General features: G+C 39.5%; 5 protein-coding genes across 12 annotated transcripts; 3 read left to right on the top strand and 2 right to left on the bottom strand.

Moving 5' to 3' along the window:
- Window positions 1-9,560: 9,560 nt before the first annotated feature.
- Window positions 9,561-54,373, bottom strand: LOC133641094 (phospholipase B1, membrane-associated-like). Of its 3 annotated transcripts, XM_062034952.1 has the most exons (18): window positions 54,273-54,373; window positions 54,041-54,172; window positions 48,751-48,837; window positions 32,331-32,383; window positions 32,179-32,257; window positions 32,050-32,108; window positions 20,462-20,529; window positions 20,153-20,196; window positions 17,254-17,374; window positions 17,130-17,181; window positions 16,968-17,048; window positions 16,549-16,614; window positions 16,396-16,487; window positions 16,242-16,323; window positions 14,434-14,535; window positions 14,240-14,335; window positions 12,544-12,615; window positions 9,561-12,462 (listed from the first exon to the last, which is right to left on the bottom strand). In XM_062034952.1, the coding sequence occupies exons 2-18, from the start codon at window positions 54,141-54,143 to the stop codon at window positions 12,349-12,351; spliced, it is 1,371 nt and encodes a 456-aa protein (XP_061890936.1). In that variant the 5' UTR covers window positions 54,144-54,172; window positions 54,273-54,373; the 3' UTR covers window positions 9,561-12,348. The 3 variants fall into 3 exon arrangements, with proteins under 3 accessions (XP_061890936.1, XP_061890938.1, XP_061890937.1); XM_062034954.1 differs by lacking the exons at window positions 48,751-48,837; window positions 54,041-54,172; window positions 54,273-54,373 and adding an exon at window positions 35,161-35,540; XM_062034953.1 differs by lacking the exons at window positions 48,751-48,837; window positions 54,041-54,172; window positions 54,273-54,373 and adding an exon at window positions 34,286-35,540.
- LOC133641098 (dr1-associated corepressor-like) lies at window positions 35,237-54,403 on the top strand. Of its 2 annotated transcripts, XM_062034961.1 has the most exons (6): window positions 35,237-35,368; window positions 45,870-45,942; window positions 46,039-46,132; window positions 46,236-46,352; window positions 47,658-47,742; window positions 54,127-54,403. In XM_062034961.1, the coding sequence occupies exons 1-6, from the start codon at window positions 35,327-35,329 to the stop codon at window positions 54,151-54,153; spliced, it is 438 nt and encodes a 145-aa protein (XP_061890945.1). In that variant the 5' UTR covers window positions 35,237-35,326; the 3' UTR covers window positions 54,154-54,403. The 2 variants fall into 2 exon arrangements, with proteins under 2 accessions (XP_061890945.1, XP_061890944.1); XM_062034960.1 differs by having other exon boundaries at window positions 45,870-46,132.
- An 8-nt stretch (window positions 54,404-54,411) lies between these two features.
- On the bottom strand, window positions 54,412-79,891 carry LOC133641095 (activator of 90 kDa heat shock protein ATPase homolog 1-like). 3 transcript variants are annotated; one of them, XR_009824254.1, is made up of 10 exons: window positions 75,260-75,485; window positions 69,958-70,148; window positions 69,803-69,885; window positions 69,616-69,733; window positions 69,442-69,533; window positions 69,231-69,359; window positions 62,396-62,497; window positions 55,148-55,199; window positions 54,660-55,061; window positions 54,412-54,597 (listed from the first exon to the last, which is right to left on the bottom strand). XR_009824254.1 is itself a non-coding variant. In XM_062034956.1 (9 exons), exons 1-9 carry the CDS (start codon window positions 79,811-79,813, stop codon window positions 54,889-54,891), a joined length of 1,011 nt encoding a protein of 336 aa, XP_061890940.1. In that variant the 5' UTR covers window positions 79,814-79,891; the 3' UTR covers window positions 54,412-54,888. The 3 variants fall into 3 exon arrangements, 2 of the variants coding, with proteins under 2 accessions (XP_061890940.1, XP_061890939.1); XM_062034956.1 differs by lacking the exon at window positions 75,260-75,485 and adding an exon at window positions 79,743-79,891 and having other exon boundaries at window positions 54,412-55,061; XM_062034955.1 differs by having other exon boundaries at window positions 54,412-55,061.
- A 9,831-nt stretch (window positions 79,892-89,722) lies between these two features.
- Window positions 89,723-104,124, top strand: LOC133641096 (cell division cycle-associated protein 4-like). 3 transcript variants are annotated; one of them, XM_062034959.1, is made up of 3 exons: window positions 89,723-89,998; window positions 94,660-94,800; window positions 102,023-104,124. In XM_062034959.1, the coding sequence occupies exon 3, from the start codon at window positions 102,032-102,034 to the stop codon at window positions 102,938-102,940; it is 909 nt and encodes a 302-aa protein (XP_061890943.1). In that variant the 5' UTR covers window positions 89,723-89,998; window positions 94,660-94,800; window positions 102,023-102,031; the 3' UTR covers window positions 102,941-104,124. The 3 variants fall into 3 exon arrangements, with proteins under 3 accessions (XP_061890943.1, XP_061890942.1, XP_061890941.1); XM_062034958.1 differs by having other exon boundaries at window positions 94,663-94,800; XM_062034957.1 differs by lacking the exon at window positions 94,660-94,800 and having other exon boundaries at window positions 89,725-89,998.
- Window positions 104,125-112,145: 8,021 nt separating this feature from the next.
- Window positions 112,146-121,325, top strand: LOC133640853 (SERTA domain-containing protein 3-like). The gene is made up of 3 exons (XM_062034535.1): window positions 112,146-112,217; window positions 112,331-112,713; window positions 115,979-121,325. The coding sequence occupies exons 1-3, from the start codon at window positions 112,146-112,148 to the stop codon at window positions 116,652-116,654; spliced, it is 1,131 nt and encodes a 376-aa protein (XP_061890519.1). The 3' UTR covers window positions 116,655-121,325.
- The last annotated feature ends 22,854 nt before the right edge of the window (window positions 121,326-144,179 follow it).

Here is a 144,179-nt window from a genome sequence, read left to right on the forward strand (position 1 = left end):
ACTTGACACCTGTATGATGTTCTGGCTGCAGCTTGTCTTGTTTAGAGAAGTTGGCACAGTCACATGACCAGTCACCCGGCTGCAAAACAGTTTCCACCCTGGCTTGGCCTAGGATAACCGCGACCACCACCCGAGTCTGACTGTCTGGTTTCACGTTTGTTGAGGTTTCTTTCCTCCATCTGCTGGAGCTCAAAATACGTACACCCACTGTTGAATATACTTTAGCTGATTTTTGACCTCTCGGTTCTTTTGACATTTAGTTTCAGTGATCTGTAATTTAAGGAGTTGTTTCCTTGCTGCTCTGTCACAGCCTTGTCGTTATCCTCTTGCTTAGTCCAATTCTGCACATCACGTTTAAAATCACATCATTAATTGTCCCAGTAAATGTTAATCAATACTCCTAATTCAAAGATTATACGTACTACTTCATGTATATTTAAGTAACTTTTTAATTCAACCAAAGATTATCTATAAGTTAATTAAACTATCATTTGTGTCTATCAGTTACATTCGAGCACGCTGTCATGCTACACTTCACTTGTGCACTCTGACTTCCTGTCGTGCGTGATATTCTACAAAATAAAAGCATGCATTTATTCTCATTCCTCCACTTGCCCATTCAACCCAGTCACAACACGCACAAACACACACACATCGACTCTTATTATAGTTATTAATCTAGGCTTTTATTTGTAATTAATATTCAACAATATTCAAAGCAAACGGTTGTAAAGGTTATAGTTACTCGCATTATACTATCAATAGTTTATAGCTAACTGAAAGCTGTTGAGATTTGGTGTGCCTCCTTATTTATTCTATGTTATGCCATTATCCTATCTTATCTCACCACCCAGATGTATGGTGTAATGCAATGTCTAAATAAGATACTCCAACCTGAAAATGTTAGACTACACTTTAAAGTTAAACGACTTAAAACTTACTTTTATTATTTTCATTTTCAAACTTCCACTCCCAAATGCACCACACACACACACAAGGTCGTGTGTGTGCGTGAGTGCACATTCCAAATTATATGGCGAACCACAGCAGACATTTTCCTCACATCCTATTTTAATATCCCCATAAATTGGAAAACTATGGCATAAGAGGTGTTTCACAACAGTGGTTAAGTAGTTATTTAAGTAATAGATTTCAATATGTGGAAATTAATACGACTAAATTACAGCCAGAAAGAGTAACTTGTGGGATTCCACAAGCCTCGTTATTGGGACCTAAGTTATTTATACTTTATTTAAATGATATTTGTTCAGTGTCTAATAAATGTAAATGTATTATGTTTGCAGATGATACAAATGTATATTGTTCAGGAGAAGACTTGAAGGAAGTGTTAGGAAAATCGAGGTTGAGTTGATTCAGCTAAAAAAAATGGTTTGATATTAATTAGTTATCATTAAATTATAAGAATAATAATTGATCATAAATTATGTTGAAAACCGCATATTAAATATATAAAGGGAAAAATATCCAAATCCATTGCTATTCTGTATAGAGTAAGATACATGCTGAATAAGAAATGTCTGCATATGTTATTTTATTCTTTTATTTTTCCATATTCAACATATTGTGTTGAAGTTTGGGGAAATGTTTATGGAACAAACATAGACCCAATAATTAAACTTCAATAAAGGGTCATTAGAATAATACACAAAGCATGCTACTATGAACATACCAATCCATTATTTATAAGTTCTAATGTGTTAAAATTTTCAGATATTGTGTTTTTTACTTATTATCAAAACCAACCTGCCAGCACTCTCATCAGACTGAGAACAGCTGTCCACTCACACTTTGTAATGCCAAGCTAAATGCTAACCTAGCCTTACTAGGCCTCAGTAAGCTAATTGTTGCTAACCTAGCTCAATGCTAAACTAATCCTATGCTAATCTAATTTATGCTAAGCTATGCTATGCTATGCTAACCTATGCTATGCTAACAGCGACACACCTCTCCGGCCCACGTCTAACGTGCAGCACGTCACACACCCTCGTCACAACGACACACCTCTTATCTCAAAATGTCTCCTAACATATCCTCCTATTCTTCTTACTGCGTCACACACGCACACAAAAAATCAACAAAGAGCGAGCCTTTTTTTGTCATCAAAATCTCAGACACTTTTTTTTACAAAACTATAATATCACACAGTCACAATCAGATTCACACGAACAAAAACAATCTCAACAGTCAACTATTTTTTCACCCAGAAGCACAGCTGTATTATATCAGAACCTAATAATAATAAACAACATTTATCATTCACTCTGAGCTGGATGAAATGGCTGGGGAGAGGGAAGTCTGGGCTTCCCTGCTTAGGCTGCTGCCCCCGCGACCCGACCTCCGATAAGCGGAAGAAGATAAATGGATGGATGGATCATTCACTCATATGATTTCCGAACATAAACTTTGTCTATCTTCTCATAAACACACACATTTTGGACAATTTCCAAACATTTACAGATTAGCAGGGATGTGAGAGAAAGCGTGAAGGGGGGGATACGGGAGTGTGGGAGTAATGATTACCTTTCAAGGGAGGGAAATGAAACAGATCAGACCCGCAGGTGCATACACAAGTGTTATTAAAATATGCATATATATAAATGTACCAACAAAAACTGAATCACTCCACATCCAACACACTTTTCAACATTCACCAATACACACACACACATTAACAAAATACAACCCACCCCAATATCCGGACAGTACAAACAATTATACACGCGTGCTTTTTGTGGAACGGCCGTCTCATAACACGAACACAGGTCCCTTTTTACTCATAAAACGGCGATTAACCCGTCCAGCGGAGCAGACCCTGCGTTTCCACCCTGACCAACACGGAAACAGCCTAAAAGCACCGTAGAGTCACTGGTAATCAGCCAACAATTCTACAGCCATCATGTTTGGTCAGTTCCACACAGTTTCACCAAGTTTCACCAAAGCTCTACCGTATGGAGCCCGATCTCCATCTGTCTAACTGCAGCACACTAATCAGAACGTCGTGACAGCTCAGTCCATCTCCTTTACCGGAGTCACTGAAAAGGTCACTTAAAATGATGCCTTTCTACCGCTGCAGTTCCACAAAGACAGATGCGTCGCACATTCACAAACGTAACCATTTTTTCTTTATAGTCGAATGTACCACCAGTTAGTTAAACATGCCTTTACTTTAGCTGTATCCAAACTGTGCTAATCTGGGGTACTTGCAGAAGAAGACCCCCCTCTGTCGTTGGTTAAAAAATGTATTTGCCTCAAATCTTTTGTGCTTGACACTCCTGAACCACCACAATTCTATTAAAGGCCTACTGAAATTAAATTGTTTTATTTAAACGGGGATAGCAGATCCATTCTATGTGTCATACTTGATCATTTCGCGATATTGCCATATTTTTGCTGAAAGGATTTAGTAGAGAACAACGACGATAAAGTTAGCAACTTTTGGTCGCTGATAAAAAAAAAGCCTTGCCTGTACCGGAAGTAGCGTGACGTCACCGGAGGAAGGACTCCTCACATTTTCCCATTGTTTACAATGCAGCGAGAGAGATTCGGACCGAGAAAGCGACGATTACCCCATTAATTTGAGCGAGGATGAAAGATTCGTGGATGAGGAAAGTGAGAGTGAAGGACTAGAGTGCAGTGCAGGACGTATCTTTTTTCGATCTGACCGTAACTTAGGTACAAGGGTTCATTGGATTCCACACTTCCTCCTTTTTCTATTGTGGTTCACGGATTTGTATTTTAAACCACCTGGGATACTATATCCTCTTGAAAATGAGAGTCGAGAACGCGAAATGGACATTCACAGTGACTTTTATCTCCACGACAATACATCGGCGAAGCTCTTTAGCTATTGAGCTAACGTGATAGCATCGTGCTTAAATGCAGATAGAAACAAAATAAATAAATCCCTGACTGGAAGGATAGACAGAAGATCAACAACGCTATTAAACCATGGACATGTAACTACACGGTTAATAATTTCCAGCTTGGCGAAGCTTAACAATGTTGTTGCTAACGACGCCATTGAAGCTAACTTAGCAACGGGACCTCACAGAGCTATGATAAAAACATTAGCGCTCCACCTACGCCAGCCAGCCCTCATCTGCTCATCAACACCCGTGCTCACCTGCGTTCCAGCGATCGACGGAAGGACGAAGGACTTCACCCGATCGTCCGTGCGGTCGGCGGCTAGCGTCGGCTAGCGCGTCTGCTATCCAAGTCAAAGTCCTCCTGGTTGTGTTGCTGCAGCCAGCCGCTATTACGCCGATCCCACCTACAACTTTCTTCTTTGCAGTCTTCATTGTTCATTAAACAAATTGCAAAAGATTCACCAACACAGATGTCCAGAATACTGTGGAGTTTTGAGATGAAAACAGAGCTTTTTTGTATTGGATTCAATGTGGTACCAATACTTCCGGTTCAACGATTGACGTCACGCGCATATTAGAACCTTTATTTAACCAGATAAGAAAACCCATTGAGATCAAGATCTCTTTCACAAGGGTGACCTGGCCAAGAGGTCAACAGCACATGTCACAGAGCAGTTTCAAAATAAATACATTAAGACATACATTTTAAAATACATAAGAGAAGTGTAAAACAACAGAGATTTACATCTTTAAAAACACAGGCACTGTGCAAACGTCTCTCGCTGTTTGTCCCTCAGGACAGAACGGAAGGCTCCAAATGGAAGTAGTTCTGTAAGTTTCAGTTTCGTCTGCAATTCATTCCATGCCATAGGGGCAGCAATGCCAAAAGCTCTTTTGCCAAATTCAGTCCGTACATGAGGAACAGTTAAAACATACAAATTGTTAGAACGTAATGCGTAAGAGCTGCTTTTTCTTTGTAACAGAGTACACAAGTATGGAGGTATTAAACCTAAAAGAGCCTTATAAATTAAAGTCAGCCAATGTGTGTATCTGCGTGCACTCAATGAAGATAAGTCTGACTTCATATACAGTTGACAATGGTGGGTGAGACTACGACAGCCAGTAACAAATCTTAGTGCTGAATGAAAAACAGTGTCCAAGGACTGGAGGCATTTAGATGAAGCACTAAAATAAAGCACGTCTCCATGATCAATTACAGGCAAGATAGTTGCTGTCACCAATTTCTTTCTGACTTTAAGAGAGAAGCAGTTTTTATTTCTAAAAAAGAAACCGAGCTTCAGGTTTCCGTCCTATATGTGCCTAGGGGTGGGCCAGATGCTCACCACCCTTGCTGTTCTCCAAGTGGCAAAAATGAGCAAAAAAGTGCACTTTCAAGTTTTTGATCCGTACATTCTGTATATATATAGACGTTTTCAACCGGAAGTTTAGCGGGAAATTTTAAATTGCACTTTATAAGTTAACTCGGCCGTATTGGCATGTGTTGCAATGTTAAGATTTCATCATTGATATATAAACTATCAGACTGCGTGGTCGGTAGTAAGGGGTTTCAGTAGGCCTTTAACAGTTCCCCTTATTGTTATAACAAGAAATAACAAGTTTTCAAACAAACACACAGACAATACAATCACATATAAACCAACCCAATCCAACCATAACATACCCCATTCCGGGTTGTTTTTGGAGAACCTGGCTAGACCTATTTTTTATCCAAAACAGGTTCCGCAATTAGTCTTACCAGTACCTCCAGACAGACAGACAGATTTTACACATTAAGCAAAATTGCTTACCTTTAGATGCGCGCGTGCAAATCTTGAGATACCGGGAGTCCTGATATCGACCTGCAGCGTTCTAGACCATCCTGTTCGTGACGCCAATTTTATGTGGTGGATGGTCCGAATCTTAAACAGCAATAAAAGTGAATTTAGTACAAAAGTTTTATTTACCCATAATCAAATGGTACAAGGTTGGATTGAATTGTCACACAAACAGACAACGTCCTCCGGAGACGTTGGATGAATCGAGAATCATGCGAATCATACACAGACTTGGTCTCCTTGGCCATTTATGTGTTTTCCTCGTGCGTCAAGGTCCCGTTGTTTTGGACCGCTTTATTCTGCAACCTCCTTGAATCCTTTAGCCATAACAAACAATCAAAAACATTTTGTAGAATGGTCAGACCGACCATATATTCAACTCTCACCCACATATGCTCCTTCAATGGCACAGAATAGAAAAGAAAAGAAACGAGCAAACATTCTTAATGCTTTTCGACCTCGTTCTCTTTTCGGACTTCGACTGACACATAATATGGTTCAAAAGGTCCGAAATTTCACTACAATACCGCGATAATAATGATAACTGTGATGATTTTGGTCACAATAACCGTGACAAGAAATGTTCATACAGTGACATCGCTAAGATATATATATATATATATATATATATATATATATATATATATATATATATATATATATATATATATATATATATATATATATATATATATATATATATATATATATATACACATATATATATATATATACTCCTACAACATAAGTAATTATCAAAAAAATTCCATTTATTAATGGATTTTAGGCAACACTGCTTACTTCCTGGAAAATAAGTCGTCGCATGCGCACTAGCGCTGTTTGGCTATACAAAACATGGCGCAAAGCAACTACACGGGCCTTGCTCCAGGAGATTTTCCCTCGGAGTAAACGGATCCGATGGCTTTGTTTTACTTCATTTCCCTCACTTCACCTCCGTGGCGTAGAGTCTCGCCATGCGTGTAAGAGCGCACGGTAGTTTTTAGATGGCGACAGGTGTGACTGAGAGCGAAGAGCAGGGGCATAGCAAGTCAGTGATGTGCTGAGGGCCCCACCATGCAGCGCACGGAAAGTCAGGACTAAAATCCCAAACTCTATGCGGAATTTGACTGGAAGCCAATGGAGACTGGATCAAATGGGGGTGATACGGGCTGGTGTGGGTGCACCGGTCTGAAGTCTGGCAGCCGCATTTTGTGCCGTCTGAAGTCTCTTTAGCCTCGACTTGTTGAAAAGGGTGAAAAGAGAATTGCAATAGTTAATACGAGACGAAATTAACACGTGAATGATCATTTCCAGATCAAATTTTGACAACACTTTATTATTGACATTATTGACACTTTATTATTGACATTGGTGACACTTTGTTATTGACATTGTTGACACTTTATTATAGACACTGTTGAAACTTTATTATTGGCATTATATTATTGACATTGGTGACACTTTATTATTGACATTGTTGACACTTTATTATTGGCATTATATTATTGACATTGGTGACACTTTATTATTGACATTGTTGACACTTTATTATTGGTGCTGGGTTAGGATTTAAGTTTGCTGGGTTAGGATTTAAGTTTGAATGGAAATAAATGCAAGCTGAAAACATAAACATGTTTTGCTTTGCAGCAAGTTCAAAACAAGAACGACCCTTCCCGTGTGTGTATTGTGTGTTAGTGTGGTGTGTCACACGCAATGATGCAAACACACGCACGATGTCATGTCAACAGGATGTTGTGTCCATGTGTGACATGATCAACAAGCTTCCATTAAAGGTGTGACTTGTGTGTGTCCCTCGGCAGGCTGCTATGTGACACACACAAACACACACACACACACACACACACACACACTTCCGCCTCCAAGCTTCTCACCTCTTCAACCTGGGGCCTTTTTGTCTGAGCAAGACCACAAGCGAGGATGCAAAGAAAGAATTGATGAGCAGTTTGGGGAATATTTACAGTCTCTGCTCGCAAGTAACGAGGTGTCCATGGCGTCATCCTCATGAAAACAACTCAATCATGTGTCAAATCCTCAGCAGCAGCGATCTTAATGGCTGCGCCTCAAACATCACATGTTGTACCTTTATTTTTTAAATCCAAACAATTGAAATTCAATGATTTAGAGCGTTTGCAAACAGCTAAAAAGCAAACTACAAACCTGCTCGCCAAGAATGTACAACCACTCTTCTCAACTAAAGGGAAATATACCCTTGGATTTAAAGCATCCGTATGCACGTGCAACACTTAAAACATCTAGAACAGTGGTTCTTAACCTTGTTGGAGGTACCGAACCCCACCGGTTTCATATGCGCATTCACCGAACCCTTCTTAAGTGAAAAATAAAAAATAAAAATAAATTTCAAATTCAAGACAAAGTTATATGTTTTTGGTAACACTTTAGTATGGGGAACATATTCTAAGTAACAAAGACTTAATTTAAAGTTTTTTGGACACTAAGGGAACATATTCTAGGTAACAAAGACTTAATTTAGAGTTTTTTGGACACTAGGGGAACATATTCTAAGCAACAAACACTTAATTTAGAGTTTTTTGGACACTAGGGGAACATATTCTAAGTAACAAAGACTTAATTTAGAGTTATTTGGTTAGGGTTATGGTTAGGTTATAAGTTATTTTATTGATCTTATTCTTTCATAAAACCTGTCAAACATCATGGCAGGAAGTCATTTTCTCATATTCCTGTTAGCATTTATTTGATACGCATCTCTTCATACATCATCTTTCTCATATGTCATCATATATCATCTTTCTCACCAGCCCGGAGGCCTTACTTACACACACTAAATATATATTTATTCACATGATTATAAATACATCTTTATACACATTAGTATAAACATATCGTTATTCATATTTATATAAATGTATCTTTATTCACATTATAATTGCTATTTGCAGTGGTGCTGACAAGTAGTCCGCAATGAGACTACTATAACAATAATAATAATATAGTTATAATAATAATGTCCATCAGATGGGGACATCTCTACGCTGCTGACCCGTCTCCACTCGGGATGGTTCCCGCTGGCCCCACCATGGACTGGACTTTCGCTGATGTGTTGGACTTTCACAATATTATGTCAGACCCACTCGACACCGAGGATGTCGTTGTGGCTTGTACAGCCCTTTGAGACACTAGTGATTTAGGGCTATATAAATAAACATTGATTGATTGATTGATAATGATGATAATAATAATAATAAGAAGAACAATAATAATAAAAACAATAACGATGATAATAAGAAGAAGAAGAACAATAATAATAAAAACAATAATAATAATAGTAATACTAAAAACAATAAAGATGATAATAATAATAATAAAATAACTGTATTAATAATAATAATTAAAATAATAATAAATCATAATAACTAAGATAATAATAACAATAACTATAATAATAAAAACAACAATAATAAGAACAACTAAGATTAAGATAATAATAATAATACAAATATAATATTGATAAGAATAATGATAAGAATAATAATAAAAATAATAATAATAAACAAACAATAATGATAATAATAATAACAATAACAGTAATAGTAAGAAATAATAATAATAATAATAATAATAACTACGATAATAATAACAATAAAAATAATAATAAAAACAACAATAATAAAAACAACTAAGATAATAATAATAATAATACTAATAATATAAATATAATAATGATAAGAATAATGATAAGAATAATAATGATAAAAACAATAATAAGAATAATAAAAACAATAACGATAATAATAATAATAATAATAACAAAAATGGTAATGATAATAATGATCATAATAATGATAATAATAATAAATAATAATAACTATGATAATAATTAAAAATAAATATAAATATAAAAACTACAATAATAATAACAACTAAGATAATAATAATAATAATAAAAATATAATGGAAATAATCATAATAATAATAATAACTAAGATAATATGACTACCTGCTACAAGAGCAGACTGAAGTGAAACAACATTGTAGTGTAATTCCCAGTGTTTGTATTATGAAAAGACATAAAACCAGCGATGAAAACTCATTTTCAGGAGGATGTCAGGACTTTCTCGGTTGTTTTGTCTGCTGTGAGCCATGCTGATGCTGCTTTAACGAGTCTGCTGAAAAGGAGGGCGGTGATGCTAGTGTCGATACTTTGAAGTGATCTACTTGACTTGCACACTTTTCAAGAGGATATTGAAAGATTTTAGGATGTGTGACTTTTCTTTGTTAATCATGGTCATTAACATCAGAATAAAAGTAAATAAAAACACACTAAATTTTTAAGCACTACATTTTTCTACACTAAACTTCTAAACTCTGAATTTTTTTTTACTGAATTTTTAAACCCTGAATTTTTTTTTACACAGAATTGTTCTACAATGAATTTTTGAACAATGAATTTTCATACACTGAATTTTTAAACACAAATTTTTTTAAACACAACATTTTTCTACACTGAATTGTTAAACCCAGAATTGTTCTACACTGAATTTTTAAACGCTGAATTTTTAAACAATTAATTTTTCTCCCCTGAATTTTTAAACACAGAATTGTTCTACACTGAATTTTTAAACAATTAATTTTTCGACATTGAATTTTTAAACACTACATTTTTCGACACTGAAGTTTTCTATACGGAATTTTTCTACACTGAATTTTTAAACCCCAAATTGCTCTACACAGAATTGTTCTACACTGAATTTTTAAGCGCTGAATTTTTAAACAATTAATTTTTTTTCTCTGAATTTTTAGACACAGAATTTTTCTACACTGAATTTTTAAACAATACATTTTTTGACACTGAATTTTTAAACAATGAATTTTTCGACACTGAATTTTTAAACACAAAATTTTTCTACACTGAATTTTTAAACAATGAATTTCTCGACACTGAATTTTTCTACCTTGAATTTTTCGACACTGAATTTTTAAACGCTAGATTTTTTGACACTGAATTTTTGTACACAGAATTTTTCTACACTGAATTTTTAAACCCAAAATTGCTCTTCACAGAATTGTTCTACACTGAATTTTTAAACAATTAGTTTTTTGACACAGAATTTTTCTACCTTGAATTTTTAAACACTACATTTTTCGACACTGAATTTTTAAACAATGATTTTTTTGACACTGAATTGTCCTACACTGAATTTTTAAACAATTAATTTTTCGACACTCAATTTTTCTAACTTGAATTTTTCGACACTGAATTTTTCTACACTAGATTTTTCCACACTGAATTTTTCGACATTGAATTTTTCTATACGGAATTGTTCTATACTGAATTTTTTAACTCTGAAATTTTCTAAACTGAATTTTTAAACCTAGAATTGTTCTACACAGAATTGTTCTACACTGAATTTTTAAACGCTGAATTTTTCAACAATAAATTTTTCTACCCTGAATTTTTAAACACTACATTCTTCTACACTAAATTTTTAAACACAACATTTTTTAAACACAACATTTTTCTACACTGAATTGTTAAACCCAGAAATTTTCTACATTGAATTTTCAAACAATAATTTTTTTGACACTGAATTTTTCTACACTGAATTTTTAAACAATTAATTTTTTGACACTGAATTTTTCTACCTTGAATTTTTCGACACTGAATTTTTAAACACTACATTTTTCGACACTGAATTTTTCTACACCGAATTTTTAAACAATGAGTTTTTTGACACTGAATTTTTCTACCTTGAATTTTTCGACACTGAATTTTTAAACACTACATTTTTCGTCACTTAATTTTTAAACACTAAATTTTTCGACACTGAATTTTTAAACTATGAATTTTTTGACACTGAATTTTTCTACACTGAATTTTTAAACAACACATTTTTTGACACTGAATTTTTCTACCTTGAATTTTTCGACACTGAATTTTTAAACACTAAATTTTTCGACACTGAATTTTTAAACAATGAATTTTTTGACACTGAATTTTTTCTACACTTAATTTTTAAACAATGAATTTTTTTACACTAAATTTTTCTACTTTTAATTTTTCTACACTGAATTTTTAAACCCAAAATTGCTCTACACAGAATTGTTCGACACTGAATTTTTCCAGAAAGAATTTTTCTACACTGAATTTTTAAACCCAGAATTGTTCTACACTGAATTTTTAAACCCAGAATTGTTCTACACTGAATTTTGAAACTGTGAAATTTTAAACAATTAATTTTTGTACCGTGAATTTTTAAACTCAGAATTTTTCTACACTGAATTTTTAAACACATAATTGTTCTACACTGAATTATCAAACAATTAATTTTTCGACACTGAATTTTTAAACACTGAATTTTCATACAATTAATTTTGAAACACGCATTTTGCCAACACATTTTTTTTCAATAAAATTGTCAGTATAATTCAATGCAAAAAAATTCAGTTCACAAACTCAGTGTCAAAAAACAGCTTTCGTAATAAAGCAATGCACCTCCACACCGTCCCTATGGTTAAGACACAAACAGGTGAAGATGTGTCATGGTGAGAATGAGATAGATTGCATAATAAAATGATGAGTAGTGTGTGCAAACATGCATGGATGCTATGAAAGGTGCAGGCTACAACTAGTAGAGAGGAAGAAAGAGGACACCAACAAACAAGAGTGTCGTCAGAGAAGATAGTTTGATTGTTGGAGAAGACGACTTGCTCTCTGGTCTGGTGTAAATGTAAGGATGCTCCTGAAAAACGTGATTGATTTATGTTACAAAAAAACGACTTTTCTGTCCATAAGCACACGCTAAATAAGTGTGTTGTTGTACCTTTGGTGGACAAATGAGTTTTGTTGGCTCAGAAAAGGTGTCGATCATCTCCTTTTCTCCTTCAGGCTGGAACTAGACAGACAAAAACATATTTTATTTTGAAGGCTCTTTCCGATGAACAGATCATTTCTACTTGCATGATTTCTGGTGGGAAAAGTGTTTTTAGCGTAGAGATTATTGTGTAATATACAAACCCCAAAACCAGTGAAGTTGGCACGTTGTGTAAATGGTAAATAAAAACAGAATACAATGATTTGCAAATCTTTTTCAACTTATATTCAATTGAATAGACTGCAAAGACAAGATACTTAACGTTCCAACTGGAAAACGTTGTTATTTTTTGCAAATATTAGCTCATTTGGAATGTGATGCCTGCGACATGTTTCAAAAAAGCTGGCACAAGTGGCAAAAAAGACTGAGAAAGTTGAGGAATGCTCATCAAACACTTATTTGGAACATCCCACAGGTGAACAGGCTAATTGGGAACAGGTGGGTGCCATGATTGGGTATAAAAGCAGCTTCCATGAAATGCTCAGTCATTCACAAACAAGGATGGGGCGAGGGTCACCACTTTGTCAACAAATGCGTGAGCAAATTGTCCAACAGTTTAAAAACAACATTTCTCAACCAGCTATTGCAAGGAATTTAGGGATTTCACCATCTACGGTCCGTAATATCCTCAAAAGGCTCAGCGAATCTAGAGAAATCACTGCACGTAACATTGAATGCCCGTGACCTTCGATCGCTCAGGCGGTACTGCATCAAAAAGTGACATCACGGTGTAAAAGATATCACCACATGATCTCAGGAACACTTCAGAAAACCACTGTCAGTAACTACAGTCCATTGCTACATCTGTAAGTGCAAGTTAAAACTCTACTGTGCAAAGCGAAAGCCATTTATCAACAACACCCAGAAACGCTGCCGGCTTCGCTGGGCCCGAGCTCATTCAAGATGGACTGATGCAATGTGGAAAAGTGTTCTGTGGTCGGACGAGTCCACATTTCATATTGTTTTTGGAAACTGTGGACGTCGTGTCCTCCGGAACAAAGAGGAAAATAACAATTCAGACTCTTATAGGCGCAAAGTTCAAAAGCCAGCATCTGTGATGGTAGTAATACAGTGGTAAAAATGCCCCTGTGCCAACTTTTTTGGAATGTGTTGCTGCCATTAAATTTTAAGTTAATGATTGTAGAGGTTGCCCTCTAGTGGGTTCTTCGGACCACCACACACTGCCAGGAGAGCCCGGAATTCAAGGTATAACACGGTTTTATTTTCATAAATAGCAATCGGCTTCGGCTTTCCAGCCCAATGTCTTTTCTTCCTGCGGCCGCTCATCAGCACCTCCAACTCCAACAACGTGTCTCGTTCCGGCTGCTGCTAATAAAGGCGACAGGTGATTAGATAACAAGGCCCACATAGGCCATCCACTCACCTGTCGCTGTCTTCGAGGCCGGTCCTTGCACAACCCGTTCCGCGGCAGGCCCGCAGGCCACGGCCCCCTCCACAATGATTATTTGCAAAAAAACATTACTTTCTCAGTTGGAACATTAAATATATTGTCTTTGCAGTCTATTCAATTGAATATAAGTTGAAAAGTATTTGCAAATCATTGTATTCTGTTTTTATTTACCATTTACACAACGTGCCAACTTTACTGGTTTTGGGTTTAGTAAAAGAAATCTTGAAAAGTCACCATGTTGTTCCACAGTCCCTTGGCCAGTTCCTCGTGTCCTTTGACGGTGAAGTGGAAACAGTCGGCCGTGAAGAAGCTGGAGTCCACAGTACCGTCCTCATGTTTTTACAACAAAAAAAACAAAAAAAAAAATCAAAATTCGTAATATGCTACAAAAAGTGTGTCGTGCTTGCCCATTTGTGTGTGCGTGTTACAGGAAGTCTGGGCGGTGCCGCCTTCGCCAAAAAAGGCTGCAGAACGACTGCGAAGTCCTTTTTGAAGAAACGGTTGCCGTCGAGAAGTTGTCGCAGTTTTCTCTGCAAACAAAACAACATCATGAGCTCACGTGACAAGTCCTTGTTCAGTCCAGACGCCACCGTGATGAATGAGTATGGATCGTTCATTATAAATCCAATATTTTCCTAGTTAAAGCGTAACAAAAAAACATGTTTACTACATGCTAAATACATTTTTCAATGTTACGAGAGCCTTCTCATCAATCTTTATGTAACCAGGATAAAAACTTGAACTTTAACCAATCTCTTTTGTGTCCTGGACAAGAGGAAGCGGCCCCAGCAATGAGTCAGCAGCAATAACAATTCTCTTTCACACACTCACTAATAAAGTGCAGCGATATAAATAAGAAACATCATTAACTAAAAACAATTGCAGATAAAGACTGAATTTCAAGTGTTTTGTTTTAAAAGAGCCTTGAATTGATCAAGTGTTACTACTAGTTCTTTAAACTCTATGAAGGTGCTGCAAGATATATATATATACAGTATATATATATATATATATATATATATATATACACACTACCGTTCAAAAGTTTGGGGTCACATTGAAATGTCCTTATTTTTGAAGGAAAAGCACTGTACTTTTCAATGAAGATAACTTTAAACTAGTCTTAACTTGAAAGAAATACACTCTATACATTGCTAATGTGGTAAATGACTATTCTAGCTGCAAATGTCTGGTTTTTGGTGCAATATCTACATAGGTGTATAGAGGCCCATTTCCAGCAACTATCACTCCAGTGTTCTAATGGTACAATGTGTTTGCTCATTGGCTCAGAAGGCTAATTGATGATTAGAAAACCCTTGTGCAATCATGCTCACACATCTGAAAACAGTTTAGCTCGTTACAGAAGCTACAAAACTGACCTTCCTTTGAGCAGATTGAGTTTCTGGAGCATCACATTTGTGGGGTCAATTAAATGGCCAGAAAAAGAGAACTTTCATCTGAAACTCGACAGTCTATTCTTGTTCTTAGAAATGAAGGCTATTCCACAAAATTGTTTGGGTGACCCCAAACTTTTGAACGGTAGTGTATATATATATATTTTTATATATAGAGATAAATATATACATACATATCCATAAATATATACGTATACAGTACATACACATACATATATACACATACTGTATACATATGTATATATATAAAAACATATATACATATACATACATACATATATACATGTATATATATATGCATATATATGCATATATACATATATGTATACATATTTATAAATATATATATATATGTATACATATATACACACACGTACACACACATATATACGTACACACACATATATATATACACATATATGGATATATATATATATATATACATATATCTATATACAGTATATGTATACACATTTTTATGTATATATACACACATATATACATACAAACATATATACACATTTATTTAATTCTGTCTCTGTTTGATTCTTTGCTTCTTGTCTTGTTTAATAGATGTCATCAGTGTTTGAACCTGACACTACAATTAAGTTGCACATTACAATCACACAGCTGGTGTGTAGTAAGTGAACCACGTACATTATAAACACTTTTTAGGCCGCGCTCCCCAAAATTCTTGTCAATCCCTTGCAAGCCCCCTTAATGAATGTTACTTATTAGTACTGTTTCATTAACATACCGTAAAAAGTGTGTTTTAGTGCCAATAAAAGTTAGCTCACGTGAGGACATCAAACACCACAAACCTGGAACTGCACGTTCACCTGGACCAGCTCCTCCAGCTCGGGCGAGTCTTCCTCGGGCTGAACGAGGCACGAGCAGAAGCGCCTGGGGTCACGTGATCGTACAAGCTTATAAAAAGAAGAAAAGTAGAGGAAAGAGGAGAAGAGAAGGAGTCACTTTTGAAGCTGGCAGCCCAGCGTCGGCTTGTGGACGTCTCTGAGAGGCTTCATGGGGAGGATCTGCACCACGTTCACGATGGTCCTCGGGATCTGAGGGGCAGGAAGGGGAGTGAATATGTTTTTTATTTACATTTGTTGCTGAAACGCTCACCTTGTCCATCATCATGTCGAGGGCTTCAGTCATGTAGTGGATGAAACTGTCAGCAGAGAACAGGGTCTGCGACACAAGAAGACCATGAGGGCTACTGAGAAGGTCCCAGAGAAGGTTCCAGAGAAGGTCCAAGAGAAGGTTCAAGAGAAGGTTCAAGAGAGGGTTCAAGAGAGGGTTCCAGAGAAGGTTCAAGAGAAGGTTCCAGAGAAGGTCCAAGAGAAGGTTCAAGAGAAGGTTCAAGAGAGGGTTCAAGAGAGGGTTCCAGAGAAGGTCCCAGAGAAGGTTCAAGAGAAGGTCCCAGAGAAGGTCCCAGAGAAGGTCCCAGAGAAGGTTCAAGAGAAGGTCCCAGAGAAGGTCCCAGAGAAGGTTCAAGAGAAGGTTCCAGAGAAGGTCCCAGAGAAGGTCCCAGAGAGGCCCACCTTGTTCTTGCAGTAATCACAGACGTCGTTCATGCCGATCAGCACGGTCACCACCTTCCAGTCTTGGTGGAAGCTCAGACCCTAAAAGAAAGCGGCTGTAATTTAAAGTAAACGACGACAATTCTGTATTTATTGTGCACTGGGTCGACCGATGAGACGTACTGGGTATGATTGGAAGGTTTTTATCATGTGACGGATCTGATCTGACACGTTCCTGCCAGACAACAGACAAAGGTGTCAATGGAAGGCACAAAGGGTTTTTGGAACAAAGGTGAGGGTGACTTGCAGCGTGTTGTGTCCCGTCACGGCAAAATTGAAGCCGGTCTGGTTGACGGTGACGGGCCGTCCGTGAAAGGTGGCACCCGGGGACGGACCCAGCAGCCCGGGGTTGAAGAGTTTGAAAATATCTGTGCACGACAAATTCGATGACAGATCGACACAATGCATGGCTTTTAAAGGCCTACTGAAATGACATTTTGTTATTCAAACGGGGATAGCAGATCCATTCTATGTGTCATACTTGATCATTTCGCGATATTGCCATATTTTTGCTGAAAGGATTTAGAAGAGAACATCGACGATAAAGTTCGCAACTTTTGGTCGCTGATTAAAAAAGCCTTGCCTGTACCGGAAGTAGCGTGACGTCACAGGTTGAAAGGCTCCTCACATTTCCCCATTGTTTACACCAGCAGCTAGAGCGATTCGGACCGAGAAAGCGACGATTACCCCATTAATTTGAGCCAGGATGAAAGATTCGTGGATGAGGATCGTGAGAGTGAAGGACTAGAGTGCAGTGCAGGACGCATCTTTTTTCGCTCTGACCGTAACTTAGGTACAAGCTGGCTCATTGGATTCCACACTCTCTCCTTTTTCTATTGTGGATCATGGATTTGTATTTTAAAGCACCTCGGTTTTTTTCCTAAAAAAAAACACAAAAAATAAATTGTTTAATATAATATTTGACTTTAATCTTGTAAAATTACATATTTTTCCAAAATCTTTTTTCTTAAAATATTTGTACACAAGTCTTGTAAATTAACTTTTAATATAATTTTTTTCACTAAATATTTCACTTTAATCCTGTAAAATGGTGTATTTTTTTCTTGGAGATTAAATTTTTTTTATTTGAAATATTCCGACATATTTTTAGCAAAATGACCATATTTTCTCACAACATTACTAACTTTTTTTTGTCAAAAAAAAAAGAAAAGGGGAATGTTTTTCATAAGATATTTGACTTTAATCTTGTAATATTACATAATTTTGTCTTGTTATTGTTCTCACAATATTGCAACTTTCCTTTTTTTTTTAAACTGTCTTTATTTTCAAAATATATTTGACTTTAATCAGGTAAAATGGCATATTTTTTTCTTAAAATATTTTTTTGTCACAATATTGCGTTTTCCTAAAAAAAAAAACACCAAATTGTTTAATATAATATTAAACTTTTGTCTCGTACATTTTTAAAAAAAATACTCCTTAAAAAATCTTGTACGACAACTTGTTCTCACAATATTGCAACGTTCTTTTAAAAAAAAAAGTATATTTTTTCAAAATATATTTGACTTTAATCAGGTAAAATGGCATATATATATATATATTTTTTAACTTTTTTCTTAAAATATTTTTTTGTCACAATATTGCGTTTTCCTAAAAAAACAAAACAAAACAAAACAAATTGTTTTCTATAATATTTGACTTTAATCTTGTAAAATTACATATTTTTCAAAAATCTTTTTTCTTAAAATATTTGTACACAAATCTTGTAAATTAACTTTTAAAATATTTTTTTTCACCAAATATTTCACTTTAATCTTGTAAAATGCCGTATTTTTTTCTTGGAAATTAAAAAATTATATTTTAAATATTCCGACATATTTCTTGCAAAATGACCATTTCTTTCTCACAATATTACTAACTTTTTTTTGTAAAAAAAAGAAAAGGGGGATGTTTTTCATAAGATATTTGACTTTAATCTTGTAATATTACATACTTTTGTCTTGTACATTTTTTTTAAAATACTCATAAAAAAATCTTGTACGACAACTTGTTCTCACAATATTGCAACTTTATTTAAAAAAAATAAATATATATATTTTTTTCAAAATATATTTGACTTTAATCAGGTAAAATGCCTTTAAAAAAAGTTTTTCTTAAAATATTGTTTTGTCACAATATTGCGTTTTCCAAAAAACCCCCAAAAAAAACAAAAAAAAAAAACAACAACAACAAATTGTTTAATATAATATTTGATTTCAATCTTGTAAAATTACATATTTTTCAAAAATATTTTTCTATAAATGTTTGTACACAAATCTTGTAAATTAACTTTTAAAATAATTTTTTTCACAATATATTTCACTTTAACCTATTAAAATGGCGTATTGTTTTCTTGTAAATTAAAAAATAATATTTTAAATATTCCGACATATTTCTTGTAAAATTACCATTTTTCCCCTCAGATTATTACTAACGTTTTTGTAAAAAAAAGAAGAAAAAAAAAGTTTGATGTTTTTTTAATAAGATATTTGACTTCAATCTTGTAATATTACATAATTTTGCTTTCTCAGAATACCCCTAAAGAATCTTGTTTAAACTTTGTAACTTTGTCTCACAATATTGCAACTTTCTTTCTAAAAAAATATATGACTTTATTGATTTGACTTTAATCGGGTAAAATGGCATGATTTTTTCTTTTAGAAAAACCTTATTTCTTAAAATATTTCTACACAATTCTTGTAAAACAGTTTTTTTCTCACAATATTGCGTTTTCCTAAAAAAAAAAAAAAAGAAAGAAAAAAAAGACCTTTTAAAATGTAATTTACTTTGATCCTGGAAAATGACAATTTGATCTTGTAAAATGTTAACTTTTACAAGAACATATGAATGTTTGTTTTATTCAGTTAGAAATGCTGCACTAGTCGCTCAGACTGCTAACATCTATGCTAGCTGCATGAGGATTTTTCATTTATTTAACAATAACAATTCCAAGCCAAATAAATACCTATGTTTTTTGACAATATATAAATCACTTAAAAAAACTTAAAGATAATTAATTTTGACATAAGTAAATGTGAATTACTTTGTTCATTGGTTAGGTAGTTAAAGTCCTTAAAGCTAACGAGAACATTTTAAGGGTAAAAGTATTAGTTTGGAAAAAAAAAAAAAAAAAAGAATAAACTTACTTGCCAATGTAATTACATTCTGGTAGGTTCCGTATCCCCCAATGCTGCAATGATAGAAAGAAAGAGAGGACAGCAACAACATATTTTATGAATGCTAGTTACTGCTAATAGAAGTAACGTAAGGGAAATGAAGCTTTAAGGACAATCAGGCAGGCAAAAAAACTAAATGTTTAGCTAAACTTAAAGTTGCCATGAAGGCCTTATCAAGTTGTCACTGCTATTATTATTGTAAAGGCAAAATTCCTGACATTAGATTTTAGCCGATTGTGTACCTAATGAAGTGTCCAGCGAGTGTGAGCAGTCGTTTACCTCCAAGACAATTGGCGAAATTCAAAAGGGATGGAGAGAATGGTGGAGCCGTTGGCACCAATAGCTGTCTGTCATTAAAAGAAAAAGGTGGTTACACAATGGCGCCACGCCAGTTTTCAATATGGTAAGGTATGTTTATGGTATGCTCTTTACCGTCATTGCACAAGTACAACGCAATTTCATTTTCCCCACAAAACCCGTTCAAGATCAGACAAACGTTGTGCAGTTAGACAGAACAGGGGCGGTGATGAATCGCCACTACAACGCTCCGTAAAAGGCGGGTAAAGAGTCCCAAGAGTCTGTCGTGTGTCCAGCAACAATTGACCGTTCCGACAGGACAGACGGGTTCCCCTCAACCCGAGATCTTGTCAGTCTTGTTGAGAGGACAGTTGATCACTTCCATTGTTTAGATTTTGGCGAGCGGTGCAAAAAGAGGCAATAAGAAAGTTAAACAAAACATGAGAGACAAGAAGCAAGAAAGGCAGACACGGATAGGGGAGGGAGTGTGACCGCTTTTGCCAAGAGCCAAGAGAGAGAGAGAAAAATATACATACATATATATATATATATATATATATATATATATATATATATATATATATATATATATATATATATATATATATATATATATATATATATATATATACATATATATACATATATATACATACATACATACATATATATATATATACATATATATATATACATATATATACATACATACATATATATATATATATACAGGTAAAAGCCAGTAAATTAGAATATTTTGAAAAACTTGATTTATTTAAGTAATTGCATTCAAAAGGTGTAACTTGTACATTATATTTATTCATTGCACACAGACTGATGCATTCAAATGTTTATTTCATTTAATTTTGATGATTTGAAGTGGCAACAAATGAAAATCCAAAATTCCGTGTGTCACAAAATTAGAATATTACTTAAGGCTAATACAAAAAAGGGATTTTTAGAAATGTTGGCCAACTGAAAAGTATGAAAATGAAAAATATGAGCATGTACAATACTCAATACTTGGTTGGAGCTCCTTTTGCCTCAATTACTGCGTTAATGCGGCGTGGCATGGAGTCGATGAGTTTCTGGCACTGCTCAGGTGTTATGAGAGCCCGGGTTGCTCTGATAGTGGCCTTCAACTCTTCTGCGTTTTTGGGTCTGGCATTCTGCATCTTCCTTTTCACAATACCCCACAGATTTTCTATGGGGCTAAGGTCAGGGGAGTTGGCGGGCCAATTTAGAACAGAAATACCATGGTCCGTAAACCAGGCACGGGTGGATTTTGCGCTGTGTGCAGGCGCCAAGTCCTGTTGGAACTTGAAATCTCCATCTCCATAGAGCAGGTCAGCAGCAGGAAGCATGAAGTGCTCTAAAACTTGCTGGTAGACGGCTGCGTTGACCCTGGAAAAAAAGAGCTGGACTGCTGCTGAGTGGTCCAAAGTCATGTTTTCTGACGAAAGCAAATTTTGCATTTCCTTTGGAAATCGAGGTCCCAGAGTCTGGAGGAAGACAGGAGAGGCACAGGATCCACGTTGCCTGAAGTCTAGTGTAAAGTTTCCACCATCAGTGATGGTTTGGGGTGCCATGTCATCTGCTGGTGTCGGTCCACTCTGTTTCCTGAGATCCAGGGTCAACGCAGCCGTCTACCAGCAAGTTTTAGAGCACTTCATGCTTCCTGCTGCTGACCTGTTCTATGGAGATGGAGATTTCAAGTTCCAACAGGACTTGGCGCCTGCACACAGCGCAAAATCCACCCGTGCCTGGTTTACGGACCATGGTATTTCTGTTCTAAATTGGCCCGCCAACTCCCCTGACCTTAGCCCCATAGAAAATCTGTGGGGTATTGTGAAAAGGAAGATGCAGAATGCCAGACCCAAAAACGCAGAAGAGTTGAAGGCCACTATCAGAGCAACCTGGGCTCTCATAACACCTGAGCAGTGCCAGAAACTCATCGACTCCATGCCACGCCGCATTAACGCAGTAATTGAGGCAAAAGGAGCTCCAACCAAGTATTGAGTATTGTACATGCTCATATTTTTCATTTTCATACTTTTCAGTTGGCCAACATTTCTAAAAATCCCTTTTTTGTATTAGCCTTAAGTAATATTCTAATTTTGTGACACACGGAATTTTGGATTTTCATTTGTTGCCACTTCAAATCATCAAAATTAAATGAAATAAACATTTGAATGCATCAGTCTGTGTGCAATGAATAAATATAATGTACAAGTTACACCTTTTGAATGCAATTACTGAAATAAATCAAGTTTTTCAAAATATTCGTATATATATACATATATATATACATATATATATATATATATATATATATATATATATATATATATATGTATATATATATATATATATATATATATATATATATATATATATATATATATACATATATATATATATATTCATATACAGTCGTGGTCAAAAGTTTACATACACTTGTAAAGAACATAATGTCATGGTTGTCTTGAGTTTCCAATCATTTCTACAACTCTTATTTATTTGTGATAGAGTGATTGGAGCACATACTTGTTGGTCACAAAAAACATTCATCAAGTTTGGTTCTTTTATGAATTTATTATGGGTCTACTGAAAATGTGAGCAAATGTGCTGGGTCAAAAGTATACATACAGCAATGTTAATATTTGGTTGCATGTCCCTTGACAAGTTTCACTGCAATAAGGCGCTTTTGGTAGCCATCCACAAGCTTCTGCTTGTATTTTTGATCACTCCTCTTGACAAAATTGGTGCAGTTCAGCTAAATGTGTTGGTTTTCTGACATGGACTTGTTTCTTCAGCATTGTCCACACGTTTAAGTCAGGACTTTGGGAAGGCCTGTTAGGCTTGACCAGAGCTGTTGAACCAAATGTACCAGGGACCCTCAAGGACAAAGTCAACGGAGGCAGTAATAAAGTATAACAGAGTTTAATGAAACTTTACGGAGGAGCGGAGGGATCCCGGGGAGGCGGCGAGGCGTGGGAGACACTGGGTTTGTGGAGGAGGGAGCCTGGAATGAAGCAGAAAGCAGAATCAGCATGGAACAAACGAGCACCAAGTTCTCCTATAACTAACTCACAGAATACTACTAGATAACTGTAATTCTAAATGCTGTCTATACTGACCACAGGAGTCAACGTTCAAGCGTCGGACGCCGGCTCTCAGCGGTTTATGTAGGCTGCTCTCTGATGGCTGGGATGTGGAGCAGCTGGGCTGATTGGAACCAGCCACACCTGTGCTGGCTGCAGCAGGCTGAGAGAGACGCCCGGCCCTTGCCCTTAGATGGCGTGCAGGGGAGGGACCAGGAACGTGTGACACAACAAGGCCATTCTAAAACCTTCATTCTAGCCTGATTTAGCCATTCCTTTACCACTTTTGACGTGTGTTTGGGGTCATTGTCCTGTTGGAACACCCAACTGCGCCCAGGACCCAACCTCCGGGTGTCACGACGTGGTTCGCGCAGCTTACTGCGGGGTCGTTCTCCCAGGAAGACAGACGGACTACTCCGGACAAGGCGTTCAGGTAAAAACATGATTTAATTATCAAAATTCAAAAGGGTACAAAAACAGAAAACAAGGCGAAGGCACAACGTGCTGATCGCACTTGGAGCTAAAGCAAATACTTAGCATAGACTATGGCAAGGAAAACTTACTAGCTGTGGCATGAACAAACAAATCTTACGTGGACCAGGCATGAAGCGAACAATGACGCCAGGTCGACTGACCGGCAAAGGCAGGCTTAAATAATGCGTCTGATTAGTGCTCGGGCAGCAGGTGAGCGGGCGAACACTAATCAGAGGCAGGTGGAAATATAAAGTAACCATGGTAACTAAAACAAACAAGGGTGCACAAAAAACAGGAACTATGGAGTCCAAAACTAACAGAACATAACAAAACATGATCCGGAATACGGATCATGACACCGGGCTGATGATTTTAGGTTGTCCTGAAGAATTTGGAGGTAATCCTCCCTTTTTCATTGTCCCATTTACTCTCTGTAAAGCACCACTTCCATTGGCAGCAAAGCAGGCCCAGAGCATAATACTACCACCACCATGCTTGACTGTAGTTATGGTGTTCATGGGATTAAAGGCCTCACCTTTTCTCCTCCAAACATATTGCTGGGTATTGTGGCCAAACAGCTCAATTTTGGTTTCATCTTTGTTTACAGAGAGTAAATGGGACATCGAAAAAGGAGGATTCCCTCCAAATTCTTCAGGACAACCTAAAATCATCAGCCCGGAGGTTGGGTCTTGGGCGCAGTTGGGTGTTTAAACAGGACAATGACCCCAAACACGCGTCAAAAGTGGTAAAGGAATGGCTAAATGCCCAGGGTGAGTGGAGTGTGTGGATGTTGGAACGGTTCAAATCGGTGTGAAATGTGGGAATTGTTGAACTTCGAAAACCCCCATTAATTTCAAGAGGAATTTCCTGCAAACTTCGGGAAAATGGGTATCTTTTGTGAAATATGTGACATAACACAATTGCCATAAGTGAACTACCGTACTTTTTGGAGTATAAGTCGCACCGGAGTATAAGTCGCACCTGCCGAAAATGCATAATAAAGAAGGAAAAAAACATATATAAGTCGCACTGGAGCCCGGCAAAACTATAAAAAAAACTGCGACTTATAGTCCGAAAAATACGGTAAGTGGATCGGCGTTGGAATTTTGGGAATCGGTCTAAAAATGTAAGCGTAGTGACAATTTTTTAAAAAAAAAGAATAGGTGTTACGGAAAATGGGAATTACCAGGAAAAACGAGGAATTTCCTGCCTTCAAAAAATATATAGCTTCAATTTCCAGACTAAGACAAATGTTCTGATGGTAGAACAGTTGAAATCCGATGACAAATGTGAGAGAAGTAGTCAAAAGAAAAACACAACCGTGGGAATTCCTGGTAATCGGGGAACATTTTGACGTGGGAAACATGATGGCTTGAATTTCCAGGGTGAGTGGAGTGTGTGGATGGTAGAATGGTTGGAATCAGTGTGAAATGTGGGAATTGTTTAACTTAGAAAACCCCCATTAATTTCAAGAGGAATTTCCTGCAAAATTCGGGAAAATGGGTATTTTTTGCAAAAATGGGTTAACAAATAGTAAATCGGACATCGAAAAAGGAGGATTCCCTCCAAATTCTTCAGGACAACCTAAAGTCCTCAGCCCGGAGGTTGGGTCTTGGGCGTAGTTGGGTGTTCCAACAGGACAATGACCCCAAACACACGTCAAAAGTGGTAAAGGAATGGCTAAATGCCCAGGGTGAGTGGAGTGTGTGGATGTTGGAACGGTTCAAATCGGGGTGAAATGTGGGAATTGTTGAACTTAGAAAACCCCCATTAATTTCAAGAGGAATTTCCTGAAAATTTCGGGAAAATTTGTATTTTTTTGTGAAATATGTGACAAAACAAAATTGCCAGGAGTGAACTAAGTGGATCGGCGTTGGAATTTTGGGAATCGGTCTAAAAATGTGAGAGTAGTGACAATTTTTTAAAAAAAGAATAGGTGTTACGGAAAATGGGAATTACCAGGAAAACCGAGGAATTTCCTGCCTTCAAAAAATAGATAGCTTGAATTTTCAGACTAAGACGAATGTTCTGATGGTAAAATGTGAGAGAAGTAGTCAAAAGAAAAACACAACCGTGGGAATTCCTGGTAATCGGGGAACACCTTGACGTGGGAAGCATGATGGCTTGAATTTCCAGGGTGAGTGGAGTGTGTGGATGGTAGAATGGTTCGAATCGGTGTGAAATGTGGGAATTGTCTAACTTAGAAAACCCCCATTAATTTCAAGAGGAATTTCCTGCAAATTTCGGGAAAATGGGTATTTTTTGTAAAAATTTGTTTACAGATAGTAAATGGGACATCGAAAAAGGAGGATTCCCTCCAAATTCTTCAGGACAACCTAAAATCATCAGCCCGGAGGTTGGGTCTTGGGCGTAGTTGGGTGTTCCAACAGGACAATGACCCCAAACACATGTCAAAAGTGGTAAAGGAATGGCTAAATGCCCAGGGTGAGTGGAGTGTGTGGATGTTGGAACGGTTCAAATCGGGGTGAAATGTGGGAATTGTTGAACTTAGAAAACCCCCATTAATTTCAAGAGGAATTTCCTGCAAATTTCGGGAAAATTTGTATTTTTTTGTGAAATATGTGACAAAACAAAATTGCCAGGAGTGAACTAAGTGGATCGGCGTTGGAATTTTGGGAATCGGTCTAAAAATGTGAGCGTAGTGACAATTTTTTAAAAAAAGAATAGGTGTTACGGAAAATGGGAATTACCAGGAAAACCGAGGAATTTCCTGCCTTCAAAAAATAGATAGCTTGAATTTCCAGACTAAGACGAATGTTCTGATGGTAGAACAGTTGAAATCCGATGACAAATGTGAGAGAAGTAGTCAAAAGAAAAACACAACCGTGGGAATTCCTGGTAATCGGGGAACATTTTGACGTGGGAAACATGATGGCTTGAATTTCCAGGGTGAGTGGAGTGTGTGGATGGTAGATTGGTTGGAATCGGTGTGAAATGTGGGAATTGTTTAACTTAGAAAACCCCCATTAATTTCAAGAGGAATTTCCTGCAAAATTCGGGAAAATGGGTATTTTTTGCAAAAATGTGTTAACAAATAGTAAATCGGACATCGAAAAAGGAGGATTCCCTCCAAATTCTTCAGGACAACCTAAAGTCCTCTGCCCGGAGGTTGGGTGTTGGGCGTATTGGGTGTTCCAACAGGACAATGACCCCAAACACACGTCAAAAGTGGCAAAGGAATGGCTAAATGCCCAGGGTGAGTGGAGTGTGTGGATGTTGGAACGGTTCAAATCGGGGTGAAATGTGGGAATTGTTGAGCTTAGAAAACCCCCATTAATTTCAAGAGGAATTTCCTGCAAATTTCGGGAAAATGGGTATTTTTTGTGAAATATGTGACATAACACAATTGCCATAAGTGAACTACCGTACTTTTTGGAGTATAAGTCGCACCGGAGTATAAGTCGCACCTGCCGAAAATGCATAATAAAGAAGGAAAAAAACATATATAAGTCGCACTGGAGCCCGGCAAAACTATGAAAAAAACTGCGACTTATAGTCCGAAAAATACGGTAAGTGGATCGGCGTTGGAATTTTGGGAATCGGTCTAAAAATGTGAGCGTAGTGACAATTTAAAAAAAAAAAGAATAGGTGTTACGGAAAATGGGAATTACCAGGAAAACCGAGGAATTTCCTGCCTTCAAAAAATATATAGCTTGAATTTCCAGACTAAGACGAATGTTCTGATGGTAGAACAGTTGAAATCCGATGACAAATGTGAGAGAAGTAGTCAAGAGAAAAACACAACCGTGGGAATTCCTGGTAATCGGGAACATTTTGACGTGGGAAACATGATGGCTTGAATTTCCAGGGTGAGTGGAGTGTGTGGATGGTAGAATGGTTGGAATCAGTGTGAAATGTGGGAATTGTTTAACTTAGAAAACCCCCATTAATTTCAAGAGGAATTTCCTGCAAATTTCGGGAAAATGGGTATTTTTTGTAAAGATTTGTTTACAGATAGTAAATCGGACATCAAAAAAGGAGGATTCCCTCCAAATTCTTCAGGACAACCTAAAGTCATCAGCCCGGAGGTTGGGTCTTGGGCGCAGTTGGGTGTTCCAACAGGACAATGACCCCAAACACACGTCAAAAGTGGTAAAGGAATGGCTAAATGCCCAGGGTGAGTGGAGTGTGTGGATGTTGGAACGGTTCAAATCGGGGTGAAATGTGGGAATTGTTGAACTTAGAAAACCCCCATTAATTTCAAGAGGAATTTCCTGCAAATTTCGGGAAAATTTGTATTTTTTTGTGAAATATGTGACAAAACAAAATTGCCAGGAGTGAACTAAGTGGATCGGCGTTGGAATTTTGGGAATCGGTCTAAAAATGTGAGCGTAGTGACAATTTTTTAAAAAAAAGAATAGGTGTTACGGAAAATGGGAATTACCAGGAAAACCGAGGAATTTCCTGCCTTCAAAAAATAGATAGCTTGAATTTCCAGACTAAGACGAATGTTCTGATGGTAGAACAGTTGAAATCCGATGACAAATGTGAGAGAAGTAGTCAAAAGAAAAACACAACCGCGGGAATTCCTGGTAATCGGGGAACATTTTGACGTGGGAAGCATGATGGCTTGAATTTCCAGGGTGAGTGGAGTGTGTGGATGGTAGAATGGTTCGAATCGGTGTGAAATGTGGGAATTGTTTAACTTATTAAACCCCCATTAATTTCAAGAGGAATTTCCTGCAAATTTCGGGAAAATGGGTATTTTTTTGTGAAATATGTGACAAAACAAAATTGCCATGAGTGAACTAAGTGGATCGGCGTTGGAATTTTGGGAATCGGTCTAAAAATGTAAGTGTAGTGACAAGTTTTTTAAAAAGAATAGGTGTTACGGAAAATGGGAATTACCAGGAAAACCGAGGAATTTCCTGCCTTCAAAAAATAGATAGCTTGAATTTTCCGACCAAGACGAATGTTCTGATGGTAAAATGTGAGAGAAGTAGTCAAAAGAAAAACACAACCGTGGGAATTCCTGGTAATCGGGGAACACCTTGACGTGGGAAGCATGATGGCTTGAATTTCCAGGGTGAGTGGAGTGTGTGGATGGTAGAATGGTTCGAATCGGTGTGAAATGTGGGAATTGTTGAACTTAGAAAACCCCCATTAATTTCAAGAGGAATTTCCTGCAAATTTCGGGAAAATTTGTATTTTTTTGTGAAATATGTGACATAACACAATTGCCAGGAGTGAACTGAGTGGATCGGCGTTGGAATTTTGGGAATCGGTCTAAAAATGTGAGCGTAGTGACAATTTTTAAAAAAAAGAATAGGTGTTACGGAAAATGGGAATTACCAGGAAAACCGATGAATTTCCTGCCTTCAAAAAATAGATAGCTTGAATTTCCAGACTAAGACGAATGTTCTGATGGTAAAATGTGAGAGAAGTAGTCAAAAGAAAAACACAACCGTGGGAATTCCTGGTAATCGGGGAACATTTTGACGTGGGAAGCATGATGGCTTGAATTTCCAGGGTGAGTGGAGTGTGTGGATGGTAGAATGGTTCGAATCGGTGTGAAATGTGGGAATTGTTGAACTTAGAAAACCCCCATTAATTTCAAGAGGAATTTCCTGCAAATTTCGGGAAAATGGGTTTTTTTTGTAAAGATTTGTTTACAGATAGTAAATCGGACATCGAAAAAGGAGGATTTCCTCCAAATTCTTCAGGACAACCTAAAGTCATCAGCCCGGAGGTTGGGTCTTGGGCGTAGTTGGGTGTTCCAACAGGACAATGACCACAAACACACGTCAAAAGTGGTAAAGGAATGGCTAAATGCCCAGGGTGAGTGGAGTGTGTGGATGTTGGAACGGTTCAAATCGGGGTGAAATGTGGGAATTGTTGAACTTAGAAAACCCCCATTAATTTCAAGAGGAATTTCCTGCAAATTTCGGGAAAATTTGTATTTTTTTGTGAAATATGTGACAAAACAAAATTGCCATGAGTGAACTAAGTGGATCGGCGTTGGAATTTTGGGAATCGGTCTAAAAATGTGAGAGTAGTGACAATTTAAAAAAAAAAGAATAGGTGTTACGGAAAATGGGAATTACCAGGAAAACCGAGGAATTTCCTGCCTTCAAAAAATAGATAGTTTGAATTTCCAGACTAAGACGAATGTTCTGATGGTAAAATGTGAGAGAAGTAGTCAAAAGAAAAACACAACCGTGGGAATTCCTGGTAATCGGGGAACACCTTGATGTGGGAAGCATGATGGCTTGAATTTCCAGGGTGAGTGGAGTGTGTGGATGGTAGAATGGTTCGAATCGGTGTGAAATGTGGGAATTGTTGAACTTAGAAAACCCCCATTAATTTCAAGAGGAATTTCCTGCAAATTTCGGGAAAATGGGTATTTTTTGTAAAAATTTGTTTACAGATAGTAAATGGGACATCGAAAAAGGAGGATTCCCTCCAAATTCTTCAGGACAACCTAAAGTCATCAGCCCGGAGGTTGGGTCTTGGGCGCAGTTGGGTGTTCCAACAGGACAATGACCACAAACACACGTCAAAAGTGGTAAAGGAATGGCTAAATGCCCAGGGTGAGTGGAGTGTTTGGATGTTGGAACGGTTCAAATCGGGGTGAAATGTGGGAATTGTTGAACTTAGAAAACCCCCATTAATTTCAAGAGGAATTTCCTGCAAATTTCGGGAAAATGGGTATCTTTTGTGAAATATGTGACATAACACAATTGCCATAAGTGAACTACCGTACTTTTTGGAGTATAAGTCGCACCGGAGTATAAGTCGCACCTGCCGAAAATGCATAATAAAGAAGGAAAAAAACATATATAAGTCGCACTGGAGCCCGGCAAAACTATGAAAAAAACTGCGACTTATAGTCTGAAAAATACGGTAAGTGGATCGGCGTTGGAATTTTGGGAATCGGTCTAAAAATGTGAGCGTAGTGACAATTTAAAAAAAAAAAAGAATAGGTGTTACAGAAAATGGGAATTACCAGGAAAACCGAGGAATTTCCTGCCTTCAAAAAATAGATAGCTTGAATTTCCAGACTAAGACGAATGTTCTGATGGTAGAACAGTTGAAATCCGATGACAAATGTGAGAGAAGTAGTCAAAAGAAAAACACAACCGTTGGAATTCCTGGTAATCGGGGAACATTTTGACGTGGGAAGCATGATGGCTTGAATTTCCAGGGTGAGTGGAGTGTGTGTATGGTAGAATGGTTGGAATCGGTGTGAAATGTGGGAATTGTTTAACTTAGAAAACCCCCATTAATTTCAAGAGGAATTTCCTGCAAATTTCGGGAAAATGGGTATTTTTTGTAAAAATTTGTTTACAGATAGTAAATCGGACATCGAAAAAGGAGGATTCCCTCCAAATTCTTCAGGACAACCTAAAGTCCTCAGCCCGGAGGTTGGGTCTTGGGCGCAGTTGGGTGTTCCAACAGGACAATGACCCCAAACACACGTCAAAAGTGGTAAAGGAATGGCTAAATCAGGCTAGAATGAAGGTTTTAGAATGGCCTTCCAAAAGTCCTGACTTAAACGTGTGGACAATGCTGAAGAAACAAGTCCATGTCAGAAAACCAACAAATTTAGCTGAACTGCACCAATTTTGTCAAGAGGAGTGGTCAAAAATTCAAGCAGAAGCTTGTGGATGGCTACCAAAAGTGCCTTATTGCAGTGAAACATGCAACCAAATATTAACATTGCTGTATGTATACTTTTGACCCAGCACATTTGCTCACATTTTCAGTAGATCCATAATAAATTCATAAAAGAACCAAACTTCATGAATGTTTTTTGTGACCAACAAGTATGTGCTCCAATCACTCTATCACAAAAAAATAAAGAGTTGTAGAAATGATTGGAAACGCAAGACAGCCATGACATTATGTTCTTTACAAGTGTATGTAAACTTTTGACCACGACTGTATAGAATATAATAGAATAGAATAGAATAGAAAGTACTATTGGGGGAAATTCAGCATACATAGTATATACAGTATAGTGTTATTCACCGTCAAGGAGTCTCCCAGCGCGGCGATGACTTTGACGTCTGCAGCTTTCACACGCTCGACTACAACAGAGCAGAAAAAACGCGTTGCAATGATTTCATGAGGTCATGACATGAGAGTAGTGGCGGTGACCTGAGGTTGGGATGCTTGGAGAGGGACTCATGTCGGGACACTGGAGCAGAGGATGAAGACGAGCGTGGAGGAAATCCTCCTGCAAGGTGAACCTCATGATTGACTGTCCGACACTCTCTTCAGATGCATTTTGGGTGTAGAGCAACACTTGCCTGTAGGGGGCGCTGCTTGACCTGCTGCAGGGCCTCTCCTGCTACTGCGCAGCCTGCCAACAACAACACAATACGTGCGGTAAATCCACACATGAACTCCAAGTGAAGAGAAAGTCACCTACATTCCACGCGGCGTGTGCTGAAAGTGAGGACCGCAGCGCAGAGTGCAAACAGCGCACACGACGACATAGTGCTCTGCTAAAGTGACAAATGACCGTGTGGTAAAGAATTATTATCACTGCGCCAAAGACTACTGATTAGCGTGACCTTTGCCCTCTGCAGTAAGCGGCGCCATTCAGTTATTAATACTCCATTCAAGATACACTTATTAACAATATACATATATATTAATGCCCTTCATCTTACAAAATGACTTTTTCAATCAAATCACTGTTAAGTTGGAATATAATTATCTATATTTCTAAAAAGATATTTCAAAGTTTCCACCATGAAAAAAAAAAAACCTTCTGAACTATTGATTTGATTTGTTATTAAAATAATCTGATAACAATTGATCATAAAATTTACATGTAAAAACTAGTTGTTTTTTTAAAATTATATATATATATTTTTTAATTTTGGCTGGCCAATACGGAAATACAAAAATAGCTGTTTGAGCAGCTCACGTTCTTCTGCATAACGTCCCTTTCTACAAATAAACGCATAAATAAAGAAACATGCTTTTATTACACTATTTTTATGCATTTTAACTGTGTTTTGTGTATAGAGTTTTTAGTATTTGTGATTTTAATCATTTATAATATTTTTTAATCTTCCACGGTTTTTTTGCACTATTTTATTTATTTTAACTGTGTTTTATGTATATAATGTTTAGTATTTATTGTGATTTTTATTCTTTTTAATATTTTTTAATCTTACACACTTTTTTTGCACTATTTTTATGCATTTTAACTGTGTTTTATGTATAGAGTTTTTAGTATTTGTGATTTTAATCATTTATAATATTTTTTAATCTTCTACGTTTTTTTTGCACTATTTTATTTATTTTAACTGTGTTTTATGTATATGTTTAGCATTTATTGTGATTTTTATTCTTTTTAATATTTTTTAATCTTACACTTTTTTTGCACTATTTTTATGCATTTTAACTGTGTTTTATGTATAGTTTTTAGTATTTGTGATTTTAATCATTTATAATATTTTTTTAATCTTTTACTTTTTTTGCACTATTTTATGCATATTAACTGTGTCTTATGTATATAATGTTTAGTATTTATTGTGATTTTTATTCTTTTTAATATTTCTTAATCTTACATGCTTTTATTACACTATTTTTATGCATTTTAACTGTGTTTTGTGTATAGAGTTTTTAGTATTTGTGATTTTAATCATTTATAATATTTTTTAATCTTCTACGCTTTTTTTGCACTATTTTATTTATTTTAACTGTGTTTTATGTATATAATGTTTAGTATTTATTGTGATTTTTATTCTTTTTAATATTTTTTAATCTTACATGCTTTTTTTACACTATTTTTATGCATTTTAACTGTGTTTTGTGTATAGAGTTTTTAGTATTTGTGATTTTAATCATGTATAATATTTTTTAATCTTCTACGGTTTTTTTGCACTATTTTATTTATTTTAACTGTGTTTTATGTATATAATGTTTAGTATTTATTGTGATTTCTATTCTTTTTAATATTTTTTAATCTTACATGCTTTTTTTGCAATATTTTTATGCATTTTTACTGTGTTTTATGTATAGAGTTTTTAGTATTTGTGATTTTAATCATTTATAATATTTTTTTAATCTTTAAATTTTGTTTGCACTATTTTATGCATTTTAACTGTGTTTTATGTATATGTTTAGTATTTATTGTGATTTTTATTATTTTTTATATATTTTAATCTTTTACGCTTTTTTTTGCACTATTTTTATGCATTTTAACTGTGTTTTGTGTAATGTTGAGGTCAGCTGTGATTGTACTTACCAAAAACTGCTTCCATTTTTCGAAGGAGAGACAACGAGAATGCGGGCTCCCGTGGATGTGATAAAAAAAGGTAGTGTGTGCCTTGTATTACCTGGCCGTCGGGGGAAGACTAACTACGGAAAAACGGCGAATGCTTTTGGACTGGCAAAGCAGACTGTATCAGAACGCGCGATTGCAGCTATTTGGGACACAACACATCTCAGACGGCATCACGGTAGGAGGCCACGGGGGAAGACCCAGGACACGTTGGGAAGACTATGTCTCCCGGCTGGCCTGGGAACGCCTCGGGATCCCCCGGGAAGAGCTGGACGAAGTGGCTGGGGAGAGGGAAGTCTGGGCTTCCCTGCTTAGGCTGCTGCCCCCGCGACCCGACCTCGGATAAGCGGAAGGAGATGGATGGATGGATTGGTTTTCACATTGTTATTGTGGGTTATTGTGTGTATAATTTTGAGGAGTACGACTGTAACACAACAAAATGTGGGAAAAGTGAAGCGCTGTGAATATTTTTCCAATGTCCTATATAATTATTAAATTGCAAATGCCGATTAGTTTTATTATTTTTCTATGTCAATATGAGGTGGCGACTTGTGCAGGGTGTACCCCGCCTTCCACCCGAATGCAGCTGAGATAGGCTCCAGCACCCCCCGCCACCACCAAAAAGGGACAAGCGGTAGAAAATGGATGGACAGAATATTAGTTTCTTGTATTGTCTTTCTATATTTGTCCCTTATCTTGTCCTGTATAGGTGGGTTGTACTTTAATGTTCATATGTTATATGCTCATCCTACAAATTGCCAGTATTTTAAAGTAAAAATGTCTTATTGTGTTAGTATATTCAATTGTTCAATAATCATTTAGAAAAAAAATGCGCCTACTGGTGACGTCATCGTCGGGGGGTCAGGTGCACCTGTCACTCAACTAGCCGGCTAGCTAGTTAGCTTCCTTCCTTCCCGCCGAAGAAGGTAAACAAATGGACGCGGCGACGCTTCGGGGACAAAACATGAAACATGTGAAGGAGCCGCGCGGCGTGGACACGTTTAGATGCCAGGAAACAAGAGAGGATACAGTGTTCGCTTCCCGCCGGTGAGTGTTGACTCTGATAAGTTTGATTTACGACTTTTTTTTAAAGCTCATGTTAGCTGACTGCTAGCATGGCGCTGTGATGCTTTCAAGGGCTGTCGGAAATCTCCAAACTCTCTCCTTACCTGACCTAAATGCATAACTTTAGTGATGCACTTAAATACTGAGAAACTACTTTTTCAACGAGAGGGTGGAAATTTGAGGAAAAGGCTCTTAATATGAGCATAATAATGAATATATTGTTGTATACCAATTATAAATGACCATTATTGTCTTTGTAGAAGCAGACTTTTCAGCCCAATTTCTTCACTCACGAACGCGTCTTCCGCTTCATTTATCGCTGGGCTCAAGCTTCTTTGCCCTCACCGCGATGAAGCACAGCGGACGTGACGTCATTTGCAACCGCGCAGTTGTACCTAATGTTGTGTCCTGGGACTTTTTGACACATCAGTCAGCGTATGATGGGAGTGCACCAAAAAAATCGGTTAAATCCAAATCGCAATTCCTATTCATCCCAATTCTAAATAAATTGATATATTTTTTTAAATCGATTTTTTTAAATATTTCTTTAAATAGGAATACTTTTTTTTAAATACCTTTTTAGGCCATTTTAATGCAACTAGAAGGCGCCTTTCTAAATTTATAAACTGTTTTGAAAAAGTTTTATTCTAATTACTATACCAAAAAATAAATGGCAAACATCGATTTGTAGGGGTGCACAAAAAAATAATTCACATCTAAATTGCGATCTCTATTCTATTCTAGATTCATAATTTTACAAATGTATTCAAAATTGTTTTTATTTTATTTTAATATATTTAACTTCTTTTTTTCTTTCTTTTTTTTAATAAGAATTAATATAAAAAATATGTTTTTAGTAGGCCTTCTCCATGCAACCAGAAGGAGTTTTTCTAATCTGTAGCCTGTTTTGGAAAACTTTCTTTATGATTAATATACCAAATAATACATTGCGAGAATCGATTTGTCGGGGTGCACAAAAAAAACGATTCACATCCGAATCATGAGTATTATTCAATTTCAAAATTCAATTTTTTTAATAAGAATACATTTTTTTATATATGTTTTTAGGCCATTTCTATGCAACCAGAATTAGTTTTTCTAACCTGAAACTTGTTTTGGAAAACTTACATTATAATTATTATACCAAATGATACGCTGCGAGAATCGATTTGTAGGGCTGCACAAAAAACGATTCACATCCGAGTCGCGATTCTTAGTTATTTTCAGAAATCAGTTAAGAAAAAAAACACTTAATTTTTTTTTCATATAAAAAAAAAAAAAAAATTGGGCCATTTCCATGCAATTCTAAAACAATTCATAATTTTCAAAAATCTATTTAAAAAATTCAAATAAATTGTATAAATGTTTTGTATAAGAATATTTTTTTAAAATATGTTTTTAGGCCATTTTCATGCAACTAGAATTAGTTTTTCTAACCTGTAACCTGTTTTGAAGAAGTTTCATCATAAATATTATACCAAATGATACATTGAGCGCATTGATTTGTTAGGGTGCACGAAAAAAACCATACACATCCGAATCGTGATTGTTATTCATCCCAATTCACAATCAATTACTAATTTTAAAAAGTAATAATAAAAAACGTTTTTTTTTAAATAAGAATACATTTTTTAAAATACATTCTTAGGCCATTTCCATATGTAGGGGTGCACAAAAAATATATATTCATCCTGATTCTCAATAGATTCATAATTTTTTTAAATCAATTTAAAATAAATGTTTTGATTAAAATGTATTTATCTTTCTTAATTTTTTTTTTAGAAGAATTAATTTTGAAAAACATATTTTTAGGCCATCGCCATGCTAATTTTCTAATCTGTAACTTGTTTTGGAAAACTTCCATTAAGATTATTCTACCAAAACATTGCGGGAATCGATTTGTAGGGGTGCACATTAAAAATCGATTCACATCCGAATTGTGATTCTTATTTAATTAAAAAAAGTTGAAATAATTTTTTTATAAAAATACATTTGAAAAAAGACAGTTTTAGGCCATTTCCATGCAACCAGAAGGAGTTTTTCGAACTGTTTTGAAAAAGTTTAATTATAATTATTGTACCAAATGATACATTTGTAGGGGTGCACACAAAAAAATGATTCACATCTGAATTGCGATTTCTATTCACCCTCATTCTAAATCGATTCATAAGTTTCAAAAATCTACAAAAAAAAATTCAATAATTAAAAAACATACTTTTTAAGAATCACCTCAACTGGCACAGGACATTGATACAACATTGATACATGTCCTTTAAAACTGATTTTGAAACAACTTTGCAAAATAGTTGTTTTTGTAAATTGAGACAACGTTGACGGTTGGGAAATGAAACCTGACATTGATTAAACGTCGTCAAAAAGCATGTTGTTTCAACGTGGTATTTGTGTTGTAGAATATTGGTTGGGAAATGACCAAATTTCAATGGTCAAATCAACGTCACAAGCGGACGTTGATAAAACGTTTTGAAAAAGCATGTTGCAACGTTGTATATTTGTTGGGGAATGGCCAAAATTCAATGGTCAAATCTACGTCAGAACCCAACATTGATTAAACGTTGTCAAAAAGCATGTTGTTTCAACGTTGTACTTATGTTGTAGAATATTGGTTGGGAAATGACCAAATTTCAATGGTCAAATCAACGGCACAAGCTGACGTTGATAAAACGTTGTCAAAAATCATGTTGTTTCAACGTTGTATATTGGTTGGGAAATGATCAAAATTCAATGGTCAAATCTACGTCAGAGCCTAACATTGATTTAACGTTGTCATCAACCATGTTGTTTCAACGTTGTATTTGTGTTGTAGAATATTGGTTGGGAAATGACCAAAATTCAATGGTCAAATCAACGTCACAACCTGATATTGATTAAACGTTGTCAAAAAGCATGTTGTTTCAACGTGGTATTTGTGTTGTAGAATATTGGTTGGGAAATGACCAAATTGCAATTGTCAAATCAACGTCACAAGCTGACGTTGATAAAACGTTTTGAAAAAGCATGTTGCAACGTTGTATATTTGTTGGGAAATGGCCAAAATTCAATGGTCAAATCTACGTCAGAACCCAACATTGATTAAACATTGTCAAAAAGCATGTTGTTTCAACGTTGTATTTATGTTGTAGAATATTGGTTGGTAAATGACCAAATTTCAATGGTCAAATCAACGTCACAACCTGATATTGATTAAACGTTGTCAAAAAGCATGTTGTTTCAACGTGGTATTTGTGTTGTAGAATATTGGTTGGGAAATGACCAAATTGCAATTGTCAAATCAACGTCACAAGTTGACGTTGATAAAACGTTTTGAAAAAGCATGTTGCAACGTTGTATATTTGTTGGGAAATGGCCAAAATTCAATGGTCAAATCTACGTCAGAACCCAACATTGATTAAACGTTGTCAAAAAGCATGTTGTTTCAACGTTGTACTTATGTTGTAGAATATTGGTTGGGAAATGACCAAATTTCAATGGTCAAATCAACGGCACAAGCTGACGTTGATAAAACGTTGTCAAAAAGCATGTTGTTTCAACGTTGTATATTGGTTGGGAAATGATCAAAATTCAATGGTCAAATCTACGTCAGAACCCAACATTGATTAAACGTTGTCATCAACCATGTTGTTTCAACGTTGTATTTGTGTTGTAGAATATTGGTTGGGAAATGACCAAAATTCAATGGTCAAATCAACGTCACAACCTGATATTGATTAAGCGTTGTCAAAAAGCATGTTGTTTCAACGTGGTATTTGTGTTGTAGAATATTGGTTGGGAAATGACCAAATTTCAATGGTCAAATCAACGTCACAAGCAGACGTTGATAAAACGTTTTGAATAAGCATGTTGCAACGTTGTATATTTGTTGGGAAATGGCCAAAATTCAATGGTCAAATCTACGTCAGAACCCAACATTGATTAAACGTTGTCAAAAAGCATGTTGTTTCAACGTTGTACTTATGTTGTAGAATATTGGTTGGGAAATTACCAAAATTCAATGGTCAAATCAACATCACAACCTGATATTGATTAAACGTTGTCAAAAAGCATGTTGTTTCAACGTTGTATATTGGTTGGGAAATGATCAAAATTCAATGGTCAAATCTACGTCAGAGCCTAACATTGATTTAACGTTGTCATCAACCATGTTGTTTCAACGTTGTATTTGTGTTGTAGAATATTCAATCAATCAATCAATCAATGTTTATTTATATAGCCCTAAATCACAAGTGTCTCAAAGGGCTGTACAAGCCACAACGACATCCTCGGTACAGAGCCCACATACGGGCAAGGAAAAACTCACCCCAGTGGGACGTCGGTGAATGACTATGAGAAACCTTGGAGAGGATCGCATATGTGGGTAACCCCCCCCCTCTAGGGGAGACCGAAAGCAACGGATGTCGAGTGGGTCTGACATAACATTGTGAAAGTCCAGTCCACAGTGGATCCAACACATCAGCGGGAGTCCAGTCCACAGCGGGGCCAACAGGAAACCATCCCGAGCGGAGACGGGTCAGCAGCGCAGAGATGTCCCCAACCGATGCACAGGCTGGTGGTCCACCCGGGGTCCCGGCTCTGGACAGCCAGCACTTCATCCATGGCCACCGGACCTATGCAACTCCCCCTCGCAAGGGACAGGGGAGAAGAGGAGAGAAGAAAAGAAACGGCAGATCAACTGGTCTAAAAAAGGGGGGGTCTATTTAAAGGCTAGATTATACAAATGAGTTTTAAGATGGGACTTAAATGCTTCTACTGAGGTAGCATCTCTAACTGTTACCGGGAGGGCATTCCAGAGTACTGGAGCCCGAATAGAAAACGCTCTATAGCCCGCAGACTTTTTTTTGGCTCTGGGAATCACTAATAAGCCGGAGTTCTTTGAACGCAGATTTCTTGTCGGGACATATGGTACAATACAATCGGCGAGATAGGCTGGAGCTAAACCGTGTAATATTTTATACGTAAGTAGTAAAACCTTAAAGTCGCATCTTAAGTGCACAGGAAGCCAGTGCAAGTGAGCCAGTATAGGCGTAATATGATCAAACTTTCTTGTTTTTGTCAAAAGCCTTGCAGCCGCATTTTGTACCAACTGTAATCTTTTAATGCTAGACATAGGGAGGCCCGAAAATAATACGTTACAGTAATCGAGACGAGACGTAACGAACGCATGAATAATGATCTCAGCGTCGCTAGTGGACAAGATGGAACGAATTTTAGCGATATTACGGAGATGAAAGAAGGCCGTTTTAGTAACACTCTTAATGTGTGACTCAAACGAGAGAGTTGGGTCGAAGATAATACCCAGATTCTTTACCGAGTCTCCTTGTTTAATTGTTTGGTTGTCAAATGTTAAGGTGGTATTATTAAATAGATGTTGGTGTCTAGCAGGACCGATAATCAGCATTTCCGTTTTCTTAGCGTTGAGTTGCAAAAAGTTAGCGGACATCCATTGTTTAATTTCATTAAGACACGCCTCCAGCTGACTACAGTCCGGCGTGTTGGTCAGCTTTAGGGGCATGTAGAGTTGAGTGTCATCAGCATAACAGTGAAAGCTAACACCGTACTTGCGTATGATGTCACCCAGCGGCAGCATGTAAATACTAAAGAGTGCAGGGCCAAGAACCGAACCCTGGGGAACTCCGCACGTTACCTTGACATAGTCCGAGGTCACATTGTTATGGGAGACGCACTGCATCCTGTCAGTAAGATAAGAGTTAAACCAAGACAAGGCTAAGTCTGACATACCAATACGTGTTTTGATACGCTCTAATAAAATATTATGATCGACGGTATCGAAAGCGGCGCTAAGATCAAGAAGCAGCAACATAGATGATGCATCAGAATCCATCGTTAGCAATAGATCATTAGTCATTTTTGCGAGGGCTGTCTCCGTAGAGTGATTTGCCCTGAAACCGGATTGAAAAGGTTCACAGAGATTGTTAGTCACTAAGTGTTCATTTAGCTGCTGTGCAACAGTTTTTTCGAGAATTTTGGAAATAAACGGAAGGTGGGAGACCGGTCGGTAGTTTACCATGAGGTCAGGATCGAGGTTAGGTCTTTTGAGCAGAGGATGAATAACCGCTTTTTTGAATGCTAGGGGAACAGTGCCGGAGGAAAGTGATAAGTTTATAATATTTAACACTGATGGACCTAATAATACAAACAGTTCCTTGATAAGTTTCCCAGGAAGTGGGTCAAGTAAACATGTTGTTTGTTTTATCCCACTTACACGCTGTAATAATTCCTCTAATGTTATTTCATCAAAAATAGAGAGACTATTTTGGAGGGCAGTGTCCGTCGTATATACAGTCGTATTTGTGTTAATAGAGCCCAGTTGTAGCTGGGATGCGTTGTCTTTAATCTCCTTTCTAATGAGTTCAATTTTCTTATTAAAGAAATTCATAAAATCATCTGCCGAGTGGGTGGAGCTACTGGGAGGAGTCCCTTGTTGGGTTAGCGATGCTACTGTACTAAACAGAAATTTAGGATCGTTTTTGTTGAGGCGGATGAGATTTGAGTAGTATTTAGTTTTAGCTAAGGTAAGCATGCGTTTATAAGTTATTAAACTATCACTCCATGCTTGATGGAAAACCTCAAGTTTAGTCGCGCGCCATTTGCGTTCCAGTTTTCTACATGATAATTTATGAGCTCTAATTTCTTCTGTAAACCATGGGGTGCGCCTTTTAGGGGCCCTTTTTTGCTTTAGCGGTGCTATACTATCAATAATTTCGCGCAAGGCATCGTCAAAGTTGTTAGTGAGTTTATCAATAGAGCCGACATAATTTGGGAATGGTGCTATTACCGAAGGCAGTAGGTCAGCAAGAGTCATCGTTGTGGCAGCATTAATGTTGCGGCCGCTATAGCAGTTATTATTATTATTAGCTTGTTGACAAAGAGTCAAAACTTCAAATTTTATAAGGTAATGATCGGACATTACTTTAGTATATGGAAGTATCATAACTTTGGAGGTGGTGACACCCCTGACAAGCACTAGATCTATTGTATTACCGTTGCGATGCGTGGGTTCATGTATTATTTGTGTAAGACCACAGCTATCAATTATGGTTTGGAGCGCCACGCACTGAGGGTCCGATGGGGTATTCATATGGATATTAAAGTCCCCCATTATGATTATATTGTCGGCGTGCGTCACTAGATCAGCAACGAACTCTGAGAATTCACTGATAAAGTCCGAATAGGGCCCAGGGGGGCGGTAGATAACAGCCAGGTCGAGAGGTAGCGGTGTGACAGACCTCATAGTAAGCACCTCAAACGATTTATATTTATTATTTAGGTTAGGGGTAAGGTTGAAATTTTCATTGTATATTAGTGCGACACCCCCTCCCCTTTTAAGAGGGCGGGCAACATGCGCATTCGTATAGTTAGGAGGAGATGCCTCATTGAGCGCAAAAAATTCGTCCGGTTTGAGCCAGGTTTCGCTAAGACCAATGACGTTAAGATTGTTGTCTCTAATGACCTCATTAACCAATAACGCCTTGGGAGACAATGATCTTATGTTTAAAAAGCCCATATTATAGGTATTGGGCTGTTTTGACGAGTTTTTGTTAAGATTATCCGTAGTGGCAATATTAACAATGTTGCGTTTATTATGCGTAGTGCACTTTAAATAGTTTCGACCATATCTAGGAATTGATATGACGGGAATTTTCCGATTGTTTGCTTGGTGCTGCAATAGACTGGACATATCATAAATTGCCACCTCAGTAGAATGCATGTCCACCCCTGACACAGACACAACAGAAAAAACATTATGTGAATTGTGTATTATTCTAAGAGAATTGCTATGCGTACATGGATTATCCAGCCTGGCGCTGGCTAGTTCTAGCTTAACTGACTCCTCACCCGGACTAACAGACATTGTAATTGCCTGTGACCGGGCTTGCTCTAGTGTAGTCAGTCAAGTGAGACTTAAATAGTAGTCTATGTTTCTAGACAGGATGATGGCGCCTTCCTGGTTAGGGTGAAGGCCGTCTCTCATCAGCAAGCCTGGTTTGCCCCAGAAAGAGGGCCAGTTATCAATAAACGTTAGTCCCTGCGTCCTACAGTAGCTAGCCAACCACTTGTTAAGCGAGACTAATCTGCTATATCTCTCATCATTGCCTCTCGCAGGCAGGGGGCCAGAGACAATTACTCGATGCCTGGACATCTTTCTGGCGAGATCACAAGTCCTGGCTATGTTTCTCTTTGTAATCTCAGACTGTCTCATTCTAGTGTCATTGGAGCCAACGTGTACAACTATATTCGCATAATTAGTGGTGCGATTAGCCTGTCGTACGTGTTTACTAGGCCTGTTGCGAGTTAGCTCCCTAAGATTAGCTTCAATGTCAGGTGCTCTGGCCCCGGGGATACACTTTATTGTGGCTGGTTTGCTAAGCTTTATGTTTCGGGTGATGGAGTCCCCTATAACTAAGGTGTGGTGCCCGGTAGACTGGGGTGTAGGACTAGCTAAAGAGCTAAATCTATTATGCGTCTCAACCGGTACACCGTAGCTTGTAGGCCGCTTAGGACTGCTACAAGCTGGGCTAGTTAGCTCGCTACAGCTAACGCTAGCAGATGTGTCCGCAACATCTAAAGTTACGACATTACTCTGCTCTAACTGGCGGACACGGCCCTCTAGCAGAGCCAACCTCTCCGTGAGTATGGTGCAAGACGCGCAGGAAGCCATTACTCACAGTGTTTTCTGTCACCGAGTGAAGTTCCTGCTGTCCTCAGGGAAGTGGTCGCGATCTGTAGGAGTAGCTTCTTACTGACCGGCGCTGCCTTTCTCCGCGCTAGCTTAGCAGCTAGCTAGCTGAGGAAAGGGTGGTGGGACAGAGATCGGGTGATTTGCAAGTTAAATAGTACCACTAAAAATGTTTGAGAAGTGATAAAGAAAGCTGTAGAACAATTAAAAGCACACAGATAGAGCGCTACTTAGCTTTTTCGCAACAGCGAACAGACGGCGAGCAGTCACGCACGGTGAACCGGAACCGGAAGTCAGTGTGCGTGTCATTACCAAAATTCAATGGTCAAATCAACGTCACAACCTGATATTCATTAAACGTTGTCAAAAAGCATGTTGTTTCAACGTCGTATTTGTGTTGTAGAATATTGGTTGGGAAATGACCAAATTTCAATGGTCAAATCAACGTCACAAGCTGACGTTGATAAAACGTTTTGAAAAAGCATGTTGCAACGTTGTATATTGGTTGGGAAATGGCCAAAATTCAAAGGTCAAATCTACGTCAGAACCCAACATTGATTAAACGTTGTCATCAACCATGTTGTTTCAACGTTGTACTTATGTTGTAGAATATTGGTTGGGAAATGACCAAAATTCAATGGTCAAATCAACGTCACAACCTGATATTGATTAAACGTTGTCAAAAAGCATGTTGTTTCAACGTTGTATATTGGTTGGGAAATGATCAAAATTCAATGGTCAAATCTACGTCAGAGCCTAACATTGATTTAACGTTGTCATCAACCATGGTGTTTCAACGTGGTATTTGTGTTGTAGAATATTGGTTGGGAAATGACCAAATTTCAATGGTCAAATCAACGTCACAACCTGATATTGATTAAACGTTGTCAAAAAGCATGTTGTTTCAACGTTGTATATTGGTTGGGAAATGATCAAAATTCAATGGTCAAATCTACGTCAGAGCCTAACATTGATTTAACGTTGTCATCAACCATGTTGTTTCAACGTTGTATTTGTGTTGTAGAATATTGGTTGGGAAATTACCAAAATTCAATGGTCAAATCAACGTCACAACCTGATATTGATTAAACGTTGTCAAAAAGCATGTTGTTTCAACATGGTATTTGTGTTGTAGAATATTGGTTGGGAAATGACCAAATTTCAATGGTCAAATCAACGTCACAAGCGGACGTTAATAAAACGTTGTCAAAAAGCATGTTGTTTCAACGTTGTATATTGGTTGGGAAATGACCAAAATTAAATGCTCAAATCAACATCACAACCTGACATTGATTAATCATCGTCAAAAGGCATGTTGTTTCAACGTTAGGTTTGAGTTGTAGAATATTGGTTGGAAAATGACCAAATGTCAAAGGTCAAATCAACATCAGAATCCAACATTGATTAAACGTTGTCAAAAAGCATGTTGTTTCAACGTTGTATTTGTGTTGTAGAATAATGGTTGGGAAATGACCAAATTTCAATGGTCAAATCAACGTCACAACCCAACATTGATTAAACGTTGTCAAAAAGCATGTTGTTTCAACGTTAGGTTTGAGTTGCTCAATGTCAGGACCTACTTCAGCAAGTTCTCAACGTTGTTTCAACGTCTTGTGCCTAAAAATACTTTTCTTAGGCCTTCTCCATGCAGCCAGAAGGAGATGTTCTAACCTGTAACCTGTTTTGGGAAAGTTTCATTGTAATTATAATACCATATTGCGAGAATCGTGTTGAATGGAATGGTCACCCCAGGAATGGTTTGTTGTCAAGGGTCGCATCAAAAAGATCATGCAGAAGAACGCTGAGGTGGGGAGGATGGCCATGGCGGTGCCTGTCATCATCTGTATCCTTTTCACCACGTATCAGTACTTGTTTCCACGGACTAGAAATAAGTGTGAGACATGCCGAGGTGTGCCTGGTCCTGAATCTCCGAGGTCAGCACGGGTCTTGGAGATGTTCCTGAAGTCTCTGCTCACTCAAGCGTGTTCGATCACAGAGTCCAAGTGCAGCGGCGTGGTGTCCGTGGCGCACATGTGAGTTCTCTTCCATGGCCCGACGTCCTACATGGACTGTCGGGTAACCACGGCGACTGGCTTTAGCCTCAAAGGGTGCGTATTCGTGTTTGTGCGGCGCCAGGAAGCAGTGCATCGAGTCGGAGAAGCTCTTCCACTTCCTCAAAGACCTGGCGGAGCGAGCCTCGTTTCCGACGACACAGGAGGACAACAGGGGACTACACGTGTGGCCAATGTACAGGTGGGCTTGTTTGTCACGTCATCCGCTGTTGTCGTACTTATGATTGTGCTAGATCACTCCGCTACCAGAAGTGTGTTTCTGCACAACAATCCTGACTGTTTGATCCATTGTTCTTCTCATGATGACCAACTGACTTCTCACAATAGGCTTGATTTCATGGTTGTAAAAACCTTAGCATCTTTTGCTAGCTTTTTAGCTAATTTTCAATGTTTAAACCTAAAATTCATGAATGTTGATACTTGCCACCATCTTGGATGTATGCTAATCTTTCATGCTAGCTTTCAGAGCTAATTTTGTATGTTTAAACCTAATAATCATGGTTTGTGATATTCGGTACTGTCGAGTGTGCTAACGTTAACTGTTAGCATACTTGTGAGAACGTTAGCATGCCAACGTTTTTTGCTAGCCTTTCAGCTAATTTTGTATGTTTGAACCTAACAATCTTTAATTTTGATACTTGGCGCCATCTTGGAAGTATGCAAACGTCTCTTGTATTAGCATGGTTAATGTTGTTTTTTCTAACTTTTTAGTTAATTTTGTATGTTTAAAACTAAAAATCATTGATTTTGATACTTGGCGCCATCTTGGGAGTATGCTAACATCTCTTGTATTAGCATGTTAACGTTTAGTGCTAATTTGGTATGTTTAAACCTAACAATCATTGATTTTGATACATAGTGCCATTTTGGAAGTATGCTTACGGCTCTTATATTAGCATGCTGAGGTCAGAATGCTAACGTTTTTATGCTGGTTTTTCCCAAAATGTTTATGTTTACCCCTGCAAATAGTGCATTTAATACATGGCGCCATCTTAGAAGTATGCTACCTCGTCGTATGTCATCATTAACTTAAACCCATTAATGTTCAATTAATGCCCACTGAATCTCTTTGGCCACCAGATGGCGACAAAGTTGAAGCTCTCAGACTGTTTGTGTTTTATATGAAAACACCGCCCTGGCCACGTTGCTAATGGGACTTTGTCTCGTCTAAGGGGCCAATTTGGAGTTGTTAGGATGTTCATAGTTTGATTTTTGACTTGTATCGGCTTGTCGTTTTATCAAGAATGTGTTACGGTCGTGTGAACCCGTCCCTGATGCCTGTTTATTGGCCCTTCAGAATATCACACAAATAAAATAAACTGATTATTGAGGTCACCCGTGACTCAAAGCTAATATGTTTTGTTCAAATAGCCTATGTTTATCTACTAAATGTATCAAAGAAGCATCCTTTTTACTTTTTCTCCATGCTGCAAAGAATGCGCACACCCCCGATTCCAAATCATGTTTGTCACTTTGCTGTGTGCAGGGCCCAGCGACCCAGCGTCTTGCTCCAAAAAACAGCTGAATCGAAAGAGAGTGCACCACGGCAAAGCCTGGACTCCAGCTCCAGTGTAAACTCTCTCACTATTCTTACAACACTCACGATTATTACCTGTTGGTGTAAGTTGTAACATACACGTCAATTATGGCTACACTAACAAAGGTATAAAAACGCAGCAAGAGAAAGGTTAAATGATAAAGTACTATTTCATTTTCTGTGGTTGTCCTGCACACTAGAAGCCAGGGAGGAACAGGAAGTGTCAATAATGAGAAAACTCCTTTAGATCATTTCACGTGTTCATAGACGCTTTATCCTTCATGACGTTTGCGCTGTTTGGTCCGTGCATGCAACCGATGTTGATCATATCATTATCATTATTATTATTTCACATCACGAAGGGAAAGAAATTGAACTAAAACGAACAAAAGTGGCTTCCTCAGTGTTGCAATGTGCGATTATTTATTTTTTACACGCTGCATGTGCGTAACTACCGTATTTTTCGGAGTATAAGTCGCACCGGAGTATAAGTCGCACCTGCCGAAAATGCATAATAAAGAAGGAAAAAAACCTATATAAGTCGCACTGGAGTATAAGTCGCATTTTTTGGGGGACATTTATTTGATAAAAGCCAACACCAAGAATAGACATTTGAAAGGCAATTTAAAATAAATAAAGAATAGTGAACAACAGGCTGAATAAGTGTACGTTATATGAGGCTTAAATAACCAACTGAGAACGTGCCTGGTATGTTAACGTAACATATTATGGTAAGAGTCATTCAAATAACTATAACATATAGAACATGCTATACGTTTACCAAACAATCTGTCACTCCTAATCGCTAAATCCCATGAAATCTTATACGTCTAGTCTCTTACGTGAATGAGCTAAATAATATTATTTGATATTTTACGGTAATGTGTTAATAATTTCACACATAAGTCGCTCCTGAGTATAAGTCGCACCCCCGGCCAAACTATGAAAAAAAACTGCGACTTATAGTCCGAAAAATACGGTAGTTGTCGTTTGGTGCAGTATTAACTCACAGCAGTGTATAAAGAGAGGATGGCCAACTCACGGGACTGCAGGGCGCCATGTTTGCTACCAACTTTGAGCTGATGCCGTGGGTTTGCGGCGCTTCCTCGCTTGCGTTCCAAGAAAGCTACTGCAAAAAATAATAACGGAAGAATTTAATAAATTAAAGAGATGGTTTGACAAAAACAGACTATCTTTGAATTTCAGTCCAACTAAAGTAATGCTATTCAGTCACAGCAGGAGAGAAAGTCAAACACAAGTACAAATAGATGGACTAAAACTAAAAGACACCAAATTTAGGGTGTAATAATAGATAACAAAATGAACTGGATATCTCAATAAAAAATATATAACAAAGTTGCAAGAAATACGTCAAAGAATAAAGGAAAATGTTTCCTGCTTGCCAGTGTTACCATATCTGAGTTATTGTGCAGAAATATGGGGAAATAAGTACAAGAGTACACTTAGCATGTTAAAAAATGAAAGGTCAGTTAGAATAATACAGGGCTTCTTAACCTTTTTGACCACGGGGCCCAACTTTTCCACATCAGAGGGGCCCGGAGCCTACACAATCATTGACACTGAATTCGTAATCTTACTCTTGATTGTAATCGTGTTCAATAATTATATCTAACTTCTTTACAGTTGAACAGGATAAACCTTGTCAAATGATAATGAAAGCATGCAATAATCACTAGGATTACTATCAAGGCTTAGGTCAGGCTGATTGCAAAAATCAATACTCAGCTAATTTACTGCATAAAACGGTACTTGTGATAGAGGAGGTTACTCTGGATGTGGAATGCTAATTTGATAGCTTCTTAGGACAAGGACTTCGGTCGGAGTGTAGAGAGTGCTTTTAGGCACTCTTTAATCCTTGAATCCGGGTGTGTGTGGTATATGTGTGTGTGTGGTGTCTAAAGGGAACACATACAAATAATGATTAGGATACATTTAGGCAATATAATATGCAATAATATAACATGATATGTATAACGTTATGTGTAATATACTCTATAATATGTTATAGAACAAATATACAAATTAATTTACATGGACTATCAAAACAGTCCATTAGAAATGAATGGAGAATAAGCACTGTTGATTTAGACAGTGCTTTAAACATGTTCTGTGTCGCCCTCTTGCGGTAAAATAGGATAACTACTAAGAGGAAGTATGTCGCCATTAAAAGGGCGAAAGTTAAGCTGGCGAATTATATCTTCATGCAGAAACATTGTTGCAAACAAACACTAAGTTAAGGCTACATTTAACGCATTATAGGCATTTTAGCTTTAATAACAGTGCTATATTCGCCGTATACTTGCATGGACGCGGGCAAATACTGCGGCATGGTCATGCTGGACCTTCAGAAGGCCTTTGACACCGTTAACCACGCTATACTGTTGGATAAGCTCAGAGCAATCGGATTTAACAAAACCTCTTGGAGCTGGATGCAGTCTTACTTGGAGGGGAGGGAGCAGGTGGTAGAGGTGAAAGGCACCGTGTCCCCCCCCCTCTCGGTGAGCTGTGGAGTCCCCCAAGGCAGTATATTGGGACCTTTACTGTTCCTAATATACATAAACGACATGTCATCGGCATGTGACTGTGAATTGTTTTTGTTTGCGGATGACTCTGCCCTGCTGGTATCCGGCAAGGACAAGTCACAGGTGGAGAAAATCCTCAGTGCTGAGCTCTGTAGAACCTGCACCTGGCTCGCTGACAACAAGCTATCCATCCACTTGGGTAAAACAGAATCCATCCTGTTTGGGTCCCACATCAAACTTAAGAGAGTCAATCACTTCACCATAAAAGTAGGTGACAGTGTCATCACCAGGAAAGATGAGGTCACCTACCTAGGTTCCATTCTAGAGGCTAACCTTTCCTGTGATAAAATGGCAACCAAGGTAATCAAAAAGGTTAACCAACGAACGAGATTTCTCTACAGAATTTCCTCTCTGGTCAACAAAAGCACCTTGAGGATTCTGGCGGGAACTCTCGTTCAACCCTTTTTCGATTACGCATGCACCTCCTGGTACCCTAGCACCTCCAAAACCCTCAAATCTAAACTCCAAACATCTCAGAACAAGCTAGTCAGGTTACTTCTAGACCTCCACCCCAGATCCCACCTCACTCCTACCCACTTCTCTAAAGTGGGCTGGCTCAAGGTGGAGGACAGAGTTAAACAACTTGCACTGAGCCTAGTCTATAAAATCCGCTACACCTCCCTGATACCGAAGTACATGTCAAACTACTTCCTTAACGTAAATGACCGCCATAACCACAACACCAGGGGGAGCTCCACTAACCACGTTAAACCCAGATTCCGAACTAACAAAGGTCTTAACTCATTCTCTTTCTATGCCACATCAATGTGGAATGCGCTCCCAACAGGTATAAAAGAAAGGGCATCTCTATCCTCCTTCAAAACCGCTATAAAAGTTCACCTCCAGGCAGCTACAACCCTAAACTAACACCCTCCCCGGATTGCTAATAATCAAATGTAAACAATCAAATGCAGATTCTTTTTCTTATGCCTTCTGATCTCTCTCTCTCTCTCTCTCTCTCTCTCTCTATGTCCACTACTTGATGTCCATATCCCCACCCCCCCACCCCACCCCCCCTCCACACTCCTGATTGTAAATAATGTAAATAATTCAATGTGATTATCTTGTGTGATGACTGTATTATGATGATAGTATATATGATAGTATATATCTGTATCATGAATCAATTTAAGTGGACCCCGACTTAAACAAGTTGAAAAACTTATTCGGGTGTTACCATTTAGTGGTCAATTGTACGGAATATGTACTTCACTGTGCAACCTACTAATAAAAGTCTCAATCAATCAATCAATCAATCAAAAAAAGTCAGGCACGCACACGATGCCGTAAACATTACGCAGAGAACGCGACAAGCAGGAAATGACGTCCCAGACTAGATCGCCAAAATAAGAGTTGAGTTTATGTTTATTTGCAAGCATACAACATGATACATCACAATTTCCAGTTCCTCTATTCAACATGTTCGGGAAAAAAAGGAGGAAGAAGCAGAGCTTATTTAATCCTACCTTTTCCTTTACATAGCAGTTGCTAAAACTTTTGTTCACTTCCTGTACTCAATGTATTCACAATATACTCCATAAGTAATAACAATAAAAATAAATACATAATTAGTGAAGTAAGTTATATTTCATATGGTGAGATAAGTAAGATTATCTAGAAAATGGATGGATGGATGTAATAAATTCAGAATGTTCATCATGGTTCTTCTTCTTTGTACTTTGTAAACACCAAGTTTGAAGAGTTTCTTGAAGTAAATTGTTTGATTTCTTTGCTTAATCCATTCCATAATTGAATTCCACATACTGATGTACTGAAGGTCTTAAGTGTTGTACATGCGTACAAATGTTTTAAATTACATTTTTCTCTAAAGATTATATTTCACCTCTTTTGTTGAGAAGAATTGTTGTATATTCTTGGGTAGCAGATTGTAGTTAGCTTTGTGCATAATTTTAGCTGTTTGCAAATTCACTATGTCGTGGAAACCTAACATCTCCAAAAAAACTGCGTCAGAATAAGATCAAACTAAAACAATTTCTGACAGTACTCATAAGTGGTCAAATAAGTACATTCCAACTAGTTGATTAATAATAAGTATGTTTTTTTAACTAAACTGTCCATAAAATTAAATTGCAAATGAAAATACAGCTTCACCACAGTAGTCATCATTTTTGCGCTTAAGAAACTTCTTTATGACCTCAGCGCCAGACTTCTTCGGTTTGTTTGATATTGTCATTACTGCCACAAGTGGTGGAAAATTGTATTACAACAGAGTACAGCTGCGGTCGAGAGACATTATTTTGGGCGGCCCAACAATGGCGAAGAAACACATGACTAATACATGTTGGCTATCGATAACATTCAAACACTTTAATATTGAATGGCAGAAATGCAATGATTCGCTGCATTTGCAAACAGTTAAAACGAGGGCAATAAGTCCTTCTGTGAAAAATGTTTTTACGTTTATAGCGCCGTCGGGAGCATGTTAGCCTGCTGGTCACGAAACACAGCAGCAATGTGTCAAGTACGGCCGCAAAATTATACTTTTGACAAAATAAAAATTAGGGATGTCCGATAATGGCTTTTTTGCCGATATTCTGATATTGTCCAACTCTTAATTACCGATATCGATATATACAGTCATGGAATTAACACATTATTATGCCTAATTTGGACAACCAGGTATGGTGAAGATAAGGTCCTTTTAAAAAAAAATTATTAAATAAAATAAGATAAATAAATTAAAAACATTTTCTTGAATAAAAAAGAAAGTAAAACAATATAAAAACAGTTACATAGAAACTATTAATTAATGAAAATGAGTAAAATTAACTGTTAAAGGTTAGTACTATTAGTGGACCAGCAGCACGCACAATCATGTGTGCTTACGGACTGTATCCCTTGCAGACTGTATTGATATTAGGGCTGCAACAATTAATCGATTAAATCGATTATAAAAATAGTTGGCGATTAATTTAGTCATCGATTCGTTGGATCTATGCTATGCACATGCGCAGAGGCAATTTTTAATCTTTTTATAAACCTTTATAAACTGCAACATGTACAAACAGCTGAGAAACAATAATCAAAATAAGTATGGTGCCAGTATGCTGTTTTTTTTCAATAAAATACTGGAAAGGATAGAAATGTAGTTTGTCTCTTTTATCCGATTATTAATCGATTAATCGAAGTAATAACCGACAAGATTAATCGATTATCAAATTTATCGTTAGTTGCAGACTGTATTGATATATATTGATATATAATGTAGGAACCAGAATATTAATAACAGAAAGAAACAACCCTTTTGTGTGAATGAGTGTGAATGGGGGAGGGAAGTTTTTGGGGTTGGTGCACTAATTGTAAGTGTATCTTGTGTTTTTTATGTTGATTTAATAAAACAACAAAAACAAACAAACAAAAAATGATACCGATACCAATAATTAAAAAAACGATACCGATAATTTCCGATATTACATTTTAATTTAAAGCATTTATCGTCCGATATTATCGGACATCTCTAATAAAAATGTTTTATTGTAAGTTTATGAGCTGGAGCATGTTTAAAACTATATATAGACATATTTGGGTGTGTTTCGTCAAAAAAAACATAAAGGAAGGCAATTGGATGCATCCGGGGACAGCCGCACACGTCCTTGGTAGCAAACATGGCGCCTGTTGTAAAATTGGCCATACTCTCTTTCATACTGGACTGTCAGCTGCTATACAACAGTGACCTCTTGAGGCTGCAATGTGAATTACACCACACACCTTTCAGTGGCAACCTGTGTGAAGACGTCCACGTTGTTTCGTTTAGCTCTTCCTCTTCAAACATATTTTTTTTTTCCCCCTCGCAGGAGTCGGAGCTCTTCATCTGCTTGTGAGTCCACACGATGCTTCCTCCTTTTTCAGACAACATGAAGGGAAGTGTTAATTAAGTTGGGAAACGTACAGCAGCCTTTTTAGTTTTGTTGATTTTGTTTAAGTGCCGAGTAACACTTACTTTTTTTTTAAAAGTACATTTTCTTTCGTGGTCTCTTTGTGCGTGTTTCAAACCCGTGGAGCTTTGTTTCATGCCGCCGCACGTTGGATGAAAAGAGAGGTCCTGCGGTCGAGAGAAGAATAAAAAGAAGAGCAGCGCACGCGGTGATGTCTTTTATTCCAATAAAGGTGACTTTTTACACGGGGATATAAATAGGATCGCTAAAACCTAGAGAAGAGACATTTGTGCAGGACGCTGACCAGCTGGGAGGAGCTTGGTGAGATGCTTGCATGAAAGGGCGGATGCGCAGGTGCTGTCGTGCATGCATCGGCGCTACAGTTGCATCCTGGAGTAAAAAAAATCAACATTCAGTTTCGCAGCAGTTTGTGAAATTAACGGCAAACCAACATTTTTATTTAGTTTTTCAGTTCTGCAATAACATCGCTGTCGAGGCCAATTAGTGGTTCTTCTCACATAGGCTCCGCCCACTTGCTCCTTTTAAATTGGACCGAATACTGAAGAGAGGCAACTAAAAACAGACTTGGGAATTAAATATGAAAACATTTGCACACAGATGAGCCTCGTGGAGGATGATGATGATGATGAGGATGAGGATGATCTAAAAGCCAAAGAGTTTTCAGTAGAGCCGCGCCCCGTAGCCAAAAGTCTGTTTGATGGCTTCAAAGTAGTATCTCTTCCAGCCCTCTTTCGTACGCTCCTCGTCGTTGTCGGGGACGCCTCGACAGTCCACCTTCAGCTCCGTCTCGCTGCTGCGGTCCCCGAAGCGCAGCGTGACGGTGGCGTAATGCTCTAAAAAAAATAAAGCGACATCTTAGTTATTATTCTTTTCTCTAGCCAATATGAGGTTTGGGTCATGTGACGTGTAACGCACGTACCGCAGGGCCAATTGTTGTACCTCCACTTCATCACTATCTTCTCGTCAGGTACCTGCACGATACAAAGTCCCATTTTATGGCACAAGTTGGGAAAAGGAACAACTGGAATTGACAACATGACACTTGGCTGTGGGGCTGGGCGGTAAACCGATATTGCTTGTTCCACCGCTAGATTTTACAAACCCCGTTTCCATATGAGTTGGGAAATTGTGTTAGATGTAAATATAAACGGAATACAATGATTTGCAAATCCTTTTCAACCCATATTCAATTGAATGCACTACAAAGACAAGATATTTGATGTTCAAACTCATAAACTTTATTTTTTTTTTGCAAATAATAAGTAACTTAGAATTTCATGGCTGCAACACGTGCCAAAGTAGTTGGGAAAGGGCATGTTCACCACTGTGTTACATGGCCTTTCCTTTTAACAACACTCAGTAAAGGTTTGGGAACTGAGGAGACACATTTTTTAAGCTTCTCAGGTGGAATTCTTTCCCATTCTTGCTTGATGTACAGCTTAAGTTGTTCAACAGTCCGGGGGTCTCTGTTGTGGTATTTTAGGCTTCATAATGCGCCACACATTTTCAATGGGAGACAGGTTTGGACTACAGGCAGGCCAGTCTAGTACCCGCACTCTTTTACTATGAAGCCATGTTGATGTAACACGTGGCTTGGCATTGTCTTGCTGAAATAAACAGGGGCGTCCATGATAACGTTGCTTGGATGGCAACATATGTTGCTCCAAAACCTGTATGTACCTTTCAGCATTAATGGCGCCTTCACAGATGTGTAAGTTACCCATGTCTTGGGCACTTATACACCCCCATACCATCACACATGCTGGCTTTTCAACTTTGGGCCTATAACAATCCGGATGGTTCTTTTCCTATTTGGTCCGGAGGACACGACGTCCACAGTTTCCAAAAACAATTTGAAATGTGGACTCGTCAGACCACAGAATACTTTTCCACTTTGTATCAGTCCATCTTAGATGAGCTCAGGCCCAGTGAAGCCGACGGCGTTTCTGGGTGTTGTTGATAAACGGTTTTCGCCTTGCATAGGAGAGTTTTAACTTGCACTTACAGATGTAGCGACCAACTGTAGTTACTGACAGTGGGTTTCTGAAGTGTTCCTGAGCCCATGTGGTGATATCCTTTACACACTGATGTCGCTTGTTGATGCAGTACAGCCTGAGGGATCGAAGGTCACAGGCTTAGCTGCTTACGTGCAGTGATTTCTCCAGATTCTCTGAACCCTTTGATGATATTACGGACCGTGGATGGAGAAATCCCCAAATTCCTTGCAATAGCTGGTTGAGAAAGGTTTTTCTTAAACTGTTCAACAATTTGCTCCCGCATTTGTTGACAAAGTGGTGACCCTCGCCCCATCCTTGTTTGTGAATGACTGAGCATTTCATGGAATCTACTTTTATACCCAATCATGGCACCCACCTGTTCCCAATTTGCCTGTTCACCTGTGGGATGTTCCAAATAAGTGTTTGATGAGCATTCCTCAACTTTATCAGTATTTATTGCCACCTTTCCCAACTTCTTTGTCACGTGTTGCTGGCATCAAATTCTAAAGTTAATGATTTGCAAAAAAAAAAAAAAAAAGTTTATTAGTTTGAACATCAAATATGTTGTCTTTGTAGCATATTCAACTGAATATGGGTTGAAAATGATTTGCAAATCATTGTATTCTGTTTATATTTACATCTAACACAATTTCCCAACTCATATGGAAACGGGGTTTGTAGAAAGACGTATGTATTTGAGACAATATCACCATACTGATGTACACTATATTGCCAAAAGTATTTCACCACCCATCCAAATGATGAGAATCAGGTGACCTAATCACTTGGTTCGGCCACAGGTGTATAAAATCAAGCACTTAGGCATGGAGACTGTTTCTACAAACATTTGTGAAAGAATGGGCCGCTCTCAGTGATTTCCAGAGTGGAACTGTCATAGGATGCCACCTGTGCAACAAATCCAGTCGCTTCTAAATATTCCAAAGTCAACTTTATTATAAGAAAATGGAAGAGTTTGGGAACAACAGCAACTCAGCCACCAAGTGGTAGGCCACGTAAACTGACAGAGAGGGGTCAGCGGATGCTGAAGCGCATAGTGCAAAGACTTTCTGCACAGTCAGTTGCTACAGAGCTCCAAACTTCATGTGACCTTCCAATTAGCCCACGTACAGTACGCAGAGAGCTTCATGGGATGGGTTTCCATGGCCGAGCAGATGCATCTAAGCCATACATCACCAAGTCCAATGCAAAGCGTGGGATGCAGTAGTGTAAAGCAGTGGTCCCCAACCACCGGGCCACGCCCCGGTACCGGTCCGTGGATTGATCGCACAAGAAATACAATTTTTTTAGTAAATCAACATAAAAAACCCAAGATACACTTACAATTAGTGCACCAACCCAAACAACCTCCCTCCCCCATTTACACTTATTCACACAAAAGGGTTGTTTCTTTCTGTTATTAATATTTCTGGTTCCTACATTATATATCAATATATATCAATACAGTCTGCAGGGATACAGTCCGTAAGCACACATGATTGATTAAAATAAATAAAAACTCTCCCCCCGGTCCGTGGGCCAAATTTTCAAGCGTTGTCCGCAGTTACAAAAAGGTTGGGGACCACTGGTGTAAAGCACGTCGCCACTGGACTCTAGCGCAGTGGAGACGCTTTCTCTGGAGTGATGAATCACGCTTTTCCATCAGGCAATCTGATGGACGAGTCTGGGTTTGGAGGTTGCCAGGAGAACGCTACATTTCGGACTGCATTGTGCCGAGTGTGAAATTTGGTGGAGGAGGAATTATGGTGTGGGGTTGTTTTTCATGAGTTGGGCTTGGCCCCTTAGTTCCAGTGAAAGGAACTTTGAATGCTCCAGGAAACCAAAATATTTTGGACAATTCCATGCTCCCAACCTCGTGGGAACAGTTTGGAGCGGGCCCCTTCCTCTTCCAACATGACTGTATGCAAGGTCCATAAATACATGGATGACAGAGTCTAGTGTGGATGAACTTCACTGGCCTGCACAGAGTCCTGACCTGAGCCCGGTAGAACACCTTTGGAATGAATTAGAACGGAGACTGAGAGCCAGGCCTTCTAGACCAGGCCTGGGCAATTATTTTGACTCGGGGGCCACATTTAGAGAAAAAAATGTGTCTGGGGGCCGGTATACCTATTTTTAAGAACACTTTTACAAAACCTCACAATAATGTCTGATTGAATGCTAAAAGCGTTATGACAGACCGTCTTAAAAAACGTAATGGAATTTAAAATGTTTCTATTAACGATAAAACACTGAATATTGACAATATGAACGTCACACCTAGGAATGCGAAGGGTACAAAATAAACCCACCTACAATCTGATATATCTGATATATCACTAAGCTTTAGAACTTTGTTGTGAAAATCTCCTTCCGCATCTATGGAAACGCTTCCCACCCACACTGCTTGGTACCTCGTCTGAGCTGCTGTGACTTAGATGACCATAGTCACTAATTAGATTACCATAGTAACTAGTATATCATCCATAAGCGCAGATTCCAACGATTGAAATACTTTGTATAGTTCAAGACTTACGATTGTTAGAAAACATCACTGCACATCATAATGGCAGCTACACATTCCATCTTAAAGATCTAAAAAAATATTTGGGAATGTCCGGCGGGTCAGATTGAAAAGCTTAACGGGCCGCATGTGGCCCCCGGGCCTTAATTTGCCCAGGTCTGTTCTAGACCAACATCAGTGTGTGACCTCACCAATGCGCTTTTGGAAGAATGGTGGAAAATTCCTATAAACACACTCCGCAACCTTTTGGACAGCCTTCCCAGAAGAGTTGAAGCTGTAATAGCTGCAAAAGGTGGACCCACATCATATTGAACCCTATGGGTTAGGAATGGGATGGCACTTCAAGTTCATATGTGAGTCAAGGCAGGTGGCCAAATACTTCTGGAAATATAATTTATATCATCTTTTGATCATGCCTTTGATAGTTACTCCCACCTTTAGCCCGCGCGTCATTGAATTTCTTCACTTTGACATTTGGAGCACAGGCCAGAGGTCACATCCCGACAACGCAACGATGCTTTGTTTCAATAGTCATTAAAAGGGAAGAGTCTGGAGTTTGTACCGCGCATTGCAGACACCGACCCCCCCGCCACATTCGCCTTCGCACCTGCACCGGAGCTCCAGCGGCCCCTCCTCTTTATTAATATATAAATGTATATTTTATGGAGTGAAATTACTGCCAAAACTCAGAAATGTTACCAAAAAAAAAAAAAAAAAATTCACAAACACACTAAAGCATTGGTCTCCAACTACTGGTCCGGCATGACGCATTTTCTACCAGGCCGCACAGAGACATGAAATAATTTATAACCGACCGCATTTTCTCCTACTTAACTTTCGCCTGTCACACCAATAAGCTTGTTCATAGATGTATTATAAACTCCTGAAGTCGCCATTTGCTATATTTGTTACATCTTTGTTACACTGCACATTAATAAACATATCAAATGTAAAGAGAGACAGCACGGCCTGGTTGGTAGAGCGGCCGTGCCAGCAACCTGAGGGTTCCTGGTTCGATCCCCGGGTTCCGCCATCCAATCACGTCTGTTGCTCACTTGTGTGTGAATGTGGAAATAGTGTTGAAGCGCTTTTAAGTACCTTAAAGGTACTAAATTAAAAAGGTCCCAGATTGATGACCTAACATCAGGGCATAGTAGGCAATCTCAGTGCTAAATTGTTGCATATAATAATTGTGATGAAGGAAGAAAACACACATGTCCTTTGGCCAAGTAAGTTAAAGTGCTGCTATTATTGCACACAGTCTTAGTACACAAGTAGATGTATAAGCATGGAACATTGGACCAAAAAAGCTAACAGTGTATGAAATATTGCACAAAATATGAATACATAACTTTTAGTATGGAAATAGAAATCTATTGGAATTAATGGTATTTCTAACTATTATATATCCGTGCTCTTATTCTTGAATGTGATGTATCACATATAACCCATCAGATACTAAAGCCAAAAAAGCCTACTATGAACAAAATTTAGTAAAAAACAGAAGTCCATGGAGAGCTTTTTTGCAAAAGGAAAAGGTCGGGGGCTCCCACTAATTCAACGTTATGGTGAGTTTGTTCATGTATTCATTTTTCATGCACTTATTTGCTATATTTATCTGCCACACGTGGAAGGCCGGTCCATGAAAATAATGCCTACATTAAACTGGTACTCCTGGTTGGGGACCCCTGCACTAAAAGGATTAGTAAGTAGAAAAACTATTTTCTTTCTTTTGGGATAAACTTTGGCACGGTTTCTTCACTTGTTTTGTTTCTCATGCGCAGGAACCGTAGTCCGCACTCTTCAACGACAGGTGGTGCTGATGAGTGGTTCTTCTTGCATTGGCTCCGCCCACTTGCTCCTTTTAATTGGACCAAATACTGAAGAGAGGCAACTAAAAACAGACTTGGGAATTAAATATGAAAACATTTGCACGCATTTGCCGACGGAGCGAGTGATTTGTGAAACATTTTTAGGAGTTTGTCAAACAATTTTGAGTTTGTGGAGTTTTGGCAGTAATTTCCCTCCATAGGAGGTATACACAGTCCAGTTAAAAGATTCAACAGAACAGCCGTCAGAGCAGACAATCTGCCGCTGTCAACTGCTAAAGGTAACAAATACAGCGCAGCTGAAACCCTCGCTGACGTCACAGGTCGCTTGGCAACAGACACCGCCTTTTAAAAGGCGCACACTCATATGAAATTTTTCTCAACTGTATATGTTCAAATGTTTTTTTAAGTAAAGCACTAATTACTTTAAGTAATTAATTACATTTGTTAAAGAGTAATTCCATTAGTAATTAAATAACTTTGTTGGTTATTTAACAAGTACCGTATTTTTCGGACTATAAGTCGCTCCGGAGTATAAGTTGCACCGGCCGAAAATGCATAATAAAGAAGGAAAAAAACATATACAGGGTAAGTCGCACTGGAGTATAAGTCGCATTTTTTGGGGAAATTTATTTGATAAAACCCAACACCAAGAATAGACATTTGAAAGGCAATTCAAAATAAAGAAAGAATAGCGAACAACAGGCTGAATAAGTGTATGTTATATGAGGCATAAATAACCAACTGAGAACGTGCCTGGTATGTTAACGTAACATATTATGGTAAGAGTCCTTCAAATAACTATAACATATAGAACATGCTATACGTTTACCAAACAATCTGTCACTCCTAATCGCTAAATGCCATGAAATCTTATACATCTAGTCCATACTTGCCAACCCACCCATTTTTAGCGGGAGACTCCCGGTATTCAGCGCATCTCCCGATAACCTCCCGGCAGAAATTTTCTCCCGACAAACTCCCGGTATTCAGCCGGAGCTGGAGGCCACGCCTCCTCCAGCTCAATGCGGACCTGAGTGGGGACAGCCTGTTCTCACGTCCGCTTTCCCACATATATTGAATATAAACAGCTTGCCTGCCCAATGACATAACTGTAGAATGATCGAGGGCGAGTTCTTGGTTTCTTATGTGGGTTTATTGTTAGGCAGTTTCATTAACGTCCTCCCAGCGCGGTAATAACACACAACAACAGCAGTCACGTTTTAGTCTACCGTAAAGCAGTTCGTCTGCCGTAAACAGCAATGTTGTGACACTCTTAAACAGGACAATACTGCCATATACTGGATAGCCTCCAGAACACTGAAATTCAAGTATTTATTTTATTTATATGTATAATAAAATATATATACATACATATACATATATATATATATACATATACATATATATATATACATATATATATACATATACATATATGAAATACTTGAATTGGTGAATTCTAGCTTAAATATATTCCCCTCTTAACCACGCCCACGCCCCCCCACCCCCGACCGCCCGGTATCGGAGGTCTCAAGGTTGGCAAGTATGGTCTAGTCTCTTACGTGAATGAGCTAAATAATATTATTTGATATTTTACGGTAATGTGTTAATAATTTCACACATAAGTCGCTCCTGAGTATAAGTCGCACCCCCAGCCAAACTATGAAAAAAACTGTGACTTATAGTCCGAAAAATACAGTAACTGGAGGAGCAGTCACATTACAGTCTGCAAAGCGTGCTTGCACGTTTGTATCCCCGACGCCTGCCAAATCTGTAGAAAAAGTCATCTTTGAGGCTGAGGTGAAGACCACTCTTACCAGTTCAGTGAATTCCCCCAAAACATTTCCATCGAGAAGACGGAATTTGCCACCCTTCTCTGCGTCCACCATCGCTGGAGCGTGTGTGAACGCTTGAGTCATCTGCAAACACAGCAATCATTTAATGTGTCAACTACTATACAAATCAATCCAGTCTGATCTGATACATCCTAGAATACTCCTGATTCAGCATTTGGGCGTATTACTCACAGATTTTCACTTTTTGCGTATGGCCAGAAAACAACGTGGGCTATGGCAGGAATCTACTGTACACGCAAAATGTTCCGAGTTCAGATCAGTCAGCATTTCAAGGAGTAACTACTGTAATCAAAAAAATAAAATAAAATAAAATTCAAGCCCAAAATGATTCATACCTTTGGCAAATTTGTAAACATTTTGTTTAAATGTAAATAAAAGTTGAAACATATTTTTCCTGTATTTCTGTTTTGAAAAACCCCAGTGACCAGTCGAGAAAAAAACTTGCTTGTTGAATAACAAAAAACTTAATTTGTGGTTCAACTCTGACAAACATTGTCAGTTTCACTGTACTAGTTAATTATTTGTTCTTTTTATGAGTTAAACCAGGTCTGTCCAAACTACAGTCCACGAGATGTCACAAGTTTATTAAAGAGTCCTGCAGAGTGCCTCAAGCTTAATTTGAATGATCCGTCAATTTAATTGCTACAGCTTTGCTGCCATCTTGTGGACAACATGAACAAAGCATTTCCTTTACATTTACTTATATGACACAATCCAAATAACCTATTCCACTCATGGCGCAAAAAAACTTCAACCAACATAAAAAGTAAACACACACAGTCACACATAACACAACCTGCGCACTGAACTTTGTGGATATTATAAAAGAATGTCCATTCACGATACATATTTCAAAATTACACCCATTTAAATCTACTACCATGCATGATGCGAAAAATGCAAAACTCTCTTCACACTTATCAATGTTTGGCACATTTAAAGGCCTACTGAAACCCACTACTGCCGACCACGCAGTCTGATAGTTTATATATCAATGATGAAATCTTAACATTGCAACACATGCCAATACGGCCGGGTTAACTTATAAAGTGCAATTTTAAATTTCCCGCTAAACTTCCGGTTCAAAACGCCTTTGGAGGATGACGTATGCACGTGACGTCGAGAGATCCACGGAAGTGTTTGGACCATATTGGACACAATACACAGAGCTCTGTTTTCTTCGACAAAATTCCACAGTATTCTGGACATCTGTGTTGGTGAATCTTTTGCAATGGAGGCTGCAAAGAAGAGCGTTGTAGGTGGGATCGGTGTATGCGGCTGGCTGTAGCAACACAACAAGGAGGACTTTGACTTGGATAGCAGACGCGCTAGCAGCGAACTCACCTTGACTTCCTACGTCTCCGGGCCGCCGAACGCATCGTCAAACGCTGGAACGCAGGTGAGCACGGGTGTTGATGAGCTGAGGAGGGCTGGCTGGCGTAGGTGGAGCGCTAATGTTTTTATCATAGCTCTGACGAGGTCCCGTTGTTAAGTTAGCGTCATTAGCAACAGCATTGCTAGGCTTCGACAGGCGTCGAATACACATTAACCGTGTATTTACATGTCCAGTGTTTGGTTCGGTGTCTCCTGATAGTAGTATTGTTGATCTTCTGTCTATCCTTCCAGTCAGGGATTTATTTATTTTCTTTCTATCTGCATTTGAGACAGATGCTATCACTTTAGCTCAGTAGCTAAGTGTGTCACCGATGTATTGTCGTGGAGATAAAAGTCACTCTGAATGTCCATTTTGCGTGCTCGACTCTCATTTTCAAGAGGATATAGTATCCGAGGTGGTTTAAAATACAAATCCGTGATCCACAATAGAAAAAGGAGAGAGTGTGGAATCCAATGAGCCAGCTTGTACCTAAGTTACGGTCAGAGCGAAAAAAGATACGTCCGGCACTGCCTCTAGTTCTTCACTCTAACGTGACTCATCCACGAATCGTTCATCCTTGCTCAAATTAATGGGGTAATCGTCACTTTCTCGCTCCTAATATCTCTCGCTCCATGTAAACAACGGGGAATTGTGAGCAGCACTACCGCTTGTGACGTCACGCTACTTCCGGTAGGGGCAAGGTTTTTTTTTATCAGCGGGCAAAAGTTGCGAACTTTATCGGCGATGTTCTCTACTAAATCCTTTCAGCAAAAATATGGCAATATCGCGAAATGATCAAGTATGACACATAGAATGGATCTGCTATTCCCGTTTAAATAAAAAAAATTCATTTCAGTAGGCCTTTAAACTGTTTGATATTTCTGATTGATTGATTACAAAACTTTAGGGCGGTCATGAAAGTAAACAAAGTAAGAGTCAAACTTTCACATACTTAATATCCAATTATTTATACACACATATATACAGTATGTACACATACATAAATACACATTCATATACATATATACACACATACATATATACATACACACACACATACACATATATATATATAAATAAATACATACACATACATTCATATATATGAGTTATATATATGAATACATACACTACCGTTCAAAAGTTTGGGGTCACATTGAAATGTCCTTATTTTTTAAGGAAAAGCACTGTACATTTCAATGAAGATAACTTCAAACTAGTCTTAACTTTAAAGAAATACACTCTATACTATGCTAATGTAGTAAATGACTATTCTAGCTGCAAATGTCTGGTTTTTGGTGCAATATCTACATAGGTGTATAGAGGCCCATTTCCAGCAACTATCACTCCAGTGTTCTAATGGTACAATGTGTTTGCTCATTGGCTCAGAAGGCTAATTGATGATTAGAAAACCCTTGTGCAATCATGTTCACACATCTGAAAACAGTTTAGCTCGTTACAGAAGCTACAAAACTGACCTTCCTTTGAGCAGATTGAGTTTCTGGAGCATCACATTTGTGGGGTTAAAGTTAAACGCTCAAAATGGCCAGAAAAAGAGAACTTTCATCTGAAACTCGACAGTCTATTCTTGTTCTTAGAAATGAAGGCTATTTCACAAAATTGTTTGGGTGACCCCAAACTTTTGAACGGTAGTGTACATATGTATGTAGGTGTATACACACATTTACATATATACACAAATACACATATATATATACACTCACACACGTATCTAAAGGCTGAAATATACTCTCGCGTCACGTAACTTTCGTACGCAACGTGCCTTGCTCCTCTACCAACGTACCCTCCCGCCGATCTTTACATGTACATCCAAGAAAATCTAGCTTTACGTGAGTGTTCACTAATAACAAAGGAAACTTCCCACAGCCTAAAATACATTAAAGACAATTTACATCAAAGACAAAAGTTTTAAATAAAAGTAAAATATTTCTATTTTCTTTTGTTATCCCCTGTTATCCTTTGTTTCTTTTTCTTGATTACTGTTTGAAAATTATAGAGACAAATAATTTATATTTAGATCTTTGAAATAAATGTATAGAAACATGTTTACTTGCCTGTTCTGGTTGTTTGAATTGTATATAATTAAGTTAAAACAAAGAAGAGCTGTAATTGGTCAGTTTGATTTGCCATCATTTATGGGTTCGCACAGCCCACCACCGCAAACATCTTCCACCGTTTTGTTTCAAAACGATTAGTTCCAACTCCAACATTAAAATTGTTGGTTGAAGTTTATTTTGAACATGTATCATGTTAGAATTGCATACATCACACATTTTTTAATTTCTTCTTACAAAAAGAGTAAGAAGAACCAAGGCTTATTTAATCCTACCCCTTTTCCACTTCATAGCAACTACTGACACATATGTTCACTTCATGTTCTCAATTTGTAACCCAATTTACATCAATGAATTCTAAATACAACATTTCTCTTACAGAAATAAATAGTTGAGTCAGTTAGAATTTACATAATGACACAAATATATTTTTTCCAATAAGTTCAAGATGATTATCTGAATTATTTTTCATTTTACTTTCTGTTAAACAACCTCTTAAACTGCATCATAATCATGATTGTGGCGACCACTACTACATGCAGGAAAACGTGTAGAGAATTGCAAGAAGGTACCGACTGCGCGTACCGAAACAAAGATTGCGAATGACTGACAAGAGGTTTACTCTGTTCTAAGGCTGGACAATTAACCAAATTTTTATTTAGATTACGATTATGGCTTCTCACGATCATGAAAATACAATAATCGAAAAAAAAATATGATTAGAAGAGGCGCGAATGAGTGAGAGAAGAGCTCGTCTAGTAGAATTTTGGGATGTCACCATGGTAGCTACTTTTATTTGACACATATGCAAAAAAATAATCATTAAACTCAACAAAAAAGTAAGTCATATGATTTCAGGTGTTCATGTAACCGCGAACAAAATCACATAGTTGGCCAATAAAACAGAATCCGCTGATAAACGCAAAATAATATCAGGGAAATTGACATGTGAGTGAAATGTTGTCATTGTGAGGAGAAGAAACATTTGTTTGGGATAACTGTTAGTGCTTATTCATCCCCGACACACTCAGTCCATGTCCTGAATTAAACAATGTGAACGTTGAGAACTTCAAACAGCGACTAAACTACGAAGCTGTAGCTAGCAAGAACAATCCATACACCTACAATACATCTCATCTGTTGTGTTGTTGTGAACGACATCCTTGATGTAAGATCAATGATCTAACAGTGGTCGCAACTTGGAAGGCACTCTTTTTTTCTTTCTATTTTTTTTTTTTTTTTAACAGCCTCAATCAAGTGAGTCGAGCACAATAATAGCATGGAGCAGTCTGACTGCGCTAATAAAATAAAGGCTTCAAAAAAGTATCTTACACAAGCATTATGCACTTAAAGCACCTATTGATACATTTACACAATTATTATGCTTTGACCTAAAAAAAATACTGGTCAAAATTATCTAAAGATGTATTGCAACAATAAATTTGTGCCGTTAATTAACAAATATTTTATTACATTTTATTTTACACAAAAAGCACACACTATTGGGATAAAATCATGGAAATGTATAAGAAACTAAAAAACAATGAAAGTGTCAACTGTACATGGCTTGTATATATGCATTTTTATGAAAGGAATAAAAAGAAATGATGATGATGATGATGATAAAATAAGTCTAAAAGGGAAAAAAACATTAATTAAAAACAAAACGGAATAATTAATTTATTGTTTTTCATATTGCTATTGTTATTTAAATTTGTTATTCCTATTATTTTTTTTAACTTGTTGGTTTATTTGTTACTAATCAATATCGTTTTTTGAAACTATATTTCAAATTAAATTTTGTGGTACAATACTCTTGTTTTCAAATGATGAAACAGTGTAATTAATCATGATTACAATATCAATCAAAAATAATTGTGATTATTATTTGACATAATTGTCCTATTCATGTAATTTTACTGTCCAATCAACGTGCTCAGGTGCTGAGGGCAATGCACAGAGAGAGACGTCTTGTATCCATTTTGAAAGCCAGAGAGGAAGACGTAGCAATTTATCGATAACTGCAAAGTTAATGACCTCATTTCCATTTATTGTTTGATTTATTTACTCATTTCTTTTTTAATGCCTCTGGACATTGTATTTAATGTTTTTTAATTCTATTGAAGGCCTTAATTTTTGCAAAAATCTATTTAAAGATTTAATGCTTTTTAATGACTCGTGGAAACCCAGTTTGGTATGCTGTTTCATTCCATTGATGCGGCTATGCTACAGCGAACGTGGCAACATTGCTTCGTGCAAGGAGTGGTGCCCGTATAGAGGTGTATTAAGTGAGGTGAAAGAAACTTTGACAACCACTGATTACATTAAATAGACTTTAGTTAACAAATCTTGTCAACTGCCTGTGTAATATATTTGTAAAATTTTAAAGAGACCTTACGGACACACTGTATAACTGAAGTGTACTGCTGCTCCTGTGCACGGGTGTTAAACATTATCTCAGAGAATATTGTACAAATAATTTGATTCCTTATACAGTGAATGTAAAAAAATAAAATAAAATAAAACATTTTAAAAAAGGGATTTGACGAGGACACCTTGGACACGACAGTGATGTGTGATACCACTGATTGTTTTTCCAGATCCCAAATAAAATTCAATAAAATATACCTAACGTGTCTGGTAACATTTTAAAAGTTGTGCGTTTTCAAATTACACACTGATCGATGAAAACAGTAAAATGTAAAAAAGAAAAATCTGCATGTAATGAGAAAAAGCTGAATTTTTTAAACTACATACACACATACATACATATATATAGACACACACATACATATTTATATATTTGATCTAAAATATTACAAGTTCCCAAAAGAAAAATGTAATGTACATAAAATATAAACAAAGTTTCGTTAGTTAATAAAAAAAGTACGAACTCGTGAATTAATTTAAAAAATTACAACAACCATAATAAACACTATTAAATATGTACCTGCACGTTAATATTTTCATACAGGCAGAATTTTTTGACAGACTATGCTATGCAGTTAAAAAATCATATTTTTAATATATTCATACATAGGGAAAAACAGGAAAAATGTAAGAAAAAAAATTGGGTATGAAATAAGATAAAGTTTAAATGTTCTAATTAATTAATAATAATATACTTAATCTCCCATATACAAAGCTGACAATATCTGGTTTTAGCTTTTTTTTTTCAAATAAACAATATCAATATGGCTCCCACATACTTTTACTTTTCAGTAAAGTTTGGACACCTCTGAACTAAAGTATCAAAAGTACCAATATTTTAATTTGAGAATCAATATTAGAGCATAAAGATCTGATATCGGTAGTATGAATCCGCACATAACTACACAACACTCACCTCCTGGTTGACAAAGACTCTGTAGAGGTCTGCGGGCGACGTGAGGAACGTCTCCCTAATGCTGAACTTGCACGTGGGGATCTTCACGCCCGTGTGGACCGGCGCCACAGTGCTGCTTGAAGATGAAATCTAGTCCATGAATAGAAGAAGTTAGCGCCTGCTATGATACCTCACGGAAGACAGTGTGACGGCGGGCGCCAGAGCAGTGAACCTGGGTTTTGTCCGCCTTGGCTTTGGACTGCGAGGTGGACTGCAGCTGCACCATGCCGTTCGCAGTGGGCAGGATCATCCCCTGGGTGAACTCTGCACGTTATCAAGAACAAGCCGGGATTAACAAGCAGCCACACAGTCCTGTAGACACACCTCCACAGACCACGCCCTTCACCTGTTTTTAGATAGTCCACATAGCTTCCTAGAGCCATGCGGATCTTCTCGGATCCTTTGGACTTCATCAGCTGGACCAGCGGCGTCTCCGGTTCATCTTTGTTGAGTGAGATGCCGATCTACAAAGGAGAGGACACGTGTCACCTATAAAGTCTCTTCTTGTGCTCCGAAGCACCGGGAATGCTTACATCCAGATCCTCCATGTCGTTCTCGTCGGACAGGTTGGGAATCTCGACGGTCCCTTTGTATTTGATTCCTGATTTTGACTTTCCTGAAGAAAAAGAAGTGCGTGGGGGGGTTATGTCACGTCATAGAACAACAATGTCTCCGGCAGTGGACTCACCGGTCCAAGTTGCCTTCATGTTCCACTCGTAGAAGAAAATAAGTTTCCCTTTGCGGTTGTTGATCGACGCCTCGCCTTCCAACTTGCTGACCTCGGAGACCTCGCAGCAGCCCTCCTCGTTCTCCACGCACAACCCCAGAAGGAGGCTTTTCAATTTGTCCGACGACCAGCTTGTGGCATCCCGTTCCGTCCTGTGAGGGAGGAATCCATGGTTAAACAGCCACACTAACGCACAGCAGGGCTCAAATGTATGATTTTTTTATACATATAAAATTATTCCGTGTGGTCCAATAGTTCTTTGGTCAAAATTTTGCAGAAATTACGATTTATCAACCATCTTCAAACTGCTTTCTGGCCGTCTCCTCAGGATGCACCGTTTTGTGGGCGTATTCTCCCCGTCAGCCATGTTGGTAGTTTTTACCGCATCCAGTGACAGTTTTAAGAATTATACGCTATTTTCCTCATCTACAATTGAGAGCATTGCAGCAAAAGACGCTCTGAAATCCCTCCCCCATTCTTCAAAGACAATGGGATGTTGACGCTGTTCCGGGCCGCCGAGGGTAGCAACTTTGAGGCTTATGGACAAAACACGCACCCAGGGACTACTACTACACTGATAGGCACACATATTAGGGTTGTGAATCTTTGGGCACCACATGATTGGATTCGATTCCTCAGGGGAACGATTTGATTTAGAATCGATTCTCGATTCAAAATGATTCTCGATTCAAAAGCAATACTTTTTAATAACATTGGGTGCCAGTTCTAGGATTAACTACATTCCTACATGAAATATATAAACAGCTCTAATGAATTACTTAACACTGGTTTTGTTTAATAAAATTCTACCCAAACATTTAATACAGTCAAATACAAATAAGGCAACAAGAGAAGTATCCAACACTTCTCTTTTGTAAAATAAATCTGTACAGCAGATATAGATCATCTACATCAACAATATGATTTGCCTGAGTGGCTGGATAGGACAGATTAAAAAATAAATAAATGTAGATTTATTTATTTTTTTAAAAATTTTTCAAGGGTTTTTAATTTTCTGGAATCGAGTAAAAATTGTTACAAATTAAAAATCACCATTAATTCAAAAATCTTTTTTTTTTTTGGTGACACCCCACCCTGATCCCACGCCTACGCCGCTTCACCCCCGCGATGGCTGCAGTTTCGGGCCGGGCTCTGTCTTCTCCCCGTCAGCCATGTTGTAGTTTCTAGCGCTTATTGTAAATAATTCAATGTATATACTCTGATGATTAACTTGTGTGACGACTGTATTATGCTGATAGTATATATTTGTACCATGAATTGATTAACGTGGACCCCGACTTAAACAAGTTGAAAAACTTATTCGGGTGTTACCATTTAGCGGTCAATTGTACGGAATATGTACTGAACTGTGCAATCTACTAATAAAAGTTTCAAACAATCAAATCCATATCGAGTCTAATGACAGAAATAAGTTCAAACTATACGCACCGTATTTTTTGGACTATAAGTCAGTTTTTTTTCATAGTTTGGCCGGGAGTGCGACTTATACTCAGGAGCGACTTGTGTGAAATGAACACATTACCGTAAAATATCAAATAATATTATTTAGCTCATTCACGTAAGAGACTAGACGTATAAGATTTCATGGGATTTAGCAATTAGGAGTGACAGATTGTTTGGTAAACGTATAGCATGTTCTATATGTTATAGTTATTTGAATGACTCTTACCATAATATGTTACGTTAACATACCAGGCACGTACTCAGTTGATTATTTATGCGTCATATAACGTACACTTATTCAGCATGTTGTTCACTATTCTTTATTTATTTTAAATTGCCTTTCAAATGTCTATTCTTGGTGTTGGGTTTTATCGAATACATTTCCCCAAAAGATGTGACTTATACTCCAGTGTGACATATATGTTTTTTTCCTTCTTTATTATGCATTTTCGGCTGGTGCGACTTATACTCCGAAAAATACAGCAATTTGTATTAGTTTACATGTGCATGCACGAGCCAGTCTGCCCCACAACAAGAGGATGGGGGGGGTAATTGACTACAACGTAAGATTGTGCAAAAAGTTGGTTTTGCAAAATAGGTCCCCTTCAAAGAACGTTGGGGAGTAGGAAATAGCCCTTCCACAAAAACATGACTGACATCAGCTCAGTTTGCAATGATTATTTAATCTGTGTTGTATGATGAATTTTAGATTACTAGGGGTGTAACGGTACGTGTATTTGTATTGAACGTTTCGGTACAGGGGTTTCGGTTTGGTTTGGAGGTGTACCGAACGAGTTTCTAAGCTAAAGTCTTAACAAGCTGCTTTGCTTCTTCTGCCTCTGTCTCAGCACCCCGCATTGTCCCACCCACACAACCATCCAGGGACGTGCACATGATTATAGAGGGGCAGAGGCTCAAAGTCAGAAAAGGGCAGGAAATTTTTTTTTTGTCCTTTACACAATATGGAAATTAATGTAAAATTAAATTTGCTAATAGGAAGCTAACTACTTAGCGGTGTGTCCTTTGTAGGTAAAAGTGATTGCCATTTCTTTTGTGTCAACAAATTATTGTCATAATGAGTTAATTCACATTATCATAGGCTTGGAAGACATGAAAAGCAACAAAACACTGGTTTATTATTAGGCTATTCATTGTTAAAGATAAGCACTTTAATATTGAACATTGACCAGTGCAACATGAACTTTGAAAAAAAATACAAAAATAAATACCCAAATGGAAAAAACTTCAATGTGAAAATCTGTCCTTCTTCCCTTAACTTGATGAAAACACCATCAAGTTGTATCTTGTGGTCTTTCTCACTTATTGCTCAGACTAAACAACTGAATTATTATTATTATTATTATCATTATAATTATCATTATTATTCTTATCATTATTATTATTATTATTTTGTTAACTCACACAGTAATAGCAAAGTCACAATAAACGTTATATCTAAACCTCTACTGTGAGAGAAATGTGATCTGCCGTAAACACAGTGCATTTTATTTTGAAAATTAACTCAGTGTTTTATTTTGTATTTTGTACACTACTTCCTGTCCCGCACGATCCGCTCTGCTCTGTGCGGAATTGACGTGCCGTGCTCAATTGATGTGCCGTGCTCCGACGTCCGGCAAAAACAGAAGCTGACACATTGAAAAATAGAATAATACAGCGTTTTTCTGAAATATTACCCATATTAGATGCTGAATAAGTGGACGGCGACTAGACCATAATCCTTAACTCACAGGTTCAAGTAGCTCCACTGTCACGTCTCCTCAGGGGCGCAGTTGGCTCTCTCTTCTCTGGCCTCTCACTTACTCACTCACTCGCCCTCTCTCTCTCTCTCTCTCTCTCTCTCTGGCGGAAGCGGGAGGCTCAAAAAACCCGGTTTTACAAGAAAATGTGGAGTTTTTGTACCGCTGTTTTTTTTGTTTGTTTTTTTTACATCCCTGACAGGAATTTCTTAATGTTGTTTAAAGAAAAAAAAGAAAAAGAAAACACACACACAGGCAGAGGACACTTTTTAAGACGAGGCAAAAAAGGGCAGGGGCTCAAGCACCCATAGGGCCCTATGTGTGCACGTTTCTGCAACCATCTGATTGGTTACACACAAAGCGGTAACAGCCAATCAGCAGTGCGTATTCAGAGCGGTAACAGCCAATCAGCAGTGCGTATTCAGAGCGCATGTAGTCAGCGCTTCAGTGTCGAGCAGATAGGTGTTTAGGTTAAACACCTATCTGCTCACCTGCTAAACTTTAGCAGGTAAGCATCAGGAAGCGGACTCTCCCCAAATGATAATAAACACCTCCCAGTCAACTACTAGTAACATCACTATGAGCCCGTTGACCTTCTAGAAACTTAAACTGCAGCTCAGCTCGCTCGCAGTCCTGGCTTGAGGTGAAGGCTAATTAGCTTTTAGCGTAACGTTAGCTCATTTTGCGGTGTGTGTGTGCGTGTGTGTAGTCTCTCCTATTGCTATTGTACTATTTTTCAGCTATAGTTACATTAATCATTAGAAATGTAGCAGCCTAGTTTTGAATGACAGGGTCTCTGCTATCGCATGTTGATAAAAATATAACATTTACATAATAAAAATCAACTACAGGCTTCCCAAATGCTGTAATAAATTAAGCATGATGAGTTGACTTGAAACTGTTTAATGTTGCACTTTTTATATGTAGAAGTATATGTCATTTTATTTAATCTGAGCAACAACTTGAGCCAGTTTAAAGTTAATTAACGTGGGAAGAATTATTATAGTGTTTCCGATGCTAAAAGGATAAAGCCATTGTTTACAAATTTGGTAAATAAATAACCAAAAAATTTATATTTTGTTGTTTTCTTACTGTATCGAAAATGAACCGAACCGCGACCTCTACACCGAGGTACGTACCGAACCAAAATTTTTGTGTACCGATACACCCCTAAAGATTGCCCATTCAAATTAAATGGTAAATGGGTTGTACTTGTACAGCGCTTTTCTACCTTTTTTTAAGGAACTCAAAGCACTTTGACACTATTTCCACATTCACCCATTCACACACTGATGGCGGGAACTGCCATGCAAGGCGCTAACCAGGACCCATCAGGAGCAAGGGTGAAGTGTCTTGCTCAAGGACACAACGGACGTGACTAAGATGGTAGAAGGTGGGGATTGAACCAGTAACCCTCAGATTGCTGGCACGGCCACTCTCCCAACTTCGCCATGCCGTCCCCATTCAATAAATGTTGTACGTTATGTACAGTTTGGGAATTCTAACACACGGGTGTGTTCCAATGCGCGTTCCCTACTCTAAGATCTGGAAGTTTCCCAGTGCCGGAACGCTCCGGAACTTTCCATGGGGTGAGTGAAAAAAAAAAAAAGTGGTGCTGAGAAACGGTTACCATGGTGAGCCAACGGGGACGTTTGATACGAGCGGAACAGGCGGCTTTCTGCTGATGGCTTCTCGTGGGCGCAAGCTCGCTATGACGTCATGAGATGATTTCCCCCACCGGCACCGACGTGCACGTTTTTAGACGCGTGCACGTGGGCCGGAATAGAAGCGTGTTATGACACTTAGTTGTGTCCATTAGTTCTTTACTACTCACTATTGTTGACTGCAATGCACTTTCTTTCAACAAGCTAGCTTCATTTTACGATGATTAAAGCACCTTTAACATATCTCGCCGTGTTAACACACCATATTAAGAAGAATACATTACATCGAATTGGTGTTTTTAGTGAGCATGACATGTAGCTCGGTATGCTATTAGCATTAGCCACGCTGGCTAGCTATGTCCTTTCTTTCCGCCTCACCAGTGCCAGTTGTTGACATTAGTAGCATCGGCTCGCTCTTCCACGATCCAGCGAGGGTCGCCTTCTCCCCATTTGGCCATCTTGGCTGGTATTAAAAAAAAGGTGCTCGACTCTGCCGGTGAATGAACACACGTTGCTTCTAGAAGTGTCTACCTCCCGCAGCCCCACCGGCCGTGCTCGAGCATTTATTCGCGGAGCACGGAACTTGCTGGAAAACGGAAGTTGGCGCGGTGGACACGCCCCCTCACATCCGGTACAGCGGCTTAGCGTTCAAGATGGCTGACACAATAACTTCGGATCAAAAATCATCCTTTAAGTCTGTCCGTCATGTCGGCTATGTCTGTCATATTTCCTCACAGTCACGGTTCGACGCAAACACCAACTGTGAACGTACAGTAGGTGTTTTTGTCCCCTTGTCGATGTCAAATGCTAACGCTTACAGAGGCTAGCAAGGTACACTGCAAAAAGTCAGTATTCTAAAACAAGAAAAAATACAAAAATTAGGGGTATTTTACTTGAACTAAGCAAAATGATCTACCAATAGAACAAGAAAATGGGGCTTGTCAAGACTTTCCAAAACAAGTAAAATTAGTAGAGATGTCCGATCGGCCAAAAAAGTCTTTAAAATGTATTATCGGAAATTATCGGTATCGTTTTTTTAATTATCGGTATCGTTTTTTTATTTTTATTAAATCAACATAAAAAACACAAGATACACTTACAATTAGTGCACCAACCCCAAAAAACCTCCCTCCCCCATTTACACTCATTCACACAAAAGGGTTGTTTCTTTCTGTTATTAATATTCTGGTTCCTACATTATATATCAAAATATATCAATACAGTCTGCAAGGGATACAGTCCGTAAGCACACATGATTGTGCGTGCTGCTGGTCCACTAATAGTACTAACCTTTAACAGATAATTTTACTAATTTTCAATCATTACTAGTTTCTATGTAACTGTTTTTATATTGTTTTACTTTCTTTTTTATTCAAGAAAATGTTTTTAATGTATTTATCTTATTTGATTTTATACATTTTTTTTTAAAAAGGACCTTATCTTCACCATACCTGGTTGTCCAAATTAGGCATAATAATGTGTTAATTCCACGACTGTATATATCGGTATCGGTTGATATCGGTAATTAAGAGTTGGACAATATCGGATATCGGCAAAAAAGCCATTATTGGACATCCCTAAAAATTAGCTAACCTCAATGAACCCAAAAATACCTTAAAATAAGTATATTCTCACTAATAACAAGTGCACTTTTCTTGGTAGAAAAAAAATAGACTTTTTTGCTCAATATGTTGAAAAATATTCTTAAATGAAGTAAATGCTAGTGCCATTATCTTGACATAAGGACATGCGCTCGGCATTATATTTCTTGAAACCAGCAAACTTATGCTAAAACTAATTTTATTGTTCTTAATGGAAAGGCAACAAGGCAACCGCTTGTTACTCTCGGGGTCTCCTAGCCGCTCAGGCAAATCATATTGTCTAAAAATGCATTTTTCCATGGATAACATGACATCATCGCGCCAAGTGCGTGCTCTTTCAGTCAATTAGTGCGCATGTATATACAGCCCGGCCCCCAGCCAAAAAAAATGTTATTGTAATTTTGAAGAATTGATCTGAATGTGCATGAACTATTTCTGTTCAAAATAGTTTGAAATATCACATGTTAAATGTTTAAATAGTCCGTTTACTGTACTGTGCCAACTGTACTACTATATGAGTATGTGTTTTCTATTGTTTCATTGAAAATAAAACAGCAAAGTCCATTTGGCTGCCATCTGTTTAAGACACATTTGTGTCAAAATCATGATTTTTTTTTTAAGAAATGATTACTTTAAAAAAGTAGTTTTATACTTGTGAGTGTTAATGACACAACATTGCATCAGTTGATATTCTAGTTTCAAGCATGTTTTACTCAATATAGGTCATCAAATCTCAGCAACAAGCTGTAATATCTTACTGAGATCAGTTAGAAACAAAACACTTAAAACAAGTAAAACACTCTAACATAAAATCTGCTTAGTGAGAAGAATTATCTTATCAGACAGAAAATAAGCAAATATCACCCTTATTTGAGATATTTAATCTTACTTAGATTGCAGTTTTTGCAGTGTAGCTACTTAACTACTTGCTATGCGGAAAGAAAATCACACAGTTTGCAATGTTTTGGACACAACTCAGCTATAGTTTGTTGATAAATGGTGCATACATGATGGCTGATAGAAACAAAAACACAGCATTTAAAACAGCCCAACATTTTTAAAAAATGCAGCAAATGCCCAAGCCACAGCGACATAAAATGAACTGCACTGTACTGTATTAGAGAAAACAGAAACTTTTCAAAATAGTAAATGGGTTATACTTGTATAGCGCTTTTCTACCTTCAAGGGTACTCAAAGCGCTTTGATACTATTTCCACATTCACCCATTCACACACTGATGGCGGGAGCTGCCATGCAAGGCCCTAACCGCGCGACCCATCAGGAGCAAAGGTGAAGTGTCTTGCTCAAGGACACAACGGACGTGACGAGGTTGGTAGAAGCTGGGTATCGAACCAGGAACCCCTCAGATTGCTAGCATGTCTACTCTTCCAAACCGCGCAACGCAGTCCTCAAAATAAAGCCAACTTTCCTACGGGAATCATGTTTTTGTCGTGAACACGTAACCAGACCGGGCAGCACGGTGGAAGAGGGGTTAGTGCGTCTGCCTCACAATACGAAGGTCCTGGGTTCGATCCTGCGCTCGGGATCCTTCTGTGTGGAGTTTGCATGTTATCCCCGTGACTGCGTGGTTCCCTCCGGGTACTCCGGCTTTCTCCCACCTCCACAGACATGCACCTGGGGATAGGTTGATTGGCAACACTAAATTGGCCCTAGTGTCTGTCTATCTGTGTTGGCCTTGTGATGAGGTGGCGACTTGTCCAGGGTGTACCCTGCCTTCCGCCCGATTGTTGCTGAGATAGGCTCCAGCGCCCCCCGCTACTCCGAAAGGGATAAGCGGTACAAAGTGGATGGATGGACGTAACCAGACCTTATTTACAGACCATCCCTATTCCCACTTCTCTGTGAGCGCTTTGAGTATCTAATAATAGAAAAGCGCGATATAAAATCTAATCCATTATTATTATTATTCAGCATAAAAGTTGCCTGACTTCTGGTGTTCCATATTTTCTTTTACAACCATTTTTGGGGGGGCAAAACCAAAGCATAATCATTTAAATGAGTTCCCGAGCCTGTTAACATTAACAAAAGCGGCAAAAAAAATGGAATCGTAATAATATCAATCTAATTAGTCCAGACAAGTTGAAAAACGTATTCGGGTGTTACCATTTAGTGGTCAATTGTACGGAATATGTACTTCACTGTGCAATCTACTAATAAAAGTTTCAATCAATCAATCAATTGATCATACACTGATACTACCCTTGGTATCAACTCTGCCCATTTCTGGGTTCCGTCTTCACCTTATTATTATTATTATTATTAGCCTTTATTTAACCAGGTAAAATCCCATTGAGATCAAAGATCTCTTTTCCAAGGGAGACCTGGCCAAGAGGGCAGCAGCAAGGTTACATTAAAAACAGTAAACAAATACATAAAACATCACATTTACGACATTAAAACTTGCTCACATAACACATGTGCATACAGACAAGGTAGACTGCAGTCCTTTCACAGAAGCTTTAAACTCATTCAACGTAACAATGTAATACCTTACATGTATGCCTGGCAGTGGTTGCTTAACAGCAACAGAGCAGCCCAACAGACTTATTACAATTTACTAAGCACTTATTTCTTGTGTTGTTTCAAGCTAGTTTAGCGGCTGGCTTAGCGATTAGCTTGCTTGCTCCTGTTTACTCTTACTGTGTGTAACATGTTTAGCATCACCCTCTAGTGTTGCATGATTATGGTACTTGTTAAGAAATGTAGTTTATTTTCCGCAATAGTAGATTATTGGTTTAAGCAAGCAATTCCACATGGTGAGTCCTTTTTAGTTTATTGTTTTACTCAATCTTCTCGTGCTCTAATTAATGTTAAAAAGTTAAAGTTAAAGTACCAATGATTGTCACACACACACTGGGTGTGGCGAAATTATTCTCTGCATTTGACCCATCACCCTTGATCACCCCCTGGGAGGTGAGGGAAGCAGTGAGCAGCAGCTGTGGCCGCGCCCGGGAATCATTTTTGGTGATTTAATCCCCAATTCCAACCCTTGATGCTGAGTGCCAAGCAGAGAGGTGATGGGTCCCATTTGTATAGTCTTTTTGTGTGTTAATGAATGTTGCTTTTTAAAGGGGACCTACTATGTAAAAACAACTTTTCTTACCTATTGGTACCTGTGTTTGTGTATTTAGGATCTGCATAAGTACTGTAGATTTTTTGGGGGGTGCTCAGTTTGACCCTCAAGCAACAATAAGCGCATATCAGCACATATTTAGGACACACAAAAACTTGAGACTTACTTCCTTGTTTGCATATCTGTGTTGTAGTCCATGGGTGTGTGTTTTGTCCATAAGCCTGGAAACCGCTCCATTCGGCGTCACGGAACAGAGTCATCCCTCCAGTGTCTTTGAAGACACGTGGAGGGATTTCAGGGCGTCTTTCGCCGCAATGCTTCCATAGGGGTGTTCTCAGCATGGCCTTACCAAGGCCAATGCAGAGGGAGATGAACTGTAGATAAGGAAAATAGCGTATAATTCTTACTTATATCTATTAGTAGACTCGATATTGACGTGCTAAAAACTACAACATGGCTGATTGAGAGAAGACGCTGTCAAAGTGGAGGCACGTAAATAAGACCCCCCCACAAAACTGAACTCTGAAGAGACTGTCAGAAAGCGGCTTGAAGATGGTCTGTAAATCATAATTTATACAAAAAATGTGCCCGTTTTAAAGGGAAACTTTTGGAATTTTGCCTATCATTCCCAATCCCTATGTGCATTCTAAATCATAAATAAACATCAGCAAAAGTCAATGGCGCCAATTGGAGTTAATAAAGCGCTCTAAAAACGTTCAACACCTCCATCAGGGTTTAATATACATGCTGTAAGTATTTATGTAATGTAGTAACATTCATAATAAAAGGTAATTTTTACATATTTAGCCCATTTCAAGCATATGGCAGCACATTCATTTCACAGACGCCTCCCAACGTTTGCTATTTCCTTCAACAACAACAGACCTACTACTTACGGCAGACTTCATGAGAGACAACAAAGACTACTTTGCGACAAATTATGATCGAGAACCTTATATTTTTGGGCCTGAATATGAGGATGAGCAACACGCATTGGCGTTGTTAGGCCTATTTTAGGGGGGCTCAAGCCCCCCTTAAATGTTTTTAAGCCCCCCTAAATAATTCGGTGTTAACAAAAATATATATATATATTTTTATTTTTTTTTACAAATACATGCCGACATATTCATTATAAAGTGATAAAGTGGCCCGAATATGAGTTTAAATAAATAATCATATAACCTGTCATTATTTACTCAGTTTCCCCTCACTTCATAGCGTAAGGTAGAGAGCCTCTTTAGTGCGTCGGTATCCAATCCATTCCACTTGTTCATACAGAAAAATGCCCACATCGCTCAAAATCCAGTCCGCATTTTCTCTGCGACCTTTCTTGCGGTCCTTGGACTTGTTCATATAGAAAATGTCCACATCACTCAAAATCCAGTCCGCATTTTCTCTGCGACCTTGCTTGCGGTCCTGCAGGTGTACGAAGCACATTAGCACACAGCACTGCAGAACAAGAACCTTGTGTCTGCAATTGTAAATAATTTAGTTTTTAAGTTTTGTGTTTCTTGTAGAATCTATATAAAGTAATATACATTAGCCTATTGTTAAAATAATGAAAAAAACATAATTAAATATATTTGTTTTATTGTATTGTTACATTAATAGCTGTTGTGTTATTATAGGATGGCTTGTTAAACATTTCATAGGATTTTCAGAGGGTGGAAAAACCAAAACATTTAATATAAAATGTAAAATGAATAAATATATAAAAAGAAAAAGAAAAAAAATGGTTAAAAGCCATCGTCCCGGGGAGCATTTAATTTCGTCCCGTGCATTTTTTTTACCGTCCCCGGGACGACGGGACTACGTTAATCTCAAGCCCTGGAAGTTACATTTTATTGTTTGCATTATTTGTTTCAGCATTGCACTTTGAAGATGGTCCCTCAGTTCTTTGACAGCTTTGGCTCTTTTTCAGATTAGCAGACTAAGTCTTTCTTATTTACAGTATATATAAACGTTTGTAATTTCTATTCAGACTTCCATATATATTTAATTTCCTTGCCATAATATATATATATAAATATATTATATACAAGCCAAATTATCCCGATCCAGATATTACTTTAATTCAAGTAATTAAGTAACATTTCCAGAGCTTGAATTTACAACCATTTTAGTCACATATGTGCCCAAAATGTAATCTGTGCAACTTCAAAATATTTGGGAACAAACAATTATTGTATTGTAAGGGAAAGTGGTGGCATTAGCCTCTATGTTGTGAATTAATAACATAGAGGCTAATGCCATGACTTTCATTGTGTTTCAGTGTATCTTGAAGGATCATACAAGTACGGTAATTGTTTCTTGTTGATGCTGTAAACAAAATGTCACTGTGCAAACCCATGTTTGTTGTTGTACTGAACACAGATTAGAAATAAACCCACTGAAATAATAATAATAACAATGAATAATTTCTAAGTCTTTGTTAACCGTTTGTGAAGTTTTGTGCTCGTGCGCTACGTTCGCTCGCATCCTGTGCATCTCCTGGGGGCTAAGCCCCCCCTGTCCTTAAAAGCTAGTGACGCCCCTGGCAACACGTTTGAGAAGCTGTGTGCTAAACAGATGCAGCTTTTGTGAAACTCTATACTATAGCATCATGCAGCAGTATTACTAAGTGCTACACAAGATATACAAATTAGGAACATATAAAACAATCACTTACTCTCCAATGTCTGCTTTAACTGGGATTCCGACTGATAAAATGTTTATATCTTCCTGTTTAGACAAAGAATTATTCATAATCCACATTAGGGGTTGTAAAAAAAACAAGTATTTTTGTGTCTTTCTCGCCATCTGGATGTCAAAGTTGACCAACTTCTCGGTTTATGGCCTCAACCTTCTACTATCCAGGTGAGAGGCAAGGTTAATGATCTAGAATCGACTTTGACCAACTTAGAGGCGAAGCAGCAGCAGTAACAGGTCGCCGGCTCAATATGTCAATATAGTTACACATTATACAGCCTTAGAAAATAGTAATTTATAATAAATGTTTCTGCAAACATTGTTTTGATCCAACCTGCTGCCATCATTCCTGTACCAAAGAGCTCCACAGTGACAGGTCTCAATGACTATCAACCAGTAGCCCGCACTCCGATAGTCATGAAGTGCTTCGAGAAGCTGGTCATGGGCCAGATTAAGACCTCCATTGATGTCACTATGAACCCTCACCAGTACACCTACAGGGAAAATTACTCGACTGATGACACCATCTCATCAGTGTTCCATGCAAACCTCACTCACCTGTAAAGCAGGAACTCCTACACCTCCGCCTGGTAAAAAAGCAAGACATGCTATAGGGCTGAAGTCCTCACAGTGGCATTGAGTCCTGTTTTTTTCTTACCAACAGACCACAGACTGTCAGGATCCACGACACGGTCTCCTCCTCTGGCCATCACCCTTAGCACTGGCTCCCCCCAGGGATGTGTGCTGGGCCCCCTCCTCTTCACACTACTGACCTATGACTGCACTGCCAAACACCCCTGCTCTCATATTTTGAAGTTTGTGGACGACACATCAGTATTGGTACTTAACTCTACGATGAGTCCAAGCACAAAAAGAGAAAGTACAACATCAAGATTGGTGTGAACGCAACAACCTTTGCATTAATGTAAATAAGACCAAAGAGAAGATAGTACACTTCAAGAAGGTCAGGCACACCCCTCATCCCCTGCAAATTAGTCTCCACCCTTACATATCTTGGGGTTCATCTATCCATGGACCTCACTTGGAGGCCAAAAACTTCCTGGTACACCAGTGCCTCTACTTTCTCAAAAAGCTGCGATGTGCTGGACTAGGGAGCTCAATCCTTAGGAGCTTCTAAAGATGTGTGGTGGAGAGCCTCAGCACCAGCATAACGATGTGGCACATGCAGCAGCTGCACAGCTGAAGAGGTGAAAGCTGCTCAGAAGATCGTGGGGAGCAGCCTTACCACCACCACAGACATCTAAAGTCCAACCCTTCGTCATCGTGGTAGGGGCGGTGGCAACCTAGTAGAGTCAGAGCAGTGCCGTCTGGAACTTTGCTTCCTGGTAAGGCCACCCATGGCGGTTAGGCCTGGCACCCAGCTGTATTAGGGCCGCAGACCAGCTAACGGAGCTCGGGTGAAAACCCAGGAGACGTTAACGCCCAGGAACCAGCAGCTTCTGGTCATCTTGCCTCTGCATCTGTGGTAAATCTGCGGCAAGCAATGTCAGCGCCTTCACAAACGGGTGCGTGCAATTGCCATTCTTTTGCGTGTGACGGGCGCAACCTTTACCCGACGTCGTATGCAACGGCTGAGTCTTGGTGTTAACGGTGTCGGGGGTTGACCTGCACTCCCGCGGGTCATGCGAATTCCTACGGTCTACGAGGAAGACTTCAAGCCGACAATCTTTGAGAGTTCTTTGCCGAGGTCCGATTCGCTCAACAACAACAACAACAACAAATCTTCACCAGCAGATGCAGAAAGAGGACCCCCTGCCTCACCAAGGACCCCACCAACCCTGCAAACCCTCTCTTTGATCTCCTGCCCATAGGCAGGAGGCTGCGCAGCATCTGGAGTAGGACCACCAGACCGAAGAACAGCTTCTCTACGGAAGACTGCTGAACTCCGATGGTGCACTGTGGCAATGGATACCAATCTCCCACCACAATTGCCCCTCCCCATCCCAGTTAAGGAACACTGAACTTGGACATGTCTCCTAATTGTGCTGAACCGGTCTTTTATCTAATTTGGTTTGCTGTCACTAAATGTCGTGCAAAATAGGTGAACATTTTAAAAAAAATTCCTCTATGACATTCTGACAATAAAACTGCATTTGTTTCCAAATACGGGGCTCTTTAAATTGTGCAAGCGAGTAATTACTTGTGACTAATCCTGATTAATCTACTCAAAAGAGTGATTAATCTGATTTAAAAAATAATAATTTGACAGCACAAATATTATTATGTATTGTTAAATGCTTGTTGTGATATAAAGTTTTTTTTAATGAGGGAAAAATTCTAAATAGTAACATCACTGTCACTTCATGGGGATATGGCGCCACCTTATGGAATGTTTACAATGAAAACATAATAAAAATAAAATTGTCAAAATGTCATAATAATTCCCACCAATAGAGTAGTAATATTAGTTAGATGTGATAAAAAAAAAAAGGTAGCGTGTGCTTTGTATTACCTGGCCGACGAGGAAAACGGCGAATGCATTTGGACTGGTAAAGCAGACTGTATCAGTTATTGTCCGCCATGTATGTCACGGACTCAACGTCTAGGTCCAGAGTATATAAAGTCACCAAAAACTAATGGACAATGAAGGTGAAGGCAAAAGAGTGAGGAGTGTCCTCACCAGTTTGATTGATGTAAAATGTTTTTTATCACATTGTTTACGTGTCTAATAAAGATTTGATTAATTTATGATGGCTCAGGTGTGATTCACTACAATAGGGCCCCACAGCCCACTGGATTCCAGTTAATTGAAACACCACAACACTAGATATTGTTCAGATAAGTTACATTTAAGAACTTGCACACAAAGCAACACTGGAGGTGACTATGACGTGCGCATTTTCCACGCATGCGTATTAGGTCGCGTTGCGCCGGCTGACGGAGGGACGCGGGGGTCTTAAACGGTGGTATTGTTGTGTGTGGACACGGATAAGGTTAGGTGTGATTTACCCTAGATAACGGTAAACGGGGCCTGAGTCTATAAAAATAAACTTTGATTGATTGATCATACTTGACTACCCTCCCGATTTTCCCGGGAGACTCCCGAATTTCAGTGCCCCTCCTGAAAATCTCCCGGGGCAACCATTCTCCTGAATGTCTCCCGATTTCCACCCAGACAACAATATTGGGCGCACTGCCTTTAGCGTCCTCTACAATCTGCCATCACATCCGCTTTTCCTCCATACGAACAGCGTGCCGGCCCAGTCACATAATATATGCAGATTTTACACACACGAGTGAATGCAATGCATACTTGATCAACAGCCATACAGGTCACACCGAGGGCATACTTGCCAACCTTGAGACCTCCGAATTCGGGAGATGGGGGTTGAGGTGTGTGTGTGTGGGGGGGGGGGGGTTGAGGTGGGCGGGGTTGGGGGTGGGCTGGTTTTGGTGGTAGCGGGGGTGTATATTGTAGCCCGTAAGAGTTAGGGCTGCAAGGGATTCTGGGTATTTGTTCTGTTGTGTTTATGTTGTGTTACAGTGCGGATGTTCTCCTGAAATGTGTTTGTCATTCTTGTTTGGTGTGGTTTCACAGTGTGACGCATATTTGTAACAGTGTTAAAGTTGTTTATACGGCCACCCTCAGTGTGACCTGTATGGCTGTTGATCAAGTATGCCTTGCAGTCACTTACGTGTGTCTGTAGAAGCCGTATACAACATGTGACTGGGCCGGCGCGCTGTTTGTATGGTGAAAAAGCGGACGTGACGACAGGTTGTAGAGGACGCTAAAGGCAGTGCCATCACGGCCCGCCCTCAATATTGTTGTCCGGGTGAAAATCGGGATACATTCGGGAGAATGGATGCCCCGGGAGATTTTCGGGAGGGGCACTGAAATTCGGGAGTCTCCCGGAAAAATCGGAAGGGTTGGCAAGTATGACTGAGGGTGACCGTATAAACAACTTTAACACTGTTACAAATATGCGCCACACTGTGAACCCACACCAAACAAGAATGACAAACACATTTCGGGAGAACACCCGCACCGTAACACAACAGAACAAATACCCAGAACCCCTTGCAGCACTAACTCTTCCGGGACGTTACAATACAGTACAATACAATAAGTAATTATTAAGTACTTATTAATGCCTTATTCGGCATAGCCTTATTATAATCCTAACCCTGGCCATAACCCTCTAACCCTAACCAAATAACTCTAAATTAAGTCTTTATTACTTAGAATATGTTCCCCTAGTGTCCAAAAAACTCTAAATTAAGTCTTTGTTACTTAGAATATGTTCCCCATACTAAAGTGTTACCAAAAACATATAACTTTGTCTTGAATTTGAAAAAAACAACATTTTATTTTTCACTAAAGAAGGGTTCGGTGAATGCGCATATGAAACTGGTGGGGTTCGGTACCTCCAACAAGGTTAAGAACCACTGGTTTAGGCTAGGGATGTGCGTATCGATCCTGTGGTATCGATATATCGATACTCACACGCTACTCATTTGGCATCACTTTTCTGAAAAAAGTATCGATATAAACCAAAAAACGGCGTGTGGGGGGTGCAAGCATCACTTTCAGATGTTTTTGATGACTTACTTAACTTACTATGTGCTGGGACACCCCTGTACCTGGCAGAGTATAGAGCTGGCCCAGTCACGTGACAGGAGACAGCGAATGAGCGTCGTCAACGTGCAACACACACACAGCCAGCCGATTGTAGCGATGCAGCCAGGCATATCCAGTGTTGTCCAATTGTTGACTTAAAACAGGCATTGTTTTTTAGTAATGTTTACTGAATATTTTTGTTTAAATTATTATCCTAAATTCAAATAATTTCCACACAGGGGAATTTACTGTTAGTTGAAAATTGCTTGAGTATTTAAAACAAGATAAGACAGAGATAGAATTTGGAGATTCTTCATCTTTGCATTACAGTTTTATTTTTTTCCAAGAAAATCTTGAATATATGATTGAATGTGATTTTGGTTTTAATCTGTAACATGATTTCTTACATTTCGAAAACATTAGCCTATTTCATATTTCATTAATTGCTAATTATATCACAAACTTTAAAAAATAACTGCAGCTTCTTGCAATTCGGATTTGACTGTTAATTGGAAAGCCCTAATATTTAATTTTTATTATATATAATATATAGTTATTATTATATATAATATTTAATTTATTTTTCATATTTATGTTATTTATTTTAATTTTACTTTGATTAGATATTGACCATAATAAATGTGGTATAAATGGTCTGTATTTGTCTTGTGATTTGTCTTAAATAATAACAATAGTAATAATATTTTTGACTGACAAAAAATTGCCAATAAGAAATTATTGGTATCGGTATCGGTATCGATGAAAATGCAAGAAAAAGTATCGGTATCGTATCGAATCCTAAAAGTGTGGTATCGCCCATCCCTAGTTTAGGCTGAAGTTGAACACTTATTGCGCCTAACCCTATAAACAAATTTCCTTTTCACAACATATTATAAATACACATTGTACACAACATAAATACTGTTCAATTATATACCCAGTAAAGGCATGTGAAATATCCTTGTACACATGTTAAACCTTTGCACCAATTATATACTATATACCAGTGGTTCTTAACCTTGTTGGAGGTACCGAACCCCACCAGTTTCATATGCGCATTCACCGAACCCTTCTTTAGTGAAAAATAAAATGTTTGTTTTTTTCAAATTCAAGACAAAGTTATATGTTTTTGGTAACACTTTAGTATGGGGAAAATATTCTAAGTAACAAAGACTTAATTTAGAGTTTTTTGGACACTGGGGGAACATTTTCTAAGTAACAAAGACTTAATTTAGAGTTATTTGGTTAGGGTTAGAGCAGTGGTTCTTAACCTTGTTGGAGGTACCGAACCCCACCAGTTTTATATGCGCATTTACCGAACCCTTCTTTAGTGAAAAATAAAATGTTTTTTTTTTTTAAATTCAAGACAAAGTTATATGTTCTTGGTAACACTTTAGTATGGGGAACACATTTCAAGTAACAAAGACTTAATTTAGAGTTTTTTGGACACTAGGGGAACATATTCTAAGTAATAAAGACTTAATTTAGAGTTATTTGGTTAGGGTCATGGTTAGAGGGTTAGGGCCAGGGTTAGAGGGTTAGGGTCAGGGTTAGGGTTATAATAAGGCCATGCCGAATAAGGCATTAATAAGTACTTAATAGTGACTAGTTAAGAGCCAATATGTTACTAATTTGCATGTTAATAATCAACTAATATGGTGAATATGTTCCCCATACTAAAGTGTTACTATGTTTTTTTACTGGTGCATAAAATGAACCGTGCATGAACATCACCTTGTTCAAACAACAAAACCAACACAGTGCATAAACTCACAACAAATTACACACTTGCAAATCAGTCAGCTGTTGCCGTATCCGTAATACGCCGATAGGGAGAAGTTTTTATTTACATGATGAGTCGGGTGTGTCTTGACCTCCGCCGAACACCTGAGGCCGACTCACCGAACCCCTAGGGTCACTCCTACCCACTTCTCTAAAGTGGGCTGGCTCAAGGTGGAGGACAGAGTTAAACAACTTGCACTGAGCCTAGTCTATAAAATCCGCTACACCTCCCTGATACCGAAGTACATGTCAAACTACTTCCTTAACGTAAATGACCGCCATAACCACAACACCAGGGGGAGCTCCACTAACCACGTTAAACCCAGATTCCGAACTAACAAAGGTCTTAACTCATTCTCTTTCTATGCCACATCAATGTGGAATGCGCTCCCAACAGGTATAAAAGAAAGGGCATCTCTATCCTCCTTCAAAACCGCAATAAAAGTTCACCTCCAGGCAGCTACAACCCTAAACTAACACCCTCCCCGGATTGCTAATAATCAAATGTAAACAATCAAATGCAGATACTTTTTCTTATGCCTTCTGATCTCTCTCTCTCTCTCTCTCTCTATGTCCACTACTTGATGTCCATATCCTACCCCCCCCCCCCCCACACCCCTGATTGTAAATAATGTAAATAATTAAATGTGATTATCTTGTGTGATGACTGTATTATGATGATAGTATATATGATAGTATATATCTGTATCATGAATCAATTTAAGTGGACCCCGACTTAAACAATTTGAAATACTTATTCGGGTGTTACCATTTAGTGGTCAATTGTACGGAATATGTACTTCACTGTGCAACCTACTAATAAAAGTCTCAATCAATCAATCAATCGAACCCAGGTTAAGAACCACTGCTATATACAAACAATTATACTTCCATTATATTTATATCCCACATTTAGTTTTTAATTAGCATAGATCATAGTATTAACTACTGTGTTGATTCAAGAGTGGTATATTTTTCCAAGACATTGGTCTTAAAGTTTTTTTTAAATGTGTGAATGGAATACAAAACAAAGTTGTCATTGTATCCAGCGGTTGTTAAGATGAGAGAATGACAATTTAATAGGAAAACCGGGAGACGCTGCGAGACTTGTCAAGGAGTTGCGTTGGAAGCACCGCGAGGAAGAGCAATGATGAAGATGATTAGCGAGGAATGGAAGGCATATGGCGGCCGTGTGTGTCGGCTCCCCTCCCCCTCCCTCCCTGGCTGGCTGGCTGGCTGGCGGCTCCAACAGCAGCAGCGGAGACTTCACTTTTTGAAGCCGTGGCATGAATGATCTCATCGGAACCTCATCTCCGCTTTCCCCTGCCGTCGATCCTATGAGCGAGGCCGGAATCCAATAAGACTTCGAGCAGGTGAGTGTCAATATGTCCCCGGGACGCTCATGTCTTTCTTGCTTTTTAGCAAGTTTAAAAAAGTGCTTTCGGTGACGGCGGCAGAAGGAGGAAGAGGCACCGCGGAGGAATGGGTGGGCGCTCGGCGCGGCTAATTAGCTTGCCGTTTTCGCCTTTAACACGGGAAAGATGAAACCGGCGACACGCACCGGCGCTTGGTCACTTTTAACCCCGATTAAGGCGCCTTTTTGCCGGGTTCTCGCAACATTGTAGCCCGCTCCGCTTCCCCCCTCCCAGCGAGCTAAGCTAGCCCCCAGGCTAGCGGCTAGCTTAGCAGCGCAAAATGGCCTCATTGTCGCGCCGGAAAGACAAAAGCACACCGCGGCTAAGACGCCCGCTCGTCGCTCTCAGCGCCGAGCGGCTCGCGTCAATGTACCCGCGCGACGTCCGCCTTTCCGCGGCGAATAGCGTCGTCGTGGTGCCGGGCGATAGAGAAAGAAACGATAAGGGTGAGTGTTATTGATTAATGACGGCGAGCAGGGCCGCGCGGTGGGGGATGGGCCAAGCTAGCAGCCATTGACGTACAGCGACACTGCGTCTTGTGTCCGTCAACACCAAACACACTTTGTTTACGTCTTCTATTACTCACTTATTACATTAAAACACAATTATGTATTTATTGATTTTTTTATTGCTTTAATCTCACACGCTCTTTTAGGCGCGAGAAAGTGACTACAAAGTGTTTTTTTCTTAACACGAGTATACCTAAAGACGCGAAACTCATATAATATATATATACATTTTTAGTGGAATAATGAGCTTATTTTTGTGGGTGACATTACAAGTGTAGTTTAGAAAATGTTAAAAGAACAAACTAAGATCAATGTCAGAATTTATTGTTTTGGTTTTAAAGGAGAGACAAAAAAGTACACAGTATACCGTATTTTTCGGAGTATAAGTCGCACGGGCCGAAAATGCATAATAAAGAAGGGAAAAAACCTATATAAGTCGCATTTTTTGGGGAAATGTATTTGATAAAAGCCAACACCAAGAATAGACATTTGAAAGGCAATTTAAAATAAATAAAGAATAGTGAACAACAGGCTGAATAAGTGTACGTTATATGAGGCATAAATAACCAACTGAGAACGTGCCTGGTATGTTAACGTAACATATTATGGTAAGAGTCATTCAAATAACTATAACATATAGAACATGCTATACGTTTACTAGGGATGTCCGATAATGGCTTTTTTACTGATATTCCGATATTGTCCAACTCTTAATTACCGATATCAACCGATACCGATATATACAGTCGTGGAATTAACACATTATTATGCCTAATTTGGACAACCACGTATGGTGAAGATAAGGTCCTTTTTAAAAAAAATTACAAGATAAATAAATTAAAAACATTTTCTTGAATAAAAAAAGAAAGTAAAACAATATAAAAAACAGTTACATAGAAACTAATAATTAATGAAAATGAGTAAAATTAACTGTTAAAGGTTAGAACTATTAGTGGACCAGCAGCACGCACAATCATGTGTGCTTACGGACTGTATCCCTTGCAGACTGTATTGATATATATTGATATATAATGTAGGAACCAGAATATTAATAACAGAAAGAAACAACCCTTTTGTGTGAATGAGTGTAAATGGGGGAGGGAGGTTTTGTGGGTCGGTAAGTGTATCTTGTGTTTTTTTATGTTGATTTAATATTATAAAATAAAAACGATACTGATATAAAAAAAAATGATACCGATAATTTCCGATATTACATTTTAAAGCATTTATCTCTCACGTGTACCAAACAATCTGTCACTCCTAATCGCTAAATCCCATGAATTTTTATACGTGTAGTCTCTTACGTGAATGAGCTAAATAACATTATTTGATATTTTACGGTAATGTGTTAATAATTTCACACATATGTCGCTCCTGAGTATAAGTCGCACCCCCGGCCAAACTATGAAAAATAAAACTGCGACTTATAGTCCGAAAAATACGGTACATAGCTTAGTCCAGTGTTTTTTAACCACTGTGCCACGGCAATACAGTCTGGTGTGCCATGGGAGATGATCTAATTTCACCTATTTGGGTTAAAAATATTTTTGGCAAACCAGTAATTATAGTCTGCGAATCATGTGTTGTTGTTGAGTGTCGGTGCAGAGTAACCGTGTAATACTCTTCCATATTAGTAGGTGGCAGCCGGTAGCTAATTGCTTTGTAGATGTCAGAAACAGCGGGAGGCAGCGTGCAGGTAAAAAGGTGTCTAATGCTTAAACCAGAAATAAACAAAAGATGAGTGCCCCTAAGAAAAGGCATCGAAGCTTAGGGAAGGCTATACAGAACGAAACTAAAGCTGAACTGGCTACAAAGTAAACAAAAACAGAATGCTGGACGACAGCAAAGACTTACTGCGGAGCAAAGACGGCGTCCACAAAGTAAATCCGAACATGACATGACAATCAACAATGTCCCCACAAAGGAGGATAAAAACAACTGAAATATTCTTGATTGCTAAAACAAAGTAGATGCGGGGAAATAGCGCTCAAAGGAAGACCTGAAACTGCTACAGGAGAATACCAACAAAACAGGAAAAGCCACCAAAACAGGAGCGCAAGACAAGAGCTAAAACACTACACACAGGAAAACAGCAAAAATCTCAAAATAAGTCACGGCGTGATGTGTCAGGTCATGACAGTACACCTACTTTGAGACAAGAGCTATATTGACGCATGCTTGGTTACTGTTTAAAGTCATATCCAACAATTGCGACTACGATTTTTTACTGTCAACCGAGTTTCGTTTTTTAATGATTTCTGTCTTCGCATTCTTTCATTGAAAAAAATGCGCTTTGGTTAAAAAAAGGTTGAAAAACACTGGCTTAGTCGGTGTCAAAACACTGTGGTACACCTTCAACGAAAATCTTATTTGGTACAACAAAAGCAAAATACCACGTTTATCTCATTTTAACTGAAACTACAAACTTTATTGAAAAACGCAATGCAGAGAAGACATTTTGGGTATATTTAGTATCCTTTTTAGCTAAATGTACACAATTATGCATTTTAGTGCTACTTGAAACAAACTCCTACATTATGTACAAAATGTTGAGGTGGCTGCAGCCTCCCATACACACATTGAGACCCAGTGGCCTTTTATTTTGCAAGTACTGGTAGGACAAAGTTTTAGGCATTTTTCTTTGTTGGATGTATTAGTATAACATCAAGAAATTATCATTCGATAAGAGACTACAGTTGTATGATTTGTGTTGCACCACAAACATTTTGTATAACTCAAACCAGGCAAATTTTAGTTTGCAAAAATCTATCTATTACAGTCAGATTTAGTTATTTCCTCGCACGCGAAACTCTTATTATCCACCGCATTTGTACTTTTGTATTCTTACATATACTTCCATAACGCAGTGATTTCACAACCTCAGCCTGGTAAACAGCAGTAAATAAAGATGTTCAAAATGACATCCAGGAAGCCAACGTGACTTTTGTGTTCAATGTGTGCTTGATGTGTTGATGACATTCTACACTATAACCACTTTTTAACCATTTTGGCTGGATTTATTCCCTTTTTTCCCCCCCAGTTTCTATGACTAGTTTTAATGCCTTTTGATTAGCGAGTTAGTGCTCTGTGTAGCTTGTCTTGTTTAACAGGCTAACAAACAAGAAGACATCACATCATCACCATTGCCTTCTTACCCTTTCTTTAATTACATTTTTTTTTTTAGATTTGCAGGCACCGTCTTTGAACACTAAATCCACTTTTAACTTTTTCCGCGGGCTTACATTTGCTCAAAATATGGTGACTTCGAACCTAAAGAGGACAGTTGCTGTTATTTATCTTTCATTGTTGCTTTTCATGTGGACTTGTCTATTTTTGTATTGATTTAAAATGTCAATATGTGGTTGTTTTTTTTATCCTTTATGCACAGAGTGGGACATCGCCATGTTCTAATTGTATTGTCGTTTGGAGCATTTAACCGGCCTTGAAAAATGACAAATGTACTTTATGGCTGCAATACAGTGACTGTTTTGTAATTGTGTATTTTTTCCCCCAACAACACTAATGTGTCAAAAATGTCTGCTAATACTACTTTGTGTCTGTGGAGGGTGTTTGAAAAGATCCCACAGAGGAATGTGAATAGAGCGCAGCAGTGCTGGATTGTGCCTGATGACGGAAAGTTTTAAAAAAAAGAAAGAAATAAGCGTCAGGCTGCGGTTCCGAGTGGCTTCACTGAGATCCACGCTCTTTTTTTTTTTTCGGGACCTTAAAACGTTGGCAGGAGTCTTGTTTTAATTCGTGGACTAGAAATCAGGAAGTCAACTCCGCTTTTCCTCCCCTCCCAGTGACGAGTCCAAATCTCGTTCTACCGGTTTGGACGCGTGTAACCTGATCTGTCCTGCAAACATTAGTGGCCGCTGTACTGTCAATCATGTCAATGCTCTGACCTGTCAATCAACTTCCTATTGATGGGCTATTTTCTTGCTCACAGGTGGCAGTGGGAGCACGTAACTTTTTTGTTTTTTCTTTTCTTTGTGTTCTTGTTCTCCTGCTAGCGTGTGCTTACTTTGATGCAGCGCCCGCATTTAGTTGGCAAAGCGTGCTATTTTTGGTGGCTCCGTGGTCTGTTAAAAGTGTGGTTGTTCCGCCCAGCAGGAGTCTTGCCTCAGACTGGCCTAAAATGGGCAGAAATGGCGCAGAACAAAAGCTGCTTGTCGCTCATACAAACGTACTAGAAGCGTTGCAGCCGGGACCACGCTGCTATGCTATTGCCTGTGCCTCTCAACAGGAAAGGTATAGCAAACTTTTTACAGACGACAAAAACCCAAACTCCCACAAACAGACACTTTGTTTAGTGTAGCGTCCTGTAGAGTTCATTCACAAAGTCACAGCTGCTTCTTACACACCGGCTGGATTTACACTGCGTGGTTTGACATCCGACGTAAATAAGCCGCTAAAGACATTGAAAATGATACATTAGCAATGAGCTATGGCGTAGATCAGTGTTTTTTTCCACCAAGTACCACCTCCAGAAAACACTAAAACGGCCCACATTAAGATACAGTGGCGTAGTAGGCCTAAGTATTCATTCAAAACAAAGCAGAGGTTTTATTTACCAATACTTTTGGTCGGACAGTTTGAACAGTAACACTGTTTGTTTGAATATAGGAAAAAAAACACTGCACTTTAATCAAGTCATTCTTTGGCGTACCAATAGACCAGGGGTGTCAAGCTCATTTGAGCTCACGGACCACTTGGTAAAATCATGGCATGATAACTTGAAAATAAAGACAACTTCAGATTGTCTTTGTTTGAAAAGAGAAAAAAATCATAATGTTTTTTTACACTTGCTTTTTGCGGTTAATAGTAGGGTTCGGTGCGTACCTCGGTTTAGAGGTCACGGATCGGTTCATTTTCGGTACAGTAAGAAAACAACAAAATATACATTTTTGGGTTATTTATTTACCAAATTTGCAAAATCTTCCACCAAAAATATTTTTCTTAGTGGAATATTTGATGTGAAGTAATGGGAACCTTGGATAGGTCAATAATTCATAATAACATTGATTTTGATTCAATATTATGTTTTGAGCAATGACAGTTTGAAAGAAAAAAACAACAACTTTGTTTTATTAGTCAACATTGCAACTTTTTCTACATTACATTTATCCTTTAAGCTTTTTTATTTCACTTTTGTTATGTTTTTGTTTATTTGAATAGTATTTTTAGAATGTGCCGTGGGCCTTTAAAACATTAGCTGCGGGCCGCAAATGGCCTCCGGGGCACACTTTTGACACCCCTGCTATAGATACTAAAAAATTAAATCTGATAAATCTTATGGATAATCGTTCGGTACACCTCCATTCGGAGGTGTACCGAACAAGTTTCCACACAGACATATTAAGTAGCGTAGCGCACGTTGTGTAAACAATGCACACCGAGGCACAACACACGGCATGCTAGCAGCTAATTGGGCTACGATAGACTGACCATACGTCCTCTTTTCACCGGACATGTCCTCTTTTGCGTCGCTGTCTGGGCGGAGTTTCTTAAATGCCTCAAATGTCCGGCATTTTGAGTTAGGGTTGCGGGTATTTTCAATGTACGTCCAGGGTTAAGAAGGGGTTGAAAACAAAACAAATTGTGCGTGCAGCAGCATTGGTGATGGAGGGACAGAGAGAGCGAGAGAGTTATGATGAACGCGCGTGCATTGCCAGGCTCTGCTTTTTATCCATAGATTTATCAGATTTAATTTTTTATTATCTACAGCAGGGGTGTCAAAAGTGTGCCCCGGATGCCATTTGCGGCCCACAGCTAATGTTTTAAAGGCCCACGGCACATTCTAAAAATACTATTAAAATAAATGAAAACATAACAAAAGTGAAATAAAAAAGCTTTAAGGCTAAATGTAATTTAGAAAAAGTTGCAATGTTGACTAATAAAACAAAGCTGTTTTTTTTCTTTCAAACTGTCATTGCTCAAAACATAATATTGAATCAAAATCAATGTTATTATGAATTATTGACCTACCCAAGGTTCCGATTACTTCACGTCAAATATTCCACTAAGAAAAATATTTTTGGTGGAAGATTTTGCAAATTTGGTAAATAAATAACCAAAAAATTTATATTTTGTTGTTTTCTTACTGTACCGAAAATGAACCAAACCGAGGTGTGTACCGAACCGAAATTTTTGTGTACCGTTACAGCCCTAGTAATTACTAGTGTCCAAACAGGAAGTGTTGCCTTTATCTTGACTCTGACATAGCTCCGCCCCCTTAAAGCAATGTGCGCTCTTAAGAATTGCGACATCCAGTGGACACATTTGGAACAGTAGTTTCTTTCATTCCAAAATTTCAGCTCATTTTTATATTTAGCAAACGCATCTTGTGTACGTTTTACAGCCTGCGTACCACAGTTTGAGAATTACTGGCGTAGATATTAGGAGTCTAGTGATTGTGGTTTGATTTTTAAAATATAACATCAAACTAAGTCCTACTAATTAATGGGGTCCGCAATACAAAAACATTTACAAGGTTTCTTCTTGAGCAATGCAGACAACTATTATTTTAGTACCATGTATTATTGGTTGAAGTGCAGCATTAATAGTTCAGCTTGTAGGTCCGTTCCCCGTCTTGTCTAAACAATGGTGGAACACTTCTTTCCTCTAATCCACTCGTCTTAGTCCGTATTCCACAGGAAAGACCCCACACAGGAGACGAACAGAAGCTCTGGCTTTTCCTTGGCCAAAGTCTGGGGCTGCACCGGACCAGCTTACAGACTAGATGTGTCACTAGTGGGTTGGGCGACATGGCTGAAAACTGTATCACGATATAAGTTTTCCGATATTAAAAAACGTTACTAAATGTTAAACATTTTTATTTCAAATGTAACTTCCTCTGAGTTATAATCATCCACTTATCTATCAAAGCATAAAGGAAACGTCAACACAATTCAAAAATCACAAAAACTGAACAATAACCTCTTTAAATGAAGATGAAAAATAAGGAATGTGTAATAAATGCTTAATACGGTGTAATAGTGCATTAGGTGTGAAAATGTAAACAGAGAAACCTGACAAGAACTATTTTTTGCAGGTTTACTACTAGGAAGTTACAGCTGTGTAACATTTAATTTGATCTGTTATACTTATTTAAGTATGGACATGAATTTATGTTGCGCATTAATTAATATTTAAATAGACCATACCATCCATCCATCCATTTTCTACCGCTTATTCCCTTCGGGGTCGCGGGGGGCGCTGGAGCCTATCTCAGCTACAATCGTACCAACTTTATTTATAAAGCCCTTTAAAAACAACCACAGTTTGAAGAACAAAGGGCTGTACACCACAAAGAAATAGAGGCAAAGGACAGACTAAAAAATAACATTTAAAACAGAAGTAAAATACACATTGAAAAAGCAAATACCGTATTTTATAAGTCGCAGTTTTTTTCATAGTTTGGCCGGGGTTGCGACTTATACTCCGGAGCGACTTATGTGTGAAATTATTAACACATTACCGTAAAATATCAAATATTATTTAGCTCATTCACGTAAGAGACTAGACGTATAAGATTTCATGGGATTTAGCGATTAGGAGTGACAGATTGTTTGGTAAACGTATAGCATGTTCTATATGTTATAGTTATTTGAATGACTCTTACCATAATATGTTACGTTAACATACCAGGCACGTTCTCAGTTGGTTATTTATGCCTCATATAACGTACACTTATTCAGCCTGTTTTTACTATTCTTTATTTATTTTAAATTACCTTTCAAATGTCTATTCTTGGTGTTGGCTTTTATCAAATAAATTTCCCCAAAAAATGCGACTTATACTCCAGTGCGACTTATACTCCAAAAAATACGGTACAAATTACCCTAAGAACAATTTTTTACATAAAAAGCAGTTAAAAAGTTAAAAACAGTTAAAAGTCTCATGCTGGATTAAAAGCCAGTGAATAAAAATGGGTTTTAAGAAGGGTCTTAAAAGTAGCCAAAGAAGGGGCCTGTCTCACAATATTATTGGACCAAATTATTCTAAAGTAGCACATTTGTTATTTATTCTATTCATACAGTCCTGCACTTTAGTTCTTACCTGTTGTTTCCGTACATCCGAATAGGGAACGGACGAGGGTTAAAAGGAGAAGATGAGCGCGACGAAACACTTTTCCAAAAATTCCATAAATCTGCCATAATGTCAAGCTGACAATTTATTCGCTCTCTGCAGCACTCATTGTACTTTTTGGTCTCACTCCATGCAGAGAATCAACAGCGAGACAACAAGATGGCGCAACCGAACTTGATAGTTGATACTGTTCACGATTGGCTGTTTAGCGTGTCCCTCCCATTGCTCACTTCTGGTTTTGCTCGGTTACCAGACCGCGAGTGCCTTTCTTCATGCAACCAACCATGCTTCATTCTTTACGGTTTCTCCCGACCACAAAAAAAAAACGGGATATAACTCACCAACTAACTTTTAGAAGAAGAAAAATATTTTTCCATATATTAGCAGCATCGGACTGACTATAAGCCGCAGATTGCGACATGAGTTATTTGGTAAGATTCTGTAAATGTTTATTTACATACCTCGTTTTCAAACGGAGTCTGTAACACGGCAGTAAAACGGCTGATCAAACCAAACAGAAGTCATCGTGTGGAAGATAGCTCTCCAATCGGCTAAACAGACTCCATAACTCCACGTTGACGTTTTGGTGAATTTACAAAACTGAAACAATACAAAAAGAGTGCCATTGTAAGTTAATGATACGAGCACAGAGACTTGTAAACGTGTTGGCATATTAGCTTATGCTAACAACGCTAGCTCCATTACATTACGATAGCAGGTACAAAAATGCATGAAAACACTCCTACAGACATCACACATGGGACGGTTTAGTAAGTATAAACAGTTTGTTATATTGTAAAATAGGGGTGTAACGGTACACAAAAATTTCGGTTCGGTACGTACCTCGGTTTAGAGGTCACGGTTCGGGTCATTTTCGGTACAGTAAGAAAACAACAACATATACATTTTTGGGTTATTTATTTACCAAATTTGCAAAATCTTCCACCAAAAATATTTTTCTTAGTGGAATATTTGATGTGAAGTAATCGGAACCTTGGATAGGTCAATAATTCATAACATTGATTTTGATTCAATATTATGTTTTGAGCAATGACAGTTTGAAAGAAAAAAACCCAGCTTTGTTTTATTAGTCAACATTGCAACTTTTTCTAAATTACATTTAACCTTTAAGCTTTTTTATTTCACTTTTGTTATATTTTTGTTTATTTGAATAGTATTTTTAGAATGTGCCGTGGGCCTTTAAAACATTAGCTGTGGGCCGCAAATGGCCTCCGGGGCACACTTTTGACACCCCGGCTATAGATAATAAAAAATGTAATCTGATAAATCTATGGATAAAAAGCAGAGCCTGGCGACGCATGCGCGTTTATCATAACTCTCTCTCTCTCTCTCTCTCTCTCTGTCTCTGCCCCTCCCTCACCAATGCTGCTGCGCGCACAATTTGTTTTGTTTTTAACCCCTTCTTAACCCTGAACGTACATTGAAAATACACGCAACCCTAACTCAAAATGCCGGACATTTGAGGCATTTAAGAAACTCCGCCCTGACAGCGACGCAAAAGAGAACATGTCCGGTGAAAAGAGGACGTATGGTCAGTCTATCGTAGCCCGTTAGCTGCTAGCATGCCGTGTGTTGTGCCTTGGTGTGCATTGTTTACACAACGTGCGCTACGCTACTTAATATGTCCGTGTGGAAACTCTTTCGGTACACCTCTGAACCGAACTGGAACCCCCGAACCGAAGCGGTTCGATACAAATACACAGACCGTTACACCCCTATTGTAAAACTTACAGACGTCGCTTGGAGTGGTGAATGGCGAATCCATTCGAGTAGAAACGCTATGGACGGCTAGAAGACTGAACAGCGCTCCAGTTTAAAAAGAAGAAAAAAAGCACTACAGATAAATGCACCTGCAGTAAGCAAATTCCCCCCAAAGATGGCGCCATAGCGCAAACAATAAAACACCATGTCTGTGTTTTTTGTTTTTAATACAATTATTTTAATAATTGCCGTCAGCGAAGAAACATCCATAAACTAGCTGCACCATCTTATAAGCCGCAGGGTTCGAACCATAGGGGGAAAAAAGTAGCAGCATTTTTTACTATCCATAATTTACAGCGATATCGGTTTATCTGCTCGGCCCGAGACACACTTCCCGTCCCTCACTTAATGCGTACCATTTGGGAACACTGAATCCGTATCCGCCGTTACACTCCTGGTAAACTGGTTCTATAAAAAAAAAACTGGAAAATAGGAGTAAACTTGACATAAAAGCACAGCAGAAAAGCGTTGGATGTAGGGTCACAACTAGGGCTGCAACAACTAATCGATTAAATCTAGGGATGTCCGATAATGGCTTTTTGCCGATATTGTCCAACTCTTTAATTACCGATACTGATATATACAGTCGTGGAATTAACACATTATTATGCCTAATTTGGACAACCAGGTATGGTGAAGGTAAGGTCCTTTTTTTTTTTTAAATTAATAAAATAAGATAAATAAATTAAAAACATTTTCTTGAATTAAAAAAGAAAAACAATATAAAAACAGTTACCTAGAAACTAGTAATTAATGAAAATGAGTAAAATTAACTGTTAAAGGTTAGTACTATTAGTGGACCAGCAGCACGCACAATCATGTGTGCTTACGGACTGTATCCCTTGCAGACTGTATTGATATATAATGTAGGAACCAGAATATTAATAACAGAAAGAAACAACCCTTTTGTGTGAATGAGTGTGAATGGGGGAGGGAGGTTTTTTGGGTTGGTGCACTAATTGTAAGTGTATCTTGGGTTTTTTATGTTGATTTAATTAAAAAAAAACAAAAAAATAAAATAAACGATACCGATAATTTCCGATATTACATTTTAAAGCATTTATTATTATTATATATTATCGGACATCTCTTATTAAATCAATTAAAATGGATTATGAAAATAGTTGCCGATTAATTTAGTCATCGATTCGTTGGATCTTTGCTATGCGCAGAGGCTTTTTTTAAATTTTTATTTATTTTTTAAATTTTTTATAAACTGCAACATTTACAAACAGCTGAGAAACAATAATCAAAATAAGTATGGTGACAGGATGCTGTTTTTTTTCCAATAAAATACTGGAAAGGATAGAAATGTAGTTTGTCTCTTTTGTCCGATTATTAATCGAAGTAATAATCGACAGATTAATCGATTATCAAATTAGTCGTTAGTTGCAGCCCTAGTCACAACATGGGAATTGGACGCGGCACGCTGACCTGCGGTGTAAATCCAGGCCAATATTGCAGCACATAGCCTCCATACCTGTCACACACACACACACACATATATACATACATATATACAACAGTTCCCCTCTTAGTGAACAGCAGGATTGTTGTCAGTGTCTAAATGGTTTCTTCTTTGTCCTCTGGCCGCCATCAGACAGACGCCATGTTTCCAAAGGGCACCAAGCGTAAGTTCGCCGACCCCGGAGAGGAAGCGGCCTCCAGCGGCGGCAGCCAGAGCCCCGTGACGCGGACGCCGTCGCCCTCGTACAGCCTCCAGCGCCAGTCGCTGCTGGACATGTCGCTGATCAAGCTGCAGCTGTGCCACATGCTGGTGGAGCCCAACCTCTGCCGCTCGGTGCTCATAGCCAACACGGTGCGGCAGATCCAGGAGGAGATGACGCAGGACGGCACCTGGCAGATCATGACCCAGGCCCTGGCCGCCGCCCAGTGCCCCAGCGACCGCCTGGTGGCCACCGAGGTGCTCTGCCGGCAGTCGGACCCGGCGGCCCAGGCGGGCCAGAGCCCCAAGCCCTACCCGGTGGTGGGCCTGGACGAGGGCTACCACTCGGAGGAGGTGGTGATGGAGGGGGACGTGGACAAGGAGGTCATGTCCACTTTGTCGCCCGTCTCGCCGCAGCTGTCGACGGCGTCCTACCTGGTGGGGCCCTTCGGGATGGGGCCCTGCTGGGAGGACCAGGAGGACGACGGGGAGTGCGAGGACGAGGAGGAGGACGACGTCGAGGAGTGTGTGTCGGAGGGGGAGGGGGAGGAGGCGGAGCGACCTGAGGCGGACTCTCGGCCGGGGGAGCAGGTCTTCGGGACCTTTGAGATCAAGCACCCGCCGCCGCCCCCGCCGGACTCTGCGTTGGAAGAACTGTTTTCGGACGTGGACCCGTCCTACTACGAACTGGACACGGTGCTGACGGGCATGCAGAGCGCCCCCAAGATGGGACCTTACGACCTCCTGGAGAGCCTCTCCTCCCACGGGCCGCCCTCCCTCAGCTCCAGCGCCAGCTGCAGGTCGGACCTGAACGAACTGGACCACATCATGGAGATCATAGTGGGCTCCTGAAAGGCGCCGCATTCCCTGGGACTTTGTGAATGTGCTTTTGATTGTGGGGAGGTTTTGGGAAAAGGGGGGGGGGATTAACTGCGAGCCAAAAAAAGATTTTTGGATTGGCAGCTCACATTGGGACCTTTTTTTTTTTTTTTTTTTAACTCTTCTTCCAGTGTATTCCAAACATGACTTGGAGAATTTCACAAGCAGTCCATTTCTTACTTTGTGGAGGGTCTGACTCGGTCCTCTCTGCGCATTCTCCGCGTTTACGTCCGCCATCGGAGCTCCTCCCACGGCTATTTATTGCAAGTCGTCACACTACAACACAACCACGTCAATCCAAATCTATGAATGGATGCATATTTTCCTAAAGATCTGAGCAAATATGAATGGAGTCTATGTATATGTACGTATGTGTATATAGAAATATATTTTTTTGCATTATACAGTTGGGGGATTTTGCAAGTATCCTTTGATATATTATTATTTTTTCTGTCCCCCTCCCCCCCCAGTCCCCTCCCCCCCAAGCGGTTTTTAAGATTTTAATGTAGCTGGATTCGAGACTCAAGTGTCTTCCTGAGGTTTGGTGGACCGGAGCCAGACCGGCACGGTCCCGCATTACAGGCGCTGTTCCGTCACTCTCCAAAGCTTTTATCCAGGGAAGCAAACATTTCTACGCAGCTCATGAAGAAGCCATATTTCTTTAATTTATTATGTTTTTATTTATTGTATTTATTCTACCTAGGTACATACAATGTCCAGTCCACCATTAGGCCCCACATTTTGGTTTGAGCGCAGCACCTGTTCTTTCCCACCCCAATAACCAGGTCACAAGTCCAGTCACTATGCAGCTCCGTCATGCGCGTTACAAAATGATTGTATACGACTCCAACTAAGTCCTTTAAGTCCTTTTATGCAACAGTTGCCTTTTCTCCTGAAGATGTGCTAAATGCAATGTTTTCATCCCAAATGGGTTCTCGCGGCGATGAAGAGACGAACTCAGGCAAAGGAGATGTATTGACACAAATACAGTATTGATACCCAACACTCCTGAAGGATGTCACGCTGGTCTGAATGGGAGCTAGAACTTCAAAGACTTATTACCGTTGTAAAATGTATGCATTTTTTTATATTAAGGAAAAAAAACAAACATTGTAGCGTCTTTGTAAATATTTTTTATAATAAAAGCTGCAACTATTGATTGTGTCGTGTGGTTTTATTTTGTCAACCATTTAGGTCGGGGGTCCTCAGTCGAGCTCCATGGCGGAAATAAAAAATCCCTTGATGAGCAGGCTTGTAGGGATGATATATAGTCTCTTTGTTTTTTCCTGATCTAACGTATATTCCGCTCTACCCCGGTATTGAGCACTGTATAACGGATAAACCACAGAAACCTCGACTATATATATATATATATATATGTGTGTGTATATATATATAAATATACACACATATACAGGTGTGTGTGTGTATATATATATATGCATATGTGAATATGTACATACATGTGTATATATACATATATATTTACATATATACATATATACACATATGTATATACATATGTGAATATGTATATATTTACATATATGCATATATACATATACACATATGCATATACATATATACACGTGTGTGTGTATATATATATATATACACACACACACATATATATATATATACATACACACACATATACACATTCTATATACATATACACACACTATATACATATACACATTCTATACATATATATCTACACATATATATATCTACACACACATATATACACACACACATTATATATACACACATATATATAAATATACACACATATATATACATACACACACATATACACACATAAATATATATATACACACATATATATATATATATATATATATATCTATATATATATATATATATATATATATATATATATATATATAGATATATATATATAGATATATATATATATATATATGCAGTTGGCATTCGGCCTATGCCCAAAATTGTTTAGCCCAAAGCGTAGGTGCCAAATTCAAGGCCCGGGGGCCAGGTGTGGCCCACCAAAGGCTGGAAATTAAAGTGTGTCAATAAAGCACTTTCGAGCTAAATGTATTTGTTCTTTTCATTTTGACAGAAAGAAATAATACTGCATATTAGAGGTGGGAATCCTTGGGCTTTCGATTCTGATTTTTGGGCCAATTCGATTCAGAATCTATTCTCGTGATATATTATTTGGTATGATAAGACATTTCTAAAACAGGTTTCCGGTTACAAAAGCTATTCTTGGCTGCTGACATAAGACTTGCGCAGTGTTAGCCTAAAAAATATATATTTTTTAAATGTATTTTAGAAATCACATTTAAAAAACCATAGAATGTTAATCTAATTAATCATCATCATCATTTCTACCAAATAAGATCTGAATTTGTGGAGTAGAGTTAACGTTTTGTGGTGAATCATAATGTGTGGCGCCATACCACACCCACATCTTATGGTGTAGGGAATTTTTTTTTAAATTTATCATCACCTATATGTGTAGTATCTGTCATTTTAACCTCGACTGATTCAGCCAAAGTCAATAGGAGGAATTCGTTCAAGTACGACCCCTTTTTTCTCGCCGAAAAATGGAAGACGAAAACCAAGATGGCCGACTTCCTGTTCGTTTTCAGGTATGGGTTCCTGAGACTTTTATGTGCGCCCCGTCATGATAGACGTGTCGATACGTAAAACTGGTAGGAGGGGCTAATTTTTTTCCAATTTTTAAATAAAATGTTTCAGGACCCCCAAAATATGACATTTCTCACCATTCGTGCATGTTAAGGGCCTGAAAAAGGCGTTCAAACGTACAGAAGAAAAAACATAGGGCCCTTGCGGGGCTTGAAAATTCTCATAGCAACTCCATCAAAAATAATGATAATATCATTATTTGTTTAATGTTTTTAGCCCTGACATTTTTTCTTTGAAAAAATAAAAAAAACGGCCAAAAATATATATAATTCATTTTTAAAAATCGATTCTCAAATTATGAATCAATTTAGAAATGAAACAAATAAAAATCGCGATTTTAATGTGAATCTTTTTTTTTTTATAGAGCATTCATATGATTTGTAGGTTCAACAAACAAAATTAGTTAATAAGCTAGCATAAAGCATTAACATGTTATTGTTAGCATGATGGATGGATGTTAGCATGATGACATAGCACAAGTTAGCATACTTCTAAGATGGCGCCAAGTTTAAAAATTAACTTTTTTATGGGGTGTAAACATACAAAATTAGTTAAAAAAAGCTAGCATAAAATGTTAGCATGATGACATAGGACAAGTTAGCTTACTTCTTATTTAAATGCACTATTTTTAGGCGTAAACATACACAATAAAACTTTATAGTCCGAAAAATACGGTAATATTATTTGATAATTTACGGTAACGTGTTAATAATTTTACACATACGTCGCTCCTGAGTATAAGTCGCACCCCCGGCCAAACTATGAAAAAAAACTGCGACTTATAGTCCGAAAAATACGGTAATATTATTTGATATTTTACGGTAATGTGTTAATAATTTCACAAATAAGCATATTTGCCAACCTTGAGACCTCCGATTCCGGGAGGTGGGGGATGGGGTGGGGCGTGGTCGGGGGTGGGGCGGGGCGGTTCGGGGGTGTGGTTGGTGGTGGGGGCGTGGTTAAGAGGGGAGGAGTATATTTACAGCTAGAATTCACCAACTCGAGTATTTCATATATATATATATATATATATATACAGTATATATATTTTTTTATTATTATACATATAAATAAAAGAATTACTTGAATTTCAGTGTTCCGGAGGCTATCCAGTAGGTGGCAGTATTTTCCTGTTGAAGAGTGTCACAACATTGCTGTTTAAGGCAGACGAACTGCTTTACGGTAGACGAAAACGTGACTGCTGTTGTTGTGTGTTGTTGTCGCGCTGGGAGGACGTTAATGAAACTGCCTAACAATAAACCCACATAAGAAACCAAGAACTCGCCCTGGATCATTCTACAGTTATAACGTGATTGGGCAGGCACGCTGTTTATATCGTGGGAAAGCGGACGTGAAAAAAGACTGTCCCCACTCAGGTCCGCATTGAGCTGGAGGGGGCGTGGCCTCCAGCTCCGGCTGAATTCCGGGAGTTTATCGGGAGAAAATTTCTTCCGGGAGGTTATCGGGAGAGGCGCTGAATACCGGGAGTCTCCCGGTAAAACCGGGAGGGTTGGCAAGTATGCGCCCCTGAGTATAAGTCGCACCCCCGGCCAAACTATGACAAAAACTGCGATTTATAGTCCGAAAAATATGGTATTATTATTTGATATTTTATGGCAATGTGTTAATAATTTCACACATAAGTCGCTCCTGAGTATAAGTCGCACCCCCGGCCAAAGTATGAAAAAAACTGGGACTTATAGTCGGAAAAATACGGTAATATCATATGAAATTTTACCGTAATGCATACTTGCCAACCCTCCCGTTTTTAGCGGGAGAATCCCGGTATTCAGCGCCTCTCCCGACAACCTCCCGGCAGAGATTTTCTCCCGACAAACTCCCGGTATTCAGCCAGAGCTGGAGGCCACGCCCTCCAGCTCAATGCGGACCTGAGACTGAGTGGGGACAGCCTGTTCTCACGTCCGCTTTCCCACAATATAAACAGCTTGCCTGCCCAATGACGTCATCATGGCGCCGATGAAGGCTGCCTCGGTGCTTTCGTGCGCTCTGTTTTGTTTGTTTTTGTACATAAATTGTGTTTCCGGGTGCTCCTACACCCGTGAAGAGCTACTGAACATCAGATCCACCATCCCTATGGACTTGTTACCGGTCATCTTAGCGTCAGCTGCGGATTTGGTCCATTCTGTGCTCAAAAGAGGGAAACCGCACCGAAGAGGAAAGCGAGCGGGCGCACTTGTCCGTCTTCGCGGACGGGGATTACGCACGCCTCTACCAGGCATCTTCCTCTCCAACGTCCGCTCACTTGCCAACAAGATGGACGAGCTAGCGTTGCTGATGAGAAGGAACAAGGACTTCTCCTCATCATGTGTGTTGTGTTTCACGGAGACTTGGCTGAGCGCAAGTGTCCCGGACAGCGCGCTTCAACTGGAGGGCTTTCATCTCCTCCGCGCGGACCGAGACGCGGCGTTCTCTGGCAAAAAAAGAGGCGGGGGACTATGCTTCTTTATCAACAATAGCTGGTGCACAGACGTGACTGCGATTTTTAAACATTGTTCTTCTTCTCTGGAATATTTATTCATCCACTGTAAGCCCTTTTACTCACCGCGTGAGATTGTTTCATTCATTCTCGTGGCTGTTTACATCCCGCCCGGCGCGGACGTGCGTGACGCTCAGCGCGCGCTCGCAGAACTGATCTTACACGTGGAACGGTCTTTTCCTGACTCTCTTGTTATCGTGCTTGGTGACTTTAACAAGGGAAATTTGAGCCAGGAATTACCAAAGTATAGACAGTTTATTAAATGCCCAACCAGAGAGGAGAACACGCTGGATCACTGCTACACTACATTGAGCAAGGCTTTTCATGCAGTCCCGCGCGCTGCTCTTGGACTATCAGATCACGTGATGGTGCACTTAATCCCTTCATACAGACAGAGACTGAAACTGGCTAAACCTGTTATGAGGAACATTAAGTGTTTCACCGCCGAGTCTGTGGACGAGTTGCGTGCTTGTTGGGAAACGACAGACTGGGAGGCAATTGGAGCGGCCACGAACAATCTGGACGAGTATACGGACACTGTGACCTCATACATACAGTTCAATGAGGCGCGCATCATTCCAACGCGCACCAGGGTTTGTTATAACAACGACAAGCCCTGGTTCACACCCAAGCTCCGACAGCTGCGCAAGAAGAAGGAGGCTGCGTGGAGAAGCGGGGACCGAAGTACATACAGAGAAGCGAAGTACCACTTCACCAGGGAAGTGGAGAAAGCTAAATCTGTGTACTCTAACCGTCTACAGGAACAGTTCCGCTCCAATGATTCTGCAGCAGTTTGGAGAGGTCTAAGGGCCCTTACGAACTATAAGCCCAAAACCCCCCAGGCCCTGAGCGTCTCGCTCAGGGCCTCAACACACATTACTGTCGTCATGAACGGCCTTCAGCTCATCAAAGCCATGCTCCCCCCACCATCACCCTCCCCACCAATGCCAGCACATCATTAAAGGAGTTAAAGGACTCAAAGAACTCCAATGACATCACAGGACTCCAAAAACACAATAAGACTGTAAAGACCCTCTCCATTAAAGAAGAGGATGTACGCCGGCAGTTCTTGAAGCTGAATACGCGGAAGGCCCCCGGGCCGGATGGTGTCTCCCCCTCCACTCTCAGACACTGTGCGGACCAGCTGGCTCCTGTCTTCACTGACATTTTTAACACCTCTCTGGAGCTATGCCGCGTGCCGTCCTGCTTTAAGACCTCTACCATTGTCCCTGTCCCCAAGAAAGCACGGATCACAGGACTAAATGACTACAGGCCGGTCGGGCTGACGTCTGTGGTCATGAAGTCCTTTGAGCGCTTGGTCCTGCCTCACCTCAAGGACATCACCGCCCCCCTCCTGGACCCACTGCAGTTCGCCTACAGCGCCAACAGGTCTGTGGATGATGCAGTGAACCTGGCCCTCCACTTCATCCTGGAGCATCTGGACTCCCCAGGAACCTACGCTAGGATCCTGTTTGTGGACTTCAGCTCTGCCTTCAACACCATCCTCCCTGGACTGCTACGAGACAAGCTCTACCAGCTCAGCGTGCCCGACTCCCTCTGCAGTTGGATTAATGACTTCCTGACAGACCGAAGACAGCACGTAAGGCTGGGGAAGATTGTCTCGGACAGTCGAACCACAAACACTGGTACTCCTCAGGGCTGTGTACTCTCCCCCTGGCTCTTCTCCCTGTATACAAACTGCTGCACCTCCAGTCACCAATCCGTAAAACTGCTCAAGTTTGCGGATGACACCACCCTCATCGGGCTCATCTCGAATGGCGATGAGTCCGCCTACAGGAGAGAGGTGGACCGGCTGAGGTCCTGGTGCAGCCTCAACAACCTGGAGCTGAACGCCCAGAAAACAGTGGAGATGATCATGGACTTCAGGAAAGTCACAGCCCCACCATCCCCCCTCACCCTAATTGACTCTCCCACCCCCGTCCCCATTGTGGACTGCTTCCGTTTCTTGGGCACCACCATCACCCAGGACCTCAAGTGGGAGCTGACCATCAGCTCCGTCATCAAGAAGGCCCAGCAGAGGATGTACTTCCTGCGGCAGCTGAGGAAACTTAAGGTGCCGACCGAGATGCTGGTGCAGTTTTACTCAGCCATCAAAGAGTCCATCCTCACCTCCTCCATCACAGTGTGGTTCCCCGGCGCCACAGTCCAGGATAAGAATAGACTGCAACGCATCGTACGTGCTGCGGAGAAGGTGATTGGCTGCAAGCTCCCATCCCTCCAGGACTTGTTCTCCTCCAGGACCAGGAGGCGTGTGGGTCGGATCACAGCTGACTCTTCTCACCCTGGACACACACTATTCTCCCCTCTCCCCTCAGGCAGGAGACTACGCTCCATCCAGACCCACACCTCCCGCCACCTGAACAGTTTTTTCCCCTCGGCCATCAGGCAAATGAACAATAACTCCTAACAGCAGCTCCTTGAATTCCTTGAATCCCTTCTAAGTCTATCTGATAGCTCAGTCACAGCTCTTTTTATACCAAATATGTGTTATATGTGTTTTATGTCGCACGTTCGCACCAAGAAAAATTCCTAGTTTGTGAACCCGTTCTCAAACAATGGCAATAAAACTATTCTGATTCTGATTCTGATAACATCTAGGGCTTTTAGAGAGTAGAGTGCACAACTGCGCACACAACAAGGAGACGAAGCAGAAGAACGAGGAAATTACAGACATGGCGACGCCGTCGACGAGCAAGATGAAGAAATACGCTTGCAAGTTCCAAAACGAATGGAAACAAGAATTTCAGTTCATCCAGGACAGTTTGAAGGAGAAGGTGTATGTATGTTGCCTGTACATTTTGTAGAACAGACTTCTCCATTGAACACGGTGGCCGAAATGATATACTCATCATGAACGGAGAAGTTAAACAGGACAATACTGCCATCTAATGGATAGCCACCAGGACACTGAAATTCAAGTATTTTTCTTTCTTTCTATGTAAATAAAATAAATAAATAAATATATATATATATATATATATATATATATATATATATATATATATATATATATATATATATATATATATAGCTAGAATTCACTGAAAGTCAAGTATTTCATACATACATATATATATATATATATATATATATATATATATATATATATATATATATATATATATATATATATATATATATATATATATATATATGTGTGTATGAAATACTCGAGTTGGTGAATTCTAGCTGTAAATAACCACGCCCCCAACCACCCACCCCTCCCCCAACCATCCCCCCACCCACCCCCGACAAAGCCCCCCCACACCCCCCACCTCCCGATATTGGAGGTCTCAAGGTTGGCAAGTATGCCGTAATGTGTTAATAATTTCACACAAAAACTATTAAAAAAAACTGGGACTTATAGTCAGAAAAATACGGTAATATCATATGAAATTTTATCCGTAATGTGTTAATAATTTCACACAAAAACTATTAAAAAAAAAACTGCGACTTATAGTCCGAAAAATACGGTATGCACTGTGGCCCTGGTATAGTGGGCAGGGTTTGACCCCGGAACAGACTATTCCTGGGTGAAGGACACTGCAACGCTACCTGTGTGTCGTATAGCGGAAGTAGAAAGGTGTTGACGGTCGCAGTAAAGAAGAAGTTTGGAAGAAATCGGCCTGCTGCCAAGTCTTAGTGGGTCTCTTGTTAAAGATTCATGATCCGGTGGTGACTCAGCAAAAAAAAAAAAAAAAAAAAAGAAAAGGTGGGGAAAGCTGCTCGCTTTAAAGATGGACGACATACAATATGCTCATTGTGTCTCGTTCAACACCAGTATTGTATTGTAAGATGGAAGTTAAACTGAAAAGTAGGTCAAACTTGCAAGGAACGAGCCTTGTTGTTTTTTTTTCCAAGAGAAGAAACACGTGAAGGAGGAGATACCTTATTTGGTGTTCGCCGGACCCTCTTCCGGTCACGTCCTTCCTCCTCTCCCTCTGAGTCATCTGGCCCTTTAAAATGCGGCGTTCAAGCGCTCCCCGTAAACCTCAACGCTTCCCGTCCGGACGGAATCCTCTCACTCCGCCACCTGTAAACATTTCACATGCCTCTTTACAATCTAACATTTTTTTCTTCACATAAATAAACCAAATATGAAGAAATATGCTTGCAAATGTGTTGTCTTAAATTGTTTATTTTTTTAGGTAGCATTTAATTTCACCACAAGCGGGTTACGTAACGCGATCGATTGCACCCGAACGCGGCTGGCGCGGTCACGTCCGCGGCTCACGTGTCGCAGCGTTTGTCCGAGCGGCAGTGAACGCAGCACCGTTGGGAACGAGCCGTCTCACATTCGCTGCCCCGTGAGTGGCGGAGGAGGGGGCTTGAGCAGCGGCAGAGAGGACCAATCACATGCGGGCTACGAGTTTAAGCACCGCCCCCTATCCATCCCTCCTGCTAGCTGTGGAGGACTCGACCGAACATTTCTTCGTCTTCCCGGCGAAAGGGACGCGGCGACGGGGCCCAAAACGAAGCGGCGTTTACGGCGGATTGTGTCCACTTATGACGCGTTCCACGGACACGTGAGGTTAGTGCTTTTAAAATTAATTCGACATTTCCGGAAGTTTGGCACTTGAAACTTTCGCTCAGAGAGTGACTGTTTACCAGCAGACATGACCGAATGTTGGAGGTGCCATTCGAATAGTCGACAGGGGGGACATGTTCGTCCAACTCCATTTGGACTTGCGGTTGTCAAACTTTTGTCACCACCTCAGGAAAAAAAAAAAAGGCTCTCCAAGCACCACCGTAATGACCAACTTTAAAATACAGTAGCGTAGTAGGCCTAAATATTCATCAAAAACCAGCCAGAGGTGTCATTTATCAAGTATGTTTATTATTTTTAGTTCTTGTCTTGTGCTCCTATTTGGGTGGCTTTTTCTCTTTTTTTGGTATTTTCCTGTAGCAGTTTCATGTCTTCCTTTGAGAGCTATTTCCCGCATCTACTTTGTTTTAGCAATCGAGAATATTTCAGTTGTTTTTATCGTTCTTTGTGGGGACATTGTTGATTGTCATGTCATGTTCGGATGTACTTTGCGGACGCCGTCTTTGCTCCGCAGTAAGTCTTTGCTGTCGTCCAGCATTCTGTTTTTCTTTACTTTGCAGCCAGTTCAGTTTTAGTTTCGTTCTGCATAGCCTTCCCTAAGCTTCAATGCCTTTTCTTAGGGGCACTCACCTTTTGTTTATTTTTGGTTTAAACATTAGACACCTTTTTACCTGCACACTGCCTCCCGCTGTTTCCGACATCTACCGGCTGCCATCTACTGATATGGAATAGTATTCCACGGTTACTCTGCCGATCTAGACCGCACCGACACTCAACAACAACACATCATTTGCAGACTATAATTACTGGTTTACAAAAAATATTTTTAACCCAAATAGGTGAAATTAGATAATCTCCCACGGCACACCAGACTGCATCTCACGGCACACTAGTGGTTGAAAAACACTACCCTAATGCACTGGTTATTAATCTTTTTGACCTCGGGGCCCAACTTTTCCACTACAGAGGAATATAAATACTAAGACCAAATTAAGAATCTTACTGTTGATTTTTGTTTGTATTCAATAACAACGTTCAACAGGATAAACCTACAAAAAAACAACCTACAAGTGCAAATGAAAACACCTTTTTCCCACTTTAGTCATAATTTTTGCACTTGGCTTTAGCTCCAGACTTCTTCTGTTTGTTTGACATTGTTATTACTGCTACAAGTGGTGGAAAAGTGTATTACAATCGAGTACCACTGTGGCCCATACGAGTACCACTGTGGCCCATACGGACCACAGCTGAGCAATGGGCCCCTATGGTTAAGAAACACTATTATAGTGTCATCATTTTTGCACTTGGCTTTAGCTCCAGACTTCTTCTGTTTGTTTAGATTGTCATTACTGCCACAAGTGGTGGAAAAGTGTATTACAACTGAGTACCACTGTGGCCCATACGGACCACAGCTGAGAAACAGATATTTTTTGCGGCCCTCGAGTGGGCACTCGCGGCCCTATGGTTAAGAAACACTATTATAATTACATAATTTTTGTACAATAATGTAATATTTTATAAATATATATAGTATACTACAACATTTAGTCCTAATTTTTGCACTTGGCTTTAGCTCCAGACTTCTTCTGTTTATTTACATTGTCATTACTGCCACAAGTGGTGGGAACGTGTATTACAACTGAGTACTACTGTGGCCCATACGGACCACAACTGAGAAACAGATATTTTTTGGCGGCCCTCGAGTGGGCCAACAATGGGCCCTATGGTTAAGAAACACTATTATAATTACATAGTTTTTGTACAACAATATATTTTATAAATATATATAGTATATTACAACATTTAGTCATAATTTTTGCACTTGGCTTTAGCTCCAGACTTCTTCTGTTTGTTTGACATTGTTATTACTGCCACAAGTGGTGGAAAAGTGTATTACAATCGAGTACCACTGTGGCCCATACGGACCACAGCTGAGAAACAGATATTTTTTGGCGGCCCTCGAGGGGGCCAACAATGGGCCCTATGGTTAAGAAACGCATTATAATTACATAATTTTTGTACAATAATATAATATTTTATAAATATATATAGTATACTACAACATTTAGTCATAATTTTTGCACTTGGCTTTAGCTCCAGACTTCTTCTGTTTGTCTGACATTGTCATTACTGCCACAAGTGGTGGAAAAGTGTATTACAACCGAGTACCACTGTGGCCCATACGGACCACAGCTGAGCAGTGGGCCCCTATGGTTAAGAAACACTATTATAGTGTCATCATTTTTGCACTTGGCTTTAGCTCCAGACTTCTTCTGTTTGTTTAGATTGTCATTACTGCCACAAGTGGTGGATAAGTGTATTACAACTGAGTACCACTGTGGCCCATACGGACCACAGCTGAGAAACAGATATTTTTTTGCGGCCCTCGAGTGGGCACTTGCGGCCCTATGGTTAAGAAACACTATTATAATTACATAATTTTTGTACAATAATGTAATATTTTATAAATATATATAGTATACTACAACATTTAGTCCTAATTTTTGCACTTGGCTTTAGCTCCAGACTTCTTCTGTTTATTTACATTGTCATTACTGCCACAAGTGGTGGGAAAGTGTATTACAACTTAGTACTACTGTGGCCCATACGGACCACAACTGAGAAACAGATATTTTTTGGCGGCCCTCGAGTGGGCCAACAATGGGCCCTATGGTTAAGAAACACTATTATAATTACATAGTTTTTGTACAACAATATATTTTATAAATATATATAGTATATTACAACATTTAGTCATAATTTTTGCACTTGGGTTTAGCTCCAGATTTCTTCTGTTTGTTGAGATTGTCATTACTGCCACAAGTGGTGGAAAAGTGTATTACAACTGAGTACCGCTGTGGCCCATACGGACCACAGCTGAGAAACAGATATTTTTGGCGGTCCTTGAGTGGGCCAATAATGGGCCCTATGGTTAAGAAACACTATTATAAATACATAGTTTTGTACAATAATATAGTATTTTATAAATATATATAGTATACTACAACATTTAGTCATAATTTTTGCACTTGGCTTAAGCTCCAGACTTCTTCTGTTTGTTTACATTGTCATTACTGCCACAAGTGGTGGAAAAGTGTATTACAACTGAGTACCGCTAAGAAACAGATATTTTTTGGCGGCCCTCTAGGGAGTGATCCAGGCCCGACTTTGGTAAAGAAAGACTAGTCCAAGGTCTGCGTAAAGGACTTGAGAGATGCAATTAGCAGACCTGTGATGTCTGTACTCGCAGGTCCATGTTGGGTCGAGGCGTAAAGCGGAAGTGGAGCTGCACGGAGGAGCTGGCGGCCGCAGAGGAGAAGGCGAGCGTCCCCCGGGAAGCCAGCCGCCTGCAGCAGCGCCAGCGGGTGCTGGGCCTGTGTTTGGAGAAGCTGCAGCGCTACCAAGCCGGGATGGAGCTCAGCCTGCGGCGCTCTGTGCTGCTGGTCAACACGCTGCGGCAGATCCACGACGACATGCGCAGCGACGCGGCGGAGGGCGCCGTCCGTCCCGACTCGCCGCTTCTGCGGGACGCCCTCAGTGTGGAAATGTCCCTCACGTGCCCCGGGTGCGCGGAGGGCGGCCAGGAGAGCCCGTTCTCGGCGCCGTCCCCCGAACTCTCTTCCCAGGAGATGAGCATGGGGGCGGAGCTAAAGCCTCCTATCAGCGCGTTCAGCGACGCGGTGAACAGCATGGGCTACCTCGGCGACCTCGCCCTGGACGATATCTTCGAGGACATCGACACGTCCATGTACGAGACCTCGGATCTGTGGACGGCGGGCTCGCTCTGGCCCGTCAGCGTGTCCCTGTGGGCGGACCAGGACGCCAGGATGCGCCCCGACGGCCACGCCTTGCCCGGGAGCCTCCAATCGCGTCTGATGGACCTGAACGAGCTGGACCACATCATGGAGATCCTGGTCAAGTCCTGATCCAGGAGAAGGATTGTTGCAGATCCACAATCAAAAGGAAGAACAAAGTCAGGTGACAGTTTTCTGGGTTCACGAGGAAACCCGGGCCGTCAGACTTGACTTGAAGGCAGCGCCGGTGCCAGCAACCAATCAGGAGGACTTTGTCGGCACCACATGTGTGAAATAGTCACCATTCTCCTAATTCCATCATCTAGGACTACCATATCATTTAGGGCCTGCACAAACTCCTTTGTGTTGAGCGTCATGAAGAATTTGGATCCTTAAGAGATGTGACATCATCGATACGGGTGTCCCCGTCCCATATTTAAAGATCCGATATCAGCCAGGAACTAAAATTTATGATGGTACAGTGCATCCGGGAAGTATTCACAGCGCTTCAGTTTTTTCTAAGTTACAGCATTAATCCGAAATTGAATAAATTAAATTTTTTCCTCAAAATTCTACACACAAAACCCCATATTGACAATGTGAAAACATTTGTTTTCCCTGTATACTTAGCCTGTTTATTATTAATAAATTTGCAAACATTTCCAAAAAAAAAATTAGTTTTTCACATTGTCATTATGGGCTATTATGTGTAGCATTTTGAGGACAACATTTTATTTTTTCCATTTTAGAATAAGGCTTCAAATTTGAATTGGCAAATTTATCTGCTTGGATGCAAAAAAAAATTGTACAGTGCATCCGGAAAGTATTCACATCGCTTCACTTTTTCCACATTTTGTTATGTTACAGCCTAAAATGGAATAAATCAATTTGTCCTCAAAATTCTACACACAATACCCCATATTGACAATGTGAAAACATTTGTTTTCCCTGTATACTTAGCCTGTTTATTTCGAATACATTTGCAAACATTCCTAAAAAAAATAATTTTTTCACATTGTCATTATGGGCTTTTATGTGTAGAATTTTGAGGACAAAAATGAATTTTTCCATTTTAGAATAAGGCTTTAAATTTGGATTGGCAAATTTATCTGCGTGGATGCAGAAAAAAAACTGTACAGTGCATCCGGAAAGTATTCACACCTTTTCCACATTTTGTTACGCAACAGCCTTATTCTAAAATGGAATAAATCCATTTTGTCCTCAAAATTCTACACACAGTACCATATAATGACAATGGGAAAATGTTTTTTCCCATTGTATACTTAGCCTGTTTATTTTTAATAAATCAGCAGAAATTTCAACAAAAAAAAAAGTTTTTTCACATTGTCATTATGTGCTATTATGTGTAGAGTTTTGAGGACAAATATACATTTTTCCATTTTAGAATAAGGCTTCAAATTGGCAAACTTATCTGCTTGGACGCAAAAAAAAAACTGTACAGTGCATCCAGAAAGTATTTACTTTTTCCACATTTTGTTATGTTACAGCCTTATTCCAAACTGGAATAAATCCATGTTTGTCCTCAAAATTCTACACACAATACCACATAATGACAATGTGAGATTTTTTTATTACACATTTTTGCAAATGTATTAAAAGTTAAAAAAAACAAAAAAAGACGTGTACATAATTATTCACAGGCTTTGCTCAATACATTGTTGATGCACCATTTTTTTAAATTTTGTTTTTTAATTTTGCAGAAGCACTTTTTTACATTGCCATTATGGGGTATTGTGTGTAGAATTTTGAGGACAAAAATGGATTTATCCCATTTTGGAATAAGGCTGTGACGTAACAAAATGTGGAAAAGGTGAAGCTAAACTGTGAATACTGTAATTCGGCCTGCATCCGATACCAGCAGTCCTGCATCTAAATTACCTCACGAGATTGGTGTATTTTAGTCAAGGGGTTTACAAAATGAAGCAGCTACGCATACTGTATGTAATTAGTGTCCGTCATAGAACAACATTGCAGTCCAAAACAGCAAGTGTGTCAATACAAACAAGAATCAAGTCATTCCAGTTGCATATAACTTCCACTTACAAAACCTCCAAGGCAGAAGGGCATTAGAAAGCATCCAGTAACGAACGTGTCCGCATCTTTTAATTTGCTGCGCCATCAGCTTAACTTGATAAATTATTGAAGCCACTAAATTTTGCTCCACTTTAACCCAGAGACGGCAAAAATCCATTCCAGACATTTATGAATACCATATTTTTTTGGAGTATAAGTCGCTCCGGAGTATAAGCCGCACCGGCCGAAAATGTTTACACCAAAAAATAGTGTATTTTTTTTTACTTGGCGCTATCTTAGAAGTACGCTTACTTGCCCTGTGTCATAATGTTAACGTTGTATGCATTCATTTTTAGCTAAATTTGTATGATTAAACCGAAAAATAAAGATAAACAAGAGTTTATCTTTAGTTAAAACAACAAAACAAATTCTGACCAGTGGTTCGCAAACTTTTTTCCACCAAGTACCACCTCAGAAAACACTTGGCTCTCCAAGTACCACCATGATGACCAATGTAAAAAAAAACACGAAAAAAAACAGTAGCGTAGTAGGCCTAAGTATTCATTAAAAACAAATCAGAGGTTTTATTTACCCAGTCAATGTAATCGGTTTTGGCTACTGTAACATTACCGTATTTTTCGGAGTATAAGTCGCACCGGCCGAAAATGCAAAATAAAGAAGGAAAATAAACATATATAAGTCACACTGGAGTATAAGTCGCATTTTTGGGGGAAATTTATTTGATAAAAGCCAACACCAAGAATAGACATTTGAAAGGCAATTTAAAATAAATAAAGAATAGTGAACAACAGGCTGAATAAGTGTACGTTATATGAGGCATAAATAACCAACTGAGAACGTGCCTGGTATGTTAACGTAACATATTATGGTAAGAGTCATTCAAATAACTATAACATATAGAACATGCTATACGTTTACCAAACAATCTGTCACTCCTAATCGCTAAATCCCATGAAATCTTATACGTCTAGTCACTTACGTGAATGAGCTAAATAATATTATTTGATATTTTACGCTAATGTGTTAATAATTTCACACATAAGTCACTCCGGAGTATAAGTCGCATCCAAACTATGAAAAAAAACTGCGACTTATAGTCCGAAAAATACGGTACATGAAAGTGTTATTGTTGTTTGATTCATGTCACTTGGTCAAAGCTGGTCTAACATTCCACACTACAATACATCAAAAGTATGTATGGTATGTGCTGATATCGGATCAATATCGGTAATAGCCAATACTAAAGACTCCAACGTCAATACTGAACGTGTATAAATCCCACCGGCCGTGAACGCAGCATAAAAACCTGTCTACTCTGCTGCTTGTGAGCGATAAGTGAAGTATTTTTACGAGCTTTTTATGGCCGTCTTTTTTCTTTTCAGCGGTCTTACACGTGAAGCATTTAGAGCAGAGGCGTCCAAAGTGCGGCCCGGCACGTTTTTAAAAACATTTTTTATTGACCCTCCTGTGTATATTGTAGTAATCAAATGAATTGATTATAGATGATATATTAGGTATGACAGGCGTTTGTTTTTGTAACGCAATGTTTTGTTCAGATACCTTCTCAAACTTTTTCTCACAGAAAACACTTGGCTCTCCAAGTACCACCACGTTAAAATACAGTAGCAAAAGTTTCAGGCTCGCGTAGAGACTTGATGCCCCAGCGCATCCAAGGTGATCCAAACAATGCAATATTTTTGGCCACTGTAACATTACACAGTTTGATCAGTAACACTGTGTTTGCATATTTATTAGATGGTGCCCATAGCATACACTACCGTTCATTTCTAAGAACAAGAATAGACTGTCGAGTTTCAGATGAAAGTTCTCTTTTTCTGGCCATTTTGAGCGTTTAATTGACCCCACAAATGTGATGCTCCAGAAACTCAAATTGCTCAAAGGAAGGTCAGTTTTGTAGCTTCTGTAACGAGCTAAACTGTCTTCAGATGTGTGAACATGATTGCACAAGGGTTTTCTAATCATCAATTAGCCTTCTGAGCCCATGAGCAAACACATTGTACCATTAGAACACTGGAGTGATAGTTGCTGGGAATGGGCCTCTATACACCTATGTAGATATTGCACCAAAAACCAGACATTTGAGGCTAGAATAGTCATTTACCACATTAGCAATGTATAGAGTGTATTTCTTTCAAGTTAAGACTAGTTTAAAGTTATCTTCATTGAAAAGTACAGTGCTTTTCCTTCAAAAACAAGGACATTTCAATGTGACCCCAAACTTTTGAACGGTAGTGTATATTTTTGATTTTTTTTTCACAACATTTGAACACCTGTGGGTCAGGTTGTTCCTGTACCGTCCTTCTACCTCCCGGCTGACACTCCTGGATTTGCCTCGCACTTTCCCTCCGAGGCCAAATCTCCCCGCTCTCATGTGGACAACGTGCCTTACTTGTGAGCGCCGCCGCCGCCGACCCCAGCACGCGTCCCGCCTCGCCGCCCCTCCTCCACAGGAGCTTCATGTTTCCTGACAGGCGGGGGATGAGCGGTGGGGGGGCGTCACTTGTTGAGTGGGAGGAGTCCAAGACCGCCGGCCAATCACACGAGACGTCTCTTGTTTTGTTGTTGTGGAAGCCTCTCAGACAAAAACAACAAAACAATGTCTTGTTATTATTTAATAGAATCTGCTGCAGTGTTATTTATAAATGTGTGTGTGAGGGTTATTAAGCACAAGTTGTATGTTGAATATTCTGTATATTTAAATGGAACAAGAAGAATGCATTTGTATCTTTTGTGGAAGATTTGATAGATTTTATTGTCAAATACAGAAACAACAAGAGCTTTTTGTGTCTTTACTGTTAACACACTCACACTCGCAAGAGGGACTGACACACTTCCTGTTCCCTGAGTGGGCGGGGGACTCCAGCAGAAAGAATGTGTTCTCCTGAGTGGGCGGGCGCTGATGAGAGCCATGTGACACACAGGAAGTGACTTGGACCGCTCTTTGTTATTTTTCAAACAGCTCGTGCTGCTGATGATACCAAGTGCAGCGAGCTGCGGCCTTGACCCTCTTGAGTCACGCTCACTTTAGGTCGAAGTTGAACCCACTTTAGGTCGAAGTTGAACCCACTTTAGGTCGAAGTCGCACTCACTTTAGGTCGAAGTTGAACCCACTTTAGGTCGAAGTCGCACTCACTTTAGGTTGAAGTTGCGCCCACTTTAGGTCTAAATCGCACCTATTTTAAGTCTAAGTCACACCCACTTTAGGTCTAAGTCACGCCCACTCTAAGTCTAAGTCACGCCCACTTTAGGTCCAAGTCACGCCCACTCGAAGTGCAAGTCACACCCACTCTAAGTCTAAGTCATGCCCACTCGTAAGTCTAAGTCACGCCCACTTTAAGTCTAAGTCGAGCTCACTTTAGGTCTAAGTCACGCCCACTTTAAGTCTAAGTCACGTCCACTCTAAGTCTAAGTCACACCCACTCTAAATCTAAGTCACGCCCACTTTAGGTCTAAGTCACGCCCACTCAAAGTGCAAGTCACACCCACTCTAAGTCTAAGTCATGCCCACTTTAGGTCTAAGTCACACCCACTCGTAAGTCTAAGTTACGCCCACTTTAAGTCTAAGATTCACCTACTTTAAGTCTAAGTTGCGCCCACTTTAGATCTAAGTCATGCCCACTTTAAGTCGAAGTTGCGCCCACTTTAGGTCTAAGTCACGCCCACTTTAGGTCTAAATCGCACCTACTTTAAGTCTAAGTCACACCCACTTTAGGTCTAAGTCAAGCTCACTTTAGGTCTAAGTCACGCCCACTTTAAGTCTAAGTCGCACCCACTAAGTCTAAGTCACGCCCACTTTAGGTATAAGTCACGCCCACTCTAATTCTAAGTCACGCCCACTCTAAGTCTAAGTCACACCCACTCTAAATCTAAGTCACACCCACTGTAGGTGTAAGTCACACCCACTCGAAGTGCAAGTCACACCCACTAAGTCTAAGTCATGCCCACTTTAGGTCTAAGTCACACCCACTTTAAGTCTAAGTCATGCCCACTCTAAGTCTAACTCACGCCCACTCGAAGTCTAAGTCATGCCCACTTTAGGTCTAAGTCACACCCACTCTAAGTCTAAGTCACGCCCACTCTAAGTCTAAGTCACGCCCATTTTAGGGCTAAGTTACACCCAATTTAAGTCTAAGTCACACCCACTTACTGTCTAAGTCACACCCACTTTAAGTCTAAGTCACGCCCACTTTAGGTCTAAGTCACACCCACTTCGAGTCTAACTCACAACCACTCGAAGTCTAAGTCATGCCCACTTTAGGTGTAAGTCACACCCACTTTAAGTCTAAGTCACGCCCACTCTAAGTGTAAGTCACACCCACTCGTAAGACTAAGTCACGCCCACTTTAAGTCTGAGTCGCACCTACTTTAAGTCTAAGTTGCACCCACTTTAGGTCTAAGTCACACCCACTTTAAGTCTAAGTCGCACCCACTTTAGGTCTAAGTCGCACCCACTTTAGGTCTAAGTCACACCCACTTTAAGTCTAAGTCACGCCCACTCTAAGTGTAAGTCACACCCACTCGTAAGTCTAAGTCGCACCCACTTTAGGTCTAAGTCGCACCCACTTTAAGTCTAAGTCGCACCCACTTTAAGTCTAAGTTGCATCCACTTTAAGTCTAAGTCACGCCCACTTTAAGTCTAAGTCACACCCACTTTAAGTCTAAGTCACGCCCACTTTAGGTCTAAGTCACACCCACTTCGAGTCTAACTCACACCCACTCGAAGTCTAAGTCATGCCCACTTTAGGTCTAAGTCACACCCACTTAATGTCTAAGTCACACCCACTTTAAGTCTAAGTCACGCCCACTTTAGGTCTAAGTCACACCCACTTCGAGTTTAACTCACACCCACTCGAAGTCTAAGTCATGCCCACTTTAGGTCTAAGTCACACCCACTTTAAGTCTAAGTCACGCCCACTCTAAGTGTAAGTCACACCCACTCGTAAGTCTAAGTCACGCCCACTTTAAGTCTGAGTCGCACCTACTTTAAGTCTAAGTTGCACCCACTTTAGGTCTAAGTCACACCCACTTTAAGTCTAAGTCGCGCCCACTTTAGGTCTAAGTCGCACCCACTTTAGGTCTAAGTCACACCCACTTTAAGTCTAAGTCACGCCCACTCTAAGTGTAAGTCACACCCACTCGTAAGTCTAAGTCACGCCCACTTTAAGTCTGAGTCGCACCTACTTTAAGTCTAAGTTGCACCCACTTTAGGTCTAAGTCACACCCACTTTAAGTCTAAGTCACGCCCACTTTAGGTCTAAGTCGCACCCACTTTAGGTCTAAGTCACACCCACTTTAAGTCTAAGTCACGCCCACTCTAAGTGTAAGTCACACCCACTCGCAAGTCTAAGTCACGCCCACTTTAAGTCTGAGTCGCACCTACTTTAAGTCTAAGTTGCACCCACTTTAGGTCTAAGTCACACCCACTTTAAGTCTAAGTCGCGCCCACTTTAGGTCTAAGTCGCACCCACTTTAGGTCTAAGTCACACCCACTTTAAGTCTAAGTCACGCCCACTCTAAGTGTAAGTCACACCCACTCGTAAGTCTAAGTCACGCCCACTTTAAGTCTGAGTCGCACCTACTTTAAGTCTAAGTTGCACCCACTTTAGGTCTAAGTCACACCCACTTTAAGTCTAAGTCGCGCCCACTTTAGGTCTAAGTCACACCCACTTTAGGTCTAAGTCACACCCACTTTAAGTCTAAGTCACGCCCACTCTAAGTGTAAGTCACACCCACTCGTAAGTCTAAGTCGCACCCACTTTAGGTCTATGTTGCACCAACTTTAGGTCTAAGTCACACCCACTTTAAGTCTAAGTCGCGCCCACTTTAGGTCTAAGTCGCACCCACTTTAGGTCTAAGTCACACCCACTTTAAGTCTAAGTCACGCCCACTCTAAGTGTAAGTCACACCCACTCGTAAGTCTAAGTCACGCCCACTTTAAGTCTGAGTCGCACCTACTTTAAGTCTAAGTTGCACCCACTTTAGGTCTAAGTCACACCCACTTTAAGTCTAAGTCGCGCCCACTTTAGGTCTAAGTCGCACCCACTTTAGGTCTAAGTCACACCCACTTTAAGTCTAAGTCACGCCCACTCTAAGTGTAAGTCACACCCACTCGTAAGTCTAAGTCGCACCCACTTTAGGTCTATGTTGCACCCACTTTAGGTCTAAGTCGCACCCACTTTAAGTCTAAGTCGCACCCACTTTAAGTCTAAGTTGCATCCACTTTAAGTCTAAGTTGCATCCACTTTAAGTCTAAGTCGCACCCACTCTAAGTCGTGCCCACTATAGGTGTAAGTCTCGCCCACTTCAGGTTTAAGTCACACCCACTTTAAGTCGCGCCTACTTTAAGTATAAGTCACGCCCATTTTGGGGGTAAGTCACGGCCACTTTAGGTCTAAGCCACACCCACTTAAATTATAAACCACGCCCACTTTAGGTCTAAATATTACACCCGCTTTAGGTCTAAGTCACACCCACTTCAAATATAAGTCATGCCCACTTTAGGTCTAAGTCGCGCCCACTTCAAATCTAAGCCAGGTTGTTAGGTTTAGGGTTGGAATTGGGGGTTGGGTTCAAGTTAGGGTTTAGGGTTGGAGTTTAGAGAGTAAATTAATAGAATAAAAAGGTAGGTTAGGGTTAAGTTTGGGTTTTGGTTAAGGTTAGGGTTGCATATAATGAGCCAAAGAAGCACTACATTCAAGAAGCAAAATAACAACCTTGGTGCGTTGCATTAGCCATCTTGGATCACGCTACAAATCCAGTGTCAACTCTGGCGTGGAGAATTAAGGGTCTAGGCTGCGGCCGCAGACACTCTCAGTTGTGCCCACATGGGTGACGACCACGAAAGTGGACCGTGTCTTAAAGACATACCCACAACGCCAGAGTGGACACTTGATTTGTAACGTGATCCAAGATGGCTAACGCAACGCACCACAATTGTTATCATTGTTAAATGTATTCCTGTATCGGCTGACCCTAACCCAAACCAAACCTCATCCTAACCCTAACTTATTTTCAGCAGTATTTTTTTTATGTGTTTATTCCTGATTTCCGTGATACGCATTGTCCCTACACCTTCACTTCCGTAGTGGTCAGCCCTGTGGGCACGTGTTTAGGTCAGGTACAACTATCTGTGGCCGCAGCTTCGAGTCTAAGTCCCGCCCCCTTAAAGACGCGCCCACCGGGGTGACGACTACGGAAGTGAAGCTGGAGAGACAATACGTAACACGGAAATCGGAAATAAATAAAAATGTAACCTCCGTGCCACTCTGGGTTCACACGTGACGCAGTGCAGTCACGTGACGTCGTTACGAACGCTCTGACCCACCACCAAACTTTCAGGAAGATCGGGTAGGTATGACTTCTTGTAGTTGCAGAGAGTACAAAGTATTAAAGGCACTTATAAATACATTGCAATTTTAAGTGATGTTTTTCCCTAGAATGCCACCGCACAGGTAAAATGGTTGCCACCGTGTACCCACAATGCATTGCTCTGTTTGTTTTTTCTTTATAATAATACATTACCCGATTATTTGGAATATCGACTTGCTAACAGCGTTCGTTTAAGGGAAACAATTTTAAAACCATTATTGTGGTAAGTACACTATTCAGTGACTTCACCCTGACTGTGTTCAAAACATAACTGAGTGTGTTACAGGCAGCATTAGAAACAATTGCTATTGCGAAGACAGTATGCATAATGTGGTATTATAAAACAGTAAGTGTTAGAATAATTGTATCTAAGTTATCACAAAACGTTGTGTTACATTGAGTTCAGCTCGCCCGGCGAGAGGACAAAAGCTGTCTTTGAGCCTCCCCAGCAGAAGGCTTGTAAAACTCCACTGTGTAGGATGGGAAGCAACATGAAGGGGTTCTGTTTCTTTGATGTATTGTAATCCACAGAAAGATTTTGTCTTGACCCGAGAACTACAAAGCGGAGAGGAAGCAGGACCAGACTCCCCTCTAGACGACCTTTTCTTTGAACTGTTTTGTGACAAAGGCGATGGATGTTTACGACCCCCGTGCCTTAGAAACAGCTGTTGCCATGTAATCAGGGAAAGTCCAAATAAAAGAGGAGGCGTACAATCTTTCGTTAGAGCGTGGTGACACTGTGCGAGGGTACAGGTGTACGCGTTTCTCCTCATCCATCCATCCATTTTCTACCGCGTATTCCCTTCGGGGTCGCGGGGGGTGCTGGAGCCTATCTCAGCTACAATCGGGCGGAAGGCGGGGTACACCCTGGACAAGTCGCCACCTCATCACAGGGCCAACACAGATAGTGAGCCAAATTTAATTCTGTCTCTGTTTATTTCCTTGCTTCTTGTCTTGTTTAATAGATGTCATCAGTGTTTGAACCTGACAGTAAGATAATGGATACATCAGCTTACTCTTAGATGTCATGTACATTGATAGCAATAAGGTTATAATTTACTCCTGAAGATGGAATAGTACTCCTGTTAGAAACTACAGTAATTGTGTAAAAGAACATCCAAACTTGTTGAAAGCTATAGAACAGGGGTGTCAAAGTCAAGGCATTATCTATAGCCCCCGGGATGATATTTGATTAGTATTAGCACCGGTGTTGGTGCTAGGAATTTTCAAAATGGGATCCCATTTTGAAAAACAATTCACATTTTACCATAGACCAGTTAAGAATCTGTCTGATCATCTATCTAAAGCAGTGGTTCCTAACCCTGTTGAAGGTTCCCGAACCCCACCAGTTTCATATGCGCATTCTTTAGTGAATGATAAAATGTTCAGTTTTTTTTCAAATTCAAGAAAAAGTTATATGGTTTTTTTTACTGGTGCACAAAATGAACCGTGCATGAACATCACCTTGTTCAAAGAACAAAACCAACACAGTGCATAAACTCACAACAAATTACACACCTTACACACATTACCAGGAATTGATTAACGTGGACCCCGACTTAAACGAGTTGAAAAACTTATACGGGTGTTACCATTTAGAGGTCAATTGTACGGAATATGTACAGTACTTTGTAAACTGTACTGTGTATTCTCTTCCTTTGCAATCTGCTAGTAAAAGTTTCAATCAATCAATCAAAAAACCTGCAAATCAGATGGAAAATTAGAGGGAACATTGTTTGGGGGTATTCATAATACGCCGATAGGGAGAAGTTTTTATTTACACGATAATTCGGATGTGTCTATACCTCCGTGGCGGAGGCTCCGCCAAACTCTGAGGCCGACTCACCGAACCCCTAGGGTTCGATCGAACCCAGGTTAAGAACCACTGTTCTAAAGGGATTTCTAATGGTGATAGCGAGAAGCAGCTTTCGTCGTTAAGCGCCGCCCACTATGAATGTCTACAGATAAGTACTGACCCATACGGCGCTTCAGGGTGTCATTATTATCATTTGTACCAATTATGATTAAGATCTGAATTTGTCAAGCCAATTTATTCAAGTTTTGTCTTGTTTAAAATGTTTTGGTGAGCCCTCTGATCAAAGTTTGGCTCCATGCCCCGCCCACATCCTATGACGTAGGCAAATTTCCTTTGCGGTTTATCATCGCCCATCCGTCTGAGATCTGTCATCTTTGGTCAAAGTCCCTTATCAATCAATCAATCAAAGTTTATTTATATAGCCCTAAATCACAAGTGTCTCAAAGGGCTGCACAAGCCACGACGACATCCTCGGGTCAGATCCCACATCAGGGCAAGAAAAAACTCAACCCAATGGGATACAATGAGAAACCTTGGAAATAAATCTACGGTGAATCTGGTAGCAGAGGGTATTTCTTTCAAATTTTTAAGGAGGCGCTGCTGAGTCAGTGGTGGGCTGATCATAATTAAAGATACAAGTCATTTTTTATTTACTTTCCCTAAATATCTAAAAGTATTCAAATTCTTTTCATGTCATATTATGCTCCTTCCAGCGCTGTTGTTTTTAGTTTATAGAGTTTTTATCCAATCAGAATTCAGCTAGCTTATGTTGCCATGCCGTACCAAATCTGCCCGAGGCCTTCAGAATCAACAATGCGGGTGAACGGACACAAATATTTGACAGACAGTTGCAATAGCCATTAAGATCCTGAGTTGTTGTCAATAAGGCCTTCTCGATGGCCTAAGGCAGATATATATAGTGATGTTATGAGCTGGGTAACATAAGAACTCCATTACCCAGCATGCCACAGTAGTGAAACGCATGCGCAAGTAGCCCCTGGATGTTTTTGATGAGCATGCTGTGGAGTAAACTTTAAGAACTCAGCCTACACGCCTCGTCTGCATCTTTTATGATTAGACAAGACAACACATATATTTGCAAGGCCATTTTCAAGAAGGATATTTAAAAGAGAAACTACATCTTGTGAGACGATATCGGCCAACCCCGGAAGCTCGAACAGGTGCTACAAATTGTGAGTTCAGATATTTTATTTCTTTATTTTCTCAGGTTTAATAAGTTTTTTGCCATTTTAATTTTGACAGTACCACATAAGATATGTTTTAATAGCTGATGCACGTTTATTGATTTTTAAACCCGCCGGAAAATAACCCATTTGTACACCGTTGGTGGTGATTCAATGCTCATTAGTGCGTAAATGTGTTTCTGTATAGTATTTCTCCAGCAATGGTCATGTGGTGACATCAATGATGGTATTTTGAGAGGTAATCATTGGACACAGGACATCACTGAAGGCCTAAATGGCCATGTTGTGTCCGGGCTCCCAAAAAATACCAAATGCGCTTGCAAAAATTGGTGAGTTCTTATGCATGTTAAGGGCCTCATAAATGCAATGGAAGTGGGAGGATAATATAAACAAAGCCATTTCAGGAGGGCCTTTGCAGCTTTTTGCTGCTCAGGCACTTAAAATACTGCTAAAAATAAATTAGGGTTAGGTTTCATAATAAAGTACTTAAAAACTTCGCAGGATGGTCACGGGGTCTGGCGATCTCTATAGGGTGCGCAATCAGGGAGCGTTTAAAAAATCGGATTAATGCACAATCACGACACACGTCTACAAAAGTATTTTTGTTGTCACCTTATTGGTAAAAAACTATCTAACCCATACTTGCCAACCTTGAGACCTGCGAATTCGGGAGATTGGGGGCAGGGGGTTGAGGTGTGGGGGGTGGGGTTTGGTGGTAGCGGGGGTGTATATTGTAGCCCGGAAGAGTTAGGGATGCAAGGGATTCTGGGTATTTGTTCTGTTGTGTTTATGTTGTGTTACGGTGCGGATGTTCTCCCGAAATGTGTTTGTCGTTCTTGTTTGGTGTGGGTTCACAGTGTGGCGCATATTTGTAACAGTGTTAAAGTTGTTTATACGGCCACCCTCAGAGTGACCTGTATGGCTGTTGATCAAGTATGTCTTGCAGTCACTTTCGTGTGTATGTAGAAGCCGCATACAACATGTGACTGGGCCGGCACGCTGTTTGTATGGTGAAAAAGCGGACGCGTCGACAGGTTGTAGAGGACGCTAAAGGCAGTGCCATCACAGCATGCCCTTAATATTATTGTCCGGGTGAAAATCGGGAGAAATTCGGGAGGGGCACTGAAATTCGGGAGTCTCGCGGAAAAATCTGGAGGGTTGGCAAGTTTGATCTAACTTGGTCTTTTTCAGCCATTTGGGGAAATCATTTATTAATATATCTCGATAACGTGCTGTATTATCATAACAAAAATAATAATCATCCATCCATCCATTTTCTACCGCTTGTCCCGTTCGGGGTCGCGGGGGGTGCTGGAGCCTATCTCAGCTGCATTCGGGCGGAAGGCGGGGTACGCCCTGGACAAGTCGCCACCTCATCGCAGGGCCAACACAGATAGACAGACAACATTCACACTCACATTCACACACTAGGGCCAATTTAGTGTTGCCAATCAACCTATCCCCAGGTGCATGTCTTTGGCGGTGGGAGGAAAACGGAGTACCCGGAGGGAACCCACGCAGTCACGGGGAGAACTTGCAAACTCCACACAGAAAGATCCCGAGCCCGGGATTGAACCCAGGACTACTCAGGACCTTCGTATTGTGAGGCACATGCACTAACCCCTGTGCCAACTCTATTAATTACCACTACCATCACCATCACTGAAGCAATAATGTCAACGACAGCAGCAACGTCATACATTAGGGAGTTACTGTTTGAGTGACAGCTGGAGACCTGGAAGCCTGAGCTCAGGGAGAAAGTGCTGCCATACCCCACAGAGGAGCGAGGAGATGAAGGCCGTAAAAGTCAAGACTACACCGCCCTCTGGTGGCCAAAGCACTGAAAGGCAGCTGAGTGGTAAACACGTGGATGACTGTGCTTCATTTGCTGCAGTTGCCAGGTCCCCATGTCAGCCTCTGTGCACTCCAGCAACAATAAGGCACAAGGAATGATGACTTGGATTTCAAGTCACAAGGAGAGGCGTGCACCCGGATAGCACAAGACATTGATTTAATGTTGGATTTTGATCAGATTGGTTATTTGTGGATGAGGTTGAAAAATCAATGTTGATTCAAAGCTCCTGATGGAACTACACCATAAATGGAGTAACAACATGAGTATTGTTTTAACGAGGCATTTTAAAAACCTACAGAGGAAGGTTGAACTGTTTAAATGGTCCTTTAAAGGCCTACTGAAAGCCACTACTACCGACCACGCAGTCTGATAGTTTATATATCAATGATGAAATCTTAACATTATAACACATGCCAATACGGCCGGGTTAACTTATAAAGTGACATTTTAAATTTGCCGCTAAACTTCCGGTTCGAAACGCCTCTGAGGATGACGTATGCGCGTGACGTAGCCCGGCGAACACGGGTATGCCTTCCACATTGAAGCCAATACGAAAAAGCTCTGTTTTCATTTCATAATTCCACAGTATTCTGGACATCTGTGTTCGTGAATCTGTTGCAATCATGTTCATTGCATTATGGAGAAGGAAGCTGAGCAAGCAAAGAAGAAAGTTGTCGGTGCGAAATGGACGTATTTTTCGAACGTAGTCAGCAACAACAGTACACAGCCGGCGCTTCTTTGTTTACATTCCCGAAAGATGCAGTCAAGATGGAAGAACTCGGATAACAGAGACTCTAACCAGGAGGACTTTTGACTTCGATACACAGACGCCTGTAGAGAACTGGGACAACACAGACTCTTACCAGGATTACTTTGATTTGGATGACAAAGACGCAGACGTGCTACTGTGAGTATGCAGCTTTGGCTTCTAAACATTTGATCGCTTGACCGTATGTGCGCAACTTTTTTTTGCGTATGTACGTAACTTTTTTAAAATATATAAGCTTTATGAACCTTGGGTTAGGTGAACGGTCTTTTGGGCTGAGTGATTGTGTGTGTTGATCAGGTGTTTGAATTGTATTGGCGTGTTCTATGGAGCTAGGAGCTAGCATAGGAGCTAGGAGCTAGCATAACAAACACGCAGGTGTTTTTATGCAGGATTAATTTGTGGCATATTAAATATAAGCCTGGTTGTGTTGTGGCTAATAGAGTATATATATGTCTTGTGTTTATTTACTGTTTTAGTCATTCCCAGCTGAATATCAGGTACCGTGAGTATGCAGCCTTGGCTGCTAAACATTTGATAGCTTGACCGTATGTGCGCGTCACGTACGTAACTTTTTAAAAATATATAAGCTTTATGAACCTTGGGTTAGGTGAACGGTCTTTTGGGCTGAGTGATTGTGTGTGTTGATCAGGTGTTTGAATTGTATTGGCGTGTTCTATGGAGCTAGGAGCTAGCAGAGGAGCTAGGAGCTAGCGTAACAAACACGCAGGTGTTTTTATGCAGGATTAATTTGTGGCATATTAAATATAAGCCTGGTTGTGTTGTGGCTAATAGAGTATATATATGTCTTGTGTTTATTTACTGTTGTAGTCATTCCCAGCTGAATATCAGGTCACCCCCGGCTCTCACAGCATCTTCCCTATCTGAATAGCTTCAACTCCCCACTAGTCCTTCACTTGCACTTTACTCATCCACAAATCTTTCATCCTCGCTCAAATTAATGGGGAAATTGTCGCTTTCTCGGTCCGAATCTCTCTCACTTCATGCGGCCATCATTGTAAACAATAGGGAACTTTGCGTATATGTTCAACTGACTACGTCACGCTACTTCCGGTAGGGGCAAGCCTTTTTTTTATCAGATACCAAAAGTTGCAATCTTTATCGTCGTTGTTCCATGTGAAGTGAAGTGAATTACATTTATATAGCGCTTTTTCTCAAGTGACTCAAAGCGCTTTACATAGTGAAACCCAATATCTAAGTTACATTTAAACCAGTGTGGGTGGCACTGGGAGCAGGTGGGTAAAGTGTCTTGCCCAAGGACACAACGGCAGTGACTAGGATGGCGGAAGCGGGGATCGAACCTGCAACCCTCAAGTTGCTGGCACGGCCGCTCTACCAACCGAGCTATACCGTCCATACTATGCTTATGTTTAAGAGAAAAAGATTTAAAGGCCTACTGAAATGAAATTTTCTTATTTAAACGGGGATAGCAGATCCATTCTATGTGTCATACTTGATCATTTCGCGATATTGCCATATTTTTGCTGAAATGATTTAGTAGAGAACATCGACGATAAAGTTCGCAACTTTTGGTCGCTGATAAAAAAGCCTTGCCTGTACCGGAAGTAGCGTGACGTCACAGGTTGTGGAGCTCCTCACATCTGCACATTGTTTACAATCATGGCCACCACCAGCGAGAGCGATTCGGACCGAGAAAGTGACGATTTCCCCATTAATTTGAGCGAGGATGAAAGATTTGTGGATGAGGAAAGTGAGAGTGAAGGACTAGAGGGCAGTGGAAGCGATTCAGATAGGGAAGATGCTGTGAGAGGTGGGTGGGACCTGATATTCAGCTGGGAATGACTAAAACAGTAAATAAACACAAGACATATATATACTCTATTAGCCACAACACAACCAGGCTTATATTTAATATGCCACCAATTAATCCGCATAACAAACACCTCCCCCCTCCCGTCCATATAACCCGCCAATACAAATCAAACACCCGCACAACACACGCAATCCCACAGCCCAAAGTACCGTTCACCTCCCCAAAGTTCATACAGCACGTATATTTCCCAAAAGTCATGTACGTGACATGCACATAGCGGCACGCACGTACGGGCAAGCGATCAAATGTTTGGAAGCCGCAGCTGCGTACTCACGGTAGCGCGTATCCAACTCAAAGTCCTCCTGGTAAGAGTCTCTGTTGTCCCATCTCCACAATCATGCGTATCCAACTCAAAGTCCTCCTGGTAAGAGTCTATGTTGTCCCAGTTCTCAACAGGCCAATGGTAAAGCTTGACTGTCATCGTTCGGGAATGTAACAATGAAACACCGGCTATGTGTTTGTGTTGCCACAGCCGGCCGCTAATACACCGCTTCCCACCTACAGCTTTCTTCTTTGCTATCTCCATTGTTCATTAAACAAATTGCAAAAGATTCACCAACACAGATGTCCAGAATACTATGGAATTTTGCGATGAAAACAGATGACTTAATAGCTGGCCACAATGGTGACCCAAAATGTCCGCTACAATCCGTGACGTCACACACAAACGTCATCATACCGAGACGTTTTCAGCAGGATATTTCATGGGAAATTTAAAATTGCACTTTACTAATCTAACCCGGCCGTATTGGCATGTGTTGCAATGTTAAGATTTCATCATTGATATATAAACTATCAGACTGCGTGGTCGGTAGTAGTGGGTTTCAGTAGGCCTTTAAACATTAACATTGTATTCACTGTATAATGCTAGGTTATGATCAACACTGAAATAACGTTGAATTCCTGACCAATTCTGACAATAAGTCAACCGTGATTCAACTATTAAAATTAAATTTAAAGTACCAATGATTGTCACACACACAATTAGAGATGTCCGATAATATCGGACTGCCGATATTATCGGCCGATAAATGCTTTAAAAAGTAATATCGGAAATTATCGGTATCGGTTTCTAAAAGTAAAATGTATGACTTTTTAAAACGCAGCTGTACAGAGTGGTACACGGACGTAGGGAGAAGTACAGAGTGCCGACCCAATCACATAATATCTACGGCTTTTCACACACACACAAGTTAATGCAATTCATACTTGGTCAACAGCCATACAGGTCACACTGAGGGTGGATGTATAAACAACTTTAACACTGTTACAAATATGCGCCACACTGTGAACCCACACCAAAGAAGAATGACAAAACACATTTCGGGAGAACATCCGCACCGTAACACAACATAAACACAACAGAACAAATACCCAGAACCCCTTGCAGCACTAACTCTTCCAGGACGCTACAATATACCCCCCCACCCCCGCTAACCCCCCCGCCCACCAAATTCCAAAGCTACTGTTTTGAGGCATGTTAAAAAAAATAATGCACTTTGTGACTTCAATAATAAATATGGCAGTGCCATGTTGGCATTTTTTTTCCATAACTTGAGTTGATTTATTTTGGAAAACCTTGTTAAATTGTTTAATGCATCCAGCGGGGCATCACAACAAAATTAGGCATAATAATGTGTTAATTCCACGACGGTATATATCGGTATCGGTTGATATCGGAATCGGTAATTAAGAGTTGGACAATATCGGAATATCGGATATGGGCAAAAAAAAAGCCATTATCGGACATCTCTACCCACAATGCATTTCCGTGTCACACTTTCAAGCCCTAAACAGCAGTACTTCGGTCTCAAATCAAAAAATCAATCAAAATGTATTAGACATAAGTGTCTCGAAAAGCTTTACAAACTGTTATGTGCGTGCATCGTGGAAATACAAAAATAGAGCGCAGCAGGGAAGCGCACAGAAAGCACATACTGCAAATACTGAGCAATGAAAGCATACCAACAACAAACAGCTGACACCGGCATTTATACCCTTTTGATTAGTGATCACGGACAAGAGAGTCCACTGATCGCCAATCAAGAGCAGGTGAAATAAACAGCGCTCAGAGGCAGGGAAATGAAGTCACGGTAAGGCAACACAAACAGAACAGGAAGTGGGAACAAAATAAAAGCGCTAAAAAAGCACCGGAAACACACCACAAAACCAAAACAAGGTATGAGCCTGTTCCCACAAACAGTAAACCAAAGGAAGTTTTTCCCTTGAGAAATAAAATAAATCCAACTAATTAATTGTAGTCTAGACACCCCAAAATGTTACTAAAACTTATTTTAAAAATGAATAAAATAACTATGGTTTTACATGCAGAAAACAATGGGAAATAGATACAAACGACACAAGAAAGGAACATTTAACATCTCATTTAAGACTCTCGGGTTGTGTTCCCAGCCTTTTGTGAGTCAACTATTTTGAACACAGGGAGTGAACAAAAGAATTGGTGACTAATGTGGTATGGAGAAGGGGTAGGAATGAGTAAGCCTCGGCTTCTTTCCACTCCCGTTCAGACATGTTGAACTTTACACCAGAGATTTATTGTGATGTAACTTTGCGTGCATGTTCGAAACAAACCGGTATCTTGTTGGCCAAGATGGAAATGAGCGGAGAATAGGTATGGTGACCGAATTCTGTACTTTTATAGGCACCGACCGAAGTCTGTACATATGTCCATACCATATTGATTCACGTGAGATCAAACGGTGCCATATTTCGACACCTTTGATACGCGTGACGTCACGTCCGGTTGCAGCCTCGACACCGGCTCAAACACTTGGCGGGGAAACAAGTGATCAAGCACATACCCCTGGGTAATGTTACAATTTTTTATGCCAACAAACGAAGGAGAAGGCGCTCCAACGTACACTAAGGCTCCACTTTCTAAAATGTGCTAGCTCGATGCTAATTTACATAAGATTTTCCATTTACCAAATAGCATTAGCCATTTTAGCTGGTATTTCACCACCACCAAATTTGGTAAGGAAAGCTACAACAAAGATGCACGTTACAATCAAACAGCTTGTGTGTAATAAATAGAAGGGCTGTGAATATTTGGGCACCACACGATTCGATTCGATTCTTGGGGGTACACGAGTCCAATCAGAATCGATTCTCGATTCAAAACGATTCTCGATTCCAAAATCAATACTTTTTTATAACACTGGGTGCCAGTTCTAAAAAAGATAAACAGCTCTGATACATTTCTATATTACTTAAAATAAAAAGGGTTTTGCTTAATAAAATTCTACCCAAACATTCAATAAAGTTAAATACAAATAAGGCAACAAGAGAAGTATCCAACATTTCTCTTTTCTAAAGTAAATCTATACAGCAGATATAGATCATCTACATCAACAATATGATTTTCCTGAGTGGCTGGACACGACAGATTAAACTTTTTTTTATTTAAAAAAAAATTAAAATAAATAAATAAAAATGTAATTTTTCTATTTTTTTAATTTGATTAAGAAAAATCTCCATTCATTTAAAAAAAAATACAAAAATTGACACCCCTAATAAATACACTATTTACACTTTAAACACTTTGTAGAGCTCAACAAAAGAAATCACCAGCACATTCAACCATAGACATCTTATAAGTAGACGCAGCATTGGCTGCTGTGACGCGAGAAATTGGGCCGCCATCTTGAAGTGGTGATGAGCAGCCTAAACTGACAGTTGACAGGTAGAAAACAAAGATGCCGTTTCCTGCTCAAATAAGTGGACTGTTGAAAATAGGAATCGGGGGATTACTTTTCACAAGTAAGATTTAACATTAACGTACTATTGGTTGTATTTTGTGAAAACAATATTACCACAGAGTTGAGAAGGAGCAAAGATCTTCAATAGTACGGAAATCGTAGCCGCTAGCAAACAAGAGTATGACCATTATAGAACTGCTTGTCAATTAAATTAATTAAATTTTAAATGTCATACTTGAATAACATAAAGTTGAAATAAATGATGAAGATAAAGATTGTAAAAGCCAACAGGGGTAAAAGTTAGGACCACAGTCCAGATTGTGTAGGAGGGGGCGGGGGGTATATGTTAGCTAACTAGACAATCAGATGGACCATGGCTATACAGTATTATATAAGTCTAGCTTCAAGTAACAATATTGAAATACTAACATTGTTGGGTAAGACAGAATTTGGTTTTATTCTGAATCCAGTGAAACAGATTGGTGGTCTTAGCTGATATAAAGACTTTCAGGTGTTTATATATATGTTTATGTTTAAGTATTTAGCAGACGCTTTTATCTAAAGCGACATACATAAAAAATACAAATAAAACAATCACTGTAAACATGATCATTTAAGGGAAGAATGTAATGCAAAATATCAATACAAAGTGTCAAGACAGAATAAACTATCTGCTGCTGCAGCAACAGAGATACAGTCTATAAGATATATAGATATCTAATGTATTCATACATTGTTTATGTAGGATATACGCATGTATATATAACCGAATCATATTGTTTCTTCAACTTAAAAATAGCTGACCGTTTTTTCCCCCTTCTCTGGGATTATATTCCCAGTTTTGATCTCGGACGTCTGGCCACTTATCGCATATAAGAATATTCTATTAATGTTAAGCAAATTATGAATAATAAAACACGCCAAAACATGTGTCCTTTATCATAGCTACACGTATGACAAAAAAACGTGTGGAAATCGGTGGTATTCAGTGAGGTAAAATGAATGAAATGCGCTGACAGTTCATTGCTCCTGCCAAATGAATTGCACTGAGTGGAGTGGATCACCACTCCAAGATGGCGGCCCCGCGTCTCGTCAGCGCCAGTAGGCAGTAGCGCTCGATGCTGCGCCTACTTATAAGATGTCTATGCATTCAACTTATTGGCAAAGACTACTTCCTGGCTAAGGAACCACACTGTGGTTTATACACTGCTGCCATCTAATGCCTTGGAGTTGCAACTGCATGCCAAATCTACCGTATAAAAAGGTACACTTTGAGCACGGAAGTGTAAGAAGACAAGATAACTGGACAGCCCAGGCAAGTGTTAAATGTTCAATAAAAAAGGCATTTAAAAAAAGTATTTACATTTTTTAACACATTTGAACACACAAAAGTACTGAAAATTGGTACCGTTGAGTACTGGGTTTTGATAGCCAGGGAACAGGAATTTAGAAGGGAAAGGTACCCATCCCTAGCGTAGAGGGGGACAGGGAGGCTTTGCTACAATTCTTTTTTTATCAAAGCGCTGCCACTCGCAACTTTCTTTGGTGCCACGGCGGATTATTCTGCAGGCGTACTTAACACAAGAAGCTTTGTTTGTGCACTGGATTGTGCGGACGTTTGTCGGGTGGCCTTCTAAAGGAGAGCGCATACAAAAACCAGGGCAAAACACAACCCTAGGAAAAGTGTTTTGTCATAATGAAACAAGGTAAACTACATCAACCTTTAGAGAAACCAACAGTTGTTGGTGTAATCCTGCAAAACAAACTCAATGAGTTGTTACTATCTCGACTCAAAAGCATAAACTGACAGTTTCGGAGTACACAACCTCAATATGTGCACTGAGTGCATGTTTATAGTCCCGCCCACGCCCCCTTGGGTCTCCTTATTGTCGGTCTGTCCGCCAGTGAAGGAGCACCCAAGCAGAACCACGTCTGCACGGAGCCGAGCAGAATACGTGAAGACGGCCTGGATCGATGCGTGTTTGCTGCAGACATCGGTCACCGTGGGACTCGGGGTGTGGTCAAATAAAGTCTGCCTGCAGTCTGGCTTTGGCTGTGGCGGGCATGTGTGGACTGCAGCAGCGGCAGCAGTGGGACGGGCTTTGTGCTGAGTCAGCACAAAGTCACTGCAGGCTGTGGTCAGATAGATGGCACCACTTGGCAACGTGTTGCTGCCAACTGACATCCACGGTGTTCGTCAGTCAGTCAATTGACACATGACCACATGACATAGACCACGTGCCTTAAACACAAGGCCCGGGGGCCGGATCTGGCCCGCCACGCCATTTTTTGTAGCCTACCACGTCATTCAATTTGGTCTGCAACGCCATCCAGTATGGCCCGCAACGTTATTACAGTGGCCTGCCACACCATTCAATTTGGTCTGCAACATCATTTAATGTGGTCTTCCACACCCTTTATTTGGGTCTGCCACATCATATTATGTGGCCCGTCACGTTGTTCATTGTGGTCTTCCACATCATTTAATGTGAGCGGCGATATTATTTTAATGTGGTCCACCACATCAATGTGGCCCGCAACGTTAATTATTGTGGCCTGCAACGTCTTTCAATGTGGTCTTCTACATCATTTAATGTGTTCCACTGTGTAATTTTTGTGGCCCATCACATCATTTAAGGTGGCCTGCCAAATCATTTAAGGTGGTCTGCCACATTATTTATTGTGGTCCACCACATCATTCAATGTGGTCTGCCACATCCTTTATTGTGGTCCACTACATCATTTGATGTGGCCTGTCAAATAATTTAAAATGGTCTGCCACATCATTTAAGGTGGTCCGCCACACCATTTAATGTGGTCCACTACATCATTTAATGTGGTCCACTACATCATTTAATGTGGCCTGTCATATCATTTAAAATGATCTGTCACGTCATTCAACGTGGTCCGCAACACCATTTATTGTGGTCCACTACATCATTTAATGTGGCCTGTCATATCATTTAAAATGATCTGTCACGTCATTCAACGTGGTCCGCAACACCATTTATTGTGGTGCACTACATCATTTAATGTGGCCTGTCATATCATTTAAAATGATCTGTCACGTCATTCAACGTGGTCCGCAACACCATTTATTGTGGTGCACTACATCATTTGATGTGGCCTGTCATATCATTTAAAATGATCTGTCACGTCATTCAACGTGGTCTGCAACACCATTTATTGTGGTGCACTACATCATTTATTGTGGCCTGTCATATCATTTAAAATAGTCTGCCACATCATTTAAGGTGGTCGGCCACATCATTCAATGTGGTCCACCACATCATTTATTGTGGTCCACCATGTATTTTTTGTAGTCCACTACATCATTTATTGTGGTCCGGCACGTCATTTAATGTGGTCCATCACATCATTTAATGTGGTCCACCACATCGTTTAATGTGGTCCGTCACATCATTTAATGTGGTCCACCACATCATTTAACGTGTTCTGCCGCATCATTCAACGTGATCCACCCCATTATTTAAGGTGGTCAGCCACATCATTCAATGTGGCCCGCCACATCATTCAATGTGGCCCGCAACGTTATATTTTGTGGCCTACAGAGTCATTCATTGTGGTCTGCCACACTTTTTAAAGTGGTCTGCCATATCATTCAATGTGGCCTGCAAATCATTTACCGTGGTCTGCCACATCATTTAACATGGTCCACCACATCATTAAACTTGGTCCACCACATCATTTAATGGGTTCCGCCACGTCATTTAACATGGTGCACCACATCATTCAACGTGGTCCGCCACATACTTTATTGTGGTCCACTACATCATTTAATGTGGCCTGTCAAATCATTTAAATTTGTCGGGGGGGGGGTATTTATTTATTTTTTTTTCATTTTTTTTTTCATAAAGAAATACAATCATGTGTGCTTACGGACTGTATCCCTGCAGACTGTATTGATCTATATTGATATATAATGTATATATTGTGTTTATTATGTTGATTTAATTAAAATAAATAAATAAATAAAATTTAAAAAATTTAATTTCTTGTGCGGCCCGGTACCAATACCGGTCCGCGGCCCGGTCGTTGGGGACCACTGCACTACATCATTCAATGTAGCCTGTCATATCATTTAAAATGGTCTGTCACGTCATTCAATGTGGTCTTTCACATAATTTACCGTGGTCTGCCACACCATTTAATGTGGTCCACCACGTCATTTGACGTGGTCTGCCACATAATTTATTGTGGTCCGCTACATCATTCAACGTGGTCCATCACATCATTTAACGTGGTCCGCCACAACATTTAATGTGGTCCACCACATCATTTAAGGTGGTCAGCCACATCATTCAATGTGGCTGGCCCACAACGTTTTTTTGTGTGGCCTGCAACGTCATTCAATGTGGTCTTCAACATCATTTAACGTGGTCCGCTATATCATTCAGTGTGGTCTGCCACATCATTTAACATGGTCTACCACATAATTGAACGTGGTCCGCCACATCGTTCAATGTGGTCAGCCACAATTGTGACGTGGCCCTCAACAAACAGGAGTTTGAGGCCCCTGACACAGATATTCCAGTATCTACAAAAGCAAACGTGGCATTACTCAGGGATGCGTTCCAGGCTAGCAGACACAGAGGCCAGTCCACCTTTATGTTCCGACTCCCTGAGACTTGGAGAAAAGCCGAAGTTTGGAATGCTCTTGGGAGAAACTCTGATCTGATTATCGGTTAAGTGATTTACAAGGCTCCCCAGACACGTGGAGACCCAAGCCCAGGTCCGAAATGTGACCATAACATCCACATTCACGTCGAAAAGGATTCGAAACGGCATCCTCCGACTCTGGGGGGACATATTAGCGGTTAGTATGCCGTCTTTTTGACCATGATCACATGGCGATTCTACATGTAAACATGTGCGTTTTACAACAACTCCAAGCAGTAATGACAACGGATGACTTATTTAGCGATATGTTCAAAGGGTATCGAGAACAAGACTTCATGTAGCGACAGTCAAGATGGCGGTGACTCTGATCAATTAGAAAGCAGGCTAATTAAGGACACGCTGTCATCACATGAGAGCCGGCGCCATGCTTTAAGCACATGGATTACGCCTATTAGCTATGCACTCCGTTTCAGTTGCTTTACCTCCACATGTCACGTGTGTTTCCACGGGAACCGTTCCAAGTGACCCCTTCTACGTGTTATTGAAATGGCTTCAGTGCAAAAGTTATTTTCAACCTCGACCAAGAAAATGGTTGCCAAGTTGGTAAATGATATTTTTTTTTTAGACTGGGGCTGTGCAGCTAATGAACGCGAACAAGAGGCTTCAGTCACATTAAATGACGTTAGCTCTTTTCCCTGGCAGCCATCTGAGAGCAGCTGGCGACAACGTGGTGGAAGGGAAACCTTCTGTCTGCAGCGGGGCTGCAGCGGTGCTGCGTCGGTGCGCCATGATCACAGTTCAGGACGTACCTCGGTTTTAGGGTCACTGATCGGTTGGTTTTCAAAACAGCGAGGGAACACAAGGCTTTTAAAAACATAATGGTAATTCTCCAATGAATACAATTCTCAAAAAAATATAAAAGAAAATGGGTAGAGTAAAAATGGAAGACTGTGTTAAGCTACTTTGATACATAGTATTCTGTAGGGGTGGGCTCTAAGCTTTTTTTTGTCGTTTGTCACTAGCCAAACTAAAATATCTACTTGTCTGTAGCGATGCATATCGTTAGGCTTTTATCGATTCCAATATCAATATTCCTTGTCGGTATTTTTCTCAGTACTATATATAATTTGTGTAAAGAAAATGTGAGAAAATTATTTTTTATGCATTATTATGCATTTATTTATATGACCTAATGCAAACAACCTTCCCCAGTCATGGTGCAAAAAAAATAAATCCAACCAACACAAAATGTCAACAGACATGGTCACTGGACTTTGTGGATATTATAAAAAAAAATTCAATCCACAAAAAATTCTAAATTACAAAGCATGATGGGAAAAATGCAAAACACTCTCCCGAGAGGAAAAAGCGGTAGAAAATGGTTGGATGGATGTCGATACCAATATCGATATTCCTTATCGATATTCCATCCGTCCATTTTCTACTGCTTGTCCCTTTCGGGTTCGCGGGGGGTGCTGGATTCTATCCCAGCTGCATTTGGGCGGAAGGCGGGGTACACCCTGGACAAGTCGCCACATCATCACAGCTTATCGATATTTATCAGTATTTTCCTCAGTATTATATGTCATTTGTGTAAATTAAATGTGACAAAATTCATTTTTATGCATTACTATGCTCAGAATGTGCACCATTTATTTATATGACCTAATGCAAACAACCTTCCCTAGTCATGGTGCAAAAAAATATATATAACCAACACAAAATGTCAACAGACATGGTCACTGAACTTTGTGGATATTATAAAAAAAATGTCCAATCCACAAAAAAATCTACATTACACCCATATATGACGGGAAAAATGCTAAACACTGTCCACACTTATCAATTATATTAATTATATACCCGAGAGGAACAAGCGGTAGAAAATGAATGGATGGATGTCCATACCAATATCGATATATCTTATCGATATTTATCAGTATTTTTCTCGGTACTATATGACATTTGTGTAAATACAATTTTGAAAAAATGCATTTGTATGCATTATTATGCTCTGAATGCGCAGCATTTATTTATATGACCTAATGCAAACAACCTTCCCTAGTCATGGAACAAAAAAATAAATCCAACCAACACAAAATGTTAACAGACATGGTCACTGAACTCTGTGGATATTGTAAAAAAAAAATTGCAAAAAAAAATTCAAAATTACACCAATCCATAACAAAGCATGATGGGAAAAATGCAAAACACTCTCCCCACTTATCAATTACATTAATTATGTACCCGAGAGGAACAAGCGATTGAAAATGGATGGATGGATGTCAATACCGATATCAATATTATTATCATTTGTGTAATTAAAATTTGAAAAAATTAATTTTTATGCATTATT

This window comes from Entelurus aequoreus, linkage group LG23 (assembly GCF_033978785.1).
Source record: "Entelurus aequoreus isolate RoL-2023_Sb linkage group LG23, RoL_Eaeq_v1.1, whole genome shotgun sequence".
Lineage (NCBI taxonomy): Eukaryota > Metazoa > Chordata > Actinopteri > Syngnathiformes > Syngnathidae > Entelurus > Entelurus aequoreus.

Bases quoted from the DNA above. Each gene is read 5' to 3' on its own strand.
- LOC133641098 (XM_062034960.1), top strand. From the start codon at position 35,327: ATGCCAGGAAACAAGAGAGGATACAGTGTTCGCTTCCCGCCG. The intron at 46,133-46,235 runs GTGAGTTCTCTT...GTGCGGCGCCAG, and splicing joins GTGGTGTCCGTGGCGCACAT to GAAGCAGTGCATCGAGTCGG. The intron at 46,353-47,657 runs GTGGGCTTGTTT...TGCTGTGTGCAG, and splicing joins CACGTGTGGCCAATGTACAG to GGCCCAGCGACCCAGCGTCT.
- LOC133641094 (XM_062034952.1), bottom strand. From the start codon at position 54,143: ATGAAGAGCTCCGACTCCTGCGAGGGGGAAAAAAAAAATATGTTTGAA. The intron at 32,384-48,750 runs GTGAGTTGGCCA...TGTTGTTGGCAG, and splicing joins ACATGGCGCCCTGCAGTCCC to GCTGCGCAGTAGCAGGAGAG. The intron at 14,536-16,241 runs GTTTGTGGTGTT...TTTTGTTTGCAG, and splicing joins AGGTGAACGTGCAGTTCCAG to AGAAAACTGCGACAACTTCT.
- LOC133641095 (XM_062034955.1), bottom strand. From the start codon at position 75,339: ATGGCCAAATGGGGAGAAGGCGACCCTCGCTGGATCGTGGAAGAGCGA. The intron at 69,534-69,615 runs GTGAAGGGCGTG...GATAACGTGCAG, and splicing joins TGTGGACTATCTAAAAACAG to AGTTCACCCAGGGGATGATC. The intron at 55,062-55,147 runs GTACGTGCGTTA...TATTTTTTTTAG, and splicing joins GTACAACAATTGGCCCTGCG to AGCATTACGCCACCGTCACG.
- LOC133641096 (XM_062034959.1), top strand. From the start codon at position 102,032: ATGTTTCCAAAGGGCACCAAGCGTAAGTTCGCCGACCCCGGAGAGGAA.
- LOC133640853 (XM_062034535.1), top strand. From the start codon at position 112,146: ATGCGGCGTTCAAGCGCTCCCCGTAAACCTCAACGCTTCCCGTCCGGA. The intron at 112,218-112,330 runs GTAAACATTTCA...TTATTTTTTTAG, and splicing joins ATCCTCTCACTCCGCCACCT to GTAGCATTTAATTTCACCAC. The intron at 112,714-115,978 runs GTTAGTGCTTTT...CTGTACTCGCAG, and splicing joins GCGTTCCACGGACACGTGAG to GTCCATGTTGGGTCGAGGCG.